Raw genomic sequence first — 115,172 nt, 5'->3', positions numbered from 1 at the left:
TACAATAAACCCACAGAATCAATCTTCCATCTGCTGCCTGTTCTGTTGTTGTAGCCTGACAGTGTAGAAGCCACTTTGGCTCCCAGGAAGGAATTAAGTGCAACACAACAGCTATTTGCGTCGGCGTGCGTTAGGTGCCGGGTGAGAAGACAGAATCCTTCTAAGTAGGACTCCCAACTAGAGATTACCGTGGCGACATTAATTGGTGAAAGTGCTCATAGAAGTGTGTAATTTAATGAGTTTAACAACACAAAACGTGCGTCAGTCATACACACTTCACGCAAGTGCGTGGTTGTAAAGGGGCAGTGTAGTCAAAAATGTGGTTTTCCTGTGTGTTTTTTAAATATATTTCCACACTATGAGGTTGGAATATTACTGTGAAATTGGGAAAATTATGATAATGAACTTTTAGTGTCAGCTTGTGTGAGATTTCAGCTTGTGTGGCTGGGTGGAGTTTTTGGTTAATAGACCAATAACAAAGAGAGTTTGCCCTCCTCTCTACCAATAACAGGAAATGTTCAGGTTACACATCCTTCCCATTAGGCTCCTCCAATTATGCCCCTCTCTCAGACCACTCCCAGACAGTCCTAGCAAAATTATAGCTTGAGAAATTGCATTTTGCTAAGACGGTAAGAAGCTATTTTTGTTTCTTTTTGACCATTCTAATTGAAAACAATCACTGTAAGGTACTTAATTGTTACCAAGAAATGATTTGATACTGAGATAAAACGGCTGCATTGGACCTTTAAAGAGGTGTCACGTCTTTCCCCTCTGAGTACTATGGAACAGGGCCAACAGATGGCGTCATAGCCTTTATATGCAGCAGGCAACTGTCATCTCATCAGTTTAAGGCATCTTTGTGATGTTACCACCACCTCCCACCTTCCCACCCCGTATACATCAGCAATGTCAAACAATAATATTGATCATTTTTAAAGGTACACCGTTTAAACTGAACATTATGAAATGGTTAGTTATATATAGAGTTGATTATCATTATTGCATGCCCTGAATGAATTACACCAGCCTGTTATTATTCTGTCTCCGGTGTACAAAAAGGTCAAAATCAAACGCAGCTCATTTAAAAGTCAATAGGCGCCGTGCACACATCTCCTGGGAATGCCAGGCCTGGGACTCTGCTCCAGACGCTATTGTGTATCATTCAGTTAGCCGACCTTCCAATAAAATATGCTCTCCATACTGAATTAGATGGTCCAAATAGAAGCATAAGCTCCCGACAAATCCTGCTCCCTCTTGGGTAAACAGTCTCAGGGGAGTAGTTCACACACACGTAAGTACACCAGCAAGTACATATTTTCATGAATTCCTCTTTATTCATATTGACATTTTAATTTGCATTGGTGTAATACTGAAAGTAATTCAAAAATACATTCAGAGAAAAGTATATTAGTTATTGCTTATATAACATAGGAATTAGTACTTTTTAAAATCCTTAGCTTATTATATGTTATAAAAGCTAAAAAAATACTAATAGTTTCTTGTTCTACTGATTCAAGAGACACACCACACCATAATACAGAGGGGCGCCTACCCGACCGCTTGGAGGCGTCCGCATGGTCCTAAAGCACACATTTGCCACGTTTTCTATCACATTCCAATGATAAAACGGGGGGGGGACAAAAATGCAATTTCAGAATGTGTGTGGGGGGGACATGTCCCCCCCCGTCCCCAGTGATAATTGCGCCCCTGGTAATACATAATCCCCACATGACACAGCATGGAACACTATGCTGCTTTACCAATCAAACAGTTGTCATTGTGCTCAGTGTCAGTGGTTAGATCAGTGTTTCCCCTAGATAATTTAACAAAAGGCGGGCTCCCCAACTAAACAATGGCAGGGGAAGTATTTCACATACTTAATCACCGGCAGACTTGGCCACAGGTAAATTGCTGGCACACGTTCATCCTTATTCCATCTCAGAGCTGCAGGACGCCTGATAAGTTGAAAAAAGTTTGCCAAAAGTTATAGAGTTACTGCTGTTGTTGTGGAAAATAACCACCATATTTTATTACAAATAAGGTCTTACAGAGTTTTTGTTGCATCAAGAAATGACTTTATTAAAGTTTTCAACAAAGCCGATACCCGTCTGCAGAGGAGCACCCCTTCTTAAGGTCTTTCTCCACCTTATATAGTCCTCTTCCATTTTCCCGCTCTTTTATTGCTCCGCCCACTTCCTTTGTCCCTGAGGACGGCTGAACTATTACTCCAACCAATCACCCGCTCCCCTGTACCTCACCCCCTCAAGCTGTAATCAATTAAGAAGATACCAAGGAGTTAAAGGTCTAGCCCAAACTCTATTCAACCCTGGTGCCACTCCCTTCACTGTGTTTGAAGAGAGAGACAAAAACAAAAGGCCCAATTCAGTCAGCCACAAAGAATTTTAACTATATGTTCATGATTAACTCAATTTCATCTGATAACCCATTAAAACTACACATCACTGTCTGTTCAGAAAGAAATTAAATAATTCAGAATAGCATACTACACCACGAGAAAGCCTAAAATTTAGCCACAGAGGATAAATAACTTACTTTAAAAATAGCCTAGCTATGGAAGTCTAGCCCAATAACAGGGCATAGCCTACAGTCGGGAACGAGCGGTAAATCTGTCAGTGAACAAACAAACAGCATAGAGAAAGAACTGGCCTTTTGCAATACTTAAAATAGTCTACAATCACAGGAAAACTCAGGTTGGAAAGCAAATGGCTCCTGCTGAAAAGAGAAGACTAATCGTTCAGTTGTAGGCTACCAAAATATTTGATCAACATCCAAATATTGTTTTAAAAAGATAAAATAAGAGAGAGAGAGAGAGAGGCTTTTGGCACGAGTACATATGCCATCACCAGCGAGTTAGCTGTGCATCATTGGGTGAGTCAGTGAAACTGGAAAGCATTTTTAGAACTATAATTTCTTCCTCATACTGTAGCATACAATATATCGCCACACTCCTAGGCCTAGGCCATTGATCTTAGATTCTCAGTTTGTCAGTGTCAAAGTAGCGTTTCTTTTCGATAATTTGTGCATTATTATGGTGCTTTCAAGACAACTGGGAACTTTGAAAAAAACGAGGTCGAATCATGACGTTAGTGATCTTCAGGTCGGAAAGTCAGAGCTCTAGAAAGAGGCCAGAGTTCCCCACTTGGAATTCCGAGTTGGATGACCGTTCAAAATTAATGTTCTCAGTCGGAGCTTGTTTTTTCCTGATTTCCCAGTTGTCTTGAACGCACTGAAGTCTGAGATTTCCCAGCTCAGAGTTCCCAGTTGTTTTGAATGTGCCATTAAAAAAAGATTATGCCAAAGTCTCCAGTCATGTAAAATGACGTAAAATTGCATGACATATGTTTATAAAAGGCCAAATATTTCCCAGACTCTAGGCCACCAAAAGAAATCCTATGTGTGCAATTTATGTAAGTGCCTCTACTCTACTGCTCTATGCCTCTATGCAAATGTGATGATAAGCAATGCTTTATTATAAAGGTGATTTTTTTTTTTTCTCATGCATCAGAGCTCCCCAGGTCAGCGCTCACTTTTTGTTCCGGCACCTCCCGATTTACAAATTAAGCACTGCTTATATCAGTACGCTCGTAACAACTTAAGCGTTACGAAACTTCTATTCAATCAAATAAACCTCACATAGGAAATAACACATAATTTTTTGTTGTTGACCAAATTCGACACACTCATTGACCTCCATACAGAAACTCCTTGCTTGGTGGGCGAAACAACAAAAAACGCCTCATGCTGGAGGGAAACCGTTTTTCTGCCATGTTGGGCCTCTCTCTTCCTCTTCCATAACCAAATATAACTAGCTATCTTTGTTTGCCTGTTCGTTAGCTAGCTAACTTTCAGCTGACTGGTGTTAGCTAGCTAACTTTGTTTGCCTATTCGTTAGCTAGCTAACTTTCAGCTGACTGGTGTTAGCTAGCTACAGAGGCTATCTGCTGGACAAGCAAGCTAACGTTAGCTAGGTAATGATAGGTAATCAAAATAGCTGTTTGCATTTATTGATTAACCTCAGCTTGAACACCACCATATTTGTATTTGTATTTGTATTTATTATGGATCCCCATTAGCTGCTGCCAAGGCAGCAGCTACTCTTCCTGGGGTCCAGCAAAATTAAGGCAGTTATACATTTTAAAAACATTACAATACATTCATAACAGATTTCACAACATATTAAGTGTGTGCCCTCAGGCCTCTACTCTACTACCACATATCTATAACACAAAATCCATGTGTACATGTATGTATAGTATGTTATCGTGTGTATGCATGTGTCTATGTTTGTGTTGCTTCACAGTCCCCGCTGTTCCATAAAGTGTATTTTTTATATCTAATTTTACTGCTGGCATGAGTTACTTGATGTGGAATAGAGTTCCATGTAGTCATGGCTCTATGCAGTACTGTGCGCCTCCCATAGTCTGTTCTTGACTTGGGGACTGTGAAGAGACCTCTGGTGGCATGTCTTGTGGGGTAAGCATGGGTGTCTGAGCTGTGTGCCTGTAGTTCAAACAGACAGCTCCGTGCATTCAACATGTCAATACCTCTCACAAATACAAGTAGTGATGAAGTCAATCTCTCCTCCACTTTGAGCCAGGAGAGATTGACATGAATATTATTAATGTTAGCTCTCTGTGTACATCCAAGGGCCAGCCGTGCTGCCCTGTTCTGAGCCAATTGCAATTTTCGTAAGTCCCTCTTTGTAGCACCTGACCACACGACTGAACAGTAGTCCAGGTTCGACAAAACTAGGGCCTGTAGGACCTACCTAGCTGTGTGACCCTGATTTAGCCCACTGCAGTAAAAGGATAACCTTTTACTGCAGTGGGCTAAATCACGGTCACACAGTGTTTCTTGGTAGTCTTCAACAAATCTACTTTGAAACAAAAGTATACACCTCACACACATGGTTATGGGACATGGTTAAGACACCTGTACCATGTCAGATATAGAGTTGAAATATATTCAATTTTGAGTTTGCACCCCAATATAACACTTTATATGCATCACAGAAGACAGAAATATAACAAAACAATTTGACATAGAAACACCGGATTTTTAAAGAACGTTTTATTTTCATAATTATGAAAGATATTCATAACATTCCACCCATGAGGCCACTAGAGGGTGATTTGGTCATTTGACTGCAGGAAAGGGTTTGAACCACACTCCTAATACTAACCTTAAATTAAGACCAAAAAGCTCATTTTACTTTTCAGACATTTTTACAATATAGCCAATTCTGACTTTTCAGCTGGCCTATTTTAGGGGAAATCGCTCCAGGACAAGACTCATGACAACACATGTCAACCTGCTCTGATTACACCTCTACACAATCAGATATACCTTAAAGCAGTCAGGTATGTATTCACCCCACCACTGTTCCTCCTGACCAAGGTGCTATTAGGGCCCAGGACTAGCAGTCATCTGTCAATGTGTTTGGCTGTATAGCACAGCAACATCCATCTCCCACTAACACTGCTGTCCCAGCTATTGATTACCACCTAAATACATCTGTTCCAAAAACAAAGTTTCCAGAACAGTTTGAGCTGGACCACTTTGGGATGATCGGTTTTTGGTAGCTAAGTGATGCAATTGAAAAGGCTTCATTTGAGTGCAAAATGTATCATTTTCTGCGTGGAATTAATTTGGTGTTGAAATAAAATAAGACCTTAGGATACCTACAGATGCTCTAAATCAGGGGTGTCAAACGTCCGGCCCGCGGGCCGGATCAGGCCCGCAAACGGGTTTAATCCGGCCCGCGAGATGATTTTGTAAAGTATAAAAATGAGCTGCAATTTTTCAATAAAAGAAACTGCTGTTTCAATTGTGTCCACTGGATGGCGCAATAGCAATTGTGTTAAGCAAGCAAACTGTTTATACCGGGGCAGAGCAAATAGGTCAAGCAAGTGCAGCCAGTCCAGATGAGCTACTTTGTTTTGCCCGCAATATTTATTACGGCTTCTACTTTTAACATTATGTGCTTTGGCACCCTCATTGCCCCAATATGTCTCTGTCAAAAAAGAGAAAAGTGGACGCAGAGTGCAGAGTGTTCCAAGAAAAATTGTCATCCTTCTATTTATTGACGGAATTGAATGCGAAAGCTGTATGTTTGGTGTGTTCACAGCATGTTGCAGTGCTGAAAGAATATAACCTTCGTCGCCACTATGTGAGTCTTCATGCCGACAAATATGACAACTTTCAAGGACAGCGGAGAAGAGAGAAGGTGAATGAACTGTTGGTGGGTCTGAAGAAACAGCAGTCTGTGTTTACTCACAGCCGAGACATCAGTGACGCTGCAGTGAAAGCTAGCTACCTCATTGCTAATGAAATCGCAGTGGCTTCAAAACCATTTAGTGAGGGTGAATTTGTAAAAACATGCATGATGAAGGCAGCAGAGATTGTGTGCCCTGAAAAGCACCAGGCTTTTGCAAATATCAGCCTGACAAGAAACACAGTTGCAGACAGGATTTCCGATTTTTCAGTGGATTTGGACAGCCAGTTGAAGCAAAAAGTAAAGTCATTTATTGCGTTTTCGGTTGCAATTGATGAAAGCACGGACAATACAGATGTTGCACAACTGGCCATTTTCATCCGCGGAGTTGATGACACATTGACCGTCACCGAGGAGTTCGTGGAGTTGGTGCCGATGACAGATACAACGACAGCAGCTGATATTTTCACTGCACTCGTCGGCGCGCTGGACAGGGTCGGAGTGGACTGGTCCCGCGCTGTCAGCCTGGCTACAGATGGTGCGCCCTCAATTATCGGGAAAAAAGCAGGCGTTGTGACAAAGTTCAGAGAGAAAGTGCAATCTGCAAATGGAGGACGTGATTTTTGGACTTTTCACTGTATTTTGCACCAGGAGGCTTTGTGTTGCAAGTCATTAAAGATGGATAACGTCATGAATAAAACAAAGCTGCGCTCAAGGCTCACGCACAAGCACTTGAATCAAATCCTGAAGTTGGCTGCCACTCAGGATGTGACGCCTGATATTGATGCGCTGGTGAAAGCTAAAAGATGCCAGGTATCAGGAGTCAAATAAACTATGCAACCCCACTTAAAGTGCTGCATGAGACACCCTGATATAGTTCTGTGATCTGTGATATACTTCTGTGAATCACTGAGGCATTGTGTGTTTGTGTGTTGTTTGTCCTCAGAATTTCAAATAACTTGAGGTGTTTTATGATTAATAGTGATGTTGTGCTTTTGGACACACTGTCCTCAGGCTCCAGCTTTATGTTTATATGTTTTTATGTTGATGTGCTATTGTTTTTAATTGATTTTATTTTATTTGTATATTTAACCTATTCTTGACTCTGTGGTTCTTGCACTTGTTTGGGGAACAGGATTTCATTATTTGTATCTACATTTCTGCCTGAGAAATGACACCCGGATATAGTTCTGTGATCTGTGAAACAGTTATGTGAATCACTGAGGCATTGTGTGTTTGTGTGTTCTTTTTCTTTAGAATTTTCAAATAACTTGAGGTGTTTTATGATTAATAGTGATGTTGTGCTTGTACTATTTTGGACACACTGTCCTCAGGCTCCAGCTTTATGTGTTATGTTGATAGTATTAAAACAAAGAAAACAATCTGAAGTTGTTGTTTTTAAGTTATATATACCATGATTTTACCGGTCCGGCCCACTTGGGAATAGATTTTCCTCCATGTGGCCCCTGAGCTAAAATGAGTTTGACACCCCTGCTCTAAATCCAAAACATGGTGTCTAATGTCAGGTGAGTATTGGTTAAATGGGACACGTAGCGAAGTGGGAGATTTAAGCTTTGTAATGGATATCTTTAAACATGCACAATAACATAACCTACAATCAATGCCTCTGTGTTAATGAGAAAGTATGTGATGATAAACAATGGGTTCAATGGGTATGACGTCATCACTGTGGGCGTGGCACCCCGTGTAATGACCCGCATCTCCGGAGGCATAACGGTAAGTAAAATGACAGCGTTCGGAGGTAAATAATGTTAAGGTTATAAAAAACTAAGAAAGGATATTCAGTGTCTCATTACAACATGTTTTGTATGTAATTGTGAATCATAATGATTTACTAATCTCACCTTCTTCGAATGTTGACATTTTGACAGTGTCCCAGAATGCCAATGGCCTACTGTGAAACTGGGACATCCTGTTACTGTCAAACTGGGACACTCCTCTAGGTCATTTTAATGGAGAAAATATATTTTGGGGGATTATGAAATGCATGCTTTCGGAACAGAAATCAATTTTCTAAATAGGATCAAATGTTCAATTTCATTTCTCAAATCTGCTATCAGCTAGCTTGCAAGCGAAAGCTAGCATAGCTGCATTTTACTTAGAAGGATATTACCTCACCAACACTAAAAACATTAGCTAGCTATAGTCATAACCGTACAGGTTTTTGACCAAAAAGTTTGATTTTACTGTATTTGACTCTGTTGACAATAAAACAGTCACTGAAATTGTTGAGGGGTCTTTCTGGTTGCATTCTACGAAATGTCCACTAGAGTAAAGTGTTGAGAATGTTGAGCTTATAGGCCTAGATGTAGTTAATTTTATGTTATTTATAGGCTATACAATTACATATAGGCTACATCATATAATTATAATCAAGTATGATATTAATAATAATAATAAATGATCATTATTAACATTACACAAAAATAACTAAAGAATGTTAATACATTTAATTTGTATAAATAATAGTTTATCATTAAAATATTGAAATTAATCATATACTCTCATGTATCCTTCTTTGCAGTAAAGGATTACATGTCCCACTGACAATCAAGGTGTCCCAATTTGCCAGTATCGGCTGACAAAATGTGGTCTCAGGACAAAATGTGGTCTCAGGACAATTCCTGTGTTTAATATTTCTTAGTGTTTTCTTATGTCTAGTGTAGTAGAGTTCTAAAGCTATCTAGAATGGTATCATGTTGGGGGTTAAGACAATGAGATGATTCTGTAAGGGGTTCCAGAAAGCACATTTTCAGAACGTGTCCCACTTACTCACCCTACGTATTTTATATTTGAGGAACTGTATCTCACACACACACACACACACACACACACACAATTATAATATCATATATACAGTGGCTTGCGAAAGTATTCACCCCCTTGGCATTATTCCTATTTTGTTGCCTTACAACCTGGAATTTAAATGGATTTTTGGGGGGTTTGTATCATTTGATTACCACAACATGCCTACCACTTTGAAGATTTTTTTTGTTGTTGTGTGAAACAAACAAGAAATAAGACAAAAAACAGAAAACTTGAGCGTGCATAACTATTCACCCCCCCCCCCCCCTCCCTCCCCCCCCAAAGTCAATACTTTGTAGAGCCACCTTTTGCAGCAATTACAGCTGCAAGTCACTTGGGGTATGTCTCTATAAGCTTGGCACATCTAGCCACTGGGAATTTTGCCCATTCTTCAAGGCAAAACTGCTCCAGCTCCTTCAAGTTGGATGGGTTCCGCTGGTGTACAGAAATCTTTAAGTCATACCACAGATTCTCAATTGGATTGAGGTCTGGGCTTTGACTAGGCCATTCCAAGACATTTAAATGTTTCCCCTTAAGCCAGTCGAGTGTTGCTTTAGCAGTATGCTTAGGGTCATTGTCCTGCTGGAAGGTGAACCTCCGTCCCAGTCTCAAATCTCTGGAAGACTGAAACAGGTTTCCCTCAAGAATTTCCCTGTATTTAGCACCATCCATCATTCCTTCAATTCTGACCAGTTTCCCAGTCCCTGCTGATAAAAAACATCCCACAGCATAATCCTGCCACCACCATGATTAAAATCAAATCAAATCCAATTTTATTGGCCACATGCACCGAATACAACAGGTGTAGACATTACAGTGAAATGCTTACTTACAGCCCTTAACCAACAATGCATTTATTTTTTAATAAAAAAGTAAAATAAAACAACAACAAAAAAGTGTTGAGAAAAAAAGAGCAGAAGTAAAATAAAATAACAGTAGGGAGGCTATATATTTCCATGGGGGTACCGGTGTAGAGTCAATGTGCGGGGGCACCGGCTAGTTGAGGTAGTTGAGGTAATATGTACATGTGGGTAGAGTTAAAGTGACTATGCATAAATAATTAACAGAGTAGCAGCAGCGTAAAAAGATGGGGTGGGGGTGGGGGGGCAGTGCAAATAGTCAGGGTAGCCATGATTAGCTGTTCAGGAGTCTTATGGCTTGGGGGTAGAAGCTGTTGAGAAGTCTTTTGGACCTAGACTTGGCACTCCGGCACCGCTTGCCGTGCGGTAGCAGAGATAACAGTCTATGACTAGGGTGGCTGGAGTCTTTGAAAATTTTGAGGGCCTTCCTCTGACACCGCCTGTTATAGAGGTCCTGGATGGCAGGAAGCTTGGCCCCAGTGATGTACTGGGCCGTACGTACTACCCTCTGTAGTGCCTTGCGGTCGGAGGCCGAGCAGTTGCCATACCAGGCGGTGATGCAACCAGTCAGGATGCTCTCGATGGTGCAGCTGTAGAATTTGTAAGGATCTGAGGACCCATGCCAAATCTTTTCAGTCTCCTGAGGGGGAATAGGCTTTGTCGTGCCCTCTTCACGACTGTCTTGGTTTGTTTGGACCATGATAGTTCGTTGGTGATTTGGACACCAAGGAACTTGAAGCTCTCAACCCGTTCCACTACAGCCCCGTCGATGAGAATGGGGGCGTGCTCAGTCCTCTTTTTTTTCCTGTAGTCCACAATCATCTCCTTTGTCTTGGTCACGTTGAGGGAGAGGTTGTTATCCTGGCACCACACGGCCAGGTCTCTGACCTCCACCCTATAGGATGTCTCATCGTTGTCGGTGATCAGGCCTACCACTGTTGTGTTGTCGGCAAACTTAATGATGGTGTTGGAATCGTGCCTGGCCATGCAGTCATGGGTGAACAGGGAGTACAGGAGGGGACTGAGCATGCACCCCTGAGGGGCCCCCGTGTTGAGGATCAGTGTGGCAGATGTGTTGTTACCTACCCTTACCACCTGGGGCCGGCCCATCAGGAAGTCCAGGATCCAGTTGCTGAGGGAGGTGTTTAGTCCCAGGATCCTTAGCTTAGTGATGAGCTTTGAGGGCTCTATGGTGTTGAATGCTGAGCTGTAGTCAATGAATAGCATTCTCACGTAGGTGTTCCTCTTGTCCAGGTGGGAAAGGGCAGTGTGGAGTGCAATAGAGATTGCATCATCTGTGGATCTGTTGGGGTGGTATGCAAATTGGAGTGGGTCTAGGGTTTCTGGGATAATGGTGTTGATGTGAGCCATGACCAGCCTTTCAAAGCACTTCATGGCTACAGACGTCAGTGCTACGGGTCGGTAGTCATTTAGGCAGGTTATCTTAGTGTCCACAGACTCAGTCAGGGACATTTTGAAAATGTCAGTGAAGACACTTGCCAGTTGGTCAGCACATGCACGGAGTTCACGTCCTGGTAATCTGTCTGGCCCTGCAGCCTTGTGAATGTTGACCTGCTTAAAAGTCTTACTCACATCGGCTACGGAGATCGTGATCACATAGTCATCCGGAACAGCTGGTGCTCTCATGCATGCTTCAGTGTTGCTTGCCTCGAAGCGAGCATAGAAGTGGTTTAGCTCGTCTGGAAGTCTTGTGTCACTGGGCAGCTCGTGGCCATGCTTCCCTTTGTAGTCTGTAATAGTTTTCAAGCCCTGCCACATCCGACGAGTGTCAGAGCCGGTATAGTACGATTAAATCTTAGTCCTGTACTGACTCTTTGCCTGTTTGATGGTTCGTCGGAGGGCAAAGCGGGATTTCTTATAAGCGTCCGGGTTAGAGTCCCGCTCCTTGAAAGCGGCAGCTCTACCCTTTAGCTCAGTGCGGATGTTGCCTGTAATCTATGGCTTCTGGTTGGGGTATGTACGTACGGTCACTGTGGGGACTACGTCATCGATCCACTTATTGATGAAGCCAGTGACTGATGTGGTGTACTCCTCAATGCTATCTGAAGAATCCCGGAACATGTTCCAGTCTGTGCTAGCAAAACAGTCCTGTAGCTTAGCATCTGCGTCATCTGACCACTTTTTTATTAACCGAGTCACTGGTGCTTCCTGCTTTAGTTTTTGCTTATAAGCAGGAATCAGGAGGATAGAGTTATGGTCAGATTTGCCAAATGGAGGGTGAGGGAGAGCTTTGTATGCGTCTCTGTGTGTGGAGTAAAGGTGGTCTAGAGGTTTTTTTCCTCTGGTTGCACATTTAACATGCTGGTAGAAATTAGGTAGAACTGATTTAGGTTTCCCTGCATTAAAGTCCCCGGCCACTAGGAGCGCTGCCTCTGGATGAGCGTTTTCCTGTTCACTTATGGCCTTATACAGCTCATTCAGTGCAATCTTAATGCCAGCATTGGTATGTGGTGGTAAATAGACAGCTATGAAAAATATAGATGAAAACTCTCTTGGTAAATAGTGTGGTCTACAGCTTATCATAAGATACTCCACCTCAGGTGAGCAAAACCTCGAGACTTAGTATTTGATTTTTTGCACCAGCTGTTGTTTACAAATATACACAGACCGCCACCCCTTTTATTACCGGAGTCAGCCGTTCTATCCTGCCGATGCAGCATATAGCCCGCTAGCTGTATGTTGTCCATGTCGTCGTTCAGCCACGACTCGGTGAAACATAATATATTACAGTTTTTAATGTCCCGTTGGTAGGACATCAATGTGGGGATGTTGTTCTCGGGGTGATGAGAAGTGTTGGGTTTGCGCCAGACATAGCGTTTTCCTTGATGGCCAAAAAGCTCAATTTTTGTCTCATCTGACCAGAGTACCTTCTTCCATATGTTTGGGGAGTCTCCCACATGCCTTTTGGTGAACATCAAATGTGTTTGCTTATTTTTTGGTTAAAGCAATGGCTTTTTTCTGGCCACTCTTCCGTAAAGCCCATCTCTGTGGAGTGTACGGCTTAAAAGTGGTCCTATGGACAGATACTCCAATCTCCGCTGTGGAGCTTTGCAGCTCCTTCAGGGTTATCTTTGGTGTCTTTGTTGCCTCTCTGATTAATGCCCTCCTTGCCTGGTCCGTGAGTTTTGGTGGGCGGCCCTCTCTTGGCAGGTTTGTTGTGGTATCATATTCTTTCAATTTTTTAATAATGGATTTAATGGTGCTCCATGGGATGTTCAAAGTTTCAGATATTTTTTATAACCCAACCCTGATCTATACTTCTCCACAACTTTGTCCCTGACCTGTTTGGAGAGCTCCTTGGTCTTCATGGTGCCGCTTGCTTGGTGGTGCCCCTTGCTTAGTGGTGTTGCAGACTCTGGGGCCTTTCAGAACAGGTGTATATATACTGAGATCATGTGACAGATCATGTGACACTTAGATTGCACACAGGTGGACTTTATTTAACTAATGATGTGACTTCTGAAGGTAATTGGTTGCACCAGATCTTATTTAGCTTATTTAGGGGCTTCATAGCAAAGGGAGTGAATACATACAGTGGGGAAAAAAAGTATTTAGTCAGCAACCAATTGTGCAAGTTCTCCCACTTAAAAAGATGAGAGAGGCCTGTAATTTTCATCATAGGTACACGTCAACTATGACAGACAAATTGAGAAAAGAAATTCCTGAAAATCACATTGTAGGATTTTTTATGAATTTATTTGCAAATTATGGTGGAAAATAAGTATTTGGTCACCTACAAACAAGCAAGATTTCTGGCTCTCACAGACCTGTAACTTCTTCTTTAAGAGGCTCCTCTGTCCTCCACTCGTTACCTGTATTAATGGCACCTGTTTGAACTTGTTATCAGTATAAAAGACACCTGTCCACAACCTCAAACAGTCACACTCCAAACTCCACTATGGCCAAGACCAAAGAGCTGTCAAAGGACATCAGAAACAAAATTGTAGACCTGCACCAGGCTGGGAAGACTGAATCTGCAATAGGTAAGCAGCTTGGTTTGAAGAAATCAACTGTGGGAGCAATTATTAGGAAATGGAAGACATACAAGACCACTGATAATCTCCCTCGATCTGGGGCTCCACGCAAGATCTCACCCCGTGGGGTCAAAATGATCACAAGAACGGTGAGCAAAAATCCCAGAACCACACGGGGGGACCTAGTGAATGATCTGCAGAGAGCTGGGACCAAAGTAACAAAGCCTACCATCAGTAACACACTACGCCGCCAGGGACTCAAATCCTGCAGTGCCAGACGTGTCCCCCTGCTTAAGCCAGTACATGTCCAGGCCCGTCTGAAGTTTGCTAGAGTGCATTTGGATGATCCAGAAGAGGATTGGGAGAATGTCATATGGTCAGATGAAACCAAAATATAACTTTTTGGTAAAAACTCAACTCGTCTTGTTTGGAGGACAAAGAATGCTGAGTTGCATCCAAAGAACACCATACCTACTGTGAAGCATGGGGGTGGAAACATCATGCTTTGGGGCTGTTTTTCTGCAAAGGGACCAGGACGACTGATCCGTGTAAAGGAAAGAATGAATGGGGCCATGTATCGTGAGATTTTGAGTGAAAACCTCCTTCATTCAGCAAGGGCATTGAAGATGAAACGTGGCTGGGTCTTTCAGCATGACAATGATCCCAAACACACCGCCCGGGCAACGAAGGAGTGGCTTCGTAAGAAGAATTTCAAGGTCCTGGAGTGGCCTAGCCAGTCTCCAGATCTCAACCCCATAGAAAATCTTTGGAGGGAGTTGAAAGTCCGTGTTGCCCAGCGACAGCCCCAAAACATCACTGCTCTAGAGGAGATCTGCATGGAGGAATGGGCCAAAATACCAGCAACAGTGTGTGAAAACCTTGTGAAGACTTACAGAAAACGTTTGACCTGTGTCATTGCCAACAAAGGGTATATAACAAACTATTGAGAAACTTTTGTTATTGACCAAATACTTATTTTCCACCATAATTTGCAAATAAATTCATTAAAAATCCTACAATGTGATTTTCTGGATTTTTTTCCCTCATTTTGTCTGTCATAGTTGACGTGTACCTATGATGAAAATTACAAGCCTCTCTCTTGCACAATTGGTGGCTGACTAAATACTTTTCCCCCCCACTGTATGCACGCACCACTTTTCCGTTATTTATTTTTTATAATTTTTTGAAACAAGTTCTTTTTTCAATTCACTTCACCAATTTGGACTATTCTGTGTATGTCCATTACATGAAATCCAAAAAAAAATTTTTATTACAGGTTGTAATGCAACAAAATAGGAAAAATGCCATGGGGGATGAATACTTTTGCAAGGCACTGTACAATTGCAATTTATGCACACATTTCAAGAGGGCACCCTTTACCTTTGGTACATACAGTACTCTGAATCTGAAGCTCTTTTGGGACTTAAAAAAAGGAATCATATCAATTCCAACTTAGACAAGATGAGTAATGTTGTCCGCTATTTGTTTGACATTATAACAAGCCACAGGAGGTTGGTGGCACCTTAATTGGGGAGGACAGGCTCGTGGTAATAGCTGGAGCGGAATTGGTGGAATGTTATCAAATGCATCAAACACACAGGTTCCATGTGTTTGATGCCATTCCATTTGGTAATTTCCAGCCATTATTATGAGCCGTCCTCCCCTCAGCAGCCTCCCCTGTTACAATCAGATCAGTGTTTATGGCTGAGATGGTCATTACTTTACCACTGTTGGTTGGTAGAGCTCAAAAGACATATGCCTGGGTTAGGTTCACCGTGTTGGGATGCACGTACTCCTGTAGGTAGGTCCAGTGTGGTCTTCTGTCCCAGTCGACTGTAATGTGTCCTCCATACATTATCTCTCCAGGTCCTCCCCAGGCACCTGGAGGAAACATTGAACGCATTTGTATCAGTGTAGGCTGCTTATGGGAGGACGGCTCATAATAATGGCTGTAACGGAGCAAATGGAATGGCATCAAACACATGGAAACCATGTGTTGGATGTATTTTAACCATTCCACTAATTCCACTCCAGCCATTACCACGAGCCCGTCCTCCCCAATTAAGGTGCCACCAACCTCCTGTGATTTGTATACTGTACTTGGTGAACATTTTGTCCTGATAAAGACCCAGTACCGGGTCTAAACCTTGCTCTATGAAACACTTTGGGAGCTTTGTAACAGTGTGTAGATGTACTTTTTATTCTACCTGGAGGAAAGCACCTGCTGCTCATCTGTTGTTCTTTACAAATGTTGTTTTGAATTAAAATAAAATTCTACCTACACACTGAAGAAGGCTGTAAACCCGAAACATATGTGTACACTATCCCTGATGCAGTGAAAATATTTACAAACATTGAATAATGAAGTAATCTTTATGCGACATATTTTTGGGTGCGAACCAATTCCACCTCTTCGTTTGTCTGAAACACAACACACTGAATGTTGGAGTTATCTGCTACTAACAGCCATGAGCCATGGCACAATATTTCCAAGGTACCACAGTATCAAAGCTGATACTGAATTAACAACAAACTGGATAACTGTGCTAGTGTAACCGGCGGGATGAACCCACGGCTAACGCGGGAGAAACCAACGTCTTGACCATTAGACCAAGAGGAAATGCTCTATTGACCCGAGGGCCAACACTGATTTTGAAGTCGCAGGCGGGGCTACCCATCACGTGACAATGAGCAGCCATGAACGACTCACGTCCGCTACACTAGCAGGCACCAGATTTGCTATCAAGGCCACGTTTCTCGGACGACATAACAGGTGTCAAAATTGATCATAGCAATTGCAGATCTACTTTTATCTGAAATGAACAAACATTCACACTCTCTTCATCTGAAATGGCACACTATTCCCTACATAGTGCACTACTTTTGACCAGAGCCCTATGGGTCCTTGTCAAAAGTAGTGCACTACATTGGGAATAGGGCGCCATTTGGCGTACAGGCCATCTCTGACTCAACACTCTCTTCTTCCTCAGTAGAAAGCGATGATGATCCATGAGGGTGACGGAGGAAAGAAAGGAATGTGTGTGATTTATAATAACAAATGACAAAAAATGGAGATCACAACCATTTGTACCTGTATTGTTTAGCAAATGACTTTCTTCTTCAGCACTAATTGCAGCGATCACTTATGCGGCGTGGTGAACTGTCACGTCGGCCTGCGTGTAATTACACCGAGACCAACGCTTCATTTCCCCCCTAATGAATTCTCTGTGTAATACAGGTTAGTGTTTGGTTAACATAATGAAGGACATTCGTTTTTTGGTGGGCAGAATCTGAGGAGATAATTGGTTGTGACCGGAGTAATAGGAATGGTGTTTAGAAGAGAAAAACACATTAGGTGTTGTGAGTGTGACTGAAGGGCGCAACATAATAATAACGGAAGGATTCTTTCTTTGTGTGTCGGAGATAGTGAAATGATTGGCTGTGTGAGTGGAGATACAGTGATATGATAGGCTAGGCTGTGTGAGTGGAGATAGTGAAATTATTGGCTGGGCTGTGTGAGTGGAGATACAGTGATATGATAGGCTGTGTGAGTGAGATACCGTGATATGATAGGCTGGGCTGTGTGAGTGGAGATACAGTGATATGATAGGCTAGGCTGTGTGAGTGGAGATACAGTGATATGATAGGCTAGGCTGTGTGAGTGGAGATACAGTGATATGATAGGCTGGGCTGTGTTGAGTGGAGATACAGTGATATGATAGGCTGGGCTGTGTGAGTGGAGATACAGTGATATGATAGGTTGGGCTGTGTGAGTGGCGATACAGTGATATGATAGGTTGGGCTGTGTGAGTGGAGATGTGAAGATACACTACATGACCAAAGGTATGTGGACACCTGCTCGTTGACCATCTCATTCCAAAATCATGGGCATTAATATGGAGTTGGTTCCCCCTTTGCTGCTAATAACAGCCTCCACTCTTCTGGGAAGGCTTTCCACTAGATGTTGGAACATTGCTGCGGGGACTTGCATTCAGCCACAAGAGTATTAGTGAGGTCGGGCACTGATGTTGGGCAATTAGGCCTGGCTCGCAGTCGGTGTTCCAATTCATCCCAAAGATGTTAGATGGGGTTGAGGTCATGGCTCTGTGCAGGCCAGTCAAGTTCTTCCACACCGATCTCGACAAACCATTTCTGTATGGACCTCGCTTTGTGCACAGGGGCATTGTCATGCTGAAACAGGAAAGGGCCTTCCCCAAACTATTGCCACAAAGTTGGAAGAACAGAATTGTCTAGAATGTCATTGTATGCTATAGCGTTAAGATTTCCCTTCACTGGAACTAAGGGGCCTTAGTCCGAACCATGACAAACAGCCCCAGACCATTATTCCTCCTCCACCAAACTTTACAGTTGGCACTACGCAGTCGGGCAGGTAGCGTTCTCCTGGCATCCACCAAATCCATATTAATCTGTTGGACTGCCAGATGGTGAAGCGTGATTCATCATACAGAGAACGCATTTCCAATGCGCATTTCCACTGCTCCAGAGCTTTACACCACTCCAGCCGACACTTGGCATTGCCCATGGTGATCTTAGGCTTGTGTGCGGCTGCTCGGCCATGGAAACCCATTTCATGAAGCTCCCAACGAACAGTTATTGTGCTGATGTTGCTTCCAGAGAAAGCTTGGAACTCAGTAGTGAGTGTTGCAACCGAGGACAGACGATTTTTATGCGCTACGCGCTTCAGCACCTGGCGGTCCCGTTCTGTGAGCTTGTTTGGCCTACCACTTCGCGGCTGAGCCATTGTTGCTCCTAGATGTTTCCACTTCACAATAACAGCACTTACAGTTGACCCGGGCAGCTCTAGCAGGGCAGAAATTTGACGGACTGACTTGTTGGAAAGGTGGCATCCTATGACGGTGTCATGTTGAAAGTCACTGAGCTCTTCAGTAAGGCCATTCTACTGCCAATGTTTGTCTATGGAGATTGCATGGCCATGCGCTCGATTTTATACACCTGTCAGCAACGGGTGTGACTGAAATAGCCGAATCCACTCATTTGAAGGGGTGTCAACATACTTTAGTATATATAGAGTATGATAGGAATGGAAATTATGTCATTTTTTAAGTGTGGAAGATTTCACTGCATATGAATGGAACATTTACTAACTGCACTTGTTTTGCTTATTGAAATAACTTCTATTACTATATTTTAAAAACGAATTGAAGTAATTGATCAAAATATATTGTCTTAATACAAATCTGAAATCTCATATCTTGGATGAGTTTCCAATGGAGACTAATTGCCCCTTCACTAAGCCACACCCCAGAATTTGGGGCAACCAATTGCAGCGCTCCAATGGATAGCAACTATTGTCGAGTCCGACACCTCTGACAAGCTCCCGTTTTAAACACATGGAAGCCATTGAGGGCATTGCAAAGATGGAGAGTTTTCATTCAAAAACAAATTGTTTAAAATGGCTAAATAATTTAACAGTGCACCAGAAATGATTCCTGAAATGCAGAGCCTGTTGGGAGTATTTTTCGAATCTGAAATTATACTTTTGTTACATTGTTTGCTAGCTCAGCTGAGTCTCAGTCGCATTGACCACCCAATGTTGCTAACACTAGCTAGCCAGTTAATATAACTTGTTTTTTTCAAAATGTATGTTGGCTAGTTAAGTTAGCAATGTAATGAAAACAACTCATATGCTGTCGACATCAGGATATGATTTGAGAGCACTAGTAAGCCCCAAAAGTGGTTAGTAGTAGTGGTGTGCCGAGTACTCTGACAAAACGAGTATCGTAACGGATATGGAGAATTTTCCGAATATGATTTTAAGTATTTTTTATTATTATCCATGATCAGAAATCTCTCTCAAACAGTATGAAGCGCTGTGTGCTCTAAACAACAATTAGCTTGTTCTATCTGTAAAGAAACGGGTGGGATATCGGTTGAGCTTGGTGCAACGATTGGATTGGATTAGAAAACGCGCGACTCTTAATCACTCACATAGTCACAAGTCTCCCCTTCTCCAAACATTGTGTGTGAATCAGAATCCGTGGCTAGTCATTGTTCTAGCTTGCAATCTAGTTATTTTCTGTTGACTTTTCTGAGGCCACATCGTTGTTTGTCTGTCTTCTTGACGCTGTTTAGTAGGTTACCACTTTGTCTATCCGTATAAATAGTCCATTGCTGACGACGTCTGTTGTTATGTCGTGATCTAAACCAATGCTTGCTATTATTATTTCTTCTCGCCCAGGCATGTTTCCTGAGCGACAGATCATTAGAAAATAAAATGACAATTTTGATTGTACAAATGTTGTGGCATAAGTGTCGGGAGAGAAGTTTAGCTCTTCTCGAAAGTGAAACAATATATGGAGCAAGCACATTAGCCTACCTTCATCTAAAAAAATATATATGGAAAATGTATGCACTCACTAACTGTAAATCGCTCTGGATAAGAGCGTCTGCTAAATGACAAAAAAATTAAAATCTGTGTCTGGAATAAATGCAGGCCGCAGTAGCCAGCTATGCATTAGGCTATTTATTAGCCTATTTCGTTGATAATTGAATAGGACAAAGTAAATAATGTGCATTTTCATCTGTCGGGGTCGTGTGTGTGAAGGAACATAATGATGCACTCTGAGTGATGGAGCAGTAATGTGCACTTGAGGTATAGGCTTTACCGGTATTTAAAACGCACTTTCGGGTTTTCCGAACACCAGTAAATCCGATTACGAGTATGACGAGATCAGCACACCACTAGTTTTCTAGCTTTGGCTGCATGCTGACAGTGCATTCAGAGCCATCCAGTGGCTAGACACACTACAACCGTCATTTTACCAGGTTCCCGTGAAGCGATTGTAATGACAGTCCACAACAATTTACCGGAGAGTTTGAGATCATTGTGAGGGGATTTCGCCAGCGGTTCGCATAGGGAAACGGGCTTCCCGGGAAAATGTTGACCTGAGGGGGCGGGGTTTAGCGAATGGTAAATTATTTACTGAGTAAATCCTGAAATTCTCCAACCTTGATTTGTGGAAAACCTTGGAATTTTTTTACATTTTAGTCATTTAGCAGACGCTCTTATCCAGAGCGACTTACAGTTAGTGAGTGCATACATACATTTATTTAATTTTTATTTTCTAAACCAGCCCCCCGTGGGAATCGAACCCACAACCCTGGCGTTGCAAGCACCATGCTCTACCAACTGAGCTACACGGGGCCCATTGTTGCATCCCTAAGGCGAATGTGAGCATTACTTTGGTGTTGGCCTCCAGGTAGTTGTAGATCACGTTGACAGAGATGGCCAGGTCTCCTGTGTTGAAGGGGTAAGATCTGTTCCAGCCTTGGGGACAAAACTTCCTGTGCTCCGTCACACAAGCATGGAAGTAGCAGATGGAGAAGAACAGACCGTTGAACTCCTGCTCCCAAGAACACATCTCCAGAGTATCCTGTAAACAGAGAGAGAGAGAGAGAGAGCAATAGCTAAATTCTATATCTATAAAACAACTTTTTTTAATCAGCCATATGTTTGCCTCTGACCTGGTTGAAGTTGTGGAGGGCAGCGTGCAGTCTGGCGTGCATGCCGGTGGGCGGCTTGTTGGTGATCTTGAACGAGTATTCAGGATGCCTCTGGGGATGACGTGCTGGACAGGGCTGGGCGCCGGCTCCCCGCTGATGAACACCCGGTAGTCAGGGTGGCTGTTCACCCGGTCCTCTCCAGGAGGGCTTCCAGAGTGGGCAACCAACGCGCCACCAAGTGCACATTCTGACCAAAGCACACACACACACTATACTGTATTTATTGGCTTTTATGTGTTCATCAAGGTGGCTTAATGAGGGGAAATGTTTCTAGAAACAAGACCTAAACGCTTTTGTTCCAGCCAAGTACTGAAGCAGCTGATTTAGCTGATCTAATCTAATCACGCTTTTGATTGAACCAAATTGCCTTAGGTTCCCTGGCTCAGCTCAGGAAGGCAGATAATAATGTTGAATCAGGTGCTCTGGACTGGCTGGCTGGAACAATATCATACAGTCACTATGACACTCCAGACTACCACTAGTCTAGTCTGGCTGGCTGGAACAACATCATACAGTCACTATGACTCCAGACTACCACTAGTCTAGTCTGGCTGGCTGGAACAACATCATACAGTCACTATGACACCAGACTACCACTAGTCTAGGCTTCCTTACTGTATTACAGTGTACAGGAGGGCTGTTCAACTCCGGTCCTGGAGAGACACTTCCGGTTTTCATCCTCTCCTTCTAATCAAGGACTGATTCAGAGTGTAATTAACTACCAGGTAGAAACAAAAACCAGAAGTGTTTTAGCCCTCCAGGACTGGAATTGGGCAGCTCTGCTGTACACTGTAATACAGCATTCAGAAAATAGTGTGAAAGTCTGAGTGCCTGAAGGCCAGGGTACTGTATGCACTTTTTGGACTATTCCATTTGTTCAACTGAGCCATGCAACCACAATCAAATACTTCCATACTGACGGAAACACACAAATACAATCAAGTTGACACTATTTCAGATGCTGTTCCCTACCTGCAGGATGACCCAGTGTCTGTTGTTCCCTACCTGCAGGATGACCCAGTGTCTGTTGTTCCCTACCTGCAGGATGACCCAGTGTCTGTTGTTCCCTACCTGCAGGATGACCCAGTGTCTGTTGTTCCCTACCTACAGGTTGACCCAGTGTCTGCTGTTCCCTACCTGCAGGATGACCCAGTGTCTGTTGTTCCCTACCTGCAGGATGACCCAGTGTCTGTTGTTCCCTACCTGCAGGATGACCCAGTGTCTGTTGTTCCCTACCTGCAGGTTGACCCAGTGTCTGCTGTTCCCTACCTGCAGGATGACCCAGTGTCTGTTGTTCCCTACCTGCAGGATGACCCAGTGTCTGCTGTTCCCTGCCTGCAGGATGACCCAGTGTCTGTTGTTCCCTACCTGCAGGTTGACCCAGTGTCTGCTGTTCCCTACCTGCAGGATGACCCAGTGTCTGCTGTTCCCTACCTGCAGGATGACCCAGTGTCCGTGTTGAGAGGCCTTCTGCAGGGCCCTGTCAGCCATCTCCTCCTGACCCAGAGACACGTTGTGTAGAGTCCCCAGCTCTATGGAAAAACCAAGCCTCAAGCCTACAACACAGGACACTCAGAATCTCTCTCTACAGTCACCATGTGCTTCTTATCATCAGAATGTAGCTGAATCAGGTGTGTAGGATGCTCGTCCATATATTTATTTATATATTCTTAATTCTATTGCATTACTTAGATTTGTGTAAATTGGGTATATGTTGTGAAATTGTTAGATATTACTTGTTAGATATTACCGCACTGTCAGAGCTAGAAATACAAGCATTTCACTACACCTGCAATAACATCTGCTAAACACATGTATGTGACCAATAAAATGTGATTTGATGTGTACAGTAAGAACAGAACTGGAGTCTGCTGCACAACCCAGTAGCACTCTAGGAGGAGGGTTGGCAGCCCGGTGTTCGACTGTAGTGTTGTGTACCCAGGTTCTCCACGTCATTGAGCGGGTCCACTAAAGGAGAGAGGGTGAAGAACACAGGCGTGGAGGGGCTGCTCTCCACCCTGGCAGCGTCCACATAGCTCGCTCCCAAGCTCTCCTCCACAAAGGTCCTGTCACAGTTCAAATCACAGATTTAGTTACAGTGGGGAAAAAAAGTATTTAGTCAGCCAACAATTGTGCAAGTTCTCCCACTTAAAAAGATGAGAGAGGCCTGTAATTTTCATCATAGGTACACGTCAACTATGACAGACAAATTGAGAATTTTTTTTCCAGAAAATCACATTGTAGGAGTTTTATTGAATTTATTTGCAAATTATGGTGGAAAATAAGTATTTGGTCACCTACAAACAAGCAAGATTTCTGGCTCTCACAGACCTGTAACTTCTTATTTAAGAGGCTCCTCTGTCCTCCACTCTTTACCTGTATTAATGGCACCTGTTTGAACTTGTTATCAGTATAAAAGACACCTGTCCACAACCTCAAACAGTCACACTCCAAACTCCACTATGGCCAAGACCAAAGAGCTGTCAAAGGACACCAGAAACAAAATTGTAGACCTGCACCAGGCTGGGAAGACTGAATCTGCAATAGGTAAGCAGCTTGGTTTGAAGAAATCAACTGTGGGAGCAATTATTAGGAAATGGAAGACATACAAGACCACTGATAATCTCCCTCGATCTGGGGCGCCACGCAAGATCTCACCCTGTGGGGTCAAAATGATCACAAGAACGGTGAGCAAAAATCCCAGAACCACACGGGAGGACCTAGTGAATGACCTGCAGAGAGCTGGGACCAAAGTAACAAAGCCTACCATCAGTAACACACTACGCCGCCAGGGACTCAAATCCTGCAGTGCAAGACGTGTCCCCCTGCTTAAGCCAGTACATGTCCAGGCCCGTCTGAAGTTTGCTAGAGTGCATTTGGATGATCCAGAAGAGGATTGGGAGAATGTCATATGTATTATATATAACTTTTTGGTAAAAACTCAACTCATCGTGTTTGGAGGACAAAGAATGCTGAGTTGCATCCAAAGAACACCATACCTACTGTGAAGCATGGGGGTGGAAACATCATGCTTTGGGGCTGTTTTTCTGCAAAGGGACCAGGACGACTGATCTGTGTAAAGGAAAGAATGAATGGGGCCATGTATCGTGAGATTTTGAGTGAAAACCTCCTTCCATCAGCAAGGGCATTGAAGATGAAACGTGGCTGGGTCTTTCAACATGACAATGATCCCAAACACACCGCCCGGGCAACGAAGGAGTGGCTTCGTAAGAAGCATTTCAAGGTCCTGGAGTGGCCTAGCCAGTCTCCAGATCTCAACCCCATAGAAAATCTTTGGAGGGAGTTGAAAGTCCGTGTTGCCCAGCGACAGCCCCAAAACATCACTGCTCTAGAGGAGATCTGCATGGAGGAATGGGCCAAAATACCAGCAACAGTGTGTGAAAACCTTGTGAAGACTTACAGAAAACGTTTGACCTGTGTCATTGCCAACAAATGGTATATAACAAAGTATTGAGAAACTTTTGTTATTGACCAAATACTTATTTTCCACCATAATTTGCAAATAAATTCATTAAAAATCCTACAATGTGATTTTCTGGATAATTTTTTCTCATTTTGTCTGTCATAGTTGACGTGTACCTATGATGAAAATTACAGGCCTCTCTCATCTTTTTAAGTGGGAGAACTTGCACAATTGGTGGCTGACTAAATACTTTTTTTCCCCACTGTACCTACTCACTATGGGACTGATAGAGGTGAAATACAGTACGTCACTATAATTTCCTTACTGGCAACACTTGAGGTACATGAAACACTGTTGCAGTTACATCAAACAAGTGCAGGGGCCACACTTCCTCACCAGAAATGAAAGAATACTGTTGAATATGTAATGCTAATGTCTCAGTCCCAAATGGCACCCTTTTCCCTACATAGTACACTACTTTTGACAAGAACCCCATGGGCACTATATAGGGAATAATAGGGGGCCATTTGGGACACAACCGATGTCTCACCTGAGGGCGTAGGTCATTCTGTCAGGGCGTATGGCTCTCAGCATAATGAGTTTCTGTAGGGAGCTCTTATTCTTCCAGTCCTGAGGAAACCCCTCTCTCTCAGGATACTCAGTCCACCAGCATCCTCCAGCACTTGGCTGAGCCCTCAACGTCCTGGTCCAACACCCGGAACTCATCCAGGGTAGACAGGGTCTGAGGAGATCATCATCACACCACCCTAAGCTCCCAATGCCCCAGTGCAGGCTCCCTATGGGCCCTGGTCAAAGGTAGTGTACTACATAGGGAATAAGCTGCCATTTGGATCGCACACACAGTGTGCTACAGTACTTCTTAGTGCACTCATTTTAGTGCACTCTATGGGTAATAGGGTGTGATTAGTGCACTTTATGGGGAATAGGGTGTGATTGGTGCACTCTATGGGGAATAGGGTGTGATTTGAGGTGCAGCCTTGGAGATGTGTGTTACCCTGACGATACCCCAGGCCTGTGGGGACAGGAATGAGACAGGACTGGCTCCGCTGGGCTCCACTGGGAAATGCAACAGGAAGTCCTGGGCCTCAATCTGCCCCCGGGTCAGCAGAATCTGGAGAGGAGGGAGAACAGAAAGATAACAACAGGTTTAGATTAGAAAAGTAGATTCTTCATATCAGAGCTTCTATCATATCAATAACGTTTTTGATCAAACAAGATTATGGCCTCAGCTACCAGAAACAGTCATCTGAAACAGAGACATGTGAAGCCATGACCATGTGAATGACAGCCTTACGATAGACCCTTTCTCACAGTGGAGTTGAGAACAGTTGGCGACAGGCAGGTGGCCATGACAGATATTAGCATTCTGCCGTCAGGCCACACCACCTGTCAGAGGTAACAGTCTGAACAGCTTTGGCCAGGCCAGATAGGAGAGCTAATCAAAAGCAGCGTATGGTGCTTCTGTCCTGCTGACGGCCTCTAATTGAAGCTAATGTGGGGCCAGAATAAGTGCTTTGATTGATGAGGATGACAGGGGGGCCCAACCTTTTGGGGCGGCCCCGGGCCACTTACCTGGAAGGCGTTGTGTGACAGGAAGGTTAACTTGTCTCTCTGGAAGAGGCCCCGGCTGGTGCAGAGGAATGCTGAGTAGGTGACGGCCTAAGTCAAGGAGAGCACTCTGGCCCTCCGTCCTCGTCCCACTCCGCTCGCTCCATGGCTTTGTGGAAGACTATGTTGAAGGTCTGGAGCACAGATACAGGGAGACAGATACAGGGAGACATATACTACAGGGAGACAGATATAGGGAGGCATGTACAGGGAGACATAAACAGGAAGACATATACAGGGAGACAGGTACAGGGAGACAGATACAGGGAGGCGGTACATGGAGGCGGGTACAGGGAGACGGGTACAGGGAGACGGGTACATGCGGTTGTAAGAGGTTTATAAGAGGTTATAATCAACTTCAGTGAGAACTGGTACATGGGGTTATAAGAGGTTATAATCACCTTGAGGGGGAACTGTTACATGGGGTTGATTCTGTGCAGGTCGTAGATGACGAAGTAGAACAGAGAGGCTCTCTGGCCTCGTTGATCTTTGTCTCGATCTCTCTGGCCTCCACCACCTGTGTGTGTGTGTGTGTGTGTGTGTGTCAGTTAACACAATGAGCTATGAACTATGGCCTTAGTCATGCTCCAGATTTCTCCCCATTTCAGCGTAGCCATAAGTACATGTCATTTGCAGCTAACACGGTGAAATGGAGCGCACATTGTTCTACTAACTAGACTATAAAACAGTAGGCCTATATAATAACACATGGAATTTAAGTCTTGACGCTAGTAGACATCCTAAACCAGAGCTACTTAACTCCCAAATACTACTCTACTGTACATCAGAGTGACCCTTCAGCTTCAACTACTTAACTCCCAAATACTACTCTACTGTACATCAGAGTGACCCTTCAGCTTCAACTACTTAACTCCCAAATACTACTCTACTGTACATCAGAGTGACCCTTCAGCTTCAACTACTTAACTCCCAAATACTACTCTACTGTACATCAGAGTGACCCTTCAGCTTCAACTACTTAACTCCCAAATACTACTCTACTGTACATCAGAGTGACCCTTCAGCTTCAACTACTTAACTTCCAAATACTACTCTACTGTACATCAGAGTGACCCTTCAGCTTCAACTACTTAACTCCCAAATACTACTCTACTGTACATCAGAGTGACCCTTCAGCTTCAACTACTTAACTCCCAAATACTACTCTACTGTACATCAGAGTGACCCTTCAGCTTCAACTACTTAACTCCCAAATACTACTCTACTGTACATCAGAGTGACCCTTCAGCTTCAACTACTTAACTCCCAAATACTACTCTACTGTACATCAGAGTGACCCTTCAGCTTCAACTACTTAACTCCCAAATACTACTCTACTGTACATCAGAGTGACCCTTCAGCTTCAACTACTTAACTCCCAAATACTACTCTACTGTACATCAGAGTGACCCTTCAGCTTCAACTACTTAACTCCCAAATACTACTCTACTGTACATCAGAGTGACCCTTCAGCTTCAACTACTTAACTCCCAAATACTACTCTACTGTACATCAGAGTGACCCTTCAGCTTCAACTACTTAACTGTGGTCCTCTGTAGCTCAATTGGTAGAGCATGGCGCTTGTAACGCCAGGGTAGTGGGTTCGATCCCCGGGACCACCCATACGTAAAAATGTATGCACGCATGACTGTAAGTCGCTTTGGATAGCGTCTGCTAAATGGCATATTATTATTATTAACTCCCAAATACTACTCTACTGTGGTTTGCCATTTCCATTGGTTCAATTGTACCCAGCAAGTCAAATCAAGTGCAACTCAAATATTTTGGAGTATTCAACCCAGCACCCAGGTCTACAATGTAACAACTGACATATACAATGATCACTAAAGAGTCTTGCAGGAGAGAATGAGAATTTTTCGATACTTCTCTCTGCTTCTCCAGTATGTGGGGCTGTGGACTCCATTATAATAGGTAACTGCTGCACACATGATCGGTTCCTCAGCAGGTTGTGTGCTGTGGACCTTGAGTGTCTCCAGGTCCGGTCTCTCGTGGGTCACCACCTGTCCCAGCAGCTGCTCCTCCAGACCTATAGGGGTCACTGTGAATTTGATGAGGCTGGTCTGGGCCTGCAGCTCCGGGGGGGAAGAGGGGTGAGCTGGAGGATGAGCTAAAAGCTGCTGTTATACTCACACTCCTTACCCCCCAGCCAAATGTACCTGTGTCAGAGCAGGATGCACAGTGATGGTATTGTATGATTCATTTGACCTGATTATCATGTACAGTACATAGCATTTATACACCAAGATAGATACAATACCTGCATTCATAATCCTGTATAATATACTGTATAACTTGTGATATTATCATTCTATTACTCATGTGTATTGCAGTAATTACACTAGCCCACTTGATCTTTAAAGGGATACTTCGGGATTTTGGCAATAAGGTCCTCCTCAGAGTCGGATGAACTCATGGATACCATTTTTATGTCTCTGTGTGCAGTTTCAAGGAAGTTGCTAACTAGTGCTAGCGCAATTGCTAAAAAGTCTATGGGTATCTGCTAGCATGCTAGTAGATACCCATAGTCTTCCAGTCATTGCGCTAACGCTAGTTAGCATTGGCTCACAAAACTACCTCTAACTTCCTTCATACTGGACACAGAGACATACAAATGGTATCCACGAGCTCATATGACTCCGGGGAAGTAGATACAGTCCCGAAGTATCCCTTTAAACCAGAAGCCCTCTGGTCAGAAATCCTCACGCTACTCCAAACTTTGAATGGTTTAAAATGTTAACCACAGGTTAATAATCTTAAATAAATCCAAGAGATAATCTATAGTCTCCCAAAGCAGCCGATACAGTATTTATCTGTTCCTGCATTTCAATTCAATTAGCAGAGGCTCGACAAACCCGACCCAGTTGCTTTTCATATTTCACTAATTACCCTTCCCATGTCAGGCAATGGCCCCCATTTTTTAGGGCCCAGGTTTCCCATGGCCCGGATCATGTTTCACTCTATATCTTCACAAGCAAAAAATTAATGTACTATTGATAGAACCATTACTCCACCAAATTAAAGTCCCGGGCTGATGGATTGGCTTGTAGTCCTCCGTCAGCCATGAAAGGAAATAATTAGTATTCATTACTTCACACTCTACAACATTCCAATTATTAATGAACTTCAGCTGTGGAGCCCCACCGTATCCATCATGGCCACCACAGCAGGTTGTATTAATCACAAGCAGAAACAAGAGCGGGTCATCTACAGCGGATGAACTTATAATCAGATTTACCACAGGGATGAATTGTCACGGGTCGACAGACAGCAGCAGCACTGTATCTGGTAGGAGTTCAATACATGTCCAATTTCAGATGTTAAATAATATTCAGACACTTTGGTTTCACAGGGAAAGGAAGGAACAAGAAAGATGTGTGTCGGTGTTTGAAAACAGGAGGTCGATTTATAGTATTTTCATTTTTCCGTTCGCACCATAGTTACTTCTTGTTACATTGTGATATGTTGTTCTTTTAGAGGATTGAACTCAGATAATCATAAAACAACGGTGGTGTTGAGGTGAATTAATACGCTTGGGGATTGGATTATTTGCTCCATTGGTTCAAAGGGACTCTGTGTAATAGATTGAAATATATCCACAAAAAAAATTTTTTCACATCATAGTGGATTCATCATCTTCTTTCCATAACATACGCTACTGCAAATGTCCAAATCAACTACAAACTATAGGCTTATGTAGCCTAATGATATGCCTATGTAACCTAATGATAAGCCTATGTGGCCTAATTATATGCCTATGTAGCCTAATGATATGCCTGTGTAGCCTAATGATATGCCTATGTAGCCTAATGATATGCCTATGTAGCCTAATGATAGGCCTATGTAGCCTAATGATAAGCCTATGCAGCCTAATGATGTGTATTGGAGATTGTCCTGGATACACTCCTGACCAAGGAGCTGTTGAGTGTGGTGGTGGTGTTGTGTTGTTCCCATTCGTTCTCAGAAAGGGAAAGGCAAAAGTCCCTTACCCACAAGAGAGGCTGGCTGCCCACTATTCAGGGCTAACCACTGCAGAATAACTGTTCAATATTCACCACATAAAGACTATGAGCAGGCAAACGAACATCTATCATCAGGCGTGAGAGGTTCGGTCGATACGTCTGCCTCAGGGATTCAGAACACGCAATACAAATTCATCTATAATCTAAAGAGCAGGGAGCAATCATATCCCACTCAGTCATGTCCCTGGAGCTGTCCACCGCTCAGTGAGACTCTAGCGTCAGTCAGGCAAATCCTCTGGCATTGTTTGTGTCCCAAATGGCACACTAGTCCCTACAGTGAGGGAAAAAAGTATTTGATCCCCTGCTGATTTTGTACGTTTGCCCACTGACAAAGAAATGATCAGTCTATAATATTAATGGTAGGTTTATTTGAACAGTGAGAGAGAGAATGAGAGACAGAATAACAACAATAAAATCCAGAAAAACGCATGTTAAAAATGTTATAAATTGATTAGCATTTTAATGAGGGAAATAAGTATTTGACCCCCTCTCAATCAGAAAGATTTTTGGCTCCCAGCTGTCTTTTATACAGGTAACGAGCTGAGATTAGGAGCACACTCTTAAAGGGAGTGCTCCTAATCTCACTTTGTTACCTGTATAAAAGATACCTGTCCACAGAAGCAATCAATCAATCAGATTCCAAACTCTCCACCATGGCCAAGACCAAAGAGCTCTCCAAGGATGTCAGGGACAAGATTGTAGACCTACACAAGGCTGGAATGGGCTACAAGACCATCGCCAAGCAGCTTGGTGAGAAGGTGACAACAGTTGGTGCGATTATTCGCAAATGGAAGAAACACAAAAGAACTGTCAATCTCCCTCGGCCTGGGGCTCCATGCAAGATCTCACCTCGTGGAGTTGCAATGATCTTGAGAACGGTGAGGAATCAGTCCAGAACTACATGGGAGGATCTTGTCAATGATCTCAAGGCAGCTGGGACCATAGTCACCAAGAAAACAATTGTTAACACACTACGCTGTGAAGGACTGAAATCCTGCAGCGCCCGCAAGGACCCCCTGCTCAAGAAAGCACATATACAGGCCCGTCTGAAGTTTTCCAATGAACATCTGAATGATTCAGAGGAGAACTAGGTGAAAGTGTTGTGATCAGATGAGACCAAAATCGAGCTCTTTGGCATCAACTCAACTCGCCGTGTTTGGAGGAGGACGAATGCTGCCTATGACCCCAAGAACACCATCCCCACCGTCAAACATGGAGGTGGAAACATTATGCTTTGGGGGTGTTTTTCTGCTAAGGGGACAGGACAACTTCACCGCATCAAAGGGACGATGGACGGGGCCATGTCCTTCCCTCAGCCAGGGCATTGAAAATGGGTCGTGGATGGGTATTCCAGCATGACAATGACCCAAAACACACGGCCAAGGCAACAAAGGAGTGGCTCAAGAAGAAGCACATTAAGGTCCTGGAGTGGCCTAGCCAGTCTCCAGACCTTAATCCCATAGAAAATCTGTGGAGGGAGCTGAAGGTTCGAGTTTCCAAATGTCAGCCTCGAAACCTTAATGACTTGGAGAAGATCTGCAAAGAGGAGTGGGACAAAATCCCTCCTGAGATGTGTGCAAACCTGGTGGCCAACTACAAGAAACGTCTGACCTCTGTGATTGCCAACAAGGGTTTTGCTACCAAGTACTAAATCATGTTTTGCAGAGGGGTCTTATTTCCCTCATTAAAATGCAAATCAATTTATAACATTTTTGACATGCGTTTTTCTGGATTTTTTTGTTGTTATTCTGTCTCTCACTGTTCAAATAAACCTACCATTAAAATTATAGACTGATCATGTCTTTGTCAGTGGGCAAACATACAAAATCAGCAGGGGATCAAATACTTTTTTCCCTCACTGTATATAGTGCACTACTTTTGACCAGGGCCCATAGGGTTGTGCACTATATAGGGAATAGGGTTCGCAGCCATTCGGGATCGCAGACATTGTCTAATACTGTCCCACAGGCCCATATTTAGACACGTTGGGCTAGTATTGACTTGTATATCAAAGGATATAAAACCATGGATCGATTAGTAATGTGTAGACAAGACTAGTTACAGGCTATTAGCACAACTCTAGAATAAATAGCTTTAGCAAAGAAAGCACATTGTGTACAGTATGGTAATTGCATAGGGCAACTGTGGCTTAAAGACAAAAAGCCTCACGATTTTCTCCTGCAAGGCCAGTTTCCTGAACACAGATTAAGGCTAATCCTAGACTAAAAAGGACTTTCAATGGAAATTCTCAGTTGAAAGTGCTTTTTAGTCCAGTAAAAGGGTTAATCTGTCTGGGAAACCGCCCCACCTAGAGATTTCATTGGTCGATTCCTGAGCCAGTAGATCTGTATAGGGACAGGTAAACCAAGGACCATTGTCACTACTTGCCTTCCTTCCTTGTTGGTGTTTCTACCCAGTTGTGGCTCCAGGACTGGGTCAACTCTCTCCTGTAGGTTCTCAATCAGAACAGTCTCTGGTGTTTCTCCCCAGTTGTGGCTCCAGGACTGGTTCAACTCTCTACTGTAGGTTCTCAATCAGAACAGTCTCTGGTGTTTCTCCCCAGGAGTGGCTCCAGGAATGGGTCAACTCTCTCCTGTAGGTTCTCAATCAGAACAGTCTCTGGTGTTTCTCCCCAGGAGTGGCTCCAGGAATGGGTCAACTCTCTCCTGTAGGTTCTCAATCAGAACAGTCTCTGGTGTTTCTCCCCAGGAGTGGCTCCAGGAATGGGTCAACTCTCTACTGTAGGTTCTCAATCAGAACAATCTCTCCACAGGCCAGGGCTCGCTCTACCACATCCAAATACCTGTAGAGAATGATGATGGTAACACTTTATAGGAAGTACATACGAATAATGCTTTATAACATCCTGTATAATGACTTATAATACACTTACAATTGTATTATGAAGCATTATAAAAGGATGTTATAAAGCATTAAACGTACAGTAAGTATTTCATATAAAGTGTTACCAGAATGATTCACTAGAAGAGGTAACTTGAATACTTTTTGACATTGTGTAACTGGACACTTATGTAGTTGATGATTAGTAGTGACCAGGGATTAGCCTGGTCCCATCCTGAATCTACTGTCCAGACACCATATTCTATGGTTATCATACCCTACTGTATATGTTTGGCTAAAGCACAAACAGACTGGACCACTTGGACAGACACTGTCCAGTGATACAAAACAAACCCTTGTGACCATCAATGTTCCAAGTCCAACTTGCTTCCCTTCCTTTTTCACAGCCCCTCTGAAATCTCCACTATCATTGATGAAATCCGTCAAAACAACGCCCTCCCTCTCTCACCCCATCTGGTGGAGCTGCTCCACCCTGAGCTCTGGCCCACAGCGCCTGCGGAGCCACTTGATGCCCTGCTGCTGGGGTGTCGATCATGAGTGGCCAGCGCTCGCCGGTGGTCAGGATGGCGGCGTCCTCTGTGGACATCCTATCGTTTGGCAGGCCCTGGTTGTGCCAGGCAGCCACGGCGTCGTCATCTGTAAGCATGAGGACAGGGTCCAGGCCGTCTGTCAGGGGGATTTGGACCTGGAACACACGGAAAGACAGACAGATGGCACCCTGTTCACTTTATAGTGCGCTACATAAGGAATGGGGTGCCATTTGGAAGCGACAGCAGTGAGGCGGTGATGTCACTCGGTTGGCTGTGTGTGGGGTACAGACTGTTAGAGAGAGAGAGAGAGAGAGAGAGAGAGAGAGAGAGAGAGAGGCAACAGTGTTTCACCAAGATTCATTTCCAGGCGGGTTATCCCTAAATTAACATCCAAACTCAAAATGTTCAAATAAAATAAATTAAAGACCATGAATAAAGACAGTTTAGGATATATCTACACAATAAAGGAAAAAGGAGAAGCTTTATACTGCACTGTTGGTCAAAAGTAGTGCACTACATAGGGAATAGGGTGCCATTTGGGATCTTGCCCGTTGTGACTGTACAAAGGGTATCCAGGCTTCGTAGAGCAGTTGGTGTCGGCAGGGCCTGGTGAAGTAACCCACGTAGGAGATGAATGCTGAGGTGAGGTGAACATCACCACACAGTCTTCTCCTGGTTCTCATACTGAACTACTGCCTGGGACCACCGCTCCTTTTCTGACTGGGACACGCTCACACTCACACTCACACACACACACACCAGGCTTCTTCATGACAATATACACCACCAAAAGCAGTATGAAATGTAGTCTACAATATATGTATATGATCACTTTTAGGATGAACTGGAAAATTGGTATAAACATTTAGCTTCAAAGCCACCTCAAATATTTCAAACTATGGGATGAACTGTTAATCTAGGCTGAAATGTATTTCCCCACCCAGTCTATCGGCCAAACTAGAAAAACCTAAAGCTGTCACGATCGTCTAAGGAAGCGGACCAAGGCGCAGCGTGTTTAGCGAACATGTTGACTTTATTAAATTAAAGCAACCACGAAAACAACAAAACAAATGACGATAGTGAAGTCCACAGTGACAATGACTGAATACGGAACAAAAACCCACAACCACAAGGTGAAAACACACAGTTTAAATATGGCTCCCAATCAGAGATAACGAGCCGACAGCTGACACTCGTTACCTCCGATTGGGAGTCATTGACCAAACAAGGAAACATAACCCAATAGACAACCCACCAAAACAGAACACAACAAAACGAACACACCCTGGCTCAACATACAAAGTCCCGGAGCCAGAGCGTGACAGTACCCCCCCCTAAAGGCGCGGACTGCGACCGCGCCTCAAAAACCCCAAACAGGGGAGGGCTGGGTGGGTGTTGCTCCTCGGAGGCGGCTCCGGCTCCGGGCTTGACCACCACCCCTCTTCAATCCCCCCGTAGCGCCCCCAGTCCGATCTGACCCAGCTGGTAGGATTTGGACTGACGACGCACACACCTGGCTTGGCGCGTGAGGCAGGAACGGACCGGACCTGGCCGACGATACGCACCCTAGACTTGATGCGTGGATTCGGAACTACCCTCACCAGGCTGACGACTCGCATCCCTGGCTTGGTGCGAGTAGCAGGAATGGGCTGGATCAGGCTGACGGCTCGCACCCTTGGCTTGGTGCGAGTAGCAGGGACGAGCTGAACCAGGCTGACGACTCGCACCCTTGGCTTGGTGCGAGTAGCAGGAACGGGCTGAACCAGGCTGACGACTCGCACCCTTGGCTTGGTGCGAGTAGCAGGAACGGGCTGGACCAGGCCGACGACTCGTACCCCTGGCTTTTTACGTGGAGCAGGAACAGGCTGAACAGGGCTGGCGACGCACACCGTAGGCCTCGTGCGTGGAGCAGGAACAGGCTGAACAGGGCTGGCGACGCACACCGTAGACTTCGTGCGTGGAGCAGGAACAGGCTGAACAGGGCTGGCGACGCACACCGTAGGCTTCGTGCGTGGAGCTGGAACAGGCCTCACCGGACTGTGGAGACGGATAGGAGACCTGGAGCGAAGAGCGGCCACCACCCGTCCTGGCTGGATGCCTACCCTCACACACTCTGCGTGAGGCATCCGCACAGGACGTACAGGGCTGTGAACCCGTACCGACATGACAGCACGCGATACGGGAGCAGGATATCCGGGACCGCGGAGAGGCACTGGAGACCTCGAGCGTAGATCCGGCACACTCCGTCCTGGCTGCATCCCCCCCTTCGCACGACACGTGCGGGGTGCTTGCACCGGACGTACAGGACTGTGCCGGACCACTCGTGGCACAGTACGCTGCTCCGCATACCGCGGAACCTGCCCCGTCCCACGCTGCCATGCCTGAGTACGGGAAGTTGGTTCCGCTCTACCTCCAGGCCTCGCCAACCTGCCTTCTGCCTCCCAACACCCGGTGACCACCTCTCCAAAACGTCCTGTAGCAGCCGCCTGCTGCCCAGCCGCCCAAGCCATGTGCCCCCCCCCAAAAACTTTTTGGGGTTGCCTCTCGTCCTTCCGACGATGGCCCTGCTGACGCCGTTGCTCCTCTCCTGCCAGGTTCTCCCCCTTCATCGCCCTCCGGTACCGGACGGCCTCCTCCTGCGTAATATGTCCCCAGCCGAGGAGGACATCCACCAGCGTTCTCTCCTGCGGGTGTTCCTGTATACGCTGCTTGGTCCTTAGGTGGTGGGTTTTTCTGTCACGATCGTCTAAGGAAGCGGACCAAGGCGCAGCGTGTTTAGCGAACATGTTGACTTTATTAAATTAAAGCAACCACGAAAACAACAAAACAAATGACGATAGTGAAGTCCACAGTGACAATGACTGAATACGGAACAAAAACCCACAACCACAAGGTGAAAACACACAGTTTAAATATGGCTCCCAATCAGAGATAACGAGCCGACAGCTGACACTCGTTACCTCCGATTGGGAGTCATTGACCAAACAAGGAAACATAACCCAATAGACAACCCACCAAAACAGAACACAACAAAACGAACACACCCTGGCTCAACATACAAAGTCCCGGAGCCAGAGCGTGACAAAAGCAATAAAGTATACAACGGTAATTCCACCAAACTGGCTTTGAATGTTTGCCTGCAAATTCGCTCAGCATTTATTTAGCATCCATTTAATCCTTCAATAGTATGACCATCTGTGACATCTTGAACACGGTAAATCACGTGTGGCGTTTCTTCACAAGGGGCCAGAATCTGGGCATAATAAATTCCCAGACAGTTAAAAATCACTATAATTTTATTATGGGTTGTCTGTAATATCACTCAGTCTTGGGGTGAAGTGTTTTTAATTTCCAACAGCTGTTGAGCCTGTGAGGTAAGTTAATGATTAAATATAGACTGTCTGATTTATTAGTCTAAACACCATCGCTTCCAGATCAATGCCATAAAGACAAATCATTTATCTTGATATGTTGAAAAGCCAAGCTGTCCCATGCTAGCCACATTTGTTTTGTTGAATAAGAAAGTAGAACGTATGAATATGGCCATTGCAGAAAAACATGACTCCCTTTTGGGATTTCACATTAACGGACCGACATAAAGATGTTGGATATCCACAGGACCACTTGGTTTTAAGAGGTAACACCTGGACTTGATGTGCGTAGAATATAAGACACTGTAGGCAAAATATGAATTCCAAACAATTTAGCATGAATACTGGTCAAAAGATTGATACTAAAGAGCAGTATCAATTACAATGTATACATATCAATACCGAATACATACACACACACACACACACTTCTTCAGGCCAGTCTGCTGCCCAGCTTGAATGTACTGTCCATGCAGCCTTCCTACCATATCTCTTCTCCTCTGGGCCGTTGGCCAGACAGAGAGACAGTTGCCCAGTTTAATGGTGCATTTGCTGTGGTCCGTCCCCCTCGTCCCTGATCCCCAACAGGCTGGCTAGCCACACCTGAAGCTCCATCCCCTCCACCACACTACAACCAAACACAGCCACATCACAGGGACATTATAACAAGTCCTCATCCAGGTTACTGATGCACTTTTGTCAACCCCACCTCCTGGTAGACACCGTACCTCGGGCCCTGTGACCAGTCACTTCCTCTATGCCAGATGAGACACACTGACACACTGATCCCTGATACACACTGTAGTGCCGAACCGTACGGTGCTGGCTTGTGTAGTTTCTTTTCACATTGTCCTTTCCAGCACGGTTCCAGAAACTACGGTGGATTGTAACCACCACGCAGTCCAGAGCAGCTGGGTTTGGCTCTATAGTGTGTATCAGGCATAACAGGACTGACCCCCGGCCCAGCCCCTCCTCTCTGTACCTCCAGGCCCTTGGCCAGCCGGTTGGCCAGCTCGATGGGTCACTTCCTCCTGGCACTGGACCTTCTCATCAGCAGCCGTCTCAAACTGGACTGTGAGGCTCTGCAGGTTGACAGAAACACCACAGAATCACAGACACATGACAAAACAATGTGGAATGTCATCTGGTCATTGGTTCACATCCAACCCCTGTTGTTCAACACACCACAGATTAGATAGGCTTCATGACAAGACAATGCTGAGTGGCATATGGTCATTGTGAGAGTTGGTGATTTCAACCCAGCATGGTGACTGATAATATAACACTTCTTACCTCCAGTTTCTTTCTAACTGTCAGCAGTTTGGCTGTTGCACTCTCCAGCTCGCTGTTAGCCTGGGACAAAGCTTGTCTCTTTGGTGCTACCTCACAGTAAACCTATCATTGAGACAAACAGAAAAAGAAAAAACAGGCATACTACATTAACTAGCGTTGAAATTCAACTATGTACAGACAATTTTGTTAACTGTGCTAATAATTGCATTGTTCCTTCCTGCATGTACACCCCCAGTCAAACGTTTGGACACACCTACTCATTCCAGTGTTTTTCTTTATTTTTACTATTTTCTACATTGTAGAATAATAGTGAAACCATCAAAACTATGAAATAACACATATGGAATCATATAGTAACCAAAAAAGTGTTAAACAAATCAAAATATAATTTATATTTGAGATTCTTCAAAGTAGCCACCCTTTGCCTTTATGACAGCTTTGCACACTCTTGGCATTCTCTCAAGCAGCTTCATGAGGTAGTTACCTGGAATACATTTCAATTAACAGGTATGCCATGTTAAAAGTTAATTTGTGGAATTTCTTTCCTTCTTAATGCGTTTGAGCCAATCAGTTGTGTTGTGACAAGGTGGGGGGGTATACAGAAGATAGCCCTATTTGGTCAAATACCAAGTCCATATTATGGCAAGAACAGCTCAAATAAGCAAAGAGAAATGACAGTCCATCATTACTTTAAGACATGAAGGTCAGTCAATAAGGAAAATGTCAAGAACTTTGAACGTTTGTTCAAGTACAGTCACAAAAACCATCAAGCGCTATGATGAAACTGGCTCTCATGAGGACCGCCATATGAAAGGAAGACCCAGAGTTACCTCTGCTGCAGAGGATAAGTTAATTAGAGTTAAATGCTCCTCAGATTGCAGCCCAAATAAATGCTTTACAGAGTTCAAGTAACAGACACATCTCAACATCAACTGTTCAGAGGAGACTATGTGAATCAGGCCTTCATGGAGGAGGTGTGATGGTGTGGGGGTGCTTTGCTGGTGACACTGTCTGTGATCTATTTTGAATTCAAGGCACACTTAACCAGCATGGCTACCACAGCATTCTGCAGTGATACGCCATCCCATCTGTTTTGCGCTTAATGGGACTATCATTTGTTTTTCAACAGGACAATTACCCAAAACACACCTCCAGGCTGTGTAAGGGCTATTTGACCAAGAAGGAGAGTGCTGCATCAGATGACCTTGCCTCCACAATCACCTGACCTCAACCCAATTGAGATGGTTTGGGATGAGTTGGACCGCAGAGTGAAGGAAAAGCAGCCAAAAAGTTCTCAGCATATGTGGGAACTCTTTCAAGTCTGTTGGAAAGGCATTCCTCATGAAGCTGTTTGAGAAAATGCCAAGAGTGTGCAAAGCTGTCATCAAGGCAAAGGGTGGCTACTTTGAAGAATCTCAAATATAAAATATATGTAGATTTGTTTAACACTTTTTTGGTTGCTACATGATTCCATATGTGTTATTTCATAGTTTTGATGTCTTCACTATTATTCTACAATATAGAAAATAGTAAGAATAAAGAAAAACCCTTGAATGAGTAGGTGTGTCCAAATTTTTGGACTGGTACTGTATATGAATAAAACAATTGATGAATGATTTAATGATATTCTATCAATGTCATTCAATCTGATATTATAATAATATGTGCCATTTAGCAAATGCTTTTAACCAAAGTGACTTACAGTTCTACATTTCCGTATACTGTCGTTGCAAAGCTCCATGCTCTACTAACTGAGCCACACAGGACCATATCATCTGACATTCAAACTGTCTTAATGATACACATCAAAGCTCTATTTCAGACTGGTCTCTGTCTGACCTTGTATTATCTGACGATGTTGATGGCCCAGGCACAGAGTCCTGCGGCGGCGGTGGACTTGGTCCTGACCAGGTCAGGGTGAAACTCTGGGTTCCTCAGGTACTCCTGCTTCACCACCACCAGACATGACTCAGGGATGTGCTCCTTGTCATACGACACCAGCGCCTGCAGGAAGCCATCCACCTGCATTGCCACAGGGCGACAAGTATGCATTAAGATATAATACATATTCATGTAGAATGCGTGATGTCATGCTGTACTTCGTGCTGTACTTCGCTCCGCAGGTAATATGACACATTACATTACAATGGAACGATTTGATTAGTGTAATGTTAGCTAGCTACATAGTTGTATTTGTATCAAAGATAAAGGTGTAGTATAGAGAAACTATCGAGGTTAGCTAGCCAGCTACATTCGTTCGCAGCGACGCCGTTTTTCAAACAAAGTCAACACCGCAGCCATTGCTAGCTAGGCAACACTACCAGCTAGCAGTACTGTAGCAACTAAATACAATATCCTTTTAGCCAGCTACATTCGTTCGCAGCGACGCCGTTTTTCAAACAAAGTCAACACCGCAGCCATTGCTAGCTAGCCAACACTACCAGCTAGCAGTACTGTAGCAACTAAATACAATATCCTTTTAGCCAGCTACATTCGTTCGCAGCGACGCCGTTTTTCAAACAAAGTCAACAACGCAGCCATTGCTAGCTAGCCAACGCTACCAGCTAGCAGTACTGTAGCAACTAAATACAATATAATTTTAGCCAGCTACATTCGTTCGCAGCGACGCCGTTTTTCAAACAAAGTCAACACAGCAGCCATTGCTAGCTAGCCAACACTACCAGCTAGCAGTACTGTAGCAACTAAATACAATATCATTTTAGCCAGCTACATTCGTTCGCAGCGACGCCGTTTTTCAAACAAAGTCAACACCACAGCCATTGCTAGCTAGCCAACACTACCAGCTAGCAGTACTGTAGCAGCTAAATACAATATAATTTTAGTCAATGAGAATTTTGCAACATAAAGCTTCCCTTTCTGAACATTCGAGATGTGTAGTCCACTTGTGTAGCTAGCATGACTGACTTTGTGCTAGCTAGCCAACGTTTAATTATTGCTGCGTTATGAAAGGAACTAGACACGGACACGAATTATCTGTTTAGTGTGTTAACACACTATTGGTAGTTTGTTGTAACCAAGTATTGGTGCTAAACCGTGTGTTATTGGATGCTAGCATGCTAGTTAGCTATGGCGTCATAGGATACGGTGCCCTGGGCGGTTTTCATGGAAGAATACTGTACCAAGTTAACTAGCTGAATAAAGTAAGTTAGAGTCTATTCCTAGAAACATTGAACCGCTGTAGTTTACAACAATTATAATTTCTAAAGTGGAAGTTGGGAGAGTTATATTTGGGTGTTTCAGTGAAACAATTATAGTTTCTGAGGTGGAAGTTGGGAGAGTTATATTTGGGAGTTGTGGTGAGGGAGGCCCCGCTCTATCCTTTCCCAGATGTTTAGTTCATTTCATTCCGATCTCCTCTGCATTATTGTAGTCATTTGCTGCAGCCTGTCAACTATGCCTCTGCCTATCCCTGTTCTCTCCTCTCCGCACAGGCTACACAAACGCCTCACACCGCGTGGCTGCTGCCTCTCTAACCTGGTGGTCCCTGCACGCACCACCCACCTGGAGTTCCAGGTCTCAGGCAGCCTCTGGAACTGCCGTTCTGCTGCCAACAAGGCAGAGTTCATCCCAGCCTATGCTACCCTCCAGTCCCTCGACTTCTTGGCGCTGACGGAAACATGGATTACCACTGAAAACACTGCTACTCCTACTGCTCTCTCCTCGTCTGACCATGTGTTCTCGCATACCCCGAGAGCATCTGGTCAACGGGGTGGTGGCACAGGAATCCTCATCTCTCCCAAGTGGACATTCTCAATTTTTCCCCTAACCCATCTGTCTATCTCCTCATTTGAATTCCATGCTGTCACCGTCACTAGCCCATTTAAGCTTAATATCCTTGTCATCTATCGCCCTCCAGGTTCCCTTGGAGAGTTCATCAATGAGCTTGACGCCTTGATAAGTTCCTTTCCTGAGGATGGCTCACCCCTCACAGTTCTGGGGGATTTCAACCTCCCTACGTCTACATTTGACTCATTTCTCTCTGCCTCCTTCTTTCCACTCCTCTCCTCTTTTGACCTCACCCTCTCACTGTCCCCCCCTACTCACAAGGCAGGCAATACGCTTGACCTCATCTTTACTAGATGCTGTTCTTCTACTAATCTCACTGCAACTCCCCTCCATGTCTCCGACCACTACTTTGTATCCTTTTCTCTCTCGCTCTCCTCCAACACTACTCACTCTGCCCCTACACAGATGGTAATGCGCCGCCGCAACCTTCGCTCTCTCTCTCCCGCTACTCTCTCCTCTTCCATCCTATCATCTCTTCCCTCTGCTCAATCCTTCTCCCTCCAATCTCCTGATTCTGCCTCCTCAACCCTCCTCTCCTCCCTTTCTGCATCCTTTGACTCTCTATGTCGCCTATCCTCCCGGCCGGCTCGGTCCTCCCCTCCAGCTCCATGGCTTGATGACTCATTGCGAGCTCACAGAACAGAGCTCCGGGCAGCTGAGAAAACTAGACTCCCTGCGGACCTGGCATCTTTTCACTCCCTCCTCTCTACATTTTCTTCATCTGTTTCTGCTGCTAAGGCCACTTTCTACCACTCTAAATTCCAAGCATCTGCCTCTAACCCTAGGAAGCTCTTTGCCACATTATCCTCCCTGCTGAATCCTCCTCCCCCCCCCCCCCCTCCTCCCTCTCTGTGGATGACTTCGTCAACCACTTTGAAAAGAAGGTTGATGACATCCGATCCTCGTTTGTTAAGTCAAATGACACTGCTGGTCCTGCTCACACTGCCCTACCCTATGCTTTGACTTCTTTCTCCCCTCTCTCTCCAGATAAAATCTTGCGACTTGTGACTGCAGGCCGCCCAACAACCTGCCCGCTTGACCCTATCCCCTCCTCTCTTCTCCAGACCATCTTCGGTGACCTTCTCCCCTACCTCACCTCGCTGATCAACTCATCCTTGACCGCTGGCTATGTCCCTTCCGTCTTCAAGAGAGCGAGAGTTGCACCCCTTCTCAAAAAACCAACTCGATCCCTCTGATGTCAACAACTACAGACCAGTATCCCTTCTTTCTTTTCTTTCCAAAACTATTGAGCATGCCGTCTTTAGCCAACTCTCTTGCTATCTCTCTCAGAATGACCTTCTTGATCCAGCCAGTCAGGTTTCAAGACTGGTCATTCAACTGAGACTGCTCTTCTCTGTGTCACGGAGGCTCTCCGCACTGCTAAAGCTAACTCTCTCTCCTCTGCTCTTGTCCTTCTAGACCTGTCTGCTGCCTTTGATACTGTGAACCATCAGATCCTCCTCTCCACCCTCTCCGAGCTGGGCATCTCCGGTGCGGCTCACTCTTGGATTGCGTCCTACCTGACCGGTCGCTCCTACCAAGTGGCGTGGCGAGAAGCTGTCTCCGCACCACGTGCTCTCACCACTGTTGTCCCCCAGGGCTCAGTTCTAGGCCCTCTCCTATTCTCGCTATACACCAAGTCACTTGGCTCTGTCATATCCTCACATGGCCTCTCCTATCATTGCTACGCTGACGATACACAACTAATCTTCTCCTTTCCCCCTTCTGATAACCAGGTGGCGAATCGCATCTCTGCATGTCTGGCAGACATATCAGTATGGATGACGGATCACCACCTCAAGCTGAACCTTGGCAAGACGGAGCTGCTCTTCCTCCCGGGGAAGGACTGCCCGTTCCATGATCTCGCCATCACGGTTGACAACTCCGTTGTGTCCTCCTCCCAGAGTGCGAAGAGCCTTGGCGTGACCCTGGACAACACCCTGTCGTTCTCCGCTAACATCAAGGCGGTGACCCGATCCTGTAGGTTCATGCTCTACAACATTCGGAGAGTACGACCCTGCCTTACACAGGAAGCGGCACAGGTCCTAATCCAGGCACTTGTCATCTCCCGTCTGGATTACTGCAACTCGCTGTTGGCTGGGCTCCCTGCCTGTGCCATTAAACCCCTACAACTCATCCAGAATGCCGCAGCCCGTCTGGTGTTCAACCTTCCCAAGTTCTCTCACGTCACCCCCCTCCTCCGCACACTCCACTGGCTTCCAGTTGAAGCTCGCATCTGTTACAAGACCATGGTGCTTGCCTATGGAGCTGTGAGGGGAACGGCACCTCCGTACCTTCAGGCTCTGATCAGTCCCTACACCCAAACGAGGGCATTGCGTTCATCCACCTCTGGCCTGCTGGCTCCCCTTCCTCTGCGGAAGCATAGTTCCCGCTCAGCCCAGTCAAAACTGTTCGCTGCTCTGGCACCCCAATGGTGGAACAAGCTCCCTCACGACGCCAGGACAGCGGAGTCACTCACCACCTTCCGGAGACATTTGAAACCCCACCTCTTTAAGGAATACCTGGGATAGGATAAAGTAATCCTTCTACCCCCCCCCAAAAAAAAAAAAAATTTGTAAAGTGGTTATCCCACTGGCTGTAAGGTGAATGCACCAATTTGTAAGTCGCTCTGGATAAGAGCGTCTGCTAAATGACGTAAATGTAAATGTACTGTTGTCAGTCAAGTGGAACTAACACAGCTTTTGACAGTAAAACACGTCTTGCACATGTTGATGATGTCACAAGGCAGACTATTGTCAGATTGGTTGATGGACTTGTTGAGACAACGTAATAAAGACTATCCAGGAATGTTTATCACTTGAAAATAACAAAATACCACCAGCTCTTTTTCAGAGTGTTTCTCGTTCAGACCAGAGTACAGTACAGTACAGTGGCGCTGGCTCCTTTCATAACTATATTCATAGAGCCATCATCCAGCTGTGTTGTGAGGATGAGACATGCAGGGTACAGGGCCAAGGCCCAGACCCAGATTACACTGGCATCCCTCAGACAGATGATGATGTGATTGACACAGTGACAGGTGGTAACCTTGGTTACCTTGGCCATGAAGGCCCGGGCTGTCTTCCAGCTCCGCTCCTTGGGGATGCGGCCACGCGGAGCCAGCAGCACCATCACCGCCGCCGCCACTTTGATCACCGCTGCCAGAAGGTTGGCGAACGATTTCAGCTCCGTCAGATTCACCTGGAGACAGATACAATGTACCACCAGGTAGTTATTGTAGAAGATAATTTATTCTCAACGACTTACCTGGCTTTATGACGGTTTAATAAATCAATCAAGAACCATATAAAACAAACCAAAAGGATCATTAGATAGATTAGTGATTTAGACACACAGCAAGTACTGTAACTAACTGGTTCATTTACAGATTGACTGGGTATCTTATTAGATATGTGGCTTAGCTACAATTGCTCTGTAATCTACGACATGATTTGAGTATTGTACCTTGTTGAGAGAGTCCAGCAATGGGCTCTGCAATGGGCTCTGCCTTGGCCAGGTCAGTCTCACAGTCCCTCTGCTTCAGTGAAACCTCTGTCTGGATGACAGACACCTGAACAGAGGACACAGACTCTATTGTCACTCCTTCAACTAAGAGGGCTTGACCTTCTTTTGTGAAATAGTGAAATAATTGTTTCCTATTGAGTCTAGACCTGGGTCAAACCCATCACATCAAGTATTTGTCTTGAAAGTATTTGAGGTGCGCTTGATTGATCTTGGGGTTTGCACTTTTAGGACTATTCTATTGTCCATTTTACTGGGCATAAGTAAATCAAGTGCAACTTAAGTATTAAAAATGACATCTAGTAATACAGATATTTTATATGTAATTGAGCCAGGTCTGATTAGGTATTTAACAAGTGTTAATGTGGTGAGAAGAGGTCACCTTCTGAGCTGCTACATCTGCAGCCTCTCTCTGGCAGCTGACTCTCTCTGTCTGCTGTCCAATCTTAGTGAAGAGAGCTTCTGCATCAGCATTCGTCAGGGTCAGATCCTCTTCCTGGGACGCCAGTTTGCCTTTTAGCTCCTCAACCTACAGTAAACCGCACAGTCCCGTAAGAGGATGCATCTCAGACGGCACCCTATTCCCTATCTAGTGCACTACTTTTGACCAGAACCTATAGGGCTGTGGTCAAAAGTAGTGCACTCTATAGAGAAAAGGGTGCCATTTGGGAAACATACATTAATATCATCATACCTTGGATAATGAATCTGATTTATGTTACGTCTATGTTAATGATATTATAATACATCTTCTGATGGCATTTTTTTCTGTAACAAAAACTGATTAAATAAATGGAAATCCAATGTTGTATTCCTCTTTGCGGCAATAGCTATAAAATGTGATTTACATACATTTCAAGGTTTATCAGCAGCATTCAATCAGTGTAAAGGCAAAAGGCATTATACAAATGTGCTACTGAAACCTTCTCTGATCTTGTACCATAGCCTTGAGGTTCTGATATTAACGTTAAAGGCTGCAATCCCAAATGGCACCCTATTCCCTACATAGTGCAGGGGCCTGGTCAAAAGTAGTGCACCATACAGGGAATAGGGTGCCATTTGGGACCCACTCATAGACTCCTACCTGAGCAGCGGTAGTCTGGAGCTTCTGAAGGCCGCTGACAAGGCGCTTCATCTTCCAGCGGATCTGAGCCCGGCTCGTCCCCAGGAGCTTGCTGTACAGGGTGATCTGCTGGAGAAAGCTCTTTGGAGTGGTGTAATTGTACCTCTTCTCAGTGCGCCGGTATTTTTCACTTGCCTGGTTGACACTGGTGTGAACGCAGGCCATGAAAAGACTGATGGATTTCAGGACGGCGGGCTGTAAAAATAAGCAGAGGTGGGGGGTGGGGGGGTGGGGGGGGGGGGGCGGGGGGGGGGGGGGGGGGGGGGGGACAGAGAGAGGGGGGAGAAGGGAGAAGCACACCAGGGGCGCTCTGGATTGAGTGGAATTTAACGTCTTCAAGCTGATGGGGCCTGAAATATTATCTTCATAAATTCTGAATTAATCTACAAGTTTTGCCATTTTACTTGGCCAGCCTCGACTTACTCAATCTGAAATTTAAGGGCAGCTAGCAGGAATGATTAGGCTTTGAAACCACTGGGAAAATAATGTGTTTAAGGCCTGTGACATGCAGTGGATAACGCAGAGGCTCTGTTTACATTATCCCTCATGTCCTTCAACTTTCTTGACACAGTCCTGGGTATTACACAGTACTCTACTGACTGGGTATTACACAGTACTCTACTGACTGGGTATTACACAGTACTCTACTGACTGGGTATTACACAGTACTCTACTGACTGGGTATTACACAGTACTCTACTGCACACAGTGTAGAAGCTACAACATAGTCCTACTGACTGGGTATTACACAGTACTCTACTGCACACAGTGTAGAAGCTACAACAACATAGTCCTACTGACTGGGTATTACACAGTACTCTACTGCACACAGTGTAGAAGCTACAACAACATAGTCCTACTGACTGGGTATTACACAGTACTCTACTGCACACAGTGTAGAAGCTACAACATAGTCCTACTGACTGGGTATTACACAGTACTCTACTGCACACAGTGTAGAAGCTACAACATAGTCCTACTGACTGGGTATTACACAGTACTCTACTGCACACAGTGTAGAAGCTACAACAACATAGTCCTACTGACTGGGTATTACACAGTACTCTACTGCACACAGTGTAGAAGCTACAACAACATAGTCCTACTGACTGGGTATTACACAGTACTCTACTGCACACAGTGTAGAAGCTACAACAACATAGTCCTACTGATTGGGTATTACACAGTACTCTACTGCACACAGTGTAGAAGCTACAACAACATAGTCCTACTGACTGGGTATTACACAGTACTCTACTGCACACAGTGTAGAAGCTACAACATAGTCCTACTGACTGGGTATTACACAGTACTCTACTGCACACAGTGTAGAAGCTACAACAACATAGTCCTACTGACTGGGTATTACACAGTACTCTACTGCACACAGTGTAGAAGCTACAACATAGTCCTACTGACTGGGTATTACACAGTACTCTACTGCACACAGTGTAGAAGCTACAACAACATAGTCCTACTGACTGGGTATTACACAGTACTCTACTGCACACAGTGTAGAAGCTACAACAACATAGTCCTACTGACTGGGTATTACACAGTACTCTACTGCACACAGTGTAGAAGCTACAACATAGTCCTACTGACTGGGTATTACACAGTACTCTACTGCACACAGTGTAGAAGCTACAACAACATAGTCCTACTGACTGGGTATTACACAGTACTCTACTGCACACAGTGTAGAAGCTACAACATAGTCCTACTGACTGGGTATTACACAGTACTCTACTACACACAGTGTAGAAGCTACAACAACATAGTCCTACTGATTGGGTATTACACAGTACTCTACTGCACACAGTGTAGAAGCTACAACAACATAGTCCTACTGACTGGGTATTACACAGTACTCTACTGCACACAGTGTAGAAGCTACAACATAGTCCTACTGACTGGGTATTACACAGTACTCTACTGCACACAGTGTAGAAGCTACAACAACATAGTCCTACTGACTGGGTATTACACAGTACTCTACTGCACACAGTGTAGAAGCTACAACATAGTCCTACTGACTGGGTATTACACAGTACTCTACTGCACACAGTGTAGAAGCTACAACAACATAGTCCTACTGACTGGGTATTACACAGTACTCTACTGCACACAGTGTAGAAGCTACAACATAGTCCTACTGACTGGGTATTACACAGTACTCTACTGCACACAGTGTAGAAGCTACAACAACATAGTCCTACTGACTGGGTATTACACAGTACTCTACTGCACACAGTGTAGAAGCTACAACATAGTCCTACTGACTGGGTATTACACAGTACTCTACTGCACACAGTGTAGAAGCTACAACATAGTCCTACTGACTGGGTATTACACAGTACTCTACTGCACACAGTGTAGAAGCTACAACAACATAGTCCTACTGACTGGGTATTACACAGTACTCTACTGCACACAGTGTAGAAGCTACAACATAGTCCTACTGACTGGGTATTACACAGTACTCTACTGCACACAGTGTAGAAGCTACAACAACATAGTCCTACTGACTGGGTATTACACAGTACTCTACTGCACACAGTGTAGAAGCTACAACAACATAGTCCTACTGACTGGGTATTACACAGTACTCTACTGCACACAGTGTAGAAGCTACAACAACATAGTCCTACTGATTGGGTATTACACAGTACTCTACTGCACACAGTGTAGAAGCTACAACAACATAGTCCTACTGACTGGGTATTACACAGTACTCTACTGCACACAGTGTAGAAGCTACAACATAGTCCTACTGACTGGGTATTACACAGTACTCTACTGCACACAGTGTAGAAGCTACAACAACATAGTCCTACTGACTGGGTATTACACAGTACTCTACTGCACACAGTGTAGAAGCTACAACATAGTCCTACTGACTGGGTATTACACAGTACTCTACTGCACACAGTGTAGAAGCTACAACAACATAGTCCTACTGACTGGGTATTACACAGTACTCTACTGCACACAGTGTAGAAGCTACAACAACATAGTCCTACTGACTGGGTATTACACAGTACTCTACTGCACACAGTGTAGAAGCTACAACATAGTCCTACTGACTGGGTATTACACAGTACTCTACTGCACACAGTGTAGAAGCTACAACAACATAGTCCTACTGACTGGGTATTACACAGTACTCTACTGCACACAGTGTAGAAGCTACAACATAGTCCTACTGACTGGGTATTACACAGTACTCTACTACACACAGTGTAGAAGCTACAACAACATAGTCCTACTGATTGGGTATTACACAGTACTCTACTGCACACAGTGTAGAAGCTACAACAACATAGTCCTACTGACTGGGTATTACACAGTACTCTACTGCACACAGTGTAGAAGCTACAACATAGTCCTACTGACTGGGTATTACACAGTACTCTACTGCACACAGTGTAGAAGCTACAACAACATAGTCCTACTGACTGGGTATTACACAGTACTCTACTGCACACAGTGTAGAAGCTACAACATAGTCCTACTGACTGGGTATTACACAGTACTCTACTGCACACAGTGTAGAAGCTACAACAACATAGTCCTACTGACTGGGTATTACACAGTACTCTACTGCACACAGTGTAGAAGCTACAACAACATAGTCCTACTGATTGGGTATTACACAGTACTCTACTGCACACAGTGTAGAAGCTACAACATAGTCCTACTGACTGGGTATTACACAGTACTCTACTGCACACAGTGTAGAAGCTACAACATAGTCCTACTGACTGGGTATTACACAGTACTCTACTGCACACAGTGTAGAAGCTACAACATAGTCCTACTGACTGGGTATTACACAGTACTCTACTGCACACAGTGTAGAAGCTACAACAACATAGTCCTACTGACTGGGTATTACACAGTACTCTACTGCACACAGTGTAGAAGCTACAACATAGTCCTACTGACTGGGTATTACACAGTACTCTACTGCACACAGTGTAGAAGCTACAACAACATAGTCCTACTGACTGGGTATTACACAGTACTCTACTGCACACAGTGTAGAAGCTACAACATAGTCCTACTGACTGGGTATTACACAGTACTCTACTGCACACAGTGTAGAAGCTACAACATAGTCCTACTGACTGGGTATTACACAGTACTCTACTGCACACAGTGTAGAAGCTACAACATAGTCCTACTGACTGGGTATTACACAGTACTCTACTGCACACAGTGTAGAAGCTACAACAACATAGTCCTACTGACTGGGTATTACACAGTACTCTACTGCACACAGTGTAGAAGCTACAACATAGTCCTACTGACTGGTTATTTATCATAGTACTGCTCAATGAACCACCATGTCACAATTAATCACACGCCGTTAGGGATCAATTAATGCAAAAACAAAGTAGCACAGAGAACAGGGATCAACCCTGAACATCACTCACAAAAGGCCATTGTACATGATCCAGGATCCAGAGGGAAAAATCATTAGTAATTAAGATCTGACATAATGCCTTTTGACAAAGTGTTGAATGTTCAGTTGAGATGCGGAGCGGCAAAGTTCTCATTGATTTACCTAGTTCATCCATTATTTGTGGCTTGTGCATTTTTAAACTCCATATAAATTAGTGTTTCATGTGCTGTTGTGCTTACCTAATCCTTTAACAAGACAAACATTTTTTTATACCGATTGCTTTGTATGTAATTTCTCACAAATAATTATTTGATTTCAGGTTTCAACTTCTCATATAAGGCAGGGATATTTCCATATTTCCATTTGATGGATGTTTTCATCGCTGCCAGACTCAAGTGCTTGGAGTTGAGGCCAGTGACCCTCTGTTTAACTGCTGGAAGTGGGTCATTCAAATCATACAGCTTTGGAGTAACACAGTGTACTGGAGAAAAGGTCAATAACATTGCCACGCACGCACACACAGAGAGAGAGACACAAATTCACACACACAACAGGGAAATCACACACACACACACACACACACACACACACAAACACACACACACACACACACACACACTCCTATAGTCTTCTCCCACTGCTCCCCAGCAGCAGCAGCATGTGAAGGCCCTTCCTGTTAGTACGGTGACAGCTGTGCCTCCTGATAGGGTCGTCGTTACCGTATTAATCACTCTGCTCTCATTAACATAAATGATCCTGGTTACTGATCGTTCCACTGCCATGAGGGAAAACAATGATACGTCTACTCTGCAGACACACACACACACACAGGAGTCATCTGCCATGTGACCAGCCATTTGTCAGTAGCTCAGTGTGTCTCAGTGGAGAAGTAATGATGAGGGATCTATGGTAAAGTTAATACAGCTGCACTGCTTTAATTACAAGATGTTCATTAAAAGTCTAACTGACTAAGTCTTAAACCCTTTAAGAGTGTCATTAGGAAGGACATGGCCAAAACACACTACAGCACAGTGTCAACTGTTGTTCTATTCTAGAACAGAATGGTTATTACAACTAACTGTTACATCTAACCTGTATAGCAGACAGCTGTTGTCAATCTCCAACCTTACTGTACGTAGCTCCATTCCTGTGTATTTTATTTTATTCATCTTGTGTTACTATTTTTACTATAATTGTAAAACTCTGCATCGTTGGGAAGGGCTCGTGAGCAAGTCTACACCAGTTGTATTCGGCGCATGTGAGAAAATGTAATTTGATTTGATTTGATTTAACATAGACCACAGAGATAACATCCAGATCAGAAACACCATCATATCAGTCAAACTACACGGCCTTGTAGTATCATTCATCTATTGGGAACAGACCAGAGCTGTGTAAAACACATTTCACATCGTGTCGCAAAAACACTCCAAATGAATGGGCACCTCTGATGAATTTGGGCCGTTTCCTGTTGAAGTATTTCAAAGAATTGGAAAAAGGTCTGAACCCAGGCCTGGTAAAGCAGAGTAGACTACAGTACCTTGCTGAGAGTGTCCAGTACATTTAATAAAGCTGTATTGTAGCTACCAGGCCTCACCTCAATGTCCTCAATCTCCTGGATGAACCTGAGGCTGACAGACTGCAGGGCCTCAAGGGGCCAGGGGTGGAACCAGTCCATTGTGGTGCAGTGGACCAGGGCAGGGAAGAGACAGGCCCTGAGACGCAGGGCACTGCCCACAGGAGACAGACACAGAACCAGCTAGAGAGAGACACCATCCGCATGGCAGGCAGAAGGATGTGAGGTTCAGACAGACAAGGACACATCGTATTCGTCCCAAATGGCACCCTATTCCCTATTTAGTGCCCTACTTTTGACCAGGCCCCATAGGGAGGCCCATATGGGGCCTACTATGTTCATGGCTGCATCCCAAATAGCACCCTATACCCTACAAAGCCATGAACATACAGGCCCTGGGAGAGATGGGGCTCTGGGTGGCTAACCACCATGCCAGACTGGCCCTTTTGGCAGACATGCAGGGTAAACACACAGGCACATATGTGCACATTGCCCAACACAGACATAAAATGATGTATGCCCAAATGCACATACTGTATGACAACACACACACAGTCATAGACCACTGAAACGGCAGATGCATCCAAAAGAAAACATCCTCTTTTATCAGAGCGAGATAAAACTGGCAGCCTACCTGTTCTACCTCCCTGTTTCTTTCCCTCTCACTCCCCTTCCTCCCTTCATCTCTCTCCCTCCCTCTTTCTATCTCTCTCTCTCTCGCTCTCTCCCTGTTTTTTTGTCCGTTGTGGGGCATGTCTGGCATGTGCAGTGAGCCACAGCCCAGTTGGATCTAACAGACAGGAAACCCCAGTAGAGGCCTGTCGGGGACAACGGATGGATTAGCTGGACTAGGAACATGTGCACTGTCTGAGACAACTCTTTCCTTCCTCTCCTTCAGCCCCCTGAGTCTCTGTCTGGCTCTGGCAAGGCATCTAACCATAACAACCATTCAACAGAGCAGAATTCATGGAGCCGTGTCTTAACCGACTATCTCCCTCTAGATTCGGAGGGGAATGTACAGTAAGCAGACTACCTACAGATCAGAAAGAGTCAAGTGTCTGACTGAACTGGACCGTGAGTTGGAGTCGGACCTGGTTGATGAAGAACCTCCAGCAGTTGTCTCTGGTGTCCAGCAGGCCCAGCCCCCGGACCTCAGTCCTCCCCCCCGGCTACAATCCATCCACCTCCTCCTCACTGAACAGGTCAGGGATCTCACCTGGGGAAACAGACACACAACACCACCAACAGAGACGAGGGAGGGATTGAGAACTGTAATTCCCAGTGACTTGCTCTACGGGAGAACCCTTAGGTAGTCACCTGATGCCAGCAGGTCGTTGATGATGACCAGGAAGCATTCGTCTGGTATCTGAGCGTCAGTCACGAGCAGAGCTATGGGTTGGTTCTTTACCCTTGTATTCAGGTACAACCCAGTCAGATCAAACTAGAACACAGATACATTACAGAACACTGTAACAGTCAGGGTCAGTAGAGAACACAGTAAAAGTCAGGGTCAGTAGAGAACACAGTAACAGTCAGGGCCAGTAGAGAACACAGTAAGAGTCAGGATCAGTAGAGAACACAGTAACAGTCAGGGTCAGTAGAGAACACAGTAACAGTCAGGGTCAGTAGAGAACACAGTAAAAGTCAGGGTCAGTAGAGAACACAGTAACAGTCAAGGTCAGTAGAGAACACAGTAACAGTCAGGGTCAGTAGAGAACACAGTAACAGTCAGGGCCAGTAGAGAACACAGTAACAGTCAGGGCCAGTAGAGAACACAGTAACAGTCAAGGTCAGTAGAGAACACAATAACAGTCAGGGTCAGTAGAGAACACAGCAACAGTCAGGGTCATTAGAGATCAAAGTAACAGTCAAGGTCAGTAGAGAACACAGTAACAGTCAGGGTCAGTAGAGAACACTAACAGTCAGGGTCAGTAGATAACACAGTAACAGTCAGGGTCAGTAGAGAACACAGTAACAGTCAGGGTCAGTAGAGACAGAACACAGTAACAGTCAGGGTCAGTAGAGACAGAACACAGTAACAATCAGGGTCAGTAGAGACAGAACACAGTAACAGTCAGGGTCAGTAGAGACAGAACACAGTAACAGTCAGGGTCAGTAGAGACAGAACACAGTAACAGTCAGGGTTAGTAGAGAACACAGTAACAGTCAAGGTCAGTAGAGAACACAGTAACAGTCAGGGTCAGTAGAGAACACAGTAACAGTCTGGGTCAGTAGAGACAGTAACAGTCAGGGTCAATAGAGAACACACTAACAGTCAGGGTCAGTAGAGAACACAGTAACAGTCAGGGTCAGTAGAGAACACAGTAACAGTCTGGGTCAGTAGAGAACACAGTAACAGTCAGGGTCAGTAGAGAACACAGTAACAGTCAGGGTCAGTAGAGAACACGGTAACAGTCAGGGCCAGTAGAGAACACAGTAACAGTCAGGGTCAGTAGAGAACACAGTAACAGTCAGGGTCAGTAGAGAACACAGTAACAGTCAGGGTCAGTAGAAAACACAGTAACAGTCAAGGTCAGTAGAGAACACGGTAACAGTCAGGGTCAGTAGAGAACACAGTAACAGTCAGGGCCAGTAGAGAACACAGTAACAGTCAGGGCCAGTAGAGAACACAGTAACAGTCAAGGTCAGTAGAGAACACAGTAACAGTCAAGGTCAGTAGAGAACACAGCAACAGTCAGGGTCAGTAGAGAACACAGTAACAGTCAAGGTCGGTAGAGAACACAATAACAGTCAGGGTCAGTAGAGAACACTAACAGTCAGGGTCAGTAGATAACACAGTAACAGTCAGGGTCAGTAGAAAACACAGTAACAGTCAGGGTCAGTAGAGAACACAGTAACAGTCAAGGTCAGTAGAGAACACGGTAACAGTCAGGGTCAGTAGAGAACACAGTAACAGTCAGGGCCAGTAGAGAACACAGTAACAGTCAGGGCCAGTAGAGAACAAAGTAACAGTCAAGGTCAGTAGAGAACACAGTAACAGTCAGGGTCAGTAGAGAACACAGTAACAGTCAAGGTCGGTAGAGAACACAGTAACAGTCAGGGTCAGTAGAGAACACTAACAGTCAGGGTCAGTAGATAACACAGTAACAGTCAGGGTCAGTAGAGAACACAGTAACAGTCAGGGTCAGTAGAGACAGAACACAGTAACAGTCAGGGTCAGTAGAAACAGAACACAGTAACAGTCAAGGTCAATAGAGAACACAGTAACCGTCAGGGTCAGTAGAGAACACAGTAACAGTCTGGGTCAGTAGAAACAGTAAAAGTCAGGGTCAATAGAGAACACAGTAACAGTCAGGTCAGTAGAGAACACAGTAACAGTCAGGGTTAGTAGAGAACACAGTAACAGTCAGGGTCAGGGTCAGTAGAGAACACAGTAACAGTCAGGGTCAGTAGAGAACACAGTAACAGTCAAGGTCAGTAGAGAACACAGTAACAGTAAGGGTCAGTAGAGAACACAGTAACAGTCAGGGTCAGTAGAGAACACAGTAACAGTCAGGGTCAGTAGAGAACACAGTAACAGTCAGGGTTAGTAGAGAACACAGTAACAGTCAGGGTCAGGGTCAATAGAGAACACAGTAACAGTCAGGTCCGTAGAGAACACAGTAACAGTCAGGGTTAGTAGAGAACACAGTAACAGTCAGGGTCAGGGTCAGTAGAGAACACAGTAACAGTAAGGGTCAGTAGAGAACACAGTAACAGTCAGGGTCAGTAGAGAACACAGTAACAGTCAGGATCAGTAGAGAACACAGTAACAGTCAGGGTCAGTAGAGAACACAGTAACAGTCAGGGTCAGTAGAGAACCCAGTAACAGTCAGGATCAGTAGAGAACACAGTAACAGTCAGGGTCAATAGAGAACACAGTAACAGTCAGGGTCAGTAGAGAACACAGTAACAGTCAGGGTCAGTAGAGAACACAGTAACAGTCAGGGTCAGTAGAGAACACAGTAAGAGTCAGGGTCAGTAGAGAACACAGTAACAGTCAGGGTCAGTAGAGAACACAGTAACAGTCAGGGTCAGTAGAGAACACAGTAACAGTCTGGGTCAGTAGAGAACAGAGTAACAGTCAGGGTCAGTAGAGAACACAGTAACAGTCAAGATCAGTAGAGAACACAGTAACAGTCAGGGTCAGTAGAGAACAGAGTAACAGTCAGTGTCAGTAGAGAACACAGTAACAGTCAGGGTCAGTAGAGAACACAGTAACAGTCAGGGTCAGTAGAGAACACAGTAACAGTCAGGGTCAGTAGAGAACACAGTAACAGTCAGGGTCAGTAGAGAACACAGTAACAGTCAGGGACAGTAGAGAACACAGTAACAGTCAGGGTCAGTAGAGAACACAGTAACAGTCAAGGTCAGTAGAGAACACAGTAAAAGTCAGGGTCAGTAGAGAACACAGTAACAGTCAGGGTCAGTAGAGAACACTGTAACAGTCAGGGTCAGTAGAGAACACAGTAACAGTCAGGGTCAGTAGAGAACACAGTAGCAGTCAGGGTCAGTAGAGAACACAGTAAAATGCAGGGCCAGTAGAGAACACAGTAACAGTCAGGGCCAGTAGAGAACACAGTAACAGTCGAGGTCAGTAGAGAACACAGCAACAGTTAGGGTCAGTAGAGAACACAGCAACAGTCAGGGTCAGTAGAGAACACAGCAACAGTCAGGGTCAGTAGAGAACACAGTAACAGTCAAGGTCAGTAGAGAACACAGTAACAGTCAGGGTCAGTAGAGAACACTAACAGTCAGGGTCAGTAGATAACACAGTAACAGTGAGGGTCAGTAGAGAAAACAGTAACAGTCAGGGTCAGTATAGACAGAACACAGTAACAGTCAGGGTCAGTAGAGACAGAACACAGTAACAGTCAGGGTCAGTAGATACAGAACACAATAACAGTCAGGGTCATTAGAGACAGAACACAGTAACAGTCAGGGTCAGTAGAGACAGAACACAGTAACAGTCAAGGTCAATAGAGAACACAGTAACCGTCAGGGTCAGTAGAGAACACAGTAACAGTAAGGGTCAGTAGAGAACACAGTAACAGTCAGGGTCAGTAGAGAACACAGTAACAGTCAGGGTCAGTAGAGAACACAGTAACAGTCAGGGTTAGTAGAGAACACAGTAACAGTCAGGGTCAGGGTCAATAGAGAACACAGTAACAGTCAGGTCAGTAGAGAACACAGTAACAGTCAGGGTTAGTAGAGAACACAGTAACAGTCAGGGTCAGGGTCAGTAGAGAACACAGTAACAGTAAGGGTCAGTAGAGAACACAGTAACAGTCAGGGTCAGTAGAGAACACAGTAACAGTCAGGATCAGTAGAGAACACAGTAACAGTCAGGGTTAGTAGAGAACACAGTAACAGTCAGGGTCAGGGTCAGTAGAGAACACAGTAACAGTAAGGGTCAGTAGAGAACACAGTAACAGTCGAGGTCAGTAGAGAACACAGCAACAGTTAGGGTCAGTAGAGAACACAGCAACAGTCAGGGTCAGTAGAGAACACAGCAACAGTCAGGGTCAGTAGAGAACACAGTAACAGTCAAGGTCAGTAGAGAACACAGTAACAGTCAGGGTCAGTAGAGAACACTAACAGTCAGGGTCCGTAGATAACACAGTAACAGTGAGGGTCAGTAGAGAACACAGTAACAGTCAGGGTCAGTATAGACAGAACACAGTAACAGTCAGGGTCAGTAGAGACAGAACACAGTAACAGTCAGGGTCAGTAGATACAGAACACAATAACAGTCAGGGTCATTAGAGACAGAACACAGTAACAGTCAGGGTCAGTAGAGACAGAACACAGTAACAGTCAAGGTCAATAGAGAACACAGTAACCGTCAGGGTCAGTAGAGAACACAGTAACAGTAAGGGTCATTAGAGAACACAGTAACAGTCAGGGTCAGTAGAGAACACAGTAACAGTCAGGGTCAGTAGAGAACACAGTAACAGTCAGGGTTAGTAGAGAACACAGTAACAGTCAGGGTCAGGGTCAGTAGAGAACACAGTAACAGTAAGGGTCAGTAGAGAACACAGTAACAGTCAGGGTCAGTAGAGAACACAGTAACAGTCAGGGTCAGTAGAGAACACAGTAACAGTCAGGATCAGTAGAGAACACAGTAACAGTCAGGGTCAATAGTGAACACAGTAACAGTCAGGGTCAGTAGAGAACACAGTAACAGTCAGGGTCAGTAGAGAACACAGTAACAGTCAGGGTCAGTAGAGAACACAGTAACAGTCAGGGTCAGTAGAGAACACAGTAAGAGTCAGGGTCAGTAGAGAACACAGTAACAGTCAGGGTCAGTAGAGAACACAGTAACAGACAGGGTCAGTAGAGAACACAGTAACAGTCTGGGTCAGTAGAGAACAGAGTAACAGTCAGGGTCAGTAGAGAACACAGTAACAGTCAAGATCAGTAGAGAACACAGTAACAGTCAGGGTCAATAGAGAACAGAGTAACAGTCAGTGTCAGTAGAGAACACAGTAACAGTCAGGGTCAGCAGAGAACACAGTAACAGTCAGGGTCAGTAGAGAACACAGTAACAGTCAGGGTCAGTATAGAACACAGTAACAGTCAGGGTCAGTAGAGAACACAGTAACAGTCAGGGCCAGTAGAGAACACAGTAACAGTCAGGGTCAGTAGAGAACACAGTAACAGTCAGGGACAGTAGAGAACACAGTAACAGTCAGGGTCAGTAGAGAACACAGTAACAGTCAAGGTCAGTAGAGAACACAGTAAAAGTCAGGGTCAGTAGAGAACACAGTAACAGTCAGGGTCAGTAGAGAACACTGTAACAGTCAGGGTCAGTAGAGAACACAGTAACAGTCAGGGTCAGTAGAGAACACAGTAGCAGTCAGGGTCAGTAGAGAACACAGTAAAATTCAGGGCCAGTAGAGAACACAGTAACAGTCAGGGCCAGTAGAGAACACAGTAACAGTCGAGGTCAGTAGAGAACACAGCAACAGTTAGGGTCAGTAGAGAACACAGCAACAGTCAGGGTCAGTAGAGAACACAGCAACAGTCAGGGTCAGTAGAGAACACAGTAACAGTCAAGGTCAGTAGAGAACACAGTAACAGTCAGGGTCAGTAGAGAACACAAACAGTCAGGGTCAGTAGATAACACAGTAACAGTGAGGGTCAGTAGAGAACACAGTAACAGTCAGGGTCAGTATAGACAGAACACAGTAACAGTCAGGGTCAGTAGAGACAGAACACAGTAACAGTCAGGGTCAGTAGATACAGAACACAATAACAGTCAGGGTCATTAGAGACAGAACACAGTAACAGTCAGGGTCAGTAGAGACAGAACACAGTAACAGTCAGGGTCAATAGAGAACACAGTAACAGTCAGGGTCAGTAGAGAACACAGTAACAGTCTGGGTCAGTAGAAACAGTAAAAGTCAGGGTCAATAGAGAACACAGTAACAGTCAGGGTCAGTAGAGAACACAGTAACAGTCAGGGTCAGTAGAGAACACAGTAACAGTCAGGGTCAGTAGAGAACACAGTAACAGTCAGGGTCAGTAGAGAACACAGTAACAGTCAGGATCAGTAGAGAACACAGTAACAGTCAGGGTCAGTAGAGAACACAGTAACAGTCAGGGTCAGTAGAGAACACAGTAACAGTCAGGGTCAGTAGAGAACACAGTAACAGTCAGGGTCAGTAGAGACCACAGTAACAGTCAGGGTCAGTAGAGAACACAGTAACACTCAGGGTCAGTAGAGACAGAACACAGTAACAGTCAGGGTCAATAGAGAACACAGTAACAGTCAGGGTCAGTAGAGAACACAGTAACAGTCTGGGTCAGTAGAAACAGTAAAAGTCAGGGTCAATAGAGAACACAGTAACAGTGAGGGTCAGTAGAGAACACAGTAACAGTCAGGGTCAGTATAGACAGAACACAGTAACAGTCAGGGTCAGTAGAGACAGAACACAGTAACAGTCAGGATCAGTAGATACAGAACACAATAACAGTCAGGGTCATTAGAGACAGAACACAGTAACAGTCAGGGTCAGTAGAGACAGAACACAGTAACAGTCAGGGTCAGTAGAGACAGAACACAGTAACAGTCAGGGTCAATAGAGAACACAGTAACAGTCAGGGTCAGTAGAGAACACAGTAACAGTCTGGGTCAGTAGAAACAGTAAAAGTCAGGGTCAATAGAGAACACAGTAACAGTCAGGGTCAGTAGAGAACACAGTAACAGTCAGGGTCAGTAGAGAACACAGCAACAGTCAGGGTTAGTAGAGAACACAGTAACAGTCAGGGTCAGTAGAGAACACAGTAACAGTCAGGGCCAGTAGAGAACACAGTAACAGTCAGGGTCAGTAGAGAACACAGTAACAGTCAGGGTCAGTAGAGAACACAGTAACAGTCAGGGTCAGTAGAGAACACAGTAACAGTCAAGGTCAGTAGAGAACACATTTACATTTACGTCATTTAGCAGACGCTCTTATCCAGAGCGACTTACAGTTAGTGCATACATTATTCTTTTTTTTTCTTTTTTTCATACTGGCCCCCCGTGGGAATCGAACCCACAACCCTGGCGTTGCAAACGCCATGCTCTACCAACTGAGCTACCTCCCTGCCGGCCATTCCCTCCACTACCCTGGACGACGCTGGGCCAATTGTGCGCCGCCCCATTGGTCTCCCAGTTGCGGAGGGCTACAGCAGAGCCTGGATTCGAACCAGGATCTCTAGTGGCACAGTTAGCACTGCCTTAGACCACTGCGCCACTCGGGAGACGTAACAATAAGGGTCAGTAGAGAACACAGTAACAGTCAGGGTCAGTAGAGAACACAGTAACAGTCAGGGTCAGTAGAGAACACTGTAACAGTCAGGGTCGGTAGAGAACACAGTAACAGTCGGGGTCAGTAGAGAACACAGTAACAGTCTGGGTCAATAGAGAACACAGTAACAGTCAGGGCCAGTAGAGAACACAGTAACAGTCAGGGTCAGGGTCAGTAGAGAACACAGTAACAGTCAGGGTCAGTAGAAAACACAGTAACAGTCAGGGTCAGTAGAGAACACAGTAACAGTCAGGGTCAGTAGAGAACACAGTAACAGTCAGGGTCAGTAGAGAACACAGTAACAGTCAAGGTCAGTAGAGAACACATTTACATTTACATTTACGTCATTTAGCAGACGCTCTTATCCAGAGCGACTTACAGTTAGTGCATACATTATTCTTTTTTTTTCTTTTTTTCATACTGGCCCCCCGTGGGAATCGAACCCACAATCCTGGCGTTGCAAACGCCATGCTCTACCAACTGAGCTACCTCCCTGCCGGCCATTCCCTCCCCTACCCTGGACGACGCTGGGCCAATTGTGCGCCGCCCCATTGGTCTCCCGGTTGCGGCCGGCTACAGCAGAGCCTGGATTCGAACCAGGATCTCTAGTGGCACAGTTAGCACTGCGATGCAGTGCCTTAGACCACTGCGCCACTCGGGAGACGTAACAATAAGGGTCAGTAGAGAACACAGTAACAGTCAGGGTCAGTAGAGAACACAGTAACAGTCAGGGTCAGTAGAGAACACTGTAACATTCAGGGTCGGTAGAGAACACAATAACAGTCAGGGTCAGTAGAGAACACAGTAACAGTCAGGGTCATTAGAGAACACTGTAACAGTCAGGGTCAGTAGAGAACACAGTAACAGTCAGGGTCAGTAGAGAACACAGTAACAGTCAGGGACAGTAGAGAACACAGTAACAGTCAGGGGCAGTAGAGAACACAGTAACAGTCAAGGTCAGTAGAGAACACAGTAAAAGTCAGGGTCAGTAGAGAACACAGTAACAGTCAGGGTCAGTAGAGAACACTGTAACAGTCAGGGTCAGTAGAGAACACAGTAACAGTCAGGGTCAGTAGAGAACACAGTAACAGTCAGGGTCAGTAGAGAACACAGTAAAATTCAGGGCCAGTAGAGAACACAGTAACAGTCAGGGTCAGTAGAGAACAAAGTAACAGTCAGGGACAGTAGAGAACACAGTAACAGTCAGGGGCAGTAGAGAACACAGTAACAGTCAAGGTCAGTAGAGAACACAGTAAAAGTCAGGGTCAGTAGAGAACACAGTAACAGTCAGGGTCAGTAGAGAACACTGTAACAGTCAGGGTCAGTAGAGAACACAGTAACAGTCAGGGTCAGTAGAGAACACAGTAACAGTCAGGGTCAGTAGAGAACACAGTAAAATTCAGGGCCAGTAGAGAACACAGTAACATTCAGGGCCAGTAGAGAACACAGTAACAGTCGAGGTCAGTAGAGAACACAGCAACAGTTAGGGTCAGTAGAGAACACAGCAACAGTCAGGGTCAGTAGAGAACACAGCAACAGTCAGGGTCAGTAGAGAACACAGTAACAGTCAAGGTCAGTAGAGAACACAGTACCTGGAGCCTAGCATTCCTAGTCAGTACCTGGAGTCTAGCATTCCTACTCAATACCTGGAGTCTAGTATTCCTACTCAGTACCTGGAGTCTAAGCATTCCTAGTCAGTACCTGGAGTCTAGCATTCCTACTCAGTACCTGGAGTCTAGCATTCCTACTCAGTACCTGGAGTCTAGCATTCCTACTCAGTACCTGGAGTCTAGCATTCCTACTCAGTACCTGGAGTCTAGCATTCCTACTCAGAACCTGGAGTCTAAGCATTCCTAGTCCGTACCTGGAGTCTAAGCATTCATAGTCAGTACCTGGAGTCTAAGCATTCCTACTCAGTACCTGGAGTCTAGCATTCCTACTCAGTACCTGTAGCCTAGCATTCCTACTCAGTACCTGGAGTCTAGCATTCCTACTCAGTACCTGTAGTCTAGCATTCCTACTCAGTACCTGGAGTCTAGCATTCCTAGTCAGTACCTGGAGTCTATTATTCATAGTCAGTACCTGGAGTCTAGCATTCACAGTCAGTACCTGGATTCTAGCATTCCTACTCAGTACCTGGAGTCTAGCATTCATAGTCAGTACCTGGAGTCTAGCACACCTAGTCAGTACCTGGAGTCTAAGCATTCCTACTCAGTACCTGGAGTCTAGAATTCCTACTCAGTACCTGGAGTCTAAGCATTCCTACTCAGTACCTGGAGTCTAAGCATTCCTACTCAGTACCTGGAGTCTAGCATTCCTACTAAGTACCTGGAGTCTAGCATTCCTACTCAGTACCTGGAGTCTAGCATTCCTACTCAGTACCTGGAGTCTAAGCATTCCTAGTCAGTACCTGGGGTCTTGCATTCCTAGTCAGTACCTGGAGTCTAAGCATTCCTACTCAGTACCTGGAGTCTAGCATTCCTACTCAGTACCTGGAGTCTAGCATTCCTACTCAGTACCTGGAGTCTAGCATTCCTACTCAGTACCTGTAGTCTAGCATTCCTACTCAGTACCTGGAGTCTAGCATTCCTACTCAGTACCTGGAGTCTATTATTCATAGTCAGTACCTGGAGTCTAGCATTCATAGTCAGTACCTGGAGTCTAGCATTCCTACTCAGTACCGGGAGTCGAAGCATTCCTACTCAGTACCTGGAGTCTAGCATTCCTAGTAAGTACCTGGAGTCTAGCATTCCTACTCAGTACCTGGAGTCTAAGCATTACTAGTCAGTACCTGGAGTCTAAGCATTCCTATTCAGTACCTGGAGTCTAAGCATTCCTAGTCAGTACCTGGAGTCTAGCATTCCTAGTCAGTACCTGTAGTCTAGCATTCCTAGTCAGTACCTGGAGTCTAAGCATTCCTAGTCAGTACCTGGAGTCTAGCATTCCTAGTCAGTTCCTGGAGTCTAAGCATTCCTACTCAGTACCTGGAGTCTAGCATTCCTAGCCAGTACCTGGAGTCTAGCATTCCTAGTCAGTACCTGGAGTCTAAGCATTCCTAGTCAGTACCTGGAGTCTAGCATTCCTAGTCAGTTCCTGGAGTCTAAGCATTCCTACTCAGTACCTGGAGTCTAGCATTCCTAGTCAGTACCTGGAGTCTAGCATTCCTACTCAGTACCTGAAGTCTAGCATTCCTACTCAGTACCTGGAGTCTAGCATTCCTACTCAGTACCTGGAGTCTAGCATTCCTAGTCTGTAACTGTAGTCTAAGCATTCCTAGTCAGTACCTGGAGCCTAGCATTCATAGTCAGTACCTGGAGTCTAGCATTCCTACTCAGTACCTGGAATCTAGCATTCATATTTAGTACCTGGAGTCTAGCATTCCTACTCAGTCCCTGGAGTCTAGCATTCCTACTCAGAACCTGGAGTCTAAGCATTCCTAGTCAGTACCTGGAGTCTAAGCATTCCTACTCAGTACCTTGAGCCTAGTATTCCTAGTCAGTACATGGAGTCTAGCATTCCTACTCAATACCTGGAGTCTAGCATTCCTACTCAGTACCTAGAGTCTAGCATTCCTACTCAGTACCTGGAGTCTAAGCATTCCTACTCAATACCTGAAGTCTAAGCATTCTTACTCAGTACCTGGAATCTAGCATTCATAGTCAGTACCTGGAGTCTAGCATTCCTAGTCAGTACATGGAGTCTAGCATTCCTAGTCAGTACCTGGAGTCTAGAATTCCTAGTCAGTACCCAGAGCCTAGCATTCCTATCTAGTACCTGGAGTCTAGCATTCCTAGTCAGTACCTGGAGTCTAGCATTCCTACTCAGATCCTGGAGTCTAGCCTTCCTAGTAAGTCCCTGGAGTCTAGCATTCATAGTCGGTACCTGGAGTCTAGCATTCCTAGTCAGTTCCTGGAGTCTAAGCATTCCTACTCAGTACCTGGAGTCTAGCATTCCTAGTCAGTACCTGGAGTCTAGCATTCCTATTTAGTACCTGGAGTCTAGCATTCCTACTCAGTACCTGGAGTCTAGCATTCCTACTCAGTACCTGGAGTCTAGCATTCCTACTCAGAACCTGGAGTCTAAGCATTCCTAGTCTGTACCCGGAGTCTAAGCATTCCTACTCAGTACCTGGAGCCTAGCATTCCTAGTCAGTACCTGGAGTCTAGCATTCCTACTCAGTTCCTGGAGTCTAGCATTCCTACTCAGTACCTGGAGTCTAAGCATTCCACGTCTGTAGCTGGAGTCTCAGGTTTCCTACTCAGTACCTGGAGCCTAGCATTCCTAGTCAGTACCTGGAGTCTAGCATTCCTACTCAGTACCTGGAAACTAGCATTCATATTTAGTACCTGGAGTCTAGCATTCCTACTCAGTACCTGGAGCCTAGCATTCCTAGTCAGTACCTGGAGTCTAGCATTCCTACTCAATACCTGGAGTCTAGCATTCCTAGTCAGTACCTAGAGTCTAGCATTCCTACTCAGTACCTGGAGTCTAAGCATTCCTACTCAATACCTGAAGTCTAAGCATTCCTACTCAGTACCTGGAATCTAGCATTCCAAGTCAGTACCTAGAGACTAGAATTCCTAGTCAGTACCTGGAGTGTAGCATTCCTAGTCAGTACCTGGAGTCTAAGCATTCCTACTCAGTATCTGGAGTTTAGCATTCCTACTCAGTACCTGGATTATAGCATTCCTACTCAGTACCTGGAGTCTAGCATTCCTACTCAGTACCTGGAGTCTAGCATTCCTACTCAGTACCTGGAGTCTAGCATTCCTACTCAGTACCTGGATTCTAGCATTCCTACTCAGTACCTGGAGTCGAAGCATTCCTACTCAGTACCTGGAGCCTAGCATTCCTAGTCAGTACCTGGAGTCTAAGCATTCCTACTCACTACCTGGAGTTTAGCATTCCTACTCAGTACCTGGATTATAGCATTCCTACTCAGTTCCTGGAGTCTAGCATTCCTACTCAGTACCTGGAGTCTAAGCATTCCTACTCAGTACCTGGAGTCTAGCATTCCTACTCAGTACCTGGATTATAGCATTCCAACTCAGTACCTGGAGTCTAGCATTCCTACTCAGTACCTGGAGTCTAAGCATTCCTACTCAATACCTGAAGTCTAAGCATTCCTACTCAGTACCTGGAATCTAGCATTCCAAGTCAGTACCTAGAGACTAGAATTCCTAGTCAGTACCTGGATTGTAGCATTCCTAGTCAGTACCTGGAGTCTAAGCATTCCTATTCAGTATCTGGAGTTTAGCATTCCTACTCAGTACCTGGATTATAGCATTCCTACTCAGTACCTGGAGTCTAGCATTCCTACTCAGTACCTGGAGTCTAGCATTCCTACTCAGTACCTGGAGTCTAGCTTTCCTACTCAGTACCTGGATTCTAGCATTCCTACTCAGTACCTGGAGTCGAAGCATTCCTACTCAGTACCTGGAGCCTAGCATTCCTAGTCAGTACCTGGAGTCTAAGCATTCCTACTCACTACCTGGAGTTTAGCATTCCTACTCAGTACCTGGATTATAGCATTCCTACTCAGTTCCTGGAGTCTAGCATTCCTACTCAGTACCTGGAGTCTAAGCATTCCTACTCAGTACCTGGAGTCTAGCATTCCTACTCAGTACCTGGATTATAGCATTCCAACTCAGTACCTGGAGTCTAGCATTCCTACTCAGTACCTGGAGTCTAAGCATTCCTACTCAGTACCTGGAGTCTAGCATTCCTACTCAGTACCTGGATTATAGCATTCCAACTCAGTACCTGGAGTCTAAGCATTCCTAGTCAGTACCTGGAGTGTAGCATTCCTAGGCAGTACCTGGAGTCTAAGCATTCCTACTCAGTACCTGGAGTCTAGCATTCCTACTCTGTACCTGGAGTCTAGCATTCCTACTCAATACCTGGAGACTAGCATTCCTACTCAGTACCTGGAGTCTAGCATTCCTAGTCAGTACCTGGAGTCTAGCATTCCTACTCAGTACCTGGAGTCTAGCATTCCTAGTCTGTACCTGGAGTCTAGCATTCCTACTCAGTACCTGGAGTCGAAGCATTCCTACTCAGTACCTGAAGTCTAGCATTCCTACTCAATACCTGGAGTCTAGCATTCCTAGTCAGTACCTGGAGTCTAGCATTCCTACTCAGTACCTGGAGTCTAAGCATTCCTACTCAATACCTGAAGTCTAAGCATTCCTACTCAGTACCTGGAGTCTAGCATTCCTAGTCAGTACCTGGAGACTAGCATTCCTAGTCAGTACCTGGAGTCTAGCATTCCTGGTCAGTACCTGGAGTCTAGGGTTGATGGTGAAGCTCCCAGAGGTAGGGTTCATACAGGCAACATACTGACAGTGGTGGATCTCCTTTCATACCTGCAGTAGGAAACAGTGGGGCAACAGCTTGATTATACAAAGCTAACACACCATAAACCACCCTTCTGATGAAATGGAAGTGCAATATTTGATTCTGATCCGACAATCAAAGGTGGTATAAGGGGCATTATAGTGTGCAGGGCTTCTAGCCCACCACCTATGTTTACTCTGACAATACTTCCCCATACATAACAATACTTCCCCATACATATGACATATGACAATACTTCCCCACACGTATGACAATACTTCCCCATACATATGACAATACTTCCCCATACATATGACATATGACAATACTTCCCCATACATATGACAATACTTCCCCATACATTTCTATCCATCTATTGAGCGGTATGTGTTGTTGGTCTGTATGCCTGACCAGTGTGTGTAGTCCAGGTGCTGGCGTATGAGTGTGTGTGGCTGCACGGTGCCGTAGCTGTCCACAGCTGGCATGTTCATGTCGTCGATGAAGTAGACCAGCTTCCTGTTTCCTGGACGGGCGAAGTTACAGCCTGTCCTCTTCTCCAATGGCCACTCCAGGACCACTGAGCCAAAACAACATCAACAGTCATGGTCAGAGTTACCAAAATACACTATTCACATCAGACAACAGAGTTACCAAAACACCCCATGTCATGGATAAATAATATTTTGATGAGTACTGTTAGATCACCAACAACCAACTTGTTTCCTGTTGGCCCTTTTAGAAGATGTTCACGTAGAATTGTTTAACGATCAAAATAGTATTAGCCTATACCCCTCAAACTCAACTCTGGACCTCGAAGCCAGTTCCACTGCATTTTTTCATTGTTCCCCTCTAATCAGGGACTGATTTAGACCTGGGACACCAGGTGGGTGCAATTAATTATCAGGTAGAACAGAGAACCAGCAGGCTCCGGACCTTGTAGGGTCAGAGTTGAACACCCCTGGCCTATACTGTATGGTACTGATAACTTTTTTCTTTGTGACCTCACCAGCGCTACTCTTTCTCCAAGTAACACCAGCAGATGGTGCTGCTGTTCTGGTTTGAGATCTGGATCTTAGAACAGTATATCTTAGACGTGAAGCATTTTTTCATCACAACTTGCTGCCTTAAAGTACAGCTTCAACACAGGAAGAACTGGACCAGAACCGAGTGAGATGGAGGACATTCGTCAATGACCTATGCTCCTAATAGGGCTTAAGTCAAGAAAGTCACAACGTTGTGTAACTCACTTTGCAGCATGAGGGAGGTGCAGTAGTTGTTGAGGGGTACTTTAGTGGTCATATAGATGTCTGTCAGGTGGCCTAACTGGTTCCTGACCAGAGATGTCTTCCCCACGCCAGCATTCCCCACCAGCATCAAGGGGTTGGCCCCTCTCCAGCAACAGATCCATGAAGTACCTCAGACGCGCCATCTCCGCCGTATGTGTCACGATCGTCAGGGAGAGACCAATGCGCAGCGTGATGAACAAACATACTTTAATTAGTTAAAGCGTAAACAAGATACAAAACAAGAAACGACTCGTGAAGTCCATGGTGACAATGACCGAACACGGAACATAAACCCACAAACACAAAGGGAAAACATACAGTTTAAATATGGCTCCCAATCAGAGACAACCAGCCAACAGCTGACACTCGTTGCCTCTGATTGGGAGTCACTCAGGCAAAACATAGAAATCAACAAACTAGAACCCCCAACATAGAAATAACCCACATAGAATGAACACACCCTGGCTCAACATATGGAGTCCCAGAACCAGGGTGTGACAGTACCCCCCCCTAAAGGCGCGGACTGCGACCGCGCCTCAAAAAGAGCAAAACAGGGGAGGGCTGGGTGGGCATACCTCCTCGGCGGCGGTTCTGGCTCCGGCCTTGACCACCACCCTCCAATTAACCCCCCCATAGCGCCCCTGGTCCAGTCTGGCCCCGCTGGCTGGAGCTGAACTTGACACTGGTGGAGCGGATTGCTCTAGCTCCGGCGCGAAGCATCTGACCGGTGCCGGACCAGCCAACGGTGGAACAGGCACGGCCCGTGCCGGACTGACGACGCACACCACTGGCTTGGTGTGGGGAGCAGGAGCGGGCCGCGCCGGGCTGACGAAACGCACCACTGACTTGGTGCGGGGAGCAGGAGCGGGCCGGACCGGGCTGACGAAACGCACCACTGACTTGGTGCGGGGAGCAGGAGCGGGCCGGACCAGGCTGACGAAGCGCACCACTGACTTGGTGCGGGGAGCAGGAGCGGGCCGGACTGGGCTGACGAAGCGCACCACTGACTTGGTGCGGGGAGCAGGAACGGGCCGGACCGGGCTGACGAAGCGCACCACTGACTTGGTGCGGGGAGCAGGAACGGGCCGTGCCGGGCTGAAGAAGCGCACCACTGACTTGGTGTGGGGAGCAGGAACGGGCCGTGCCGGGCTGACGAAGCGCACCACTGACTTGGTGCGAGTGGCAGGAACAGGCCGGACCGTACTGGGAACACACACCACTGGCCCTACGTGGGGATCAGGAACAGGCCGGACCGGACTGGCAACACACGCCAGTACCTCTCGCCGTGCCTCTACATCCTCCTTCCCCCTGGTGACCAGTGACTCCCGTAACCTGGCGGCCTCCTGCTGCCCCGTCGTCCACGGCGTTAGCCCCCCCTAAAAAATGTATGGGCTTCACTCCTACCCGTGGCCAAGGCCTCCATCCCTCTTGCCAGACTCGCACTCATCTCCTCCCAAGTCCATCCTCTCTCCTCGTCACGCTGCTTGATCCAGTCGAGGTGGGTTTTTCTGTCACGATCGTCAGGGAGAGACCAATGCGCAGCGTGATGAACAAACATACTTTAATTAGTTAAAGCGTAAACAAGATACAAAACAAGAAACGACTCGTGAAGTCCACGGTGACAATGACCGAACACGGAACATAAACCCACAAACACAAAGGGAAAACATACAGTTTAAATATGGCTCCCAATCAGAGACAACCAGCCAACAGCTGACACTCGTTGCCTCTGATTGGGAGTCACTCAGGCAAAACATAGAAATCAACAAACTAGAACCCCCAACATAGAAATAACCCACATAGAATGAACACACCCTGGCTCAACATATGGAGTCCCAGAACCAGGGTGTGACAGTATGCACCAGAACGGCCTACAGTACAGCAGCCTTATAAAACAACTGAGACAAGAGTACAGTGTGAACACAGAAACGGTTACAGCACGGTTATATCACTCACTTTGAAAGCCATGTATTGACCGACACGAACTCAGTGAGTTGTTCATAATTGATAATGTCTTATGTTTCCCGTGTATACCACCACTGTTCGGGGATAATAGCGTCATTAGGTGGGAACAAAACCCTGCTAATTACAGCTCAGCCAGAAGCGGCAGGCAGGCAGGCAGCAGGCAGCAGGCAGGCAGCTGTGGGCAGGAGGACTGGGAGGAGGCAACAGAGCGTTGGTTGAGAGCCTAGAGTCTGTGTCCTGGTGCTTTTACACCCACACCCTCTGCTATGCGGTGTGCTAGATGGTAATCAGACACAGTGGCAGGGCTTTGTTCCGTCCTAGCTAGGGACCCCCACTATGACCTCATGATGTGTGGCTTTACCCTCTCTTATCATGCTCGCTGATGCGTTCAGACATTTTTAATACGTCCGTATCGTTCATTTATTGTTATTGTTTTTCAAAGGATGGTGGCTTTCTCGCTGAAACATGTATTCTGATGTTCTTTTAAAAGTTGCAACGGGAAGATAAAGTTGCAAAAGGAAGATATTATCCCCATGTAGGCTAGAATAATAACTGTCCCCGGGAGGTTTTCCAGACCATGTGACCATGGAACTCTGGCTGCGCGGCTAGTTAATTACAATCTACATAGATGCTACAGAGATGCTACAAAGAGGCTACAGAAAGAGGAGAGAAGTCTCCTTGGTCAAGTCATATTGTCAGGAAAAAGTCCTGGCCCTAGTTGGAAAGTCTAAGCTCTTTCATAGTCCTTAATACAACATCTTGTCAGTCAGGTGTCTAGGTTTTGACCTGCAGTGGCATATCAGGCTCCATGTGGTAGGGTGTTACTCTGTGGCTCCAGGGCAGGAAGCGTCTGGTCACAGGGTCCAGGTAGAAGTCAAACACAGAGTCCTGGGCTGGGGCCTGCAGCTTCACTGTCTTCATCTCCTTGGTCCACCACTGGCTGAACTCAGCCCGGTAGTCATGGAGCTACAGAAAAATAAGAAGAAAAACTGTAGCACTGGTAATCTTGATGCTTCTTCCAACAATTTAATGAATCTTTTTAACCAACATTTCTGTCTCAATCGACCTTCATCAGGGTATTTTACAGGAAGGCGAAACTCATTCATGGAGCTACAGGCAGCATGGTCAAATATTTATATGTCAATGCACATGTACTGTAGCATCGTGTGTAATAACTGACAACATTATTTATCATCGTGTAAAAGACCAGATGAATGAGCTACACAGGCTTTTAGCATATCAACCCATTTTTTAAATAAATTAAATCATTTTTGGGGGGTAGAGGAATGTGATGTCTTGTACAGTCAATATGATATGATGGTACCTCATACAGTATTTGTGCTGGGGTGTCATACCTGATCTTGGTACAGGGTTAGAGTGTCATACCTGGTCTTGGAACAGGGTTAGAGTGTCATACCTGGTCTTGGTACAGGGTTAGAGTTAGAGTTAGAGTGTCATACCTGATCTTGGTACAGGGCTAGGGTTAGAGTGTCATACCTGATCTTGGTACAGGGCCCTATCGAAGGCCCAGATGCCAAGATGAGTGTGTGTGTGTGTGTGTGTGTGTGTGTGTGTGTGTGTGTGTGTGTGTGTGTGTGTGTGTGTGTGTGTGTGTGTGTGTGTGTGTGAGTGAGAGAGAGAGAGAGAGAGAGAGAGAGAGACAGAAAGAGAAAGAGAGAGAGAGAGACAGAAAGAGAAAGAGAAAGAGAAGAGAGAGAGAGAGAGAGAGAGAGAGAGAGAGAGAGAGAGAGAGAGAGAGAGAGAGAGAGAGAGAGAGAGAGAGAGAGAGACAGCTTTACAGTAACACTACCTGCACCATGGAGCTCTCTGAGATGGGGGTGATGGTCTTGAAGGTACTCCTCACGTTTAGTACGTTTACTAAATGGAGGAAGAGAAAATTGTAGATTGGTGTGTTGTAGTAGTGGATTGGGGTGTTGTAGTAGTGGATTGGGGTGTTGTAGTAGTGGATTGGGGTATTGTAGTGGATTGGGGTGGATTGGGGTGTTGTAATAGTGGAATGGTGTGTTGTAGTGGATTGGGGCGGCAGGTAGCTTAGTGGTTAAGAGCGTTGTGCCAGTAACCGAAAGGTCGCTGGTTCTAATCCCAGAGCCGACTAGGTGAAAAATCTGTCGATGTGCCCTTGAGCAAGGCACTTAACCCTAATTGCTCCTGTAAGTCGCTCTGGATAAGAGCGTCTGCTAAATGACTAAAATGTAAATGTAAATGTAATATTGGAATGGTGTGTTGTAGAAGTGGATTGGGGTGTTGTAGAAGTGGATTGGGGTGTTGTAGTAGTGGATTGGGGTGTTGTAATAGTGGATTGGTGTGTTGTAGTAGTGGATTGGGGTGTTGTTGTAGTAGTGGATTGAGGTGTTGTAATAGTGGAATGGTGTGTTGTAGTAGTGGATTGGGGTGTTGTAGTGGATTGGGGTGTTGTAATAGTGGATTGGTGTGTTGTAGTAGTGGATTGGTGTAGAAAGTGAACAGGAGGGAGGAGGTACCTTGTTGTCGTCCATCACTGTGTTGAGAGATTCAATCAATGTCTCCATCCAACACAATCCACTTAGGCCCTGGGTGGCAGATGTTACCCTGCTCTCTCATCCGAAAGGACAGGAGACCTACAGTACAATAACACAGGAGGGGATGGATGACAGGAGAGCCTGGCGGGTAGGAGCGGGTAGGAGCATTGGGCCAGTAACCAAAAGGTTGCTGGATCAAATCCGCGAACCGATAAGGTAAAAATCTGTCGTTCTGCCCCTGAGCAAGGCAGTTAACCCCCAACAACAACTTCTCCCCGGGCGTCGTAGAGATTGTTACAATGTCACATTGTCTTTAACACAGTTTAATGGTTAAGACGAAACTTATCTATTAGTGGTTGGTTATATTTGACAGAAGTATTAAAGTGGTTGAAGGATTGTGACTTGACCGTCTTTCCGCTGGCGAGTGGCAGGATGGATGAATCCAAACAGCTCATCTGTGTTGACCGCCTTAGGATTCAGATCATTCCACACCGGCTTCCTCTTCAAGTTACAGTAGGTCTTATTCAGGGTTCTCAATATCTATCAAAAACAATAGTTACCACAACAGTTTGGCATTTGTGAGGTTGGAGATTCGGAGTGTGGTATTCTATTTTTCAAGCTAGGTGTTTACTGTATAAACTATATGAAGTTCGTACATTATCAAAGGTGTAGAGATCCAAATTTAGGGCATAAACACCATTCACAAATCCAAAAGGTACGTAAGCAAACAGCATTTGTCCTTCTGTAACATGGCTGTATGGACAGTAATGTCTACCTGGCTGTATGGGCAGTAACATCTAACGATTACCTGGCTGTATGGACAGTAACATTTACCTGGCTGTATGGACAGTAACATCTACCTGGATGTATGGACAGTAACGTCTAACATCTACCTGGCTGTATGGATAGTAACGTCTAACATCTACCTGGCTGTATGGACAGTAACGTCTAACATCTACCTGGCTGTATGGACAGTAAAGTCTAACATCTACCTGGCTGTATGGAGAGTAACGTCTAATGTTTACCTGGCTGTATGGACAGTAACATTTACCTGGCTGTATGGACAGTAACGTCTACCTGGCTGTAACATCTACCTGGCTGTATGGACAGTAACATCTACCTGGCTGTATGGACAGTAACATCTACCTAGCTGTATGGACAGTAACGTCTACCTGGCTATATGGACCGTAACATCTACCTGGCTGTACGGACAGTAACATCTACCTGGCTGTATGGACAGTAACATCTACCTGGCTGTATGGACAGTAACGTCTAACGTTTACCTGGCTGTATGGACAGTAACATCTACCTGGCTGTATGGACAGTAACATCTACCTGGCTGTATGGACAGTAACATCTACCTGGCTGTATGGACAGTAACGTCTAACGTTTACCTGGCTGTATGGACGGTTACATCTACCTGGCTGTACGGACAGTAACATCAGGTCCCATTTTTGCAGTCTTTGGTATGATCCGTCAGGGGATCGAACAGCAAGGTGATGTGTGTGTGTGTGTGTGTGTGTGTGTGTGTGTGTGTGTGTGTGTGTGTGTGTGTGTGCGTGTGCATATAATGCATTGGTAGTATAGTTACCTGTTTGGAGAGCAGCTCCTTGCAGAGTGTGTACATGGTAATAAACGTATTGGCCAGTAGCTTGGCACTGTCACGATCGTCTAGAACAGATGAGGACCAAGGCGCAGCGTTGCAGGCAAACATACTCTTTAATTAGAGACACGATCAAAAACAACAAACGATACGTGACAGTTCACGGTCTAACATAAACAGACTTGAAACAAAATCCCACAAACACGAATGAAAAACAGACTGTATAAATATGGCTCCCAATCAGAGACAGCCAGCAACACCTGACACTCGTTGCCTCTGATTGGGAGCCACTCTGGCCAACATAGAAATAGCACCCATAGAACCAAAACACATTGATCTACACACCCTGGCTCAACATAACAGTGTCCCCAGAGCCAGGGCGTGACAGTACCCCCCCCTAAAGGCGCGGACTCCGACCGCGTCAACCAAATACCACAGGGGAGGGACCGGGTGGGCACTCCGCCTAGGCGGCGGATCCGGCTCCGGGCCTGATCCCCGCTCCCTCTCCAACCCCCCAAAGTACCCCTGGTCCGGTCTGGCCCCGCTGGCCGGAGCTGGACTGCACACTGATGGAGCGGATTGCTCTAGCTCCGGCGTAAAACATCTGACCAGTGCCGAACCAGGCACCAGTGGAACAGGCACGGGCCGTGCCGGACTGCCGACGCCCACCACTGGCTTGGTGTGGAGAACAGGCACGGGCCGTGCTGGACTGACAACGCACACCACTGGCTTGGTGTGAGGAGCAGGAGTGAGCCGAACCGGGCTGACGAAACGCACCACTGACTTGGTGCGGGGAGCAGGAACGGGCCGAGCCGGGCTGACGAAGCGCACCACTGACTTGGTGCGGGGAGCAGGAACGGGCCGAGCCGGGCTGACGAAGCGCACCACTGACTTGGTGCGGGGAGCAGGAATGGGCTGAGCCGGGCTGACGAAGCGCACCACTAACTTGGTGCGGGGAGCAGGAACGGGCCGAGCCGGGCTGACGAAGCGCACCACTGACTTGGTGCGGGGAGCAGGAATGGGCCGAGCCGGGCTGACGAAGTGCACCACTGACTTGGTGCGGGGAGCAGGAACGGGCCGAGCCGGGCTGACGAAGCGCACCACTGACTTGGTGCGGGGAGCAGGAACGGGCCGAGCCGGGCTGACGAAGCGCACCACTGACTTGGTGCGGGGAGCAGGAACGGGCCGAGCCGGGCTGACGAAGCGCACCACTGACTTGGTGCGGGGAGCAGGAACAGACCGGACCGTACTGGGGACACACACCACTGGCCCTACACCGGGATCTGGAACGGGCCGGACCGGACTGGTAACACACCCCAGTACCTCTCGCCGTGCCTCTACACCTTCCATCCCCTCTTCTACCAGTGGCCCCCGTAACCTGGCGGCCTCCTCTGCCAACCTGCTGGACCGCTCTATCGCGGCCTCCTGCTGCCCCGACGTCGTGAGCCCCCCCCTAAAAATTTTCTGGGGGTCTCTCCTCCCCGTGGGCCAGGCCTCTATAGTTCTCGCCCAACTCTCGCTCTTCTGCCTCCAACTCCCGCTATTCAGCTCCTCAATTGGCTTGACCCAGTCGAAGCTCTTCCTCCATTGTTCCCAAGTCCACTCTCTCTGCTCTTCACTCGGCTTGACCCAGTCGAGGCTGCCACGGAGATCTGCTAGGGATTTCCCTGGCGATGGATCCTCGACTCGCTGCTTGGTCCAGTTGTGGTGGGATTTTCTGTCACGATCGTCTAGAACAGATGAGGACCAAGGCGCAGCGTTGCAGGCAAACATACTCTTTAATTAGAGACACGATCAAAAACAACAAACGATACGTGACAGTTCACGGTCTAACATAAACAGACTTGAAACAAAATCCCACAAACACGAATGAAAAACAGACTGTATAAATATGGCTCCCAATCAGAGACAGCCAGCAACACCTGACACTCGTTGCCTCTGATTGGGAGCCACTCTGGCCAACATAGAAATAGCACCCATAGAACCAAAACACATTGATCTACACACCCTGGCTCAACATAACAGTGTCCCCAGAGCCAGGGCGTGACAGGCACTGAGGAAGCCTTCAGCGACCAGCATGATCTCACAGATCAGCGCAATGTCAGGCACCACCATGGCACGTGGTCCTAGGAGAGGATAATATGGTGAGAGAATGGAGCTAGCTGTACCTGAAGAGAGCCTTGAAGTTCTCAGGTAGCTCCGTCCTGCCTGCGTAGCCTGGGTTCATGGTGATGAAGATCCCTACTGACGATTTTAACACAATCTCCTCTTCCAGGAACAAGAACCTGGTGCAAGGTTGAGGGATTGTCAGTTGTGTCTGAGGATAACTTATATATAACATGTTGTTCCGGTTGTGATCTGAATCAGAAAACTGTATTGCCATGCAACAGTAGTTGTTGTATGGAATTTCTCTTGGTGTTGTTCACAGAACGTTAAGAAACATCCACATCAACAATCAATCCAGATTTGTAATGTTGTGTGCAAATCAAGGAACCAGGGTCATGTTCAACAGGGTAAACCGTATCAAAACGTTTTGCAACAGAAAAATGAAAAATCTGTCTTCTTGTTGGACAAGTTTGGCTAGTACGTCGCCATTTAAATACATATTCTCCTTACTGAATACGACCCTGTGTTCACATCATAAAAACGGTCCCCACCTCTTCCTCTTGTTGCGGATGGCAGTCTGAATGGTTTTGACCTGCACAGCCACCACTGACAGGACCTCCACAGAGATACGGTTGAATTAATCAAAGCAGCCCCAGGCTCCAGTCAGGGCCAGGTCCTTATAGATGTTCCCTATAGACTGGACATGACAGGGGATGACATCATTATAAACACCACCTGGGTGTTATACAACACGCACAAGGAACTATTCAAGTGCAGAGGGAGAAATACTGTACATCAATGAATATGAAAATGCAATATTGTGGTGTTGGTGACTGGTGATATTCCAACTGAAAAACAAGTTAAGTCAACAACAACAAAAAAGTCTAACAAATGTGGCCATGTTCTAACCTTCTAGTCCATCTGTTCAGAGCAGTTGAAGATGTATAAACCATGACGCCCAGGGCCCGGCCCAGATCCTTGGTGGTCTCAGTCTTCCCAGTGCCAGCAGGGCCTGCCGGGGACCCACTCTTAGTCAGGTGGAGAGACTGGGTCAGAGGGATGTAGCACCTACACATGGCCACAACAACAACAACATCACACACTGAGAACAACAAAGTCGTCATTTATCACAGCTCTCTATCCCTGACTACTGAATAATGATATTCTTTAGGACAGAAAATAAAAGTACAGTAAGATAATATTTAGTATCCCTAATCAGCTTTTATTTTGTATTTTAATCAGCACTGATAGCAACACAGTTGTTAACATGAAATAAACCTAATGACAAGATGATGACCAGAAGAGGGGTGTTCCCCAGGTATTCGTAGGAGCAGAGGAACTGAGCACCACAGATGTTAGCCAGCCAGTGTCTCTGCTGCTCGTCCCAGCGATGCCTCAGCTGAGACAGCCAGTAGAAAGCCTGCCCGTTGGTCACCTGTAAAAACATTATCCAGAGGCAGGTGGAAGGGGGAGAAAGTAAGGAACTTGTCTGTCGGCCCTGCATTAAAGACAAAAATTTGTTAAAGAAAATTGTGATAAATAATAAAGTATACCAGTTTAATTTAAGGACCAAAACATGGACAGCTGTGCCATATAGATTGCATAATAGTTGGGAAGAGATTTTCGATGTACCGATTCCATGGCACACGGTTTATGAACTGATACACAAAACGACGCTGGATTCAAAACTTCGAGTTTTCCAATTTAAATTATTATACAAAATTCTTGCAATCAATAGAATGTTATATACAGTGTGGAGAACAAGTATTTGATACACTGCCGATTTTGCAGGTTTTCCTACTTACAAAGCATGTAGAGGTCTGTAATTTTTATCATAGGTAAACTTCAACTGTGAGAGACGGAATCTAAAACAAAAATCCAGAAAATCACATTGTATGATTTTTAAGTAATTAATTTGCATTTTATTGCATGACATAAGTATTTGATCACCTACCAACCAGTAAGAATTCCGGCTCTCACAGACCTGTTAGTTTTTCTTTAAGAAGCCCTCCTGTTCTCCACTCATTACCTGCATTAACTGCACCTGTTTGAACTCGTTACCTGTATAAAAGACACCTGTCCACACACTCAATCAAACAGACTCCAACCTCTCCACAATGGCCAAGACCAGAGAGCTGTGTAAGGACATCAGGGATAAAATTGTAGACCTGCACAAGGCTGGGATGGGGTACAGGACAATAGGCAAGCAGCTTGGTGAGAAGGCAACAACTGTTGGCGCAATTATTAGAAAATGGAAGAAGTTCAAGATGACGGTCAATCACCCTCGGTCTGGGGCTCCATGCAAGATCTCACCTCGTGGGGCATCAATGATCATGAGGAAGGTGAGGGATCAGCCCAGAACTACACGGCAGGACCTGGTCAATGACCTGAAGAGAGCTGGGACAACAGTCTCAAAGAAAACCATTATTAACACACTACTCCATCATGGATTAAAATCCTGCAGCGCACGCAAGGTCCCCCTGCTCAAGCCAGCGCATGTCCAGGCCCATCTGAAGTTTGCCAATGACCATCTGGATGATCCAGAGGAGGAATGGGAGAAAGTCATGTGGTCTGATGAGACAAAAATAGAGCTTTTTGGTCAAAACTCCACTCGCCGTGTTTGGAGGAAGAAGAAGGATGAGTGCAACTCCAAGAACACCATCCCAACCGTGAAGCATGGAGGTGGAAACATCATTCTTTGGGGATGCTTTTCTGCAAAGGGGACAGGACGACTGCACCGTATTGAGGGGAGGATGGATGGGGCCATGTACAGTGAGGGAAAAAAGTATTTGATCCCCTGCTGATTTTGTACGTTTGCTCACTGACAAAGAAATGATCAGTCTATAATTTTAATGGTAGGTTTATTTGAACAGTGAGAGACAGAATAACAACAAAGAAATCCAGAAAAATGCATGTCAAAAATGTTATAAATTGATTTGCCTTTTAATGAGGGAAATAAGTATTTGACCCCCTCTCAATCAGAAAGATTTCTGGCTCCGAGGTGTCTTTTATGCAGGTAACGAGCTGAGATTAGGAGCACACTCTTAAAGGGAGTGCTCCTAATCTCAGTTTGTTACCTGCATAAAAGACACCTGTTCACAGAAGCAATCAATCAATCAGATTCCAAATTCTCCACCATGGCCAAGACCAAAGAGCTCTCCAATGATGTCAGGGACAAGATTGTAGACCTACACAAGGCTGGAATGGGCTACAAGACCATCGCCAAGCAGCTTGGTGAGAAGGTGACAACAGTTGGTGCGATTATTCGCAAATGGAAGAAACACAAAAGACCTGTCAAACTCCCTCGGCCTGGGGCTCCATATAAGATCTCACCTCGTGGATTTGCAATGATCATGAGAACGGTGAGGAATCAGCCCAGAACTACACGGGAGGATCTTGTCAATGATCTCAAGGCAGCTGGGACCATAGTCACCAAGAAAACAATCGGTAACACACTACGCCGTGAAGGACTGAAATTCTGCAGCGCCCGCAAGGTCCCCCTGCTCAAGAAAGCACATATACAGGGCCGTCTGAAGTTTGCCAATGAACATCTGAATGATTCAGAGGAGAACTGGGTGAAAGTGTTGTGGTCAGATGAGACCAAAATTGAGCTCTTTGGCATCAACTCAACTCGCCGTGTTTGGAGGAGGAGGAATGCTGCCTATGACCCCAAGAACACCATCCCCACCATCAAACATGGAGGTGGAAACATTATGCTTTGGGGGTGTTTTTCTGCTAAGGGGACAGGACAACTTTACCGCATCAAAGGGAAGATGGACAGGGCCATGTACCGTCAAATCTTGGGTGAGAACCTCCTTCCCTCAGCCAGGGCATTGAAAATAGGTCGTGGATGGGTATTCTAGCATGACAATGACCCAAAACACACGGCCAAGGCAACAAAGGAGTGGCTCAAGAAGAAGCACATTAAGGTCCTGGAGTGATGTAGCCAGTCTCCAGACCTTAATCCCATAGAAAATCTGTGGAGGTAGCTGAAGATTTGAGTTGCCAAACGTCAGCCTCGAATCTTTAATGACTTGGAGAAGATCTGCAAAGAGGAGTGGGACAAAATCCCTCCTGAGGTGTGTGCAAACCTGGTGGCCAACTACAAGAAACGTCTGACCTCTGTGACTGCCAACAAGGGTTTTGCCACCAAGTACTAAGTCATGTTTTGCAGAGGGGTCAAATACTTATTTCCCTCATTAAAAGGCAAATACATTTATAACATTTTTGACATGCGTTTTTCTGAATTTTTTTGTTGTTATTCTGTCTCTCACTGTTCAAATAAACCTACCATTAAAATTATAGACTGATCATTTCTTTGTCAGTGGGCAAACATACAAAATCAGCAGGGGATGAAATACTTTTTTCCCTCACTGTATCGCGAGATCTTGGCCAACAACCTCCTTCCCTCAGTAAGAGCATTGAAGATGGGTCGGGGCTGGGTCTTCCAGCATGACAACGACCCGAAACACACAGCCAGGGCAACTAAGGAGTGGCTCCGTAAGAAGCATCTCAAGGTCCTGGAGTGGCCTAGCCAGTCTCCAGACCTGAACCCAATAGAAAATCTTTGGAGGGAGCTGAAAGTCCGTATTGCCCATCGACAGCCCCGAAACCTGAAGGATCTGGAGAAGGTCTGTATGGAGGAGTGGGCCAAAATCCCTGCTGCAGTGTGTGCAAACCTGGTCAAGACCTACAGGAAACGTATGATCTCTGTAATTGCAAACAAAGGTTTCTGTACCAAATATTAAGTTCTGCTTTTCTGATGTATCAAATACTTATGTCATGCAATAAAATGCAAATGAATTACTTAAAAATCATACAATGTGATTTTCTGGATTTTTGTTTTAGATTCCATTTCTCACAGTTGAAGTGTACCTATGATAAAAATTACAGACCTCTTTATACTTTGTAAGTAGGAAAACCTGCAAAATTGGCAGTGTATCAAATACTTGTTCTCCCCACTGTATATATACATATGGGGGATACAACCATCTCAGCTCTGCAGATTTTGCTGCGAAGAGACAGAATCATTAGATCATTTGTTTTGGTACTTTTATTTTTTTTTATTTCACCTTTATTTAACCAGGTAAGCCAGTTGAGAACAGGTTCTCATTTACAACTGCGACCTGGCCAAGATAAAGCAAAGGTACTGTCCATATCTAGCTTGTTAATGGTCGAAGGTTCAAGAATGACTGAAGAATTGCAACATTTACCTGGAGCTAACTCTGCAAATAGCACTGCTGGGTGATTTGAAAAGTTACAGTCAATTGATCAATAATATAATAATACTCTTAGGAAAAATGTTTATCTTTAATTTACAATCTGTAGAATCTATGAGAATAGAAATATTCAGAACTTTTGCGAAACAGCACAGTTGAAAAAGATATGGCAAATAGAAATCAAAACTGTATGGTCTTCAGAGATAGATGGGAGGGGTTGAGGGTAGCTGAAGGATGGGACTAAAAACAAACAAAAGATTACTATTGTAAAATATACTGTGTCCGTAAAATGTATATAGTATGTATAAGCTGGAAGTAGAAGCCTACGTGTTGTTGTCCATTAGTTTACTCCAATTAGGGGAGGGGTGGTAGGGTTAGGGGAACACAATAAAGGAAAATATATAAAAAATAAAAATAAATAAAAAACACACCAGACAGAGCACTAAACATGGATAGATATTTAGATTTACAGGTATATTCACGAAGGCTCTCAGAGTAGGAGTGAACTGAAAGGCTAAACTGATCCTAGATTAGCACTCCTACTCTTAGATCCTTTATTAATGCGGGGCGTTGAGTGGCGACAGGTATGATGGTACTTAGTCACGCTTTATGAATACATGCCCAGATGTCTACAGTGAGAAGTCGAGTCAGAAGTGAAAGAGGACGAATCATGAACCTTCTGAGTGATGAGCTTGGACACTACGTCTCTGACGTGGACGTCTATGGTGCAGATGGTCATGATCTTCTGTTTCCCAACAGCATGGTGATCAACGAGTTGAGCTGAGAAACCTGCACCAGAACAAGCCTGAGTGACGAACATACAGTACAGCTTACTTTGAGACGGTTTCCTGGACACTGAATAAGACGAGTCCTGGACTAAAAAGCTATTTCAACATTATTTTTAGTCCATGACATGGCTTGATCTCTGTCTGGGAAACCAGCCATTTGTGTATAATACAGGAGAGGCCAACCCTCTGGCTAGAGAGCTTCTGGATATGCAAGTTTTGCTCCAACCAAGTTGTACCACAGCTGATAGTACTAATAGAATCAGGTGGGCTGCATAAGCACTGGGAAAGCCTGCAGAGTGGCGCAGTGGTCTAAGGCACTGCATCGCAGTGCTAGCTGTGCCACTAGAGATCCTGTTTCGAATCCAGGCTCTGTCGTAGCCGGCCGCGACCGGGAGACCCATGGGGCGGCGCACAATTGGCCCAGTGTCGTCCAGGGTAGGGGAGGGAATGGCCGGCAGGGATGTAGCTCAGTTGGTAGAGCATGGCGTTTGCAACGCCAGGGTTGTGGGTTGGATTCCCACGGGGGGCCAGTATATAAAATAATGTATGCACTCACTAACTGTAAGTCACTCTGGATAAGAGCGTCTGCTAAATGACTAAAATGTAAATGTAATGGTAGCTCTTCAGGAGGAGGGAGGGACACCCCTGGTCTAATATGTACCTACAGTAGTTGAACTAGCTCTGTAGGCTACTATAGTCATTTGGTAATGGCTTTAATAAGAACTAAAGAATCCCGTCCTCATCAGGGAGTACACCGCTTTCACAAAGGAATGTAATTTTACCTCTGGAGTAGAATACCGCTAAAATACACCTCATTCATCAAAGTGTTTGACTTGAAGGGTGAGTGAGTCTCTGTGTGTGTGTGTGTGTGTGTGTGTGTGTGTAATGTACTGTATGCGTGCATCTATATGTCTATAGACAGTGTATGTGAAGAAGTACAGCAGCTTGCATTTATCACCAGTCTAGCATGACAGGAGATCTAATCAGCAGTGGGTCTGTAGGTTGAAGGGAAGCAGGGGTTGCATCCCAAATGGCACCCTATCCCCTTAGACCAGAGCCTTATGGAAGCCCTGGTAAAAAGTAGTGCACTATACAGGAAATAGGGTGCCATTTGGGACGCAGACAGGGAGATAATTCAAACAGCCCAAGGACGTGCTAACAGTGACAACACTGATAATAGAGCAACTCTCTGTGAGCCTCCCTCCGCGGCTCTACAGACACATCGTCTGAGTCCCAAATGGCACCCTATTTCCTATATACACACTAGTGCACTACTTTTGACCAGAGCCATATGAGGCCCTATAGTCATAGTGAATAGGGTGTTGTTTAGGGCTCAGACATCAACAGCTCAGCAGCTCTCTATGAAGGGAGATAATAAAACAGGTGTTCATGTTTCTGACTGACAGCTACATTCAACACCTCCACCTCCACCTGTCCCTGTCCCCACCTCCATTACAGGTGCATAGACTGATGGAGTATAGAATACCTCTGGGAGGTAATAATGGAATGGAAAGGTATGATAACTACTGGGTCTGTGTCTCCTAGCGGAGGAAGATCGAGGCATACACTTTCATCATTTCAAATTTGACAGCCATGGTTAATGCACCTGTACAGTCTTTGTTGTGCTCTAACAAAAATGTTTTGTGTTGACAATATTGGATCTTAATCAAAAGGATCCTACATGGAGCCACAAGTCACCTGTTTCTTGTTGAGCGCTGACTTAAACCCCTCCTCCAGCCTCTGAAACACCATCCACACATTGTCCACCAGATCTGAGAGCCAGTGCAGGCTACTTGGGCTGAATTGAGGGCAGAGAATGTCAGTTATCCTTGTGTAAATATTGCACAACTATTTCTCACGATCAAAGCAAAGGAAAAGAAGAATCTTGTGGTTTCTATTTGGGATGGCTGCTCTTGGAGAGGATCTCCAGTAAGTCTGTTAATGAGACAAAGCAGATGCGAGGAAACACCAGTCTCTTGGTCTCCAGGTACTCAGCTAGTGCTTTCTCACACAGAGCCAGTCTGGAACAGAGAACAAGTACATCCTACAGGGAAATCTTCAGACTAATCTTTAAACTCGATGTAATAGATAGAGTACAATATGTCGAACTCCTACGAAAAACATTTATATCTTCAAAGTGATTGGCCAGGTGAACCTTTTCTGTAGATCCTCTAGTTTCTCAAACAGATGGGGTTTGTTGGTGGCCTTAATGATGTTCTTTGTTTTGGCGCTGTCCAACATCAACTCCTGCACAGAGTATTATATACTGTAGGGTACTGTAGTTTATTAAATACACAGAGTAGTGAATACTGTAGGGTACTGTAGTTTATTAAATACACAGAGTATTGTAACTGTAGGGTACTGTAATTTATGAAATACACAGAGTATTATATACTGTAGGGTACTGTCATTTATTAAATACACAGAGTATTGTATACTGTAGTGTACTGTAGTTTATTAAATACACAGAGTATTGTATACTGTAGGGTACTGTAGTTTATTAAATACACAGAGTATTGTATACTGTAGGGTACTGTAGTTTATTAAATACACAAAGTATTGTATACTGTAGGGTACTGTAGTTTATTAAATACACAGAGTATTGTATACTGTAGGGTACTACAGTTTATTGTGATAGTCATATTTCATCAGAGACCACTGAATTCAATCTCTATATATTTAGAGGGAGTAGGGTTGCAAGATTTCAGTAACTTTCAGTAACGTTCTTCCAGAAATCCTGGCTGGAAGATTCCTGGAATCAGGAGGGAATAAGGAGGGATCCGGAACACTCCAACCAGGATTTCCGGTAAACTTGGGAATTTTGGGGAAAGTTACCGGGAATTGTGCAACCCTAATACAGTGGAAGTAACTAAGGGAGGACCGGGAAGTCTGTGTCAATGTCCTGGAACCTGAGTGCGTCGTGGGGCAGATGGTGGCTGACGTCCTCTGACCCAATGAAGATGCTCTCCAGGTGGGCCCAGGTCCTCTGGACCTCCAGCCAGACCAGCAGCACAGAGTCAGCCACCGTCAGCCGGCCCTGCAGACCTGACACCTGCACCAGGAAGTGCTCCACGTGCTTACTCTGGGAGATCCCCTGGAGCTGCATCTCTTAGGAAAAAGACAAGGCCGTGGAGATGGTTGAGAGGGTAAGTATACCAGGGTTGAAAAGCATAGAGAAAAATTGGAATTAGAATTTCAGTTTACTTCCTGAATTGACATGGATGACAGGACCTTAATGGTTTGAAACAAAGTTAAGTGGCATGACAATAACCGACACAAGCCTTTAAAAAATATATTTTAGGTTGTCTCTTGTACAATTTCATGTTGAATGTTTTGAGGTATTATAACAAAGAGAATAGGTATTATAACAAAGAGAAGAGGTATTATAACAAAGAGAAGAGGTATTATAACAAAGAGAAGAGGTATTATAACAAAGAGAAGAGGTATTATAACAAAGAGCCTCCCCAGACAACAATGTCCAGCAACAGCCATTAATCACATTGGGCCTCAATATGGCTGTCTGTCTGTCTGAGTGAGACCTCTCTCCTCTCCTCTCAATAGCGCTGTCTGTCTGAGAGACCGCTCTCCTCTCCTCTCAATAGGGCTGTCTGTCTGAGAGAGACCGCTCTCCTCTCCTCTCAATAGCGCTGTCTGTCTGAGAGACCGCTCTCCTCTCCTCTCAATAGGGCTGTCTGTCTGAGAGAGACCGCTCTCCTCTCCTCTCAATAGGGCTGTCTGTCTGAGAGAGAGACCGCTCTCCTCTCCTCTCAATAGGGCTGTCTGTCTGAGAGAGACCTCTCTCCTCAGCTCTCCTCTATAGTAAGAACAGTCAGACACTCACAGGCTGCATATGCATACTAAGTGGCACCCTATTCCCTATATAGTGCCCTATTTTTGACCAGAGCCCAAAAATACTACATTACTGTACATAACACACCAGGAGAATCTCTTCCTCTTCATCTTCCTCTTCCTCTCCCTCTTCCTCTCCCGCTTCATCTTCTTCTTCCCCGTCCCCTTCCTCTGCTTCTTCTTCTTCATCATACAGTGAACTGCTGTTTTGGAAAATGGACTATGAACTACAGTTCAGCCATTTGTAAACGTATCCAAGATATATCATGATTTTGATTAAAGTATTAAACATATTTTTTTCTAAACAATTATTGAAGACAGGCATTGGAATGTCATTCATTCATTGAAATGTAGGCTACCTGATGATCTTCCTGTTTCAATCAGTTACACATCACACTTCAATAGAGGGGTCGAGGTTCGATAGTGATCCTCGTAGACTACCTCCATCGTTGCCCATGTCTGACTAATCTCACTTAAAACCTGAGACAATAAAAAGCAAACACATGACATCACATTTGAATCGTTCCCATTATAAAACTCCCATTGTATCACAGTACAGTAAATAGATGGATAATTCCTAATGCGAGACCTTTTCAACGACCATCTCCTTGACTGCCTGATCCACTATGTTACAAACTTCCTCTTCAAACAGATGAAGCTGCAGTGCCAACAGGTCTTCCAGGGTGATTCTGTCTGTCATGGTGAAGTCCATCCTACACAGACAATGTGAGCAAACAAACAGATGCTCTAATGATGCTGTCTAACTGATAGTGTTGAACTTATCTACTGTCTGTTTGTGTAGGACATCCATAAACTGGACAAAGAGGCCCGTGTGTGGGACGTGTATCGTGGGTTAAATCTCTATGTGAAGAACCTGTTGACGTCACTGAGGGCTGTCAGCGAGCTGCAGAACCAGGCCATACGGGAACGCCGCTGGGCTCAACTCATCACCACCACCAAGGTGACGGAGGGAACTAGCACAGATCTGACAAGAGATTCAATGAATAGGGATGCGTCCCAAATGGCACCCTATTTTCAATTGCTTTATAGTGCACTACTTTTGAACAGGACCCATAGGGGTCTGGTCAAAAGTAGTACACTATAAATGGAATAGGGTGCCATTTGGGACGCACCCAGGATAGATCCATGCATTCCAATAGATCAATCCATTAATGTAACATGCTGTAGAAATGATGGCTGGATGAATTACATTTCTATGGGTAATTTCTTCTTTTTCTGGGGTGCTTTGTCATTGAGCATTTTCCCTCCATGCATTACATTTCCGGGTAGTGGTGTGGGTCTTTTAAATGTTTAACATTTTGGTCCTTTAACAGATGCTCTTGTCACATAGGGTATAACGACAGAACATACTGCAGAAGAGATGGGGAGGATGATGGTGTGTGTGTGTGTGTGTGTGTGTGTGTGTGTGGATGCGTTAGCTAGGTAGAAGATGACGTCACCTTGACAAACCTCCTGAGCTCTGCGTCCACGTTTATCTCCCTCCACTTGGTCATTGTCCAGTCCTCCACACTGCACTGCATAGATAAATATACACAAGTAAATGAATGGGGACGAGGAGCCTTAATGGGACCATTTTGAAGGTCCCAGGGACACACTGGTGTTATCCTAAATAGTCAGGAGAGGGCTTCCACAGTTCTGGGGTTAGATTATGGTGTTATCCTAAAGAGTCAGGAGAGGGCTTCCACAGCTCTGGGGTTAGATTATGATGTTATCCTAAAGAGTCAGGAGAGGGCTTCCACAGCTCTGGGGTTAGATGATGGTGTTATCCTAAAGAGTCAGGAGAGGGCTTCCACAGCTCTGGTGTTAGATTATGATGTTATCCTAACGAGTCAGGAGAGGGCTTCCACAGCTCTGGGGTTAGATTATGGTGTTATCCTAAAGAGTCAGGAGAGGGCTTACACAGCTCTGGGGTTAGATTATGGTGTTATCCTAAAGAGTCAGGAGAGGGCTTCCACAGCTCTGGGGTTAGATGATGGTGTTATCCTAAAGAGTCAGGAGAGGGCTTACACAGCTCTGGGGTTAGATTATGGTGTTATCCTAAAGAGTCAGGAGAGGGCTTCCACAGCTCTGGGGTTAGATTATGGTGTTATCCTAAAGAGTCAGGAGAGGGCTTCCACAGTTCTGGGGTTAGATTATGGTGTTAAAGAGTCAGGAGAGGGCTTCCACAGCTCTGGGGTTAGATTATGGTGTTATCCTAAAGAGTCAGGAGAGGGCTTCCACAGCTCTGGGGTTAGATTATGGTGTTATCCTAAAGAGTCAGGAGAGGGCTTCCACAGCTCTGGGGTTAGATGATGGTGTTATCCTAAAGAGTCAGGAGAGGGCTTCCACAGCTCTGGGGTTAGATTATGATGTTATCCTAACGAGTCAGGAGAGGGCTTCCACAGCTCTGGGGTTAGATTATGGTGTTATCCTAAAGAGTCAGGAGAGGGCTTCCACAGCTCTGGGGTTAGATGATGGTGTTATCCTAAAGAGTCAGGAGAGGGCTTCCACAGCTCTGGGGTTAGATTATGGTGTTATCCTAAAGAGTCAGGAGAGGGCTTCCACAGCTCTGGGGTTAGATGATGGTGTTATCCTAAAGAGTCAGGAGAGGGCTTCCACAGCTCTGGGGTTAGATTATGGTGTTATCCCAAAGAGTCAGGAGAGGGCTTCCACAGTTCTGGGGTTAGATTATGGTGTTATCCTAAAGAGTCAGGAGAGGGCTTCCACAGCTCTGGGGTTAGATTATGGTGTTATCCTAAAAAGTCAGGAGAGGGTTTCCCCAGCTCTGGGGTTAGATTATGGTGTTATCCTAAAGAGTCAGGAGAGGGCTTCCACAGTTCTGGGGTTAGATTATGGTGTTAAAGAGTCAGGAGAGGGCTTCCACAGCTCTGGGGTTAGATTATGGTGTTATCCTAAAGAGTCAGGAGAGGGCTTCCACAGTTCTGGGGTTAGATTATGGTGTTATCCTAAAGAGTCAGGAGAGGGCTTCCACAGCTCTGGGGTTAGATTGTGCAGAAACACTTAGAATTATTTCCAGTCTTTTTACAGATAGCGGTGATATTTTGCTAACTCTTTACTTCAAACTGACATGCTTATAACTTGTAATAAAGCATTCTACTTTAAAGAGTTACCAAAGGTTTTTTCAGGGGTAGCTAGTATATCAGTGTGGCTGGTTACCTGAACATATAGGACAATGTCCCAGAGCTGGTTACCTGAACGTATAGGACAATGTCCCAGAGCTGGTTACCTGAACGTATAGGACAATGTCCCAGAGCTGGTTACCTGAACGTATAGGACAATGTCCCAGAGCTGGTTACCTGAACGTATAGGACAATGTCCCAGAGCTGGTTACCTGAACGTATAGGACAATGTCCCAGAGCTGGTTACCTGAACATATAGGACAATGTCCCAGAGCTGGTTACCTGAACGTAAAGGACAATGTCCCAGAGCTGGTTACCTGAACATATAGGACAATGTCCCAGAGCTGGTTACCTGAACGTATAGGACAATGTCCCAGAGCTGGTTACCTGAACGTAAAGGACAATGTCCCAGAGCTGGTTACCTGAATGTATAGGACAATGTCCCAGAGCTGGTTACCTGAACGTATAGGACAATGTCCCAGAGCTGGTTACCTGAACGTATAGGACAATGTCCCAGAGCTGGTTACCTGAACGTAATAGAGTTGTTTAAGGACAGTGATCTCGCTCTGACAGAGTCTGAGCTCCCTGTAGTCTAAGACGGTCACTTCAAACAGGTTAGTGGACTCCTGCAGCTCCACAATCTCTCTCTCCAGGGTGACAATCTCTCTGTGAGACTACAACATACAACAAGAAAATTATAAATGCTCTGTACATTCAGTAAAAACAACCATCTACTGTTTTTATGAGAGGTCCGTCACTCATACATTTAATATATTTTTGTCAAATCAATTAAATAGGTTTTTTAACTCAAGACTTGACACTTAAATGTCATTATAACTGAAAAATATAATGCTAGATGAATATAATGCTAGATGAATATAATGCTAGATGAATATAAAGCTAGATATTGGACCACCTACTTTCTCCAGACTGGTGTAAGGCTTCACAGCATTGTAACTGAAGGGAGCCTCTGTTCTGAACTTCTCTCTGAACTTGTTCTGGTTCATCTGTAGAGTGTTACACAAGGGATACCTTTTATAATGTAGAACAGGATAACGTAAATGGTCCATGGAGCAGGTGATCAGCTGTGGGTTAAAGGAAGTGATAAGTGAAAAAACGTTGTGTTGGTCCCAAACTGGCAACCTCTTCCCTAGTACCCTATGGGCCCAGTTCAAAAGTAGTGCACTATAAAGGGAATTGGGTGCCATTTGGGACTCAGCTCTTCCTCACACCTCAAAAGCTGTGCATCGTCTTCGTGTAACAGCCACCTCCACATTTTGTAACGGTGCCACCTCATGCCTCACTGATAAAGCCAGCTTCTTGGCTCCGCTCCACTTCTCCGGGAGTTCCTATACACCGGCAGAAGAAGACAGGATGTCCAGTTGCAGCTACAACATAGGGAATAGGGTGCCATTTGGGATGTAGTCCAGGTCCTCACCTCCAGTTGGGAGTAGTCCAGGTCCTCAACTCCAGTTGGGAGTAGTCCAGGTCCTCACCTCCAGTTGGGAGTAGACCAGGTCCTCGCCCCCAGTTGGGAGTAGTCCAGGTCCTCACCCCCAGTTGGGAGTAGTCCAGGTCCTCACCCCCAGTTGGGAGTAGTCCAGGTCCTCACCTCCAGTTGGGAGTAGTCCAGGTCCTCACCTCCAGTTGGGAGTAGTCCAGGTCCTCACCTCCAGTTGGGAGTAGACCAGGTCCTCACCTCCAGTTGGGAGTAGTCCAGGTCCTCACCTCCAGTTGGGAGTAGTCCAGGTCCTCACCTCCAGTTGGGAGTAGACCAGGTCCTCACCTCCAGTTGGGAGTAGTCCAGGTCCTCACCTCCAGTTGGGAGTAGTCCAGGTCCTCACCTCCAGTTGGGAGTAGACCAGGTCCTCACCTCCAGTTGGGAGTAGACCAGGTCCTCACCTCCAGTTGGGAGTAGTCCAGGTCCTCACCTCCAGTTGGGAGTAGACCAGGTCCTCACCTCCAGTTGGGAGTAGACCAGCTCTGGGATGGTCTCTCCATATCTCTCCAGCAGGATGACGGTGTCTTTGAGAGGGTCAAACAGCCTGTCTGTGACCACCTGTCTGTCCCTGACCACCAGCAGGTATCCCATCACTTCCACTAAGCCACCATGGTCCTCCTCAGACACAGCCTGCCTCAGCCCCTCATCTGTGGCCCGCAGAAACTGCTCCAGCTCATCCAGACTTGGAGGGAATGGGAAGCATGGATGTAATGTTAAAACAGTTGATAGTGCTGACTAAATTAGAGGTCAAGTCTTGTGAGATAGCCTCTGAAGTGTGTGTAATGTTTTCTCCTGATCATAGCGCCACCAATAAACAATGTTTTCCGGTCATGGCTATCATGCCTGATTCATAAGATAAATGCCCTAAAATCACTCAAAGACATTGAACCTTGTTCCTCATGTTCTCTGAATGGCCGGCCACATCTTGTGACATCACGTCTGACGGTTCTTCTCATTGGACAGTAGTGGCACACACACAGTGACAAATTAGATTAGGCAAAGTAGGCCTTCTCTATATGTTCACGTTTTTGGTCTTCGGGATAAACACGCAAACAAAAAATATCCACATGACTACATCTTAATACCATGACTACTTGTGGATATTTTGTCACCTTGACCAAATAGAGAAGGCAAAATCTCGATTGATGTTTATTGGTCTTTGGTATAAACAAGCAGCGATACATATTTCATTTAATCTATCAATATAGGTCTAACCTTATTTCAAGCTAGTTGTTTAATGATTGAACTTAAATCAGGTCAGAATTAATTTTTGGACCGTCTGACTGACTAATACGGATTGGTGACTAGGTCAAAACAAACACTTTATTACCTGTTCAACAGTGAATGACAGCTGTGGAAGAAAAGGCTGGGAGACCAAGCCAAAAAGTAAGTTTCCTGCAGGTTTCAGCAATGATGGACACAGATCTCTTTTTGAGAACATAACATTATTTGTTTTAAGGAGCAGGTAAGGCCTAAAGATTGATTTACAAAGGCAGTAGCCATGACAATGTTCTACTGTATAAAAAGAGTCAAGGAAAACTATAATTTACAATGTCACCTTGCCCATAGACCCAAAACAATAATGTGTTTACAACACTAATAACACATTAAAGTACTAAAGTTACTAAGTAACGTGCCCAGCCTTACCTCAGTAGAAGCAGTCGCGGGCACCAGTCGATAGTATAGTAAAAAACATCACATTACCTTGCTTTTCGAAGAAGCTTTTCAGAACTGTCTGGTTATCCTCGAATGCAACACACTTCTTCTCCCAGGTTTCCTGCCTCACTTCCAAAATCCGACAAACTTTTTTCCCTATAAACTTTACTCTTGTCATCCTCCCGAAAGAGGGGAACATTCTCCTCGTCAGACATGTTGTTTCCTGACAACTCCTTGCCACTAAACTTTAAACTTTTGTCACTATATAGCTTTACTTCAAGTATGTAACAGTTTCTCACTACTTGGCGAACTAATCATGATTGACGTGAGAGGTATGCACGCTCCCCTGAGCAAGATTTTCCTTTGCAGTACAATGTTAGGGGGCGGTGCTGCGTCTCGTTTCCTTGCCGACGACCATACAGATGCTCAAGCTCCCGTGCATCTTCAAAGAGAAAATCCCTCCTGGAAAAACAAATCTTCCCAAATTGCTCAGTAGTTGTAGGTCTTTTCAAACCATATTTTATAAGAATTACTAGTTGACTATAGAAAGAGCATGGCAACTGTAGGTAGTGGAATAACCTAAATTGCAATCCAGGGTAAGTGTGTTGAATAAATTCACCTGCATTGATGTAGAATTGTGTTTGGACAATATTCAACATCCAGATCACACTGTTAAATGCAATACAATTGTATTGAACTGATGATCCAGACTGTAGGCCTAGGTGTTGTCCTTTGGGACTATGGGGCCCAGGGGTTGATCATCATCTGCATTTTAGGGGTTTGTGTGTACAATGTTGTCCAATGTCCATGGCAATATACAGTCCTGTGACAGGGGCTGAACTCACCCCAGGATTTTAAAGCCCTAACACTGGTCAGGGTAGATAAAGAGAGAAACAGAGAAGTGTAATTTCAGAAGTGTAATTTCAGAGTTCCGAATAGCACGTGACCGCGGCAATACTAGACATGCACGTGGTGAGTCCATCCATATAGTAATTGTGCTGAAATGTATAAATGTAATATATTTAGATAAGGTTAGCAGCTTATAAGCCTATGAATTTCAGAGTTATATTGATGATTAATAAGGTTAATATGACCATATTGATTATCAATTTCCACAACACAAAGACAAATGTACCGAAGACCCTTCATCCCTCATAAAGCGATTATGAATCATGCAAACATGAAAATATGTTTTTGCCAATTTTCAAATTCAGCACTCTCACTTATAAAGAGTCCTATAGGAATGTGGGAACTTGTCTCCTGGAATTCTTGAGATGTGGTCAATAATGCAATTACCTGCAAATAATGACAGCCATTTTGTAAAATGTGCCTACAGTTCCTTACTATCAACATTACTACTGCCAGGTTACAGCAACCTGACCTATTTTGTGTTTCCTTTCTTGCATAGGCTACACCAGGGGAAGGCAACCCTGGTCCTGGAGTGCTGCAGGCACTTCGTGTATTTGATTTAACCAACCTGGAAGACCAGGTGTGTTGAATTTAGGCAATCACTGAACTGATCAATTAGCTCAGTTGGTCAGCTGTGGTGCCTAGTTGGAACAAAATCCTGCAGTACCTGCGGTGCATGAACAGGGTTGCCTACCCCTGGGCTACAGTGTAGGCTACCTATTTCCCCAGGGTTTTCCTAACTCGGTTCTGCCAAACTCGGTTCTACTCAACACGTGGTAGTGTTGAGTAGACCTACCCTCACCTTTGATGTAGGCTAGATCGCTAGAGTAGACGCATGCCAAGGATGCCCCCTGCAGGATATAGGTAGCCTACCGAGGGCGCATAGGCCTTTCACACAAGTGTTCTCCTCAAGCGGGATACTGTGTAACCATAACTGTTTTCTTTATGAGCTTTCTATTTACGTTTTGGATGTTGAACAGTCTCAAGAATCAGGGGGCTTTGTCGCGTGGGCTATAACTCTATTTTTAAGTGACACAACAGTTGAATCACTGAAATGAATCACTGAAATCAAATGAATGAAAATAACAACACACTTTACTGTAAGTGGATGAAATATGCTCACCAAATGTATGTGGAAAGATGGAAATAAAATTGCCCTATTCTTGATGAACGGGTATGTCATTATGTCAGAAGGAAAATAAAAGCCTACAGTTTTCAAACTCTCATGACGATGATGAATTTGATGATGAAGAAGAATTATGACGTCGCATGGGTAGGTTAGCTATCATGTCCTGCAGAGGGCACTGCTTTGTCTCTTTTAGCAGACTTCTCTCAAGACAACGCGTGACTTTTTCATACCTCTGAATTCCCCATCACATTATGCTACAGAGTGAAATACAATGGTGAGTTTTTAAGATTTACTTAATCCTAACTAGAACTAGCCTATTAGATCAGATTGTGCGATTTCATCATAGAGGAGGTGTTTTTTTTCAGTAGCCTAGTCTATTTTTTACAGCAATTAGGCAAAAATATATAGGCCACCAGTGCCACTAAAATGTTGTCAAATGTAGGCTACACTTATACCATATAAACTGCATCACTGTGTTATGTGTGAATTAATAAAGAAAATGTGAGTGATAAAATGAATAGGGCCGACGGGTAGACTACAACACAACACAAAAATAGTTTTAGGCTATTCCATCAATCTGAAAGTGTAGCCTAACATGGTAATGGCTATGTGGCAGTTGGCAAGCCTATAGCTATAGATGAAAATAGTTGTTGTTCTTTACACACAGGTTTTGTAACTTTAATGTAGAAATGTAGGATGCATCTTGAAATACTAAAGAAGTGAATATCGTACAATTTGAACAGCATAAAGTCAACAGGCCTACTAACGATCTGTATGAGTATTATTTATTAGTATAGCCTAATGTTGGCCTATGTATTTGTTTATTTATTTCGGTTATTTATTTTATCATGGAATTCTTTATATACCCATATTATTATTAATAATATTATTATTATTATTTAATAGGTCTATAAAGACAAAAAACTAAAGCAAAACATCTGGATAGATAAGATAGATATGAATGCAGATATGAGCCCACGTCAAACCCAATAGGCTAAGATCAAGGTGCATTTACATTTTGGGGGGGATAAACAAACTAACAAACAAACACGTCGTTTTTTTATACGGCTGGAATTTTGTTACAGCAGAGAAACTAGCATGTCAAATCCGGCCCCATGCAGGTTTCCCATGAGGCTACTGCTGTGTTATGTAAGCCCCCGAATGAACAAATTTGTTATCCCAGACCCGAGGGCATCTGTTGATGGATACGCTGTCCTAGGGGACAGAGTAAAGCTCCAGTACAACAGCCGGCGCTTATCTTGAAAGGCTTGTTTTAAGTGTTCCTCTGTTAATATACAAAAGATTTAAGGACACACGTTACCTGACTATTGTGGTATAATCCCATGGTTTTGTGTTAAACTTGCACAGCTGATAGTTCTGACATATGTCTGCTGCTTAAAGGTCCAATGCAGCCGTTTTTATCTCAAATCAAATAATTTCTTGGTAACAACGAAGTACCTTACTGTGATTATTTTCAATTAAAATGGTCCAAAATAAACAAAAATAGCTTTCTCTCCTTGCTAGGACTGTCTGTGGGAGGGGAAAACTGAAAACTATCTGTTATTGGCAGAAAGGTTTGGAACTTTCTTTCTTATTGGTCTATTAACTAATTTACCACCTGGTGTAACTAATTTACCACCTGGTGATATCACCAGGCAGGCCCAAACTCCCTCCCACCAAAACAGGTAGAAATTTCAGGCGGCCTTTTCAAACAGCTTTTACACTAAAAGGGCATTATCATCATTTTCACAGTATTATTCCAACCTCATAGTGTGGAAATATATATAAAACACTCGAAAATCACGTTTTTGACTGCACTGGGCCTTTAAGGGTTTTAGTATTCATTTACAGGCTTTCAATATTTGTTTAATTGCAGGCATATCCTACCAAACGATGTCAGCAAATTATAATTTCATCTTCAATCAAAATAAGCAAAATATATTAAAGCCATAATATTCTATAATTAGGACCTAACCAGTAGATTGTCCGTTAATGTGAGTCACACAAAACAATTGTTCACAATTTCATAGTCCAGAATATTGAAAGGTACATGCATATCTTATTTTATCTTAGAATTTCACGTCACTCCATGTCACTCTCCTTTATGAATAAAAATGATGAAAATTGTGGCTCAAAAACCAAGAAAAAGTGTGTGTCCGTGTGTGTGCGTGTATGCATGTTTGTGTGTTTGAACAGAGAGACAAAAAACTTTGCAAAATATCTTATCAAATGGAGCCGTAAGTAATAGCCTAATATATATATTCTGCAGCAACCCTTCCACAACGTGGCCTGCCGGTCCTGCACAGTGACCCATGATAGCACTGTTAGTGCACAGGGGAGTGTTTGGTGTGTGTAGTGGGTGTGGAGGGGTGTGAAGGACTTAGACTGAGGGGAGTGGTGGGACACTGAGGGGAGGGGAGAGGAGGAGTGGGGTGGGACACTGAGGGGAGGGGGAGATGAGGGGTGGGGTGGGACACTGAGGGAAGGGGGAGAGGAGGGGTGGGGTGGGACACTGAGGGGAGGGGGAGAGGAGGGGTGGGGTGGGACACTGAGGGGAGGGGGAGAGGAGGGGTGGGGTGGGACACTGAGGGAAGGGGGAGAGGAGGGGTGGGGTGGGACACTGAGGGAAGGGGGAGAGGAGGGGTGGGGTGGGACACTGAGGGAAGGGGGAGAGGAGGGGTGGGGTGGGACACAGGGGAGGGGAGGTCTGGGGTGGGGTAGGACACTGAGGGAGGGGGGAGAGGAGGGGTGGGGTGGGGTGGGACACTGAGGGAAGGGGGAGAGGAGGGGTGGGGTGGGACACTGAGGGGAGGGGGAGATGAGGGGTGGGGTGGGACACTGAGGGAAGGGGGAGAGGAGGGGTGGGGTGGGACACTGAGGGAAGGGGGAGAGGAGGGGTGGGGTGGGACACTGAGGGGAGGGGAGGTCTGGGGTGGGGTAGGACACTGAGGGAGGGGGGAGAGGAGGGGTGGGGTGGGACACTGAGGGGAGGGGAGGGGAGGGGAGGTCTGGGGTGGGGTAGGACACTGAGGGGAGGGGGAGAGGAGGGGTGGGGTGGGACACTGAGGGGAGGGGGGGAGGAGGGGTGGGACACTGAGGGAAGGGGGAGAGGAGGGGTGGGGTGGGACACTGAGGGGAGGGGGAGAGGAGGGGTGTGGTGGGACACTGAGGGGAGGGGAGGTCTGGGGTGGGGTAGGGGGCTGGGACCAGACTATGAAGGAGACCTGTGAGGCCGGGACTGGGACTCTCCTGAGGACGCCCAGTCCACTTGTGTCTGAGGGGCTGGCTGGTTTATCCCACTTAATCAGCATCCTCTGAGACTGGCACTACCCCTGTGGTCATAAGACCTGCATGGGGTCACTGTGGAGGAGTCCAAATGAAGTGAGGCCAACGGAGACAATGGCTCTGTCAATCAGACTTAACCTGACTTACTTGTGTAATTATTCACTCCATAAATGCAAATTAAATCTCTCCAGTGTTATTTTAGTATAACATACAGGACAATATTTTGCTGTAGGTAGATAGGTTTGAGTCATGTCTTTGCATGTCCCCTTCCTACATCATTGTTCCCGTTCTTGTCAAATGTGTGATGGATACAGTATGACTTTACTAGAGAGTTAGATACTATATTTATCAAAGCTTTGCACCCTCAGATGGATTGGACAGTGGACACACAAAATAATTATTTTCTATCACAGTGTTGACTCACATCAACTGCAAATCCTCCAGTATCATCATAACATCAGATACATCCACAGACAGTGACAAACCACACCATACATAACATGCTGTAGCATACCCTGACAACAGATTAAAATATTCAATTAACATACATAGGCATCATCACAATCTTAAAAAAAACAAACATATATTTATCTCAGAAACCCAAGAAGATAATGAAGATAAGACATGGTGTCACATTGCTTCCTGCAATTAGCCCGAGCTCTTCCCTTCCGCTGCTGTTTGGGCCATAATTTGTAGTTATTGGGATGGCACAGTGGTTTGGGGGTTGTAGCGGTAATGTCCCGGGGGCGGCTGTCAGTCCTACCCCATTATAAATGACAGAGCTGAGCGAGCCTCCTTGGCTACCTCTCAACACTCCGGGCTTCCTTCGGGGCCTTGCGTAGCAGCATTTGTCAGAGCGTGTGCCCTTTTGATTTTCTAATCCCAGCGCAAGCTGTGGAATGCTGGCCCTCGATGAGATATTCTGCTCACAAACAGTGATTTATGTTCCTTGCGGTTGCAGGGTGCTCAATGGTAAGGGGATTGCAGGTGTTGAGGAGTGGGAGCCCCAGTAAAAGGTTTTAATATGCACACCTCGTGGTCTTTAGGCACAGCTACATCACAAGGATTAGCGCCTTCTGGCCTGCCAGTACCGGGGGGGTGGGTCAATAAATGTTTAAAATGCATATAGGTCCCTACAGTCAGACAGCGATTACACAAACACCCATATATGAAGGATTTTTCCCCCATACACATATTGACATATTTTAAGTCTATATCACATATACACATCGCTATATGTAGTAGGGAACGTCCTGATTTCTCCAAGAGAGGCTTGATCCTGGATCATCATTATTTTGTTGTCTGTGGATCAACAATGCATCAACCAATCAGATAAAATGACGATCCAGGATCAACTCAGCTACTGTAAATTATGTTCCAGGATCAACACAGTTAAATGACCATTTGTTATTTGTTTTTATAAAATAAAAACTGGATCTAAGTTGAGCACAGTTCATCACCAATCAGTAACTATGTCAAAGAGTGGCTGTTATTTTAGATACTTAGTTTGGAGAATAAATATTTTAAAAAATTGACATCAATAATGCCTCCAGATCTAGGCAAGCAGTGTTGTTGAGAAGCAGTGTAGACTAGTGTTCAACATAACGCTTAGCTTCTCCTCTCTTTATGGAGTAACCCAGTTGACCTTTGCCCCCGATTTGTATTGAAAGTCACAACATAAAATCAAGAACGCAAACGGAGAGAGGTTTTTTTTCAGAGCTCTAGTGTTTGCCCTCTCTCCACCACTTACGCTGCTTTGGTGTCTACTTTAAAAGGTAATTGTAGCTTGGAGAGCACATCCTTTTTGTCATGCAAAGCAGAGTGAGGTCTTTTTAGTTCTTTAGCTTCAACTGAAGGATTGGCGTTGAGAAATAAAGATTCCATTGTGGTGAAATTCCCCGCCGGCTTTGTTGTAAGATTTACGATTGTTTTAGTGAATGAGTGTTTTGGCAGGAGACTACTGCAATATTTCACTGAGATACATATGTTTTATGGAAACTTCCACAATCTTTTATAAGTGAAGAAGTCACAGTTCAAAATACTTATTTAAAACTATGCGTGAGTTTCATAATGTGATAATAAAAAAAAGGTTATCTGCACCATTTGTGTGCTTAGGTAATTGTTACTGTGCTGTTGACTTATTGTTACTGTGCTGTTGACTTATTGTTACTGTGTTGTTGACTTATTGTTACTGTGCTGTTGACTTATTGTTACTGTGTTGTTGACTTATTGTTACTGTGTTGTTGACTTATTGTTACTGTGCTGTTGACTTATTGTTACTGTGCTGTTGACTTATTGTTACTGTGTTGTTGACTTATTGTTACTGTGCTGTTGACTTATTGTTACTGTGTTGTTGACTTATTGTTACTGTGTTGTTGACTTATTGTTACTGTGTTGTTGACTTATTGTTACTGTGTTGTTGACTTATTGTTACTGTGTTGTTGACTTATTGTTACTGTGCTGTTGACTTATTGTTAATGTACTGTTGACTTATTGTTACTGTGTTGTTTACTTATTGTTACTGTGTTGTTGACTTATTGTTACTGTGCTGTTGACTTATTGTTACTGTGTTGTTGACTTATTGTTACTGTGTTGTTGACTTATTGTTACTGTGCTGTTGACTTATTGTTTACATTTACATTGTAGTCATTTAGCAGACGCTCTTATCCAGAGCGACTTACAGGAGCAATTAGGGTTAAGTGCCTTGCTCAAGTGCACATCGACAGATTTTTCACCTAGTCGGCTCGGGGATTAGAAGCAGAGACCTTTCGGTTACTGGCACAATGCCCACTATGTTGTTGACTTATTGTTACTGTGTTGTTGACTTATTGTTACTGTGTTGTTGACTTATTGTTACTGTGTTGTTGACTTTTTGTTACTGTGCTGTTGACTTTTTCTTTTCTTTTTTGATCAACTTGATTGTTCCCCTTTCTTAGCATAGTAAGTCCATATAGCAGCCTAGATATTACAACTGTAAAACAGTTGTACACAACAAATGTTCACAACTACTTAAAAATATCATATTTCTTTGTACATTGCCATAAAACAACACCGCTGTGCAAGCAAACCATTTTGATTTATAAATCGTTGTCAATGTCTATGAATTATTGTTACGGTAACGTAGTCAGTCAACAGGCAGCTTCCACATTACATTAACATTGATCAAATGTGATGTCATCAGATTATGTGCCTATCAAAAAAAGTCCATTCAGAAATGTGACTGTGGAGACTTTAGTGCAAATTAATGGGTTGAGTGAGTCTGGGTTTTGTCATGACATGTTGCAAACAACTTGACGTGCGCTAACAACCTTCCTCAGTGATTTAATAACAGTCATCTGTGTTAGACCCTACCCCCACCCCTCTCTCTCCTTTTTTCTTTGCCAGAGGGATTGCTATAAACTGCACCAATTTACCTGAGTCCAACCATCTTGTAATGGGTGTGTCTCTCCAACCCTTCCCCCTTCCCTCTGCTTGTTCCGACCAAGGACAGGGGTCAGTTAGAAGGCCTTTCTGGCCCCGTGGCAGATACATAGTTCCAGGCTCCTCATTGGACAGTACTAGTCCAATGACCTTTTCAACTCTTCTCTCCTCCGTGACCCCGAACGCCTAGTGCTTGAAGTCATCATTTTCTACAGGTTTCTCTCTGATGTTTTACCTTCCACGTTTCAATAAATGTTTGCACTTAGCCCAGCTGTAATGAATGTAAAATAATATTATCTTTATGTCTTTATTTGCTGCACAATAAAGGTGAGAAGTCTTTATTAACAGTGTTCCTTTGTGTGTCTCTCTCTATAGGTGGATGTATTCATTACCAGCTCCACAGTGCTCCTGAAGAAAAGACCGGATCCTACCGGTAAGTAAGACACACTGTATGTACAACACAGCAAAAGGTTAAATTACAGTGTTTTAATTTTCTATTAAGTCATCCGGGGTTCCTTGTTAACAGGGAGACGAATCAGTGTTATTGCAATTATGTGGCGCTCTTAATTCAATTTGCCCCTGTGAACTAAAATGAGTTCTAAACTTCCCCATTAAACTTAATTGCTGTTCATTCAATTCCATAAAAGGGGGGGGGGGGAATCGTCAGGGGAAATCCTGATCATAAATGTAATTATTTTAATAATGGGGGCGCCGGTGTACTAGTTATCCCCCTCATTACCGTACGTGGTTCACTATCGCTCTAGCCTGACAAAACCCAACCAAGATCCTCCTCTGACAGTGTATTTGAGCTGGAACAGGGCAGGGAACCGCCAAACAAATACATGTTCTAGAGGTCAATGTAGAATTCATTATGTTAGGGTTGTACACGACACAGATCATGGTTTTGGTGATCTTCTCTAAAAATGTGATTATTTTTACCCAGGTTGGAAGCCACATATTTCCAATATTTTCAATCTGATCATTAATAAACTCTACACATTGTCTTCCAGTGCTAAAAAATGTGGACGCAATTTATATACAAAAAAAACAACAGTAAAATGTATTTTCAGAAGAAGAGATATGTACCTTGAAGCCCTGATCACAGTCACAAGCTCACTCTCTCCATGACGCTCAAAAATGTTGCTCCCCAATGTTACAAAACGGTAGCATTTAGCCCTTTCTCTCTCTCTCTCTCCTCCCTCTCCCTCCCTCCCTCCCTCCCTCCCGCCTTCCTCCTATTTCTTCCCATGTCCATTAGACCTTGCAGACTAATCGAGCAGCACCAATTGCTCCCGCGGTGAGATCATTAAGTAAATTATTTTAAGATCAAACGGCCAGCAGCCACAATGAAGTCCTGTGTAATGGTGACAACATCAGAAGTCTCCCCCTCCTCTACCCCCTCCTGTGAAATTAAAGCCCAGTGGGTAGTTCTCTCTTGCACCTCTCAGGTGGATACCCAGGCCATTAGACTCCTTTTAGCTGCAGGCTAAGGCAGGAACCGCTAATTGGCCGCAGGAACAAAACCAACCCCATTGACAGGATCAGACTTGCATGCCGCTTTTAAAGAGGTGGCAAATTATTGTGAGGGTCCAAAGACAGGAACAGCAGTGGCAGGAGGCTAGCTAGCTAGCTACCATTGTAATAGTCCACATAGGAGAGGCAGGAGGCTAGCTAGCTAGCTACCACTGTAGTGGTCCACCGAGGAGAGGCAGGAGGCTAGCTTGCTAGCTACCACTGTAATGGTCCACCTAGGAGAGGCAGGAGGCTAGCTAGCTAGCTACCACTGTAATGGTCCACCTAGGAGAGGCAGGAGGCTAGCTAGCTAGCTACCACTGTAATGGTCCACCTAGGAGAGGCAGGAGGCTAGCTAGCTAGCTACCACTGTAGTGGTCCACCGAGGAGCGGCAGGAGGCTAGCTTGCTAGCTACCACTGTAATGGTCCACCTAGGAGAGGCAGGAGAATTAGGCAGAATGGACTAGTGAAGTTGTTCCGGTTACTGTGACGACATAGGTTATCACAGGAGAGTACAGATTGTTGATTACTTGATAGCCACCTCTGAAAATTGACTTTTGAATCACTTCCTGTACTTTATGGTAAATTAATGTAAGTGTTGTCTTGATAAAGTACATTGCATTCAACTGTGTTTCCACAATGTTGATGAATTGGACTGAAAAACCACATTAATGAAAGTATCAGAATTCCAGGAAAGGTTTTTCCAGCTCTCCAGCCACTTTCCTCCATGGATAATTCATGCTTTGTGTTGTTTAGATCCTATATACATGTATATACACTAGGATAAATAATAGGCCCACATGAATGGAAAAGATTGGCACCATGTAAGACCTTCTAATTAGTATTGTTTATAATTCAGTCATAGATAGATAGATAGATAGATAGATAGATAGATAGATAGATAGATAGATAGATAGATAGATAGATAGATAGATAGATAGATAGATAGATAGATAGATAGCTACAGAGGACAGGACAGACAGACATCACTGATCAAAGAGCTGCAGGTACTGAGAACAGGAAGTGTGTGCGTGCACGCGTGTGTGTGTGTGTGCATGTGTCTATGTGTTCCATTAGCTCAGTTCTAAAGCCATTAGACAGACAATGATTACACACTAAGTGCTGTCCCTGGACGGTGGTTTGACAGCTTGCCTTTTTACTGGGTCAGAGTTCCTGTTGGGTTAACATAATTAAGAGCATGAGTGTAGAAAGCAGGTCACTATTATATACAATGGACATTCCCGTTTATCTCCGTATTTATCTCAGTATAAACCTACACAAGAGAAGTTTCAAATCATATTTGGTTTGTTTGTTTCTGTTGTCTCGCTCAAGAATACATATCTGGTAGGACCAGAAATCCAAGGATTTGAACATACTCTGAGTGTACAAAACATTAAGAACACCTTCCTAATATTGAGTTGCACCTGCCTCTTTTGCCCTCAGAACAGCCTCAATTCATCGGGGCATGGACTCTACAAGGTGTCGAAAGCGTTCCACAGGGATGCTGGCCCATGTTGACTCCAATGCTTCCAGTTGTGTCAAGTTGACTGGATGTCCTTTGCATGGTGGACCATTCTTGATACACAAAGGAAACTGTTGAGTGTGAAAAACCCAGCAGCGTTGCAGTTCTTGACACACAAACCGGTTCGCCTGGTACCTACTACCATACCCTGTTCAAAGGCACTTAAATATATTTTGTCTTGCCCATTTACCCTCTGAATGGCACACATACACAATCCATGTCCTAATTGTCTCAAGACTTAAAAATCTACACTGATTGAAGTGGATTTAACAAGTGACATCAATAAGTGATCATAGCTTTCACCTGGATTCACCTGGTCAGTCTATGTCATGGAAAGAGCAGGTATTCTTAATGTTTTGTACACTCAGTGTATTTTGCGCTGAATTCTTGCACTCACTCACCCAAACATACACAGTGATCCTTTTTCAGTAGTTTGGCTCTGTTTTGACGAGTGAATGTGCTGAAGCCTTGGTGTGTGTTGTGTGGACTCTGTGAAGGAGAGGGGATGGAAAACAATGCATGATAAATAATTACCTTGAGTTGTCAACCAGCATGAATGAAAAAGTGAAATCAACAAAAATATGTACCATGTCACTGGATTTAGGTGAAAGGGAAAATCCACTCAAAAACTATATATATATATTTTTTTTTTTCAATAGTCCACTGTTCATACAGTCCCAAAATGTTTTGTATGTCAGCAGTCAAGTTTTTGAGATATTGGGCATTAAAGAAGCAAAGTGTCACGAGCCACATCATCATGTATAAAATACCAAAATATAGTTTTTGGGGGTGGAAAAAATGACATAAATTCACAAAATTCCATCACGTTGATGACTGCAAATCCAATCAGTTTTCCATGTTGATTCAACGTCATCAGAAGGAAAGACATTTACTTTTTTTGTTGAAATGACTTGGAAACAACACTAATTCAACCAGTTTGTGCCAAGTGGGTAATGTTGTAAATAGACGAGATAGAAACCAATGCAGCAAAGTGAAGAGCGTGATTTATCCTCCACCGGCATGGAGCGTCAGTCTCATCAATCACATGTTTTAATTAGCGATAGCTCTTCTTTGTGACTGAGAAATGTGCATGTAATTCAATTTGGGGCTCCCCGCAGCTCCGACCCAGTTCCCCCAAGTCAAGATTTGTCAATTCAATGGAAGTTCATGTAAGGTCCTAATGATAGAGACAGGGGAAAGGAGTGAATTAGGTAAACCAATCTGCCACCACTGACATCATTGTGTTCTGTTGAATGCTGTGTAGCAGGACTGGAGAGACACGTGTTGTATGCTTTATGACACCCTCTGCAGTTCCTGTATCTGTACCTATGGCTGAATGATATTGGGTTTACACAAGGGTTTGGCTATGATAAGATCAGCTGTAGTATGTGGGTTTTCTGGCCTCTTAAGGTTCTTTGCTACAGGGAACTTATCAATACGACTAATTCGTCTTCAACTTTTTAATTCTCTCCCCATCTCTGTCTTCAGGGAGCTCTTGCTCTATCTAGTAAGGTCCAGCTGCTAGTTCATTATTTGTGGAAAAAATAAAGTCACAGGTACAGTAGAGCTAAAGCTACAGTACTAAGGGTGGCATTATACACCATCTGACGTTGTCACCAAACTACACTCTTAGAAAAAAAGGTGCTATCTAGAACCTAAAAGGGTTCTTTGACTGTCCCCATAGGAGAACCCTTTGAAGAACCCTTTTTGGTTCCAGGTAAAACCCATTTGAGTTCCATGTAGAACCCTTTCCACAGAGGGTTCTACATGGAACTCAAAAGGGTTCTACATGGAACCAAAAAGGGTTATCCTATGGGGACTGCCAAATAACCATTTTAGAACCCTTTTTTCTAAGAGTGTATCTATGAACAGATGATCAACCACACCACCTTCGACAGGGACACACAATACCCCAAAACCCCCCAAATAGCCTTTGCCCTGTCGTTGACCTCCTGTACAGGTTTAGGGGTCGATTAACGCTTTTGGCAAAACAAATCCACCTGATCTGTGTCCACCATAAGACCATGTATGGCCCTGCACTGCAGGAAACAATTAACTGACATACCCTCATTAATGTATAGTAGCTATACTGTAAATACTGTCATATTTTGCCTCAGAATGAGGGTCAGCATTAAAAGTTACACTATCTGTCACTATGTCAGGCTGCGTTACAAATGCCACCCTAGCCCCTATATAGTGCGCTACTTTTGATCAGAGCCCTATGGGTATCATATAGACCCTGGTCAAAAGTAGTGCACTATATAGGTAATGGGGTGCCATTTGGGATGCATTCACATTCTCCATCCATGTACATGTTTGAAATACCCTGTAGGACCCCAGGCTGTACAGATGGCTGTGTGACTGCTCAGGTACCTGTTAGAAGCTATTGTACAGGGCTGTACACCTGTCGTCTCATTTGTAGACCACCTGCTCACAGAACCATGCCAGCAGGTGTGATGTGATTGGTTATCACGGTCAGGATGACCGAACCATGATGATCCAGCAATTAAATGACTTCAACTACTGTGTGCAAAAAAGTAATGCCTGTCTGTTGGTATTCTCTACAGTTGTCTGTTGGTTTTCTCTACAGTTGTCTGGACATGGCTGTCTGTTGGTTTTCTCTACAGCTGTCTGGACGTGGCTGTCTGTTGGTTTTCTCTACAGTTGTCTGGACATGGCTGTCTGTTGGTATTCTCTACAGTTGTCTGGACATGGCTGTCTGTTGGTTTTCTCTACAGTTGTCTGGACATGGCTGTCTGTTGGTTTTCTCTACAGTTGTCTGGACATGGCTGTCTGTTGGTTTTCTCTACAGTTGTCTGGACATGGCTGCCTCCTTATACAGTACATATCCCTGGAGCCTTTGTAGACCTAGTGATGTGTAGAAGCACCTCGTCCTTGATACTTCCTCCATTTCATTTGCTTGTTGACTCTATAGTATTGTCTATTGAATTGAATTGCAATAGACCCAGTGCTGGGTGGAAGCACCTTGACACATCCTCCACTTCATTAGCTTGTTTAGAGTGTTGACTCTAGTGTGCTGTTGACTCTAGGGCGTTGACACTTCATTTAGGATAGTCATTGAGTTCATGTGATAGCCTATCTTGCTATACTGGGATCAATGATGAGGGTTTGGGGAAAGAGCTTCTGTGCACTCATGAGAGACATTTGATCTTCTTCATGATTTGAGAGTGCTATCAGCATTACTTTGTTTGCCCTTTCAGTAATCCATTGAAATTACAATCTAGTGATGGGCAACAAAACAGGTCCCGCTGCCTCTTGACATACAAAGAGACCAGGACCTCTTATCCTTCATTTAAATGTTGCTCTTCTGATTACCTCTTCAATGGGAGACTTAACTGATACTGAGGGTATAGGGCCCGAGCCGTTACTCAAAACAATGAGAGCTTTCAGAGTTAAAGGGCCCATTCAAATGCTAAAGGCGGCAATAGCTAATTATTTAGTTCTCACCAGACACTTGAAAGTCTCTTATCTGACACATGTTAATGCAAAGTCACTGTAGGGTTGTCTATCTCACAGCAGTCATCCATCGGCTTTACTTCCCTATGGGAAAAGAGAGGGGAAAGGAAGGGAAGCCTTCAACACGCTGTTGATGCTCCTCTCACAAATGTGTTTGTGTTATTCTAATCTACTCTATTCTAATCTACTCTACTCTACTCTATTCTACTATATTCTACTCTATTCTATTCTACTCTATTCTGCTCTACTCTACTCTGCTCTACTCTATTCTATTTTACTCTACTCTACTCTACTCTATTTTACTCTATTCTACTCTGCTCTACTCTGCTCTACTCTGCTCTATTCTACTCTATTATACTCTGCTCTACTCTGCTCTGCTCTGTTCTACTTTGCTCTACTCTATTCTATTCTACTCTATTCTACTGTGCTCTACTCTGCTCTATTCTACTCTGCTCTACTATACTCTATTCTACTTTGGTCTACTCTATTCTATTCTATTTTACTATATTCTACTCTGCTCTATTCTACTCTGCTATACTCTATTTTACTCTATTCTACTCTGCTCTTCTGCTCTACTCTGCTCTATTATATTATATTCTACTCTGCTCTACTCTACTCTGCTCTGCTCTACTCTATTCTATTTTACTCTATTCTACTCTATTCTACTCTGCTCTATTCTACTCTATTCTGCTCTGCTCTATTCTACTTTGCTCTACTCTATTCTACTCTATTCTATTCTACTCTATTCTACTGTACTCTACTCTGCTCTACTCTATTCTACTCTATTCTACTGTACTCTACTTTGCTCTACTCTATTCTACTCTATTCTGCTCTACTCTACTCTACTCTACTCTAGTCTACTCTATTCTACTTTGGTCTACTCTATTATATTCTACTCTGTTCTTTTCATCTCAGACCATGCATGTATATTATCATAGATACTGAAAATATTCCTAAGAAACTGCTTTGGTATATATAGACTACTGGTCAAAAGTTTTAGAACACCTACTCATTCAAGGGTTTTTCTTTATTTTTACTATTTTCTACATTGTAGAATAATAGTGAAGACATCAAAACTATGAAATAGCACATATGGAATCATGTAGTAACCAAAAAAGTGTTAAATGGGAGACTTAACTGATACTGAGGGTATAGGGCCCGAGCCGTTACTCAAAACAATGAGAGCTTTCAGAGTTAAAGGGCCCATTCAAATGCTAAAGGAGGCAATAGCTAATTATTTAGTTCTCACCAGACACTTGAAAGTCTCTTATCTGACACATGTTAATGCAAAGTCACTGTAGGGTTGTCTATCTCACAGCAGTCATCCATCGGCTTTACTTCCCTATGGGAAAAGAGAGGGGAAAGGAAGGGAAGCCTTCAACACGCTGTGGATGCTCCTCTCACAAATGTGTTTGTGTTATTCTAATCTACTCTATTCTACTCTACTCTACTCTGCTCTATTCTACTCTATTCTACTATATTCTACTCTATTCTATTCTACTCTATTCTGCTCTACTATACTCTGCTCTACTCTATTCTATTTTACTCTACTCTACTCTACTCTATTTTACTCTATTCTACTATGCTCTACTCTGCTCTACTCTGCTCTATTCTACTCTATTATACTCTGCTCTACTCTGCTCTGCTCTGTTCTACTTTGCTCTACTCTATTCTACTCTATTCGATTCTACTCTATTCTACTGTGCTCTACTCTGCTCTATTCTACTCTGCTCTACTATACTCTATTCTACTTTGGTCTACTCTATTCTATTCTACTCTATTCTATTTTACTATATTCTACTCTGCTCTATTCTACTCTGCTATACTCTATTTTACTCTATTCTACTCTGCTCTTCTGCTCTACTCTGCTCTATTATATTATATTCTACTCTGCTCTACTCTACTCTGCTCTACTGTATTCTATTTTACTCTATTCTACTCTATTCTATTTTACTCTATTCTACTCTGCTCTATTCTACTCTATTCTGCTCTGCTCTATTCTACTTTGCTCTACTCTATTCTACTCTATTCTATTCTACTCTATTCTACTGTACTCTACTCTGCTCTACTATATTCTACTCTATTCTACTGTACTCTACTTTGCTCTACTCTATTCTACTATATTCTGCTCTACTCTACTCTACTCTAGTCTACTCTATTCTACTTTGGTCTACTCTATTATATTCTACTCTGTTCTTTTCATCTCAGACCATGCATGTATATTATCATAGATACTGAAAATATTCCTAAGAAACTGCTTTGGTATATATACACTACTGGTCAAAAGTTTTAGAACACCTACTCATTCAAGGGTTTTTCTTTATTTTTACTATTTTCTACATTGTAGAATAATAGTGAAGACATCAAAACTATGAAATAACACATATGGAATCATGTAGTAACCAAAAAAGTGTTAAACAAATCAAAATATATTTTATATTTGAGATTCTTCAAATAGCCACCCTTTGCCTTGATGACAGCTTTGCACACTATTAGCATTCTCTCAACCAGCTTCACCTGGAATGCTTTTCCAACAGTCTTGAAGGAGTTCCCACATATGCTGAGCACTTGTTGGCTGCATTTCCTTCACTCTGCGGTCCAACTCATCCCAAACCATCTCAATTTGGTTGAGGTCGGGGGATTGTGGTGGCCAACTCATCTGATGCAGCACTCCATCACTCTCCTTCTTGGTAAAATAGCCCTTACACAGCCTGGAGGTGTGTTGGTTCATTATCCTGTTGAAAAACAAATGATAGTCCCACTAAGCCCAAACCAGATGGGATGGCGTATCGCTACAGAATGCTGTGATAGCCATGCTGGTTAAGTGTGCCTTGAATTCTAAATAAATCACCGACAGTGTCACCAGCAAAGAACCATAACACCTCCTCCTCCATGCTTTACGGTGGGAAATATACATGCGGAGATCATCCGTTCACCCACACCGCGTCTCACAAAGACACGGCGGTTTGAACCAAAAATATCAAATTTGGACTCCAGACCAAAGGACACATTTCCACCGGTCTAATGTCCATTGCTCATGTTTCTTGGCCCAAGCATGTCTCTTCTTATTATTGGTGTCCTTTAGTAGTGATTTCTTTGCAGCAATTCGACCATGAAGACCTGATTCACACAGTCCCCTCTGAACAGTTGATGTTGACATGTGTCTGTTACTTGAACTCTGTGAAGCATTTATTTGGGCTGCAATTTCTGAGGCTGGTAACTCTCATGAACAAATCCTCTGCAGCAGAGGTAACTCTGGGTCTTCCATTCCTATGGCGGTCCTCATGAGAGCCAGTTTCATCATAGCACTTGATGGTTTTTGGGACTGCACTTGAAGAAACGTAGAAAGTTCTTGACACTTTCCGTATTGACTGACCTTCATGTCTTAAAGTAATGATGGACTGTTGTTTCTCTTTGCTTATGTGAGCTGTTCTTGCCATAATATGGACTTGGTATTTTACCAAATAGGGCTATCACTCAATTAAGTGAGTTTCTTTTTGGGGTACGGTGGTGTTAATCAGAAAATCACCTGCTGCTCAGTGCTCTGAGTGGATATTGTGTGAATGTTTTCACTATATTTTGTACAGTACAGCTATCAAGTCAGTGCCTCAAATACCCACATAAAGTGCTGATTGCTCTCCTGAGGAGCAGACTCCAAGAGTATGTCAAACTAGCTGCCCGCTCATGGCAGGGGCCAAGCTGTTCTCTCTACCAATGTTACAGTGCAAGAAAATCACCAGCTTTCACTCCTGTTTTGATATGACAGAATAATTTATAGTATGCTCAAAATACATTTGGCACCAATTCATCCCATGGACTACATATACTGTCACTCTCTCCCAGTGGTGTAAAGTACTTCAGTAAAAAAAAACTGTTGGACCATGCCCCTGGCTATCCGTAAATTTAAAAAGCAAGAAAGTGTTGCCGTCTGGTTTGCTTTATGTAAGGAATTCTTAAATTATTTATACTTTTACTTTTACTTTTGATACTTAAATATATTTTAGCAATTACATTTACTTTTGATACTTAAGTATATTCAAAACCAAATACTTTTAGACTTTTACTCAAGTAATATTTTACTGGGTGACTTTCACTTTTACTTGAGTAATTTTCTATTAAGGTATCTTTACTTTTACTCAAGAATGAAAATGGGGTACTTTTTCCACCACTGCTCTCTCCCCCTCACTGCTAGGTAGAGAGAATCCAGTATGGGGAAGTGTAGGGTGGGGAACAAATGCAGATTTAAAATACATTATAAAATGGATAATTTGGATCCTGGATGCTGATTGGCTGAAACCGCATTCCAGACGTGTGTAAGTTATGAAATGGAAAAGTACAACACAACAACAAGGCAAGCTAAACATCTTGTTGCTTAGAAACCTCTATCAAAACAAGTTCCAGAGGACGCCAGTAATTTAACACTTTGTGGTGGTGACACCAAACGACAAGCAGCAGAGATGTCTGTAATCAGGCTCTACCTGCATTTACACACTTTACTCACCCATCATAGACCCACAGCAGTAATAAAGTATTGTAAGATAATCATGAAGTCCCCCTCACTACTGGAAGATACATTTTTTGTGTTATTCTGTAGTAGCAACAGTGTAGTATGATTAGGATTAGGATGAAACATGCCATATTATGGAAGAATTTCCCCGTCTGGACTAACTTCCTACATGCAGATATCCAAAAGAAATTACCTTAAAGCAATCGCTTAATTCCACCAACCATACATTATTATGGCATCACCTTTATCCCACTGTTTTTACAAGACCGTTTTCTTTATTTCTTAATCAATCTCAGTCATTTCAAATCAAATAAAATTGAATTTTATTGGCCACATGCGCCGAATACAACAGGTGCAGACATTAGAGTGAAATGCTTACTTACAGCCCTTAACCAACAGTGCATTTATTTTTTTATAAAAAAGTAAAATAAAACAACAACAAAAAAGTGTTGAGAAAAAAAGAGCAGAAGTAAAATAAAATAACAGTATGGAGGCTATATATACAGGGGGGTACCGGTGCAGAGTCAATGTGCGGGGGCACCCGCTAGTTGAGGTAGTTGAAGTAATATGTACATGTGGGTAGAGTTAAAGTGACTATGCATAAATAATTAACAGAGTAGCAGCAGCGTAAAAAGATGGGGTGGGGGGGGCAGTGCAAATAGTCTGGGTAGCCATGATTAGCTGTTCAGGAGTTTTTCAGATTTATTTAACCCCAAATGTTTCACCTTGGCAATTTCCAATGGCATATCCCCTCACTAGACAGACAGGCTGAGGCAGCACAGAGACAGAGACAGAGAGACAGAGACGGAGACACAGAGAGAGAGAGAGAGAGAGAGAGAGAGAGAGAGAGAGAGAGAGAGAGAGAGAGAGAGAGAGAGAGAGAGAGAGAGAGAGAGAGAGAGAGAGAGAGAGAGAGAGAGAGAGAGAGAGAGAGAGAGAGAGAGAGAGAGAGAGAGAGAGAGAGAGAGAGAGAGAGAGAGAAGCCTGGAGACTGGTCTCGCTACAGTCCATGACTAATTTAGTTATATATGGCTGACTTACTGGAAATTACTATACATTTACAGGAATTCAGACACATTATATCAACACTGTTGAGTAATATGTATGTCCTATTAGTGTTTGGGGGATTCTTTGTTATGCAAATGCAGCAAACAAGCAAATACGTCATGATGAATGGGATTGAATAACAACGCATATGTTATTAATCGTAGTTACCCTGTTCCCCACTTCATATTTGTGATGCAAATAGATACAATGACTCCGATAGGAATGCTGATGATCCAACAATCCACAGGACATTCAGTTGATTGGATACGGCAAAACATAATTTATTTACCATTCTCTGCTATTAAAGTTGTTAAGATAGCTCAGCTCTGTTACTCCAGCGTCTTGTTCCCAATCAGTTAGTCAGTTAGATGTTCATATCCTGTGAAAGTTTTAGAGATGTTGTTGATTGTGTTCTGTCTGTTTTCTCTCAGTATCTAATGGCTCTGAATCAGTGTGGCTGACATTCCTGCTCGGAGACAAAAATGGAAATGCTCTCCCTGCAATCACAGCCTTTCATTCGGCCCACTATGAAATAAAATGTCTATTAGCCATTA

At 44.6% G+C, this 115,172-nt stretch overlaps 1 pseudogene across 1 annotated transcript; it reads right to left on the bottom strand.

Moving 5' to 3' along the window:
* Positions 1–15,660: 15,660 nt before the first annotated feature.
* On the bottom strand, positions 15,661–102,559 carry LOC311107447 (dynein axonemal heavy chain 11-like; annotated as a pseudogene). Its single transcript has 49 exons — positions 102,546–102,559; positions 92,613–92,835; positions 91,885–92,001; positions 91,573–91,659; positions 91,180–91,326; positions 88,973–89,047; positions 88,400–88,497; positions 88,102–88,225; positions 87,872–87,992; positions 86,545–86,769; positions 85,819–85,910; positions 85,575–85,684; positions 85,362–85,461; positions 83,552–83,664; positions 78,943–79,091; positions 78,566–78,724; positions 78,208–78,353; positions 77,599–77,835; positions 75,539–75,618; positions 74,355–74,487; positions 73,930–74,046; positions 72,254–72,394; positions 69,425–69,618; positions 68,589–68,754; positions 68,374–68,383; positions 68,123–68,197; positions 54,364–54,487; positions 54,120–54,262; positions 53,068–53,229; positions 47,024–47,257; positions 46,322–46,468; positions 45,883–45,988; positions 45,475–45,618; positions 40,450–40,632; positions 38,590–38,712; positions 38,300–38,399; positions 34,495–34,666; positions 33,865–34,101; positions 33,318–33,357; positions 32,943–33,025; positions 28,460–28,691; positions 26,479–26,648; positions 25,901–26,017; positions 25,436–25,627; positions 23,400–23,527; positions 22,896–23,017; positions 21,423–21,648; positions 21,140–21,331; positions 15,661–15,797 (listed from the first exon to the last, which is right to left on the bottom strand). The product of its transcript is annotated as a dynein axonemal heavy chain 11-like (transcript).
* Positions 102,560–115,172: the final 12,613 nt, after the last annotated feature.

This window comes from Coregonus lavaretus (assembly GCF_964263955.1).
Source record: "Coregonus lavaretus genome assembly, chromosome: 3".
Lineage (NCBI taxonomy): Eukaryota > Metazoa > Chordata > Actinopteri > Salmoniformes > Salmonidae > Coregonus > Coregonus lavaretus.
This window is presented reverse-complemented; position numbering and strand designations above follow the sequence as displayed.